Source organism: Gossypium arboreum, chromosome 13 (genome assembly GCF_025698485.1).
Source record: "Gossypium arboreum isolate Shixiya-1 chromosome 13, ASM2569848v2, whole genome shotgun sequence".
In the NCBI taxonomy this organism is placed as follows: Eukaryota; Viridiplantae; Streptophyta; class Magnoliopsida; order Malvales; family Malvaceae; genus Gossypium; species Gossypium arboreum.
The window spans coordinates 17,504,281-17,648,459 of NC_069082.1; the positions used below are offsets into that span (position 1 = coordinate 17,504,281).

The window sequence follows — 144,179 nt, forward strand, 5'->3', positions numbered from 1 at the left end:
TAGTTGTTCAAATGGTTATATTTTGAGTTTGGTAAATGAGCTATATAGTATTATTGAAGTTGATAATTTGAGAAGTTTATTGCTTGTGATTGGATGCTTGATGATATAAGTATTTGCATAAGTATCTGGTGCTGATTTGAGTATTAAATATGGTTAAATTAGATATGGTATGATTGTGTATTGGTTAATGACTTTTGGTTGTATATTTGTGTCTTAAAATGATATCATATGAGCTTGTTTAGGTATGTACAAAAAGGGTGGCAAATTGGCTTTGCAAATAGCCTATTTTTGTCCACACGGGCGAGACACAGGTGTGTGTCTCAGTCGTGTGCAACACACGGCTGTGTGTCCCTTGGGTTGAAATTGAATCGAAGTCAGTATGCTCTACACGGACATGTGGTATAAGTTAGTATACCCTAAATGGCACACGACTTAGCAGATGGGTGTTTGTGGCCATTTCATAGGGCACACGGGCTAGACACACGGGCATGTGGTTGGCTGTGAAACCCAAGTCAGCATACTATCCAATTTTTACACAGCCTGGCACACGGGCGTGTCCTCGACCGTGTGATGCAAGTCAGTATGTATGCCCTGTTTCCACACAGCCTGTAACACGAGCATGTCTGGTGGCCGTGTGAGGCACACAGCCTGTTCACACAGGCGTGTGAACCCTGTATGCAAGAAAATATTCTAAGTTTTTTCAAAGTTTTCAAATGTTATTGGTTTAGTCCCAAACCCCTTTTAAGCTTGCTTTAAGGTCTCGTAGAGCCTCATAAGGGACAACATGATTATGTTTGATTAATGTTTATATGATAATGTGTTCAAGAATGAGAAATGTATGTTATATGCTATAATTGATCGGTAATGCCTCGTAGCTCTATTCAAACGATGGATATAGGTTACCGGTGCTACGTTTATTGGTACCAAAGCTATGGTTTAGTCGATTCTAGGACTAACGAGCGTGTGTGAGAGTGTATCTATACATGCCATATATAAATTGTGATAGTATGATGAGTCTTGACATTTTAAAATGTGCTTTTATATAGCAAATGGATCCCAATCGAGCGATAGCTAACGAGGTTGAAAGTAATGCACCTGCTCCTGCGCAAGGGACAGCGCTGTCTAATTCTAGACCTATGACAGGTAGTCAGGGAGGAGAGGCTAAATAAGTCTTCTTCCAAATGATGAACGAGCGGTTCACTCAATACATTCATACAAACACGACTGCTCAACAACCTATACCTCTTCTTAGTCCCCAACCTGTACCTGTAGCTCCTAAAAGAGTCGAGCTATTAAGATTTAATAAGCATCCTATTGACAAGATTTGTAAACACAACGCTGAATAGTTCAGAGTTAACGTTGATGATGACCGTGAGAGAGCTGAGTTTTGTCTTGAAAATACAATCCGACGCTAGCTGAATGTTTAAGTGTGCTATATCCCTTTTGAGAGATACCGCGTATCAGTGGTGGAATACGTTAGTCTCGGTGGTGCCGCAGGAGAGAGTTACCTGGGAATTCTTTTAGATTGAATTCTGAAAGAAATATATCAGTCAATGGTTTCTAGATAAAAAGCATAAAGAGCTTTTAGAATTGAAATAAGGCCGCATGACAGTAACTGAGTACGATAAGGAATTTGTACTGAAGAAATTATGTGCAAGTGGTTTGTTGATGGGCTGAATGAAGATATTAAACTTCTGGTTGGAATTTTAGATTTAAAAGAATTTGTTGTGCTAGTTGAATTAGCTTGCAAGCCAAAGACTTTAGTCAAGAAAAGAAGAAAGTTGAATTAGAAGCTAGAGATACAAGAAAAAGTTTAATGAGTAAACCTTATCAATCCTCGTCGAAGAAATCCATAGATTATTTTAGCCGATTAGTAGCTTCAGTGGGATATGCTAATAGAGATTGTGGAAAGCAATTCACCAGCCCTAAAGCTCAAACTACATCAGTATCAAGTCTTGGGAATGTGAAAGATGTTAAACCCAAGTGTCAACATTGTGGAAGACGGCATTTTGGAGAGCGCTAGATGAAAGCTAATAATAGAGCTTGTTACAGTTGTGGTTCACGTGATCATTTTATCATATATTGTCCTGAACTAAATGAAAAAGATAAATCTCATAATGTAAGATCGAGCAACACAGCTACTCGAGGGAGGTCGCCAAGAAATACGGGAAATGCAAGGGGTAACCATGGTACAATGAGAGAATCTATAGCGAGATCTGAGGCCAGAGAACCTGCTAGAGCCTAAGTTATTCGCGCTCGCGAAAAAGCATTGTAACATCTTGAATTAGGGCCTAGTCAGAATAGTGGTTTCGAGACCACAAATCCAGAATGGAAATATTTATTTTATGATTATTATAAAGTCTATGATATGTTTCTATGCTTGTGTGAAAATTTCATGAGGAAATTTTATGCAAAAAGTGCCTAATTGCACTTTAGGGACTAAATCGAATAATTTTTAAAACTTGTGTTCTAGAAGCATTTTGCATGAAATTGAATTGGATTATTAATTAGAGGTCCTTACTGAGTAATTTCACTAAGTTCAAAAAATTTTGGACAAAAATGGGCTTGGAAGGGTAAAATTTCAAAGAATAGTAAAAAGGGCATTTTGGTTATTTAGGGGTAAAATGAACTGAAAGACAAAATTAAAAGCCAAATGTGTCCATCTTCTTCATAAGGGCTGAAATTCTCATGAAAAACACCATGGCTATGGTTTCCAAGCTTCCAAGCTCAATAACAAGTGCTTCTGAACCCCATTTTTAATGTTCTAAGCATTTTTAAAGTCCTAGTAGTATGATCTATCTATTTCTACCATTATTTTTAGCTAGGGTTCATGTTTAAAAATTTACCCATGCATGACATGTTAGTATTTTGATGTTTAATGGTAGAATATGAAAGATTGGAGTGTGTTTAACATCTTTTATTAAGTGATTTATCATGAAAAAGCCTAAAAAGGACTAAATTGCAAAAGGTGTAAAATGGGTAATTAAAAATCTATTTTAATGAGAAATGTGGGCTGCTATAAGCTTGAATATGATTCGACTAGGCTTGGGTAACCAAGAAATTTAACACATTTCATTTTACGAACCTAGGGACTAAATTGTAAATATGTGAAAGTTTTTTTAAATTTTCTAAAATATAATTTTTGGGTCAATTTTAATAATGTGAGTCCTAAATAGTCTATATTTGAAATGTTGGATCAAGGAAATCATGATTCGAGCTTAAATCAGAAAAGTACAAGGTTAAGGGCTAAATTGGTAATTTTGCTGTTTTCGTATTCGAGGTAAGTTTGTGTGTTAATAATAAGGCACTATTATGTATGAATTAAATTCCTTGTTATTATGGCATAAATTGTATGATGGATTATATTGAAAAGTTGATGGAATGAGTATATGATGTGGAAATATGATATGAAATAGAGACACATGGCTAGTAATGCATGAAATATATGATGATTATATGATTAATGTGTTTATATGATTACTTGATAATATAACATGCTGTACTAATGTGATGAAAGTTATTTCAATGATTTATGAATATATGATAATTGCTATGTGAGATGAGATCGACATTCCTAATATGCCCGACGGAGATTTGTAATCAGAAATGCCGTTTGAACATTAGGAATAGCTTAGGATACAAGTGACATGTCACTAGGATAGATATGTGATATATGCTTTAATCGGGTGCTGGGTATCTTGAGTGTGTCAGATACTCTTTAGCTCTTTGAGTAGCCCCGTGAGTAGCATTTATGAGCTCAGTTGATATATGATACATGCTAGGGTCCTGGTGCTGGGTATCCTGAGTTGTGTTCGAATACTCTTTAGCTCTTTGAGTAGCCCCCATTGGGAGCAGCATGTGATTCTATGATATGAGGAACTTTGGTGCATTCTCTGTCTGGTAGCCAAGGCTACATTCAGGCACTTTGGTGCATTACATCCGCGTATTCGATCTTCATTCCGAGTGTTCAACGGGAAAGAAAGAGAAAAGTAATATGAAATTCAATGGTAAATAAGTGTACCAAATGATTATGTGCGAACGGGCACATATACGCCTTTGAATTCATGTGAGTAATTTGGAAAATGATGGTTTTGTGGAAGGTATGTATATATGAGTTTATGTGTATAAGTATGTATGTGGTCATCTGTATATGTATATGAAGGTGTATGAACTTAGTTACCATCATTGTGACACTAAAACAACCTTGGGTAGTAGATGTAGTTTGAATTTGAAAATCCACCAAAAATTATGTAAATTGAATTAGAGGGTGGATAAAATATGAGATTAAAGCTTATCGAGCCTAGTTTCACATAGAAGAAATGGAGTAAGTAAAAGAATTCCATATTATGAGATATTTGAATTTATGTGAGACAGAATCAAAATGATTTTGGAATCCCATGTGCTGATTTGGGAAAATCATTTAAAATTGGAAAAAAATAATTATGAGTTATAATTTATGTTCTTGAAATTCTTAATGAGTCTATTTTCAATAGAAACAGACGGAACATTATTCGAGTCTTGTATTATAAGATAATTGATTTTTAGTAAAGAATGGTCAAAACTGTAAGATAGCAAAATAGGGCGAAATTTAACGAATGAACTATACTAATTGGCTCAATCAAAAATTCTAAAAATTTTATGGTATGAATATATGTGAGTCTAGTTTCTGGGGAAATTAGCAAATCTAAAACTAGAGCTTTGTAGCTCCAGATATAAATTATTTAGCAATTGTCACCCGAGAAAATAGCCTGACTAGAATATGAATAAATAATGAGAAATTGGCAAGAACTTGTTAATAATTTGCTTATTATATTACAAACTTACTAAGCGTAAAGCTTACTCCCCTTTTTGTTTTCCCTTAGTGTTGTCAGGTTAGCTCGGGGTTGGAGATCGTCGGAGGCAGCATCATACTATCAAGTCACCTCTTTTGGAGTATTGATGCATATGTTAATAATTTCAAGTGAGTGGCATGTATAGGGACTAGACAAATGATATTTGTGATTATGATTTAGTCAAATATGTTGGCTATATTGAGTTATTTGTATATGGCTATAAGATGTGGCTCATATTAATTACGGTTTGTATGTTTAGCTAATTATGCTATGTTTAATGCTTATGATGTGATGGCGAAATTATGTGGTTATCTTGTATGATTGATAGTATGTCATGTGTGTTGGATGTATGCTTTATGACCATTCGAGATGGTCATAATTTTGAAGTAATTGCATGATTTAGAAATAAGATGATGATGGTTAAACATGAGTGTTTGATGGATATGTAACACCCCGAACCCGAGACCATTGCCGGTGTCGGACACGAGGGGTTAACAAGCCAAGTTCACATGGTTTGCCCACCAATTTGACATTTCCAGTCAGGCTGGAAGACTGCATCACCGTCGCCTTAAAAATCATATCTCGAGTTTCAAAACTCGGAAACTGGTTTCGTAAATTTTCCCTGAATTTAGACTCATATATCCATCCATGGATTTATTTCTAGAATTTTTGGATGGGCCAATTGGTACAGTTTATTTGTTAAAGTCACCCATGTTACAGGGATCGACTGCTCTGACCTTCGCGCGGTATAACTTGAATATCTCTCTGTACAGGGCTTTAATGCTGGTGTCGTTTGTTTCTAATGAAACTAGACTCAAAATGGAATCTGTACATATAAGGTATGTCGCCTAATTCTTTCTGGATAATTTATAGTAAATTTTAAAGTTGCGACAGGGAACCCAGAAACCGTTCTGGCCCTGTCTCACAATAGCATTAATATCTCTTAACATGTAACTCCTATGACCATTTCGTTTCTTCCATATGAAAATAGACTCATCAAGGTTCATTTACATAGCTTATTCACTATTTAATTCCATTTCTACGAATTTTGGTGATTTTTCACATTCACGTCACTGCAGCTGGCAGCATCTGTTTTAAGGTAGGTCTTACCTATTTGGTAGTCTCCATGAACCAACTAGTCTTTGCCATACATAGGTTCATATATGATCATTTTAACCATGCCAATGGCTGATCATATGACCAACATTCCCATTTCCAAGCCATAGCCACATCATGACACCAAATATATACATACAAACCACAATTATTCTAAGTTCATGTTCCCTTTTCGAGCCATTTTCGCATGGCCGTACATACTTACATCACCACATATTTAACAAACAAGGGGTAGTCCTATACATGCCATTTCAAGTTCAACCAAGAATTTATACCAAAATGGGGGCTTGATAGTGTGGATGACTTCGACTTCAACGATCCCGAATCCGATTGCTATCGAGCGAAATCTAGAAAAGCGAGAGCCAAAGCAATGAGTAAGCATTTTATGCTTAGTAAGTCTCAAGGAATATAATCAACTCTAATTACAGCAATACATTCACATAGTTAAATGCATCATTTCATTAATGCGCATTCACATAATCATACTTACTTTACCATCCCAACTCTTATGTTCATACACAAATAACGGCTTCATTAAGGCCGATAACTCGCTCCATCATAGGAGCGGATATTCATACGCTCTTACTCCTAGCGCGCAAAGCACACACCGCACTTACCTTATCATTGGGAAATTTCACAAGTGCATTAGCTGAAATTTTCCAGCAAGCTCATAATTTTCAAATCACATACCTTCGGAGTTTATCCGGATGTCGGTACTCGTTCAATCGCCGGGACATAGCCCGGTTATGGTAACCCGCACCAAGGCCAACGGGACTTTACCCGGATATCACGATTTGCACAAATGCCTTGGTCTTAGCCCGGATTTAACAACTTGCACGAATGCCTTCGGTCTTAGCCGGATATAGCTACTAGCACAATTGCCTTGGTCTTAACCCGGATATAAATTTCAGCATAATTGTCTTGGGCTTAGCCCGGATATCATTCAATTTCTCATGCACACATACATCAATAATCATTGGACATACATATTTCATTTTCAGTTACTAAGGCTCAAACACAATTATAATCATTAGCATATTCGCCTTGGGACTTAGCCCGGTGGAATTCAAATACTCATACACACATGATCAATAATCATACACATCCATGTTTCATCTTACATAATTCAAGTAAGATCGCTTCTTGAGGACTTACCTCGGATGTTGTCGAACGGCTTTTTCGGCTATTCGATCACCTTTTCCTTCCCCTTGTCCAATTGTGGCCCTCTTAGCTCTTGAGCTAATTCAAACAAATTCAATTTATTAAAACCTCATTGTGCTTGCTTATGGCGAATATGACAAGGATTTTAAATGGTCATATGGCCACTCTTTAGCTTGAATACACAATGGTCATGCACATTTTATACTACATCAAGCAATTCAATACAATTTATTTGAACATCAAGGAAATGCTAAGGCCTTCAATAGGCTACCCAAGGCCGAATATTCATGTACATGTTGAGGCCAATTATGCACTTAATACCTCACAAAAACAGCATGCATTTTACTAGTTAATGCTTTGCATATTGTGGCTCAAAACTTATAATATAGCATCAAGCACTTATATGTGTGCTAGGCGAATTGTGCTTGAAATTTCACAATTATTCTTCAACATCTTCTTCTTTAAACCAACTTATTCATCACTTATTTCATAGCCAAAACATCATGTGCAAACATATATATACAATATGAGCATGGCGAATTTTCAAGGTGTCCATAGCCATCCAAAATACAAATTTTAACTAACATGCAAGAAGCATGAACCATGCTCATGAATGGCCGAATATGACAATCATGCTCCTTTTCAACTTCAATCATGATAAATCAAAAGAAGGCTCAAATCTTGCTCAAGAGTAGACAATCCATCATTGCATGCATCATCATCAAGCTTCACACTTAGCATGCAATGGCTTTATCACCATAACAACTTTGGCCAAATACCATTTCCATGGCTTAACAAAGATTTGAGCCATGGCTAACATGCACATCAAGTTAGCAACCAAAACATGCATGAAACTCCTAACACAACCTCATACATACCTTAATCTTGATGCAAACTTGGCCAAATCTCCTTCTAGATCTCTTCCAAACCAAGCATGAAGCAAAAATCCTCCTTCTTCCTTAGTTTTGGCTCAAAGAAAGGATGAACAAAATTTTTTCTTTCCTTCTCTACAACTCACGGCAATGGGGGATTACCACACTCACACACATTTTTTTTCATTTTTTATCACCCATACACCTTTGTTTATTATTTCACCCTAATGCACCAACAAAACATGTTTCATGACATGTTTAGCCCATCCTCCCTTGTCATGGCCGGCCACCACCTACAAAGGGGGAATTTGACATGCAAGTCCATTATTTTGCATGCATGCTTTAATTAGTCATCACACATTTCCTATCATACTTTCAAAGTTCATTACTAAGTCCTTTCTTGTGGAATTCACCCTTATAACACTAAATCAATCATCATAAAATGTCATACATGAGCACACACATATTATAGGCATCAAAATAAATTTTAATTATTTTATGCCTCGGTTTTGTGGTCCCGAGACCACCTTCCGACTAGGGTCAATTTTGGGCTGTCACAACTCTCCCCACTTAAGAAATTTTCGTCCCGAAAATCTTACCGATAAATAGGTTTGGATATCGCTCTTTCATAGAGTTCTCGGTCTCCCAAGTAGCTTATTCTATCCCGTGCTTGAGCCATAACACTTTTACTAGCGGAACCCGCTTGTTTCACAACTCTTTCACTTCTCGTGATAGGATACGAATCGGTTCTTCCTCATAACTCATATTAGCTTGAATTTCAATTTCTGATGGACTAATCACGTGCGATGGATCGGATCTATAGCGTCAAGCATCGAAACGTGAAAGACATCGTGAACCTTTTCGAGTTCGGGGCAAAGTCAAACGATATGCCACTTTGGATCGACTCGCCGGATATCTCATATGGCCCAACAAACCTCGGGCTCAACTTGCCCTTACGGCCGAATCTGAGTATCTTTTTCCAAGGCGATACCTTGAGGAACACTTTATCACCCACCTGATACTCGATATTCTTACGCTTCAGATCCGCGTACGACTTCTGACGATCGGAGGTTATCTTCAGACTTTCACGGATTACTTTCACTTCCTGTTCAGCATCCCTAATCAAATCCACCCCGAAAATCTTGCTTTCACCGAGCTCAGTCCAAAACAATGGTGTACGGCATTTACGACCGTACAAGGCCTCGTAGGGTGCCATTTTAATACTTGATTGAAAGCTGTTGTTGTAAGCGAATTCAATCAACGGCAAATACCGTTCCCATGAACCACTAAACTCGAGGACGCAACATCTTAACATATCCTCAAGTATCTGAATTATCCGCCGGATTAACCATCGGTTTGAGGGTGAAAGGCGGTCTTGAAATGCAACTTGGTACCCAAAGCTTCTTGCAACTTTTTCCAAAATCGCGAGGTAAATCTCGGATCTCTATCGACACGATGGAAATAGGCACCCCATGTAATCTCACAATCGAGAAACGTACAATTCCGCTAATTTGTCCATTGAAAATCCGACGTCGACGGGACAAAGTGGGCCGACTTAGTCAATCGATCTACCACGACCCAAACCGCATCCTTCTTACTTGGCGACAATGGCGGTCCGGATACAAAGTCCATTGTGACTCGATCCCATTTCCACTCGGGTATTGTGATTGGTGAAGTAATCTCAAGGCACCGATGTTCCGCTTTCACTTGTTGACATATTAAACATCTTGAAACAAAGTCGGAGATGTCTCGCTTCATACCATGCCACCAAAACCGACGTTTCAAATCATTGTACATCTTCGTACTCCCGGGTGGATTGCCATTCGGCTACAATGGGCTTCATTTGAATTATCGAAATGAGTTCAATTCTTTGGGACACACCGACGACTTTTGAACCTCAAACAATCGTCATCGTCGATTTGAAACTCCGAGTCCTTGTTCGAACACACGCAGCCCGTTTTGCAACCAACTCGTCGTCGACTTTTCGAGCTTCTCGAATTTGGTGTGTCAATAATGGTTTGGCTTTCAATTCAGCCACTAACACACCGTCGGATCGGACGGACAAGTGCACATTCATCGTCGTAAAGTGAATAACGATTTACGACTCAAGGCATCCGCAACCATATTCGCCTTTCCCGGTGATAGTCAATGATCACTCATAATCCTTTAATACTCGAGCCAACGTCTTTGTCGCAGATTTAAGTCTCTTTGGGTCATCAAATATTTGAGACTTTTGTGATCCGAGTATACATGGCACCTTTCACCAAATAAGTAATGTCGCCAAATCTTTAAGGCGAATACGATGGCGGCCACTCGAGATCATGAGTCGGATAATTTTTCTCATGTGGCTTTAATTGCCTCGACGATAGGCCACAACTCGACCTTCTTGCATTAATACGCAACCTAACCCAAGTAGAGAGGCGTCGCTATAGATGACAAACTCCTTGCGGACTCGGGTTGCACTAGAATTGGGGCTTCATCAAATAAGTTTTCATTGATCGAAACCTTTTGGCATTTCTCCGTCCATTCGAACTTAACGTCCTTTTGGAGTAGCCGTCATCGGCGTGGCTATCGTTGAGAAGCCTTTACAAATCGTCGGTAATAACTAAGAAGCCCCAAAAAGCTCGAACCTCGTAATATTTCTGAGGCTTCCAATTAAGTATGGCTGAAATTTTATTCGGTCGACTCGAATACCGATGCAGATACCACATGACCCAAGAAGCTAACCTCTCTTAACCGAACTCACACTTGCTGAACTTAGCATATAATTGCTTGTCCCGTAAAATTTGCAAAGACTAACCGTAGGTGTTCAAGATGTTCGGTCTCATTTCTTGAATAGACCAAGATGTCATCAACGAACACGACTACTTAATCGATCCAAATATGGTCTAAAGATCCGATTCATTAAATCCATAAATACCATAGGGCATTAGTGAGCCCAAACGGCATCACTAGGAACTCATAGTGACCATATCTCGCTCAAGGCGGTCTTGGGCACGTCCGAATCTCGGATTCGCAATTGATAGTAGCCCGATCTCAAATCTATTTTCGAGAACACCGAGGCTCCCTTCATTGATCGAACAAGTCGTCAATACGCGTGGCAACGGATATTTGTTCTTTATCGTCGCTTTATTAAGTCGACGATAGTCGATGCACAACCGCATGGTTCCATCCTTCTTTTCACGAACAACACCGGCGCACCCTAAGGCGAAAAACTCGGCGAGCAAAACCTCTATCCACCAATTCTTGCAATCGAGCTTCCAACTCCTTTAATTCCGTTGGTGCCATACGATACGGAGCTATCGAAATTGAGTGGTACGGTACCAATTCGATGCCAAATTCTATTTCCGAACAGTGGTAAACCCGCAATTCTTGTGGAAAACATCCGGTATTCACAAACCACGCACAGATTCGGGTTTCTTTTTCGATTCCTTGTCATCGAAAGCACGACGCTGTGTACGCCGCACTCTTTTCTTACATATTTTCGGGCCAACATTGCGATATTACGGTGGCAACCCCTTTAAGTCCGTAGACTTAACCCGAATTATCTCGTTATTCGCGCACCTCAAATCGATAGTCTTGCTTTTGCAATTTACGACCGCATCGTGCATGGTCAACCCATCCAAACCAAGAATAACGTCGAATTCATCGAACGGCAAAAGCATCAAGTCCGCGGAAACAAGAACCTCGGAACACTAGGAGACTTTTCTTGCACACTTTGTTGACAAGCACGTAATGACCCAAGGGTTTGACACCGAATTACAAACTCAGAGACTCAATAGGCAAAGTCTTCTTTGGATGCTAAGGTTTCACATATATAAGATTGAGTAGAACCAGGTCAATCAACGCAATCACTTTAGTATTGAAAAGGGTGAAAGCACCAGAATGACATCCGAGAGGCGGCATCCTCGCGTGCGCGTATGGCATAAGTCCTCGCAGAGCACGAGCCTTAGATCCGATGGTAGCATCTCTAGATCCTCTCGACCGCCACCGACATTGCCCATATTTCTAGGTGGCCTACCTCGGCAATGGTAGCACCCGAGTTTCCACTCGACTCACATTCATTCAAGCTTCCTCGGGCAATCCTTCCTAAAGTGGTCGGCCGATCCACACTTATAGCGGGAGTGATCACGAAACCAACAGCTCCCGAATGCCATTTGCCACAATGTTGACACTCGCCCTCTCGGCGATCATTTCCACCATGGCGATCGAAGTGACTCGTGTGGTCACAGGGTCGATCGCGTCCTCGTCTAAAAAGCCCAAAGCGCCTCTAGACCGGTTCACATCATCTCGAAATCTCTTGATTGCTGTTGAAGAGACTTTCCGAGGACCTCTTCGAATTCTCCGGTTCCCACATCACTTTTTGTTTCTCCTTTCTAAGCTCTTCGACTTTACAAGCTTGCTCAACAAGTACTACGATCTCTCGTATTTCGAGAATGCCAACGAACATCCTTATATCATCATTCAGCCCATCCTCGAAGCATTTACACATAATAGCTTCGGACGAAATGCATTCTCGCGTGTATCGCCTAAGCCTCACAAATTTTCGTTCATAGTCGGTAACCGACATAGAACCTTGCTTAAGATCAAGAAATTCCCAAGTCACTTGCTCTCTAGGTACCACGAAGTCGAGTACTCCACCAATAGTAGGTGGAATCACGTAGCAAGGAGATGGTACACTTTAAGCATTCATCGGTGTACAAGATAGCTCATCGAGCACCGGATAGTGTTGTCCAACCGAAATTCAGCTCGTTCGCATCATCATCATCCGTAGCTTTAAATTCAGTGGCCCCATGTTTTGAATCCTATCATTGGGGCTTACTTGACCTTATTTGGTCGATTCACGGAGGTATTGTAGGTGCGGGGTTGCATTTGTCGGGAATGGAGGTCGTGGGACGGCCGTGTTAGTTCGAATGTATTGATTAAACCATTCGTTCATCACACTATAAAAGGCTTGCCTAGCCTCATCATTCGGATTGCTGGCCATAGGTTGAGAGTCCATGGCGCTGTCCCTTGTCGGAGCAGCGCCACACTCTCCACATCATCAGCTATTGCTCGGTTGGGATCGGGACCCATTGCTATAAACAAACTCAAAGTCAAATTGTCGAAATCACCACACTATCGGTTCATCATTTAATGGCATGTATAGCTAGACCCCAAACACCTCACGGTAGTCCTAGAATCGACTAAACCGTGGCTCGATACCATAAAATTGTAACACCCGAACCCGAGACCATTGCCGGTGTCGGACACGAGGGTTAACAAGCCAAGTTCACATGGTTTGCCCACCAATTTGACATTTCCAGTCAGGCTGGAAGACTGCATCACCGTCGCCTTAAAATCATATCTCGAGTTTCAAAACTCGGAAACTGGTTTCGTAAATTTTCCTGAATTTAGACTCATATATCCATCCATGGATTTATTTCTAGAATTTTGGATGGGCCAATTGGTACAGTTTATTTGTTAAAGTCACCCATGTTACAGGGATCGACTGCTCTGACCTTCGCGCGGTATAACTTGAATATCTCTCTGTACAGGGCTTTAATGCTGGTGTCGTTTGTTTCTAATGAAACTAGACTCAAAATGGAATCTGTACATATAAGGTATGTTGCCTAATTCTTTCTGGATAATTTATAGTAAATTTTAAAGTTGCGACAGGAACCCAGAAACCGTTCTGGCCCTGTCTCACAATAGCATTAATATCTCTTAACATGTAACTCCTATGACCATTTCGTTTCTTCCATATGAAAATAGACTCATCAAGGTTCATTTACATAGCTTATTCACTATTTAATTCCATTTCTACGAATTTTGGTGATTTTTCACATTCACGTCACTGCAGCTGGCAGCATCTGTTTTTAAGGTAGGTCTTACCTATTTGGTAGTCTCCATGAACCAACTAGTCTTTGCCATACATAGGTTCATATATGATCATTTTAACCATGCCAATGGCTGATCATATGACCAACATTCCATTTCAAGCCATAGCCACATCATGACACCAAATATATACATACAAGCCACAATTATTCTAAGTTCATGTTCCCTTTTCGAGCCATTTTCGCATGGCCGTACATACTTACATCACCACATATTTAACAAACAAGGGGTAGTCCTATACATGCCATTTCAAGTTCAACCAAGAATTTATACCAAAATGGGGGCTTGATAGTGTGGATGACTTCGACTTCAACGATCCCGAATCCGATTGCTATCGAGCGAAATCTAGAAAACTGAGAGCCAAAGCGTGAGTAAGCATTTTATGCTTAGTAAGTCTCAAGGAATATAATCAACTCTAATTACAGCAATACATTCACATAGTTAAATGCATCATTTCATTAATGCGCATTCACATAATCATACTTACTTTACCATCCCAACTCTTATGTTCATACACAAATAACGGCTTCATTAAGGCCGATAACTCGCTCCATCATAGGAGCGGATATTCATACGCTCTTACTCCTAGCGCATAAAGCACACACCGCACTTACCTTATCATTGGGAAATTTCACAAGTGCATTAGCTGAAATTTTCCAGCAAGCTCATAATTTTCAAATCACATACCTTCGAGTTTATCCGGATGTCGGTACTCGTTCAATCGCCTTCGGGACATAGCCGGTTATGGTAACCCGCACCAAGGCCAACGGACTTTACCGGATATCACGATTTGCACAAATGCCTTGGTCTTAGCCCGGATTTAACAACTTGCACGAATGCCTTGGTCTTAGCCGGATATAGCTACTAGCACAATTGCCTTGGTCTTAACCGGATATAAATTTCAGCATAATTGTCTTGGGCTTAGCCGGATATCATTCAATTTCTCATGCACACATACATCAATAATCATTGGACATACATATTTCATTTTCGTTACTAAGGCTCAAACACAATTATAATCATTAGCATATTCGCCTTGGGACTTAGCCGGGTGGAATTCAAATACTCATACACACATGATCAATAATCATACACATCCATGTTTCATCTTACATAATTCAAGTAAGATCGCTTCTTGAGGACTTACCTCGGATGTTGTCGAACGGCTTTTTGGCTATTCGATCACCTTTTCCTTCCCTTGTCCAATTGTGGCCCTCTTAGCTCTTGAGCTAATTCAAACAAATTCAATTTATTAAAACCTCATTGTGCTTGCTTATGGCGAATATGACAAGGATTTTAAATGGTCATATGGCCACTCTTTAGCTTGAATACACAATGGTCATGCACATTTTATACTACATCAAGCAATTCAATACAATTTATTTGAACATCAAGGAAATGCTAAGGCCTTCAATAGGCTACCCAAGGCGAATATTCATGTACATGTTGAGGCCAATTATGCACTTAATACCTCACAAAAACAGCATGCATTTTACTAGTTAATGCTTTGCATATTGTGGCTCAAAACTTATAATATAGCATCAAGCACTTATATGTGTGCTAGGCGAATTGTGCTTGAAATTTCACAATTATTCTTCAACATCTTCTTCTTTAAACCAACTTATTCATCACTTATTTCATAGCCAAAACATCATGTGCAAACATATATATACAATATGAGCATGGCGAATTTTCAAGGTGTCCATAGCCATCCAAAAATACAAATTTTAACTAACATGCAAGAAGCATGAACCATGCTCATGAATGGCGAATATGACAATCATGCTCCTTTTCAACTTCAATCATGATAAATCAAAAGAAGGCTCAAATCTTGCTCAAGAGTAGACAATCCATCATTGCATGCATCATCATCAAGCTTCACACTTAGCATGCAATGGCTTTATCACCATAACAACTTTGGCCAAATACCATTTCCATGGCTTAACAAAGATTTGAGCCATGGCTAACATGCACATCAAGTTAGCAACCAAAACATGCATGAAACTCCTAACACAACCTCATACATACCTTAATCTTGATGCAAACTTGGCCAAATCTCCTTCTAGATCTCTTCCAAACCAAGCATGAAGCAAAAATCCTCCTTCTTCCTTAGTTTTGGCTCAAAGAAAGGATGAACAAAATTTTTTCTTTCCTTCTCTACAACTCACGGCAATGGGGGGGGATTACCACACTCACACACATTTTTTTTTCATTTTTTATCACCCATACACCTTTGTTTATTATTTCACCCTAATGCACCAACAAAACATGTTTCATGACATGTTTAGCCCATCCTCCTTGTCATGGCCGGCCACCACCTACAAAGGGGGAATTTGACATGCAAGTCCATTATTTTGCATGCATGCTTTAATTAGTCATCACACATTTCCTATCATACTTTCAAAGTTCATTACTAAGTCCTTTCTTGTGGAATTCACCCTTATAACACTAAATCAATCATCATAAAATGTCATACATGAGCACACACATATTATAGGCATCAAAATAAATTTTTAATTATTTTTATGCCTCGGTTTTGTGGTCCCGAGACCACCTTCCGACTAGGGTCAATTTTGGGCTGTCACAGGATAAGTTGGTAACCTTGGTTTAATAGTAAAAGTGGGTATCAAAATGACAAGTCTTATGAATGGGGATTAATGAGTCTGGACTTGGTATTTCATGAGTAAGTGCATTATAGGAAAAATGATATGTTAGTATGATAAATGTGTCTTAATAAAGAGTGTTTACTTATTAAAATGATGCCATGAATTGTGATTTGGATGTGTGCAAGGTTGTAAGGGATTATGAGTAACATAAAGGCTTGGAAAATAGCCTAAGTTTTGGCCATACGGGCTGAGACACGGCCGTCTGTCACAACCGTGTGAGGGACAAGGCCTAGAGACACGCGCATGTAGCCTGGTCGTGTGGTTCAATTTGTGTGCTGACATCATAAACAGAGAGTTACACGGCCTGAGGACACGGGTGTGTCAAAGGCACACGGGCGTGCCCCTGTGTCCACAAGGGTGTGTGACTCTGTTTTATGGTAAAATTTTCTAAGTTTTCTTAGAACTTTCCAAAGTTTCCTGTTTAGTCCCAAACCCTCTCTAAAGTATGTTTTGGGCTTCATAGACCCAAATAAGGGACGATGTGTAGGAGTATGAAAAGTTTTGAATTAAAAGAAATTTTATGGCCCGATTTTACATGTTTGTTTATACTTAAGTTAGGTAATACCTCGTATCCTATCCCGGTGTTAGACACAGGTAAGGGTGTTACATTTAATGGTATCAGAGCTATGGTTTATCCTATTCACTAACTAACCTATCATGTGTATGAGAGTCTAGCTATACATGCCACATATCTGTGATAGTGTGATGTCTCCCGACGCGAATGAGATCCATTTTGTTTAGACAAAGGTACTCTCCAACCGAGCTACACCCGATCACGTAGATAGTGATACTAAAGTATTTGAATACAGTGCAATTTCGATGAGTTAAAATTCAGAAAGGTATGAATAAAATTCATGATATCTATATACATATATGAGACACAAGAAACATGAAATAGAATGTGTATATGGCTTAATGAGCTTATCTATGATTGATTGAAAATTTCATGATGTATAAGACTAATTTGCTTGAGTGAATGCATGTGTTTAGATGACTTACCAAAAATATTGATGGGATGAATATTCATGTTTATCTGTTTGGATGATTATGGCGGGCAAGCTCGTATGGTTTAAATAAATGTGTTAAATTGCTTGGCTTGATTTGCATGATTTTAACAATGTGTATATGATGATACTTGAAATGAAAGTTTCAATTGTAATATAGTTATCCAAGTTTGTTTGGCCCTTATGTGATGTTGTGTGCATGACTAGTTCGATTAAATGAATGGGATAAGTAAAGTAATCCGGAATTCATAGAATGCATCCATAAGAATACTTGTTTAGATGAAATAACTAAAAAATTGGCGTAAAACAAATATGAATGTTAGTTTGTCTGACATGAATGATATGATTGTTATAATGTTGCTATGATGATGAAAGTTGTGTCAGGTGTATATGTATATGAGATTCGAGTCAGAGGCCCTACGACCCCTCCCCCTTACCAAAATGGTGTTTTATAATGGAATATATAAGTTTCCGGGTGAGAAACCTGAGAGCTTGATGATAGAATAATCATAAACATGATCAGAGATTGAGAATGAATGGATATGAAAAGACAAAACTAGAGAAATATCAGATTGATCGAAAGATTTATTGATTTTCGTAATATCACAGTCAGTAAAAGGTCAACTTTGGAAATTGGTCTGTTCTGAAATGATGTCAGGAAATGTACTAATTCAAATTCCTTCATGAGTAGATCTCCTTTAGTGAAAAGAATAATATGGAATTTTGATGCAGAAATAGTTAAAGGAATAATGTTCGAAACATGAGATGTCTGAGTATGGAAATTTTAGTGAACCGATGGTAGATATCTCTCTCAAGGCACTCTATGAGTCCATTTATTTTTTGAAATTGCTATAGTGGTTATATATATATTCTCTGATGAATTCTTGTAATATGGGAACATTGACTGATCTTAATGTTAGAGGAAGATATTGTCAATCTGGTTGGTTTATGATCTACATGATCTTATTTTCTTTCTTTCTGGTATTTCGTTACTTTCTGCCTGTTGGGAATTGATGAGAAATTGTGTATGGTACCATGATTCAGTCACTACTAATCATTGCTCTATCTGATTACATATATATGCGGTAAGTATATTGTTCTTGACATATTTGTTTCCAGTAGGTTCAAATGATGTCTTTCTGGATTTCTTTTCTCTGAAAAATCATTGAGACCATTTATATTTTCTCATGAGCTTTGTTCACAGTCTTTTGATACGGTATTGTAATTTGGATTTCCTTATCTTCGACTTCTCTATCTGGGATTTCTTTATGTTGGATTTTGTAATACCTTGAAAATCTTTACAGTAATATATTATCCTTGATATAATAAAATAAGGAAATAAAGTGATAAAAGGGGAAGTTTTGAGTTATGGCAACATTGGGAAGTAAATTATGATATCTTGATTCAGGAAAGGACTAAATTGTAAAAGTTAGAAAAGTTTTGTTGCCTAAGAGTAAATACTCAAGACTTAAAGGGTTAAAGTGTAAATATGAAAAAGTTGAAGGACCAATAGTGTAAATATTTTAAGGGTAGAATGATCTAGAAACTAAGGAAAATGGATGAATTAGGACCAAATTGAATAAGTGAAGAACTATGAGGGACTAAATTGCAATTTTACCAAATTAAATGATGACTCAAGGATGGAATTCTAAAAGATCATGAAGGGCAAAATGGTCAATTAGTAAGAGAGAGAATTCTAGAATGTAATGATTATGTTAATGATATTTTAAATTAATTAATTAGATAAATATTATTTTATTAATATTTTATGAGATATTTAATATTATTTTATTATTATTTATTTAGTATATAAGGAAAGAAAGATGAAGAATTTTCATCATCTTTCCTTTCCATGCAAACTAACGTGAGAGAAAGAGAGGAAGAAAGAAAGTTTTACTTTCTTTATAATTTGGTCCTTTTACCAAAAATTCACCATTTTCACCCAAAAATCAAATGAATTTCCATAGCTACCAAGAGAGAAAATGTTAAGGAGAACATGGGGAGTTAGAATATCAAGTTGGATTCAAGAAATAGAAGCTGGAGGAGAGAAAATCAAGTTAAAGATTGGTATCAAGAGAATAAGGTAAGTACATCAAGATTTCAATATGTTTTTAAGTTTGTTATTGTTGATAAATCATGGAAATAATGTTATAGTAGAGTTTTATTACATAAGGTCCTATGTTCTTGATATGTTAGTGAAGAGAAAATAAGAGAAAGTGATGAGAAATGGTGTAGAAAAAGAAAATAAGGGTGTTATAACATGGTAATTAATATCTTGCACTAAAACAGTTATGGACAGCAGCAGTAGTCTAACTTTGAAAAATCACCATAAATTTTATAAATTGAATTAGAAGATGAAAAAATATGGAATTAAATCTTAATGAGTCTTGTTTCTCATAGAAGAAACATTGTAAGCAATGAATTTGTAAATTTTGATATATAATGAATTTTGTGAGACAAGGTCAGAATGAATTCAGGTTCCCTATTCAGACTTTGAAAAATAATAAAAAATGAAGAAAAATAATTAGAGGCTTAAATTTATATTTATAGAATCCTGAATGAGTCTAGTTTTATTAGAAACAAACTAGAACATCATTTGAATTCTGTAAAAGGAGATAACTAATTTTAGTGAAGAAGGGTAAGAACTGTCAGACAGCAGAACAGGGTGACTTTAATGAATAAACTGTACTAATTGGCTAAACCAAAATTCTGAAAATTTTATGATAAGAATACATGTGAGTCTATTTTCAGGAAAAATTAACGGATCTTAATTTCGAGTTCTGTAGCTTAATATATAAATAATTTAGTGACTATGATGCAAATGGACAGTTTTGAATGTACATATAAGTAAATAGTGAAATTATTGATAATGTTACTTGTTGTATGTTATATGAATTAAGGATGTGGAATGGAGAGGAGGAGGAGGAAAATATGTATGAATATTCATCTAGCATGGCTAATTTGCATGTTTTAGGCTCGGGGACTAAATTGAATAAAAGTAAAATTTTATGGGCAATTTTGTAAAATGTCGAAATGACTAAATTGCATGAAATAGATTATTTTATTATTTAAATTACAAAATTTAACGAAATTATCAATTTAGCTCAAGATCGGGAAAACATGTTTTAGGGATTAAATTGCAAAGTGTTGAAATTATGGAAAATTTTGATATTTTATAGAATTCATGGACTGTTATCATTATATATGAGAATAATAGTTGGAAATAAGGATTAAATTGCAAGAATTTTACTTTCCTGTCCCTAAGGATGAAATCGTCATTAATTAAAGTTTAGGGGCAAAATGGTAATTTTGCCTAGAGCATTAATTAAATGTATTAGAATATGAAATGAATGAAAATGATGATCAAATTTATTTATAAAGATCCAGACGACACAAATACGAGACTTGATCATGGAAAGAAAATATATCGAATAATGAAATAATAAACACGAGCAATCAATGAGGAAAGTTCGTGTAACTTGAATTATATTCGAAATGCTTGAGATTGTATGTTATTGATGTGAATATGATTTGAATGTTCATTGTATGAAAATTTATAAAACATTGATATATTTGATAAAATGGGAAGAAATCCGGTTGAATGAAAGGAAAATTCGATGGATCTCGAAAAGGAATTGACGGTAAAAGGATCTAGCGGACGGGTGATCCTATCTGATATAGCCCTCCGAAGAATATGTGTAAAATGGATTTAGCCGGACGGGTAATCCGAATTAGGTTCAATTTAGCTTGGTGCAGTAATTGGATCCAAGCTCATTAGAGTAATTGTCGTTGCGAGGATTTAGCTCGACCGGTAATCCCGACAATACTCGTGAGTTTATATTGAGGATTTAGCTCGGACGGTAATCCCATTTGCAAGGATGAGGTTCAGGGAGTGTGCTCTCGATATGAAATGTGTAAGACCATGGTTGAAAGATACCATGGCAACTTTGAGTGTAAGACCATGGTTGAAAGATACCATGGCAACTCGATATAAAATGTGTAAGACCATGGTTGAAAGATACCATGGCAACTGATATGAAATGTGTAAGACCATGGTTGAAAGATACCATGGCAACGTGATATGAAATGAACAAGACCATGGTTGAAAGATACCATGGCAACATGACAGAAAATGAGTAAGACCATAGTTGAAAGACACTATGGCATCATATCTAAGATAAATAAGACCGTGGGTGGGAGACGCTCTAGCATCTGTTGAACAATTGATATTCAGGTAATATGTATCAGATGACGAATGGTTATATGAAATAATTATGAAGATAGATAAACGAAATAAGTACAAGTACATGAAATATAATTTATGTTAAGTTTGATATAAGCTATTACCGGAATAAATATACATAAAATATATGGAAATGATGGAGCATGAAATATTGATATAATGAAATGAATGATATATGCTTATGAAGAAAGCGGTAAGAGCATGATATGTTTCATGACATGTACATATATGATTATCTTTGATATGTTGATACAAGGAAATTATGTAATTGAGACTATTATTAAACTCAAGTGCGATATGTCGAGAAAATAGATATATCGATGTTGAATTTATATAAGATATGTGCAAGTATACTAACAATGTTCTTTGTTTGATGCTTATACAAGCTGTCAAACTGTTGATTGAATGGTAATATATTTATTTATATGATGCATTGAATCGGTATGTATTTAAATTTTTTTAGTGATCGTAAATGGTAGTAATGCTCAAACCCATTACGGCGATGAGATACGGGTTAGGGTGTTACATTTAGTGGTATCGAGCTATGGTTTAGTCGATTCTCGGACCAAACGTAGTACATGTGAAGTCTAAAACACATGTCATTATAATATGTGATAGTGTGATATCTTTCGACTCGATGAGATTTGTTTTATTTATAGAAAGAGATGTTTTCAACCAAGCTAATTCGATAATGTTAAAAGCGATACTCAAGTATATGAGTAGAAAGTTGATTATGATGAATCGGTATAAAAAAATGGTATGAATAAATGTTTTATAATACATGTCGATGATGAATATGATGCTATATGTATTATTAAAAGCAAATTATATTACTACATGAAATATTGTCTTGATGACTAAATTACAAAATATATAAAAGTAATATATGAAGTACATGATAAGGATTATTAGAGAATTATGAATAAATAGTGAATTTTGAAATATATTACATGTATGGAAGATACGGAAGATATAAGTATATGAATTATTGGTACAAGGATTAAATTGTAAAGCATGTAAAAGTATCATGCGAAAGGTGTAAAAGTGATATGCGTGCATGAAATAATTTGCCCAAGTAGACAAGATTAGAACTACTAGTATATTAAGGGACCTCAAGATGCTTTTCGATTATTAGCACATTCAAAGACATTTGTACTTTTCAGTATAGCACTTGGTGTTCTCTGTTTAATAGTGCATAATAATGCACCTCTATATAAGTCCCATATATCCAAGTGTTCTATCTAGTCTCTTGGGCCTCTACTAAGTAAAAAGTAAACAATTTTAGATTCTAAGTAAAGGATTATCTCGAGTAAAAATGTTAGTTATGATGAAGTAGAACTCGTAAAAGTACGAATAAATGTTTTATAGTACTTGAGAAAGATAAATGTTATATGAGTAAATATATGACAATTAAATTATGAGACTTTACGATCTATACCCTTTACTAGTACAATTATATGCAATGAAATTCATGAGATTTATATTGATTAAGTTCGAAGCGGAAAGTGAAAAACTCAATGGTTGAACAATTGATAATGCAATGAACCGAGAATGAGTTAATAAGTAAAGATGGTTTTGAATAAAGATATCGATTTTTCTTAAACTAGTTGAGATATACAAGATATCCTTTGTTAAAGAAAGAAGTTATTTATGGGAAAATCGATTTATTTAAATATGGTATTTGAGAATAGTTAACTGAAAATTTCTTCCGAATTAGTTTTTTTGAGTGGAGTAAATGATGTGAAATTATTGATGACTATACTAGTCAATAGATTGGTGAATAGATTGCAAAAATATTTGAATATAGCCGTTATAACTGGGTATATTATAGTAAATTTTGGGATTTTATATGGGTATCTTATATATATTGATATTTTAGAGGCATATAGAAGCTGTTCATGTTTGGATGCTATAATCAATATATGAAAAGGTTGGATAAATATGCTAATAGACGAAATTATCGCAAGTCCGATTGATTCACAAGTGGTACTACTCTATCTTTCTTTGGTTTTCAAGCCAATATATGTGATAGAACACTTGATAATAAGATTCATATGATATTATTTTCTATTTCTATTGGTAGAAGCTCGAAAGGTAAATGTGAAATATTGTATTGAAAATAAATTATGAAATGAAAAGATAGAGAATGGATATAAATGATAAACTGGGTAAATATGTACAGAAAGAAACTATAGAACTATAGAAATAATGAAATTCATGATCAAAGAAAACAAGAAAATTTCGAGGACGAAATTTATTTTAAGGGGAGAGAAATGTAATACCACGAAAATCTTTACGATAATATATTATCCTTGATATAATAAAATAAGGAAATAAAGTGATAAAAAGGAAGTTTTGAGTTATGGCAACATTGCGAAGTAAATTATGATATCTTGATTAGGAAAGGACTAAATTGTAAAAGTTAGAAAAGTTTTGTTGCCTAAGAGTAAATACTCAAGACTTAAAGGGTTAAAGTGTAAATATGAAAAGTTGAAGGACCAATAGTGTAAATATTTTAAGGGTAGAATGATCTAGAAACTAAGGAAAATGGATGAATTAGGACCAAATTGAATAAGTGAAGAACTATGAGGGACTAAATTGCAATTTTACCAAATTAAATGATGACTCAAGGATGGAATTCTAAAAGATCATGAAGGGCAAAATGGTCAATTAGTAAGAGAGAATTCTAGAATGTAATGATTATGTTAATGATATTTTAAATTAATTAATTAGATAAATATTATTTTATTAATATTTTATGAGATATTTAATATTATTTTATTATTATTTATTTAGTATATAAGGAAAGAAAGATGAAGAATTTTCATCATCTTTCCTTTCCATGCAAACTAACGTGAGAGAAAGAGAGGAAGAAAGAAAGTTTTACTTTCTTTACAATTTGGTCCTTTTACCAAAAATTCACCATTTTCACCCAAAAATCAAATGAATTTCCATAGCTACCAAGAGAGAAAATGTTAAGGAGAACATGGGGAGTTAGAATATCAAGTTGGATTCAAGAAATAGAAGCTGGAGGAGAGAGAAAATCAAGTTAAAGATTGGTATCAAGAGAATAAGGTAAGTACATCAAGATTTCAATATGTTTTAAGTTTGTTATTGTTGATAAATCATGGAAATAATGTTATAGTAGAGTTTTATTACATAAGGTCCTATGTTCTTGATATGTTAGTGAAGAGAAAATAAGAGAAAGTGATGAGAAATGGTGTAGAAAAAGAAAATAAGGGTGTTATAACATGGTAATTAATATCTTGCACTAAAACAGTTATGGACAGCAGCAGTAGTCTAACTTTGAAAAATCACCATAAATTTTATAAATTGAATTAGAAGATGAAAAAAATATGGAATTAAATCTTAATGAGTCTTGTTTCTCATAGAAGAAACATTGTAAGCAATGAATCTGTAAATTTGGATATATAATGAATTTTGTGAGACAAGGTCAGAATGAATTCGGGTTCCCCTGTTCAGATTTTGAAAAATAATAAAAAAATGAAGAAAAATAATTAGAGGCTTAAATTTATATTTATAGAATCCTGAATGAGTCTAGTTTTATTAGAAACAAACTAGAACATCATTTGAATTCTGTAAAAGGAGATAACTAATTTTTAGTGAAGAAGGGTAAGAACTGTCAGACAGCAGAATAGGGGTGACTTTAATGAATAAACTGTACTAATTGGCTAAACCAAAAATTCTGAAAATTTTATGATAAGAATACATGTGAGTCTATTTTCAGGAAAAATTAACGGATCTTAATTTCGAGTTCTGTAGCTTAATATATAAATAATTTAGTGACTATGATGCAAATGGACAGTTTTGAATGTACATATAAGTAAATAGTGAAATTATTGATAATGTTACTTGTTGTATGTTATATGAATTAAGGATGTGGAATGGAGAGGAGGAGGAGGAAAATATGTATGAATATTCATCTAGCATGGCTAATTTGCATGTTTTAGGCTCGGGGACTAAATTGAATAAAAGTAAAATTTTATGGGCAATTTTGTAAAAATGTCAAAATGACTAAATTGCATGAAATAGATTATTTTATTATTTAAATTACAAAATTTAACGAAATTATCAATTTAGCTCAAGATCGGGGAAAACATGTTTTAGGGATTAAATTGAAAAGTGTTGAAATTATGGAAAATTTTGATATTTTATAGAATTCATGGACTGTTATCATTATATATGAGAATAATAGTTGGAAATAAGGATTAAATTGCAAGAATTTTACTTTCTGTCCCTAAGGATGAAATCGTCATTAAAATTAAAGTTTAGGGCAAAATGGTAATTTTGCCTAGAGCATTAATTAAATGTATTAGAATATGAAATGAATGAAAATGATGATCAAATTTATTTATAAAGATCCGGACGACACAAATACGAGACTTGATCATGGAAAGAAAATATATCGAATAATGAAATAATAAACACGAGCAATCAATGAGGAAAGTTCGTAACTTGAATTATATTCGAAATGCTTGAGATTGTATGTTATTGATGTGAATATGATTTGAATGTTCATTGTATGAAAATTTATAAAACATTGATATATTTGATAAAATGGGAAGAAATCCGGTTGAATGAAAGGAAAATTCGATGGATCTCGAAAAGGAATTGTGAAGAAAAGGATCTAGCAGGACGGGTGATCCTATCTGATATAGCCCTCCAGAAGAATATGTGTAAAATGGATTTAGCCGGACGGGTAATCCGAATTAGGGTCTGAATTTAGCTTTGGATGGTAATTCGGATCCAAGCTCATTAGAGTAATTGTCGCTGAGGATTTAGCCACGACCGGTAATCCCGACAATACTCGTGAGTTTATATTGCGGGATTTAGCCTGATGGTAATCCCATTGCAAGGATGAGGTTCATGGAGTGTGCTCTCGATATGAAATGTGTAAGACCATGGTTGAAAGATACCATGGCAACTTGAGTGTAAGACCATGGTTGAAAGATACCATGGCAACTGATATAAAATGTGTAAGACCATGGTTGAAAGATACCATGGCAACTCGATATGAAATGTGTAAGACCATGGTTGAAAGATACCATGGCAACGTGATATGAAATGAACAAGACCATGGTTGAAAGATACCATGGCAACATGACAGAAAATGAGTAAGACCATAGTTGAAAGACACTATGGCATCATGTCAAAGATAAATAAGACCGTGGATGGGAGACGCCTAGCATCTGTTGAACAATTGATATTCGTGTAATATGTATCGATGACGAATGGTTATATGAAATAATTATGAAGATAGATAAACGAAATAAGTACAAGTACATGAAATATAATTTATGTTAAGTTTGATATAAGCTATTACCTAATAAATATACATAAAATATATGGAAATGATAGAGCATGAAATATTGATATAATGAAATGAATGATATATGCTTATGAAGAAAGCGGTAAGAGCATGATATGTTTCATGACATGTACATATATGATTATCTTTGATATGTTGATACAAGGAAATTATGTAATTGAGACTATTATTAAACTCAAGTGCGATATGTCGAGAAAATAGATATATCAGTGTTGAATTTATATGAGATATGTGCAAGTATACTAACAATGTTGCTGTTTGATGCTTATACAACTGTCAAACTGTTGATTGAATGGTAATATATTTATTTATATGATGCATTGAATCGGTAAGTATTTAAATTTTTTTTTAGTGATCTGTAAATGGTATAATGCTCCGAAACCCTGTTCTGGCAGCGGATACGGGTTAGGGGTGTTACAGATTTCTTTATTCTAGGTTTCCCTATCTTGGTTATCTGGTTATCCTTATGTAGTAAGTTGTCAAGCATGGCTTATATTTAAAGTAAAATCTTCTGCTTGTGATATATATATATCAAGTATGACTATGTTTTCAGCTTGATCGTAGTGATGTGATGATTCTGGTATTTGGATTTCTCAAACTTTTGTGTAAGAATTTGAACTTTGACTGAGGCCTAAGTGGAGAAAATTTGAGTTTCAAATTGAATGGTGGAGTAAGTTGATCAGCGTTAATATATTCAGTCGAGACATCTGAGTTGCTTGAGCTATCAAAATTGAAATGGTCTTTGATTAGCATGATGAGTGAGTTTTGAATGATTGCAATCTGAATCGTTCTATTGTCTGGAAGAGAGGATTTCTTGAAATATCATTCATGAATGATTAAGACTGGCTTGATTGTTCAATCCTTGTAAATTAGTTGTTTGAGGAATTAAATGATATATTCATCTCTGAGAATAAAATTTCATTTCTTTATGGGCAAAGGACAGAGAGTCTAAATGAAAAGTGTATGTTCCTTAGAAGACTTTGATACGACTTAAAGCTGCTATGGATGATAGAATTTTCGCCTTGTGAAAGTTGAAAAGTCTATTACATGCTAGTAAAGTTTTGAATAGATGAGAACGTTGTTAACCGAAGCATTTAAACTGGTTTAGTCTGAGTTGGGCAAAGACTTCTTGATTTTTAGTGTTATGTTGATGTATGATTTGTAATGTGTTTAAAGACAATGAGACAATGTGATAGTTGTAGGTATTTGATGCCATGTAAGATCTGAGTTATAATAGTTTAGCTGACTTGAATTTATTAAGTCACAATGAGATGATTATTGCATGATCCTTGAGGAAGTAAATTGTGGTTACGAGTACTTGGATAGTTATTAAATGTTACGAGGTTGGTAAATTGTATCGATACGTCCCGAATTTTTGCTCCTCAAATTCATGGAATTCTGTGTCCTTATGATTGTTGGATTTCTTGAAATTCTAATCTCCACTAATCGGATTGAAAACTGAGTTTTATATCATGGTTTCTTGTGAAAGCTAAATAAGGTTTCAAATTTTAAAGGCAACCGAGTGTGGAGTCCGCAAGCTTTTAGACGGTATGAATTTAGAGAGTATAAGGCTATGATGAACTGACTTGTTCACTATTTGAATTCAAAAAGATTTAAGTATGAGTGTATATGTAACATGATGGAGTGGATCTGATCCTCGTGTGTAGGGACTTATAGGTAAGAGTTGAAATTCAGTCGATGTGCAGCATTACAATAAAACACTCACGGTACTAGTATGGGAAAATAAAAAGATAAGTATTAAAAGCTCAGTCAGAGTGAAAGTTCTTTAATTGAGATTATGAGATTGGTGAATTTAAGTGAAAACCAAAACCACTTTCCTGGTAAGATTTTCGGGGACGAAAATCCCTAAAGGGGGAGAAATGTAACATCCTAAATTAGGGCCTAGTCGAAATAGTAGTTTTGACACCACAAATCAAGTGGAAATATTTATTTTATTATTATTATAAAGTCTATTATATGTTTCTATGCTTTTTTGATAATTTCATGAGGAAATTTTATGTGTAAAGTGCCTAATTGAACTTTAGGACTAAATCGAATAATTTGTAAAACTTGTGTTATAGAAGCATTTTGCATGAAATTGAATTAGATTATTAAATAGAACTCCCTAATGAGTAATTTGACGAAGTTCTAAAAATTTTGGACAAAGTGGGCTTAGAAGGGTAAAATTTGAAAGAATAGTAAAAAGGGCATTTTGGTCATTTAGGGGCAAAATGAACTAAAAGACAAAATTAAAAGCCAAATGTGTCCATCTTCTTCCTAAAGGCCGAAATTCTAATGAAAACACCATGGCTAGGGTTTCCAAGCTCAAGAACAAGTGCTTCTGAACCCCGTTTTTAATGTTCTAAGCATTTTTAAAGTCCTGGTAGTATGATCTATCTATTTCTACCATTATTTTTAGCTAGGGTTCATGTTTAATAATTTACCCATGCATGACATGTTAGTATTTTGATGTTTAATGGAAGAATATGAAAGATTGGAGCGTGTTTAACATCTTGCACTAAGTGATTTTTCGTGAAAAAGCCTAAAAAGGACTAAATTGAAAACGGTGTAAAATGGGTAACTAAAATTCTATTTTAATGAGAAATGTGGGCTTTCATAAGCTTGAATATGGTTCGGCTAGGCTTGTGTAACCAAGAAATTGAACACATTTCATTTTACGAGCCTAGGGACTAAATTGCAAATATGTGAAAGTTTAGAGGTAAAATTGTAAATTTTCCAAAATATGATTTTTGGGTCAATTTGAATAATGTGTGTCCTAAATAGGCTATATTTGAAATGTTAGGTCAAGGAAATCGAGATTCGGGCTTAAATCGAAAAAGTACAAGGTTAAAGGCTAAATTGGTAATTTTGTCGTTTTCGTATTCGAGGTAAGTTTGTGTGTTAATAATAGGCATATTATTTATGAATTAACTCCCTTGTTATTATGACATAAATTGTATAATGGACTATATGAAAAGTTGATGGAATGAGTATATGATGTGGAAATATGATATGAAATAGAGATACATGACTAGCAATGCATGAAATATATGATGATGATATGACTAATGTGTTTATTTGATTACTTGATGATATAACATGCTGTACTAATGTGGTGAAAGTTTTTTCAATGATTTATGAATATATGATAATTGCTATGTGAGATGAGACCGACATTCCGAGTATGTCCGACGGAGATTTGTAATCAGAAATCCTGTTTGAACATTAGGAATAGCTTAGGATACAAATGACATGTCACTAGGATAGATATGTGATATATGCTTTAATCCGGGTGCTGTGTATCCTAAGTGTATTGGATACTCTTTAGCTCTTTGAGTAGCCCCGTGAGTAGCATTTATGAGCTCATTTGATATGTGATACATGCTAGGGTCCGGGTGCTGGGTATCCTGAGTTGTGTTCGGATACTCTTTAGCTCTTTGAGTAGCCCCCATTGAGAGCAGCACGTGATCCTATGATATGAGGAACTTTGGTGCACTCTCTGTCTGGTAGCCAAGGCTACATTCAGGCACTTCGGTGCATTACATCCACATATCTGATCTTCATTTCGAGTGTTCATCAGGAAAGAAAGAGAAAAGTAATATGAAATTCAATGGTAAATAAGTGTACCAAATGATTATGTGCGAATGGGCACAGGTACGCATTTGAATTCAAGTGAGTACTTTGCCAAATGATGGTTTTATGGAAGGTATGTATATATGTGTTTATGTGTATAAGTATGTATGTGTTCAAGTGTATATGTATATGAAGGTGTATGAACTTAGTTAACATCATTGTGACACTAAAACAGCCTTGGACAGTAGATGTAGTTTGAATTTGAAAATCCACCAAAAATTATGGAAATTGAACTAGAGGGTGGATAAAATATGAAACTAAAGCTTATCGAGCCTAGTTTCACGTAGAAGAAATGGAGTAAGTAAAAGAATTTCATATTATGAGATATTTGAATTTATGTGAGATAGAGTCAGAATGATTTTGGAATCCCCTGTTCTGATTTAAGAAAAACATTTAAAATTGGAAAAAAATAATTATGAGTTATAATTTATATGATTGAAATTCTTAATGAGTCTATTTTCAATAGAAATAGATGGCAACATTATTCGACTCTTGTATTATAAGATAATTGATTTTTAGTAAAGAAAGGTCAGAACTGTGACATAGTAAAATAGAGGCGAATTTAATGAATAAACTATACTAATTGGATAAACCAAAAATTTTGAAAATCTTATGGTAGGAATACATGTGAGTCTAGTTTCTAGGGAAATTAGCAGATCTAAAATTGGAGTTCTGTAGCTCCAGATATAAATTATTTAACAAATGTGACCCGAGAAAATAGTCTTACTAGAATATAAATAAATAATGAGAATTTGGCAAGAACTTGTTAATAATTTGCTTATTACTTTCATACAAACTAACTAAGTGTAAAGCTTACTCCCCTTTTTATTTTCTCTTAGTGTTGTCAGGTCATCTCAGGGTTGGAGATCATCGGAGGTAGCATCACACTATCAAGTCACCTCTTTTGGAGTATTGATGCATATATGAATAATTTCAAGTGAGTGGCATGTATAGGGACTGGACAAATGATATGTGTTATTATGATTTTTTCAAATATGTTGGCTACATTAAGTTATTTATATATGGCCATGAGATGTGGCTCATATTGATTATGGTTTGTAAGTTTAGCTAATTATACTATGTTTAATGCTTATGATGTGATGACGAAATTATATGGTTGCCTTGCATGATTGATAGTATGTCATGTGTGTTGGATGTATGCTTTATGACCATTCGAGATGGTCATAATTTTGAAGTAATTGCATGATGTAGAACCAAGATGATGATGGCTAAACATAAGTGTTTGATGGATAAGTTGGTAACCTTGGTTTAATGGTAAAAGTGGGCATCAAAAAGACAAGTCCTATGAATAGGGATTAATGAATCTAGACTTGATATTTCATGAGTAAGTGCATTATATGAAAAATGATATGTTAGTATGATAAATGTGTCTTAATAAAGAGTGTTTAGTTATTAAAATGATGTCATGAATTGTGGTTTGGATGTGTGCAAGGTTGTAAGGGATTATGAGTAACATAAAGGTTTGGAAAATAGCCTAAGTGTTGGTCATACTAGCTGAGTCACGATCGTGTGTCACAACCGTATGAGGGACACGGCCTGGAGACACAGGCGTGTAGCCTGGCCGTGTGGTTCAATTTGTGTGCTGACATCATAAACAGAGAGTTACACGGCTTGAAGACACGGGTGTGTCAAAGGCACAAGGGCGTGTGACTCTATTTTATGGTAAAATTTTCTAAGTTTTCTCAGAACTTTCCAAAGTTCCCGAATTAGTTCTGAACCCTCTCTAAAGTATCTTTTGGGCTTCGTAGAGCCAAATAAGGGACAATGTGTATAGTGTGAAAATTTTTGAATTAAAAGAAATTGTATGGCCTGGTTTTCCATATTTGTTTATGCTTAAGTCCGGTAATGCCTCGTATCCTGTCCCAGTGTTGGACATAGGTAAGGGGTGTTACAAGTGTCATCTCAGGATGTTATCACTTTCACTCTTTATGATGCTATTGTGATTGCATTGATAGATCTAGGATCAACTCATTCTTATATATGTATGAATTTAGTATCCAGTAAGACTTTGCCTATAGAGTCTAGTGAATTTGTGATTAGAGTATCAAACCCCTTAGGGAAGTGCGTTTTGATTGATAAAGTGTACAAGAACTGTCCATTGATGATTCAGGTTTTTTTTTTTCTGGCTGATCTGATGTTGTTTCCATTTGATGAATTTGGTATAATTCTGGGTATGGATTGGCTAACGCTACATGATGCTATAGTAAACTGTAAATGAAAGAGGATTGATCTTAGATGTCAAAATAATGAGATTATCTGGATTGAGTCAGATGATTTGAATGGTTTACCAGTAGTGATTTCTTCGATGTTAGCTTAGAAATTTGTGAGAAAGGGTTGCGAAGCTTATTTTGCTTATGTGCTTGATACGAAAGTAACTGAAAAGAATATCAAATTAATGCTAGTTGTGTGTGAGTATCCGGATGTGCTTCCTGAATAGTTATCGAGTTTACCACTAATACAAGAGGTTGAGCTTCACATTGAGTTAGTGCCGGGAACAACACCAGTATCGATAACTCCGTACAAATGGCTCCGACAGAGTTAAAAGAATTGAAAGCCCAGTTGCAAGAATTGACGGATAAAGGTTTTACTAGACCGAGTTTCTCTCCCTGGGGTGCACCAGTGTTGCTTGTGAAAAAGAAAGATGGCACGATGAGAATGTGTATTGATTACAGACAGCTGAATAAAGTGACTATAAAGAAAAAATATCCTCTACTGCGGATTGATGATTTGTTTGATTAGTTAAAAGGGGCAACAGTGTTTTCGAAAATTGATTTGAGATTCGGTTATTACCAATTGTGAGTTAAAGACTTTGACGTACCAAAGACTGGTTTTAGAACGAGGTACGGACATTATGAATTTCTGGTTATGCTTTTCGGATTAACAAATACACTTGCTATCTTTATAGACTTAATGAACAGAATTTTTAGACTGTACCTAGATCGATTTGTCATTATATTCATTGATGATATTCTGATCTATCACGTGATGAATTTGAGCATGCCGAGCATTTGAGGGTTGTGTTGCAAACCTTGAGAGATAAATAACTGTATGCTAAATTCAGCAAATGCGAGTTCTGGCTCTGGGAAGTTGGATTTTTGGGGCACCTTGTTTCTGCAGAAGGTATAAGAGTTGACCCAAGCACGATTTCTGCTATTATTGATTGGAAATCTCTGAAAAATCTGTCTGAAGTCCGTAGTTTTCTGGGCTTAGTGGGTTATTACTGAATATTTCTGAAAGGATTCTCCATGATTGCAATATCGATGACTCGGCTACTTCAAAAAGATGTTAAATTTGAGTGGTCAAAAAAGTTTCGAAAAGTTAAAAACATTATTGATAGAGGCACCAGTGTTAGTTCAGCCTGAGGCGGGTAAAGAATTTGTAGTTTGCAATGATGCTTTGTTAAATGGCCTGGGTTGTGTTTTGATGCAGGAAGGCAAAGTTATAGCTTATGCCCCTAAACAGTTGAAGCCGTAAGAAAAGAATTATCTGACGCACGATCTAGAGTTAGTCGCGATAGTGTTTGCATTGAAAATTTGGCATCATTACTTGTTTGGTGAAAAATGTCATATTTATACTGACCAAAAAAGCTTGAAATATTTGATAACTCAGAAAGACTTGAATATGCGTAAACAGAGATGGTTAGAATTACTAAAAGACTATGAATTAGTGATTGATTATCATCCAGGAAAAGCGAACGTAGTTGCTAATGCTTTGAGCTGGAAGTCTTTATTTGCTTTGCTTGCTTTGAACACACAATTAACTTTGTCTGATGATGGTTCGATAGTAGCTAAGTTTAAAAGAGATTGTTGTTTATACAGCAAATTTGTGAGGCTAAAAAATTTGATAATGAATTGCAAGCAAAACGGGTTCAATGTGAGTCAATTTCTAATTCAGAGTTTCAAGTTGATTCAGATGATTGTTTGAGATTCAGTCGAATATGTGTTTCGAGAAATTTAGAGTTGATTTAAATGATTTTGAACGAAGCACATAGTGATTGTTTATCAGTACATCCAGGAAGCACGAAAATGTATAATGATTTGAAACAATTTTATTGGTGGCATGGCATGAAACGAGATATCTCAGAATTTGTTTCAAAATGTTTGATTTGTCAGCAAGTCAAAGTCGAGCATCAAGTGCCGTCAGGTTTGTTACAGCCTATCATGATTCCTGAGTGGAAATGGGACAGAATAACTATGGATTTTGTTTCGGGTTTGCCCTTAACTCCAAGAAAGAAAGATGCAATATGGGCTGTTGTTGATAGATTGACGAAATCAGCTCATTTAATTCTGTATGTATAGATTTCTCACTTGATAAATTGGCTGAGTTATATATCTCAGAAATTGTTCGATTGCACGGAGTGCCACTATCTATTATTTCGGATAGAGATCTGCGATTCACTTCACGATTTTGGAAGAAAATACAAGAGGCATTGGGTACAAAATTACATTTCAGTACCGCATTTCACCAGCAGACGGATGGTCAATCCGAGCGTGTTATTCAGATACTTGAGGATATGTCGCGTTGTTGCAATCTAAAGTTCGAAGGTACGTAGGAAAAATATTTTTCGTTGATTGAATTTCCTATAACAATAGCTTCCAATCGAGTATAAAGATGGCACCATTCAAAGCTCTATACGGTCGTAAATGTCGGACATCGTTGTACTAGACTAAGCTAAGTGAGAATAAGATTCACGGGGTTGATCTGATTAGAGAAACTGAAGAAAAAGTGAAAGTGATTCACGATAGTTTGAAAGTAGCATCAGATCGACAAAAATCTTATGCATATTTGAAACAAAAAGATATTGAGTTTTAGGTTCGGGATAAAGTGTTTTTGAAAGTATTATCGTGAAAAAAGATATTGTCGTTTGGTCAAAAAGGAAAATTAAGTACACAATTCATCGGGCCGTATGAGATTACTGAACGAGTTGGACCAATGGCATGTCGGTTGTCCTTACTGTCTAAATTAGAAAAGATACATAATGTTTTCAATGTATCGATGCTACGAAGATATCGATCTAACCCTTCACATGTTATTTCCCCGACCGAAGTTGAAATTCAATCAAATATGTCATATGCTGAAGAACCGATTCGAATTTTAGCTATCAAAGAGTTAAGAAATAAAAGAATAGCGTTAGTGAAAGTCTTGTGGCATCGACACGGAGTTGAGCAAGCTATGTGGAAGCCCAAGGATGCTTTGAGAAATAAATACCCTAACCTATTCACTGATAAGATTTTCGGGGATGAAAATCCCTAAGGAGGAGAGTTATAACAGACTGGTTTTAGCTAAATCAAAACAGTTGTTTTGGAACCACAAATCTGATGTTGGAAAATTATTTTAATATTATTTTTGGTGTCTACAGTATGAATATATGATTGTGTAAAAGTTTCGTTTAGAAATTTTATCGTTTAATTGGTCAATTTGATAAAAAGGACTAAATCGTGAAAAGTGTAAAAGTAGAGTTCTATTAGCTAAAGGTATTAAATAACTATAGAACCTTAAAGTTAAGGTCCTTATATGGTTATTAACCTATTTATAAGATACTGGAAGTTAGTGGCATGGCATTTGGAGTAGTTATTAAATTTTCTTAAGGTTAAATTTGTAAATTGGTAAATTATGTTAAAATAAATAAAAAAATGAGAAATGTATGTTATATGCTGTAATTGATCAGTAATGCCTCGTAGCCTTATTAAGCGATGGACACGAGAATGACCGATTTTAGCTAAACTAGGTTTTGGGACCACAAATTTGAGGTTGTAAAATTATTTTAATATTATTTTTTGTGTTTATAGCATGTGAATATATATGTGTGAAAATTTCGTAAACTAATTTTATCGTTTAATAGCTCAATTTGAGAAAATGACTTAATCGCGTAAAATGCAAAAGTTGCATTCTATTTGTTAAAGGTGTCTATTTGCTATGGCTTATTAAATCTGAAGTCCTTATGTTGTAAATAGACCATTGATTGTGGGAATGGACATAAATAGACATGTATTTGATGTTTATTAAATGTTTTATATTAAGGTTAAAATTGTAAATTAGTTATTTAAGTTATATTAATTAAAACAAAAGCCAAATTAAGCTCCATTTCTTTCTCCCTTGGCTGAATATTGACGAAAAGAAAAGCCATGGATGTGTTTTAAGGTTCGGTCAATTGGGAGCTTAATTGGCAAGTGTTTTGAGCTCGGTTTTTGATGATTTCTATGTTTTTGTGACCGTTGCTTTCAATACTAGCTAGCCCGTACCCTAATTTATGAAATTGTTGATAATTTTAGGAAGTGACGTTGCTGAATTTACGAGCTTTGTGATGCTTAATGATAGATTGTGAAGGTTTAATGCTAGATATACAAGTTTTGTTAAGTGATTTTTGACAAAAATGTCAATTAGGGATTAAATTGTGAAAAGTGTAAAATGTGTGGTTAAATGTGTGAAATATTGAAAAATATGGGCTGTTACAGAGTCTATAAAAAATTCAACTAGCTTGGGTGTAATTGAAATTGTTGAATTTTTTGTATTTGTGAAATAGGGACTAAATTGTAAGAAATGTGAAACTTTAGGGGTTAAAATGAGAAAATGCCCCAACATTTGTTTGTGGACTAAATTGAATGGTTTGGTGAATAAATGAGTTAATTTTGAATGTGTTTAGGTCAAGAACGAAAGAAATCAGATTTAGATCAAGGGAAATCAAAAGTTATCGAATAGTCGATTCGATTCCTTCATTCCAACTACGAGGTAAGTTCATATGCAAATAAATGTCTTTGAATTGAATTATATATATTTTATTATCATTGAATTTCTATGAATGTCGAATGAGAAAATACGAGCATGGATCGACGAAGTTACAATATCCGAAAGTCCCATACTAACCTTAGAAATAGTATAGGATACAAATGTCATGACATTAGGTTATCAAGATGTGATTACATGTAAGACCATGTCTGGGACATTGGCATTATATTGAGATTACGCGTAAGACCATGTCTGTGACATTGGCATCGTTAATCGATTTTGTGTAAGACCCTGTCTGGGAGAGTGTCATCGATATGTGATAACATGTAAGACCATATCTGGGATATGGCATTGTATGAGCTTATGTGATTTCCAAGTATCCTTAATGATTCCAAATGGTTCAATGGGCAAAGTCAAGTCGAGAAAGAATGTTTGAATGAGTTAAATGACTCAGGTACGTACGAGATTTATATGAGTACTGAAAGGTGAAGTAAATGATGAATTTGATTAAGATGTTGAATATGTGTTCAATGATAAAGGTTTGTGAACTTGTATGTGATTAGCTATTCTTAGCATATTTGAATTAATATGCAAATGTTCATATGATGATTTTATTTATATATGGCTTACTAAGCTTTTAAAGTTTACTTTGTGTGTTCTTTTCATGTTTTATAGCTTATCGAAGCTAGCTCAGACTCGGCGATCGTCGAGAAATGTTATCACACTATCGATCATTTTGTTGTTACTTTTGAAGCTTTGTATGTATGGTATGTGGCATGTATAGGCTAGTGTCATCTTAGTATGTTTTGAGTTGTGATTATAGCTATGAGATTTGGCTTGTAAATGTTGGAATATGGCCATTTAAGTTTGCTTGAATTATACGTTTGATAAATGATATATATGATGTATATAATGTCCTAAGTGTTGATTTGTTTGGAGTGGTTGTATGGATGCACTTTTGGATAGTTATATGTTGTGGTATTATTGCTTGGAATTGGGTATATTTTGATATATTTGAGAAGCATGATTTGGTTGATAAAAAGGTGAGAAAATTCATTTAGGAGTTATGTAAGTTTGATGATTGTGGCTTATTGATTTTGTATGTTTTGAAATGGAATTTAGTAGTTAAATTGATTGATGATAGATGGTATGATATGTGTGAAATCGTATGTTTTGGCTGCCTATATATGTGTTGAATTGATACCATTTTGATGGCTAGGTGTGTATAAGATAAGGGTGGCAAATTGGCTTTGCAAATAGCCTATTTTTGTCCACACAGGTAGAGACACGGGTGTGTGTCTCGACCGTGTGCGACACACGGTCATATTACAAGGTCGTGTGTCCCCTAGGGTACCCTTTCAAATTAAGGCAGTATAACCTACAGTTTTGACACGACCTGGACACACGGGCGTGTCTATTGGCCGTGTGAGACACATAGCCTTGGCACATGGGTGTATGTGGCAATTTTGAATGGTACATGGGTTTGACACACGAGCTTGTGGTCGACTGTGTGGCAAGTCAGTAACCCCCTTAGATTTCACACAGCTTGGCACATGGGCGTGTCCACCGTGTAGTGCAAGTCAGTATGTATGCTTTGTTTTCACATGGCTTGTGACACGGGCGTGTCTAGTAGCCGTGTGAGGTGCACCGCCTGTTCATACGGGCATGTGAGCTTTAAATGTTTGTTTTTAAGTTTTTCAAAATTTACATAGGTTGTCGGTTTAGTCCCAAACCACTTCTATGCATGTTTTAAGGTCTCGTAAACCTAATTAAAGAACATTGTGTATGTAAATAAATGTTATTTGATACTGAATATTTACTGAGTTATAAAATGTATGTTTTATGTTATGATGATCGAAAATGCCTCGTAACCCTATTCTGGTGAAGAATATGGGTTATGGTATTACATTTTATTGATATCAGAGTTACAGTTTAATCGATTCTAGGACTAACGTAGCATGTGAAAGTCTAGCTATACATGGTATGTATATAAACAGAGATAGTGTGATGATTCCTGATAGTTAAAACGTGTTTTTATATAGCAAATGGATCCCAATCGAGCCATAGCTAATGATATGGAAAGTGATGTGTCCGCTCCTGCTCAAGAGCCAGCACCGACCAATTCTAGGCCTATAGTAGCCAAGGGGGAGAAGCTAAGAAAACCTTCTTCCAAATGATAAGTGAGTGGTTCACGGAGTTCGTTCGAACTAATTCGGCTGCTCAACAAGCTCCACCCCCACCTGTTCCTCAACAAAATTCTAGTTGGGCAATAAGTGATAGATTTGATTTGATTGAATAAGCCGCAAGTGGATAAGATTCGTAAACATGGGGTTCTAGAATTTCGGGCTACAGTTGATGATGCAGAGAGGGCTGACTTCTGGCTCGAGAACACAATCAGAGTATTCGAGGAACTATTTTTACTCCTGATGAATGCATTAAATGCTTTGTATCATTGCTGAGAGATAATGCGTATTATTGGTGGAAAACCTTAATATTTGTGGTTCCTAGAGAACGGATTACTTGGAAGTTCTTTTAATCTAAATTTCGAAAGAAATATATAAGTCAGCGATTCCTTGACCAGAAGCACAAAGAGTTTCTAGAATTGAAACAGGGTCGAATGACTGTGACTGAGTACGAAAGAGAATTTGTTCAATTGAGAAAATATGCTCGGGAATATGTTTCTGTCGAAGAGATCATGTGTAAACAATTCGTTGATGGACTAAACAAAGATATAAAGCTATTAGTTTGGATTTTGGAAATCAAAGAATTTGTTGTTTTAGTTGAAAGGCCTTGTAAAGCTGAGGATCTCAGAAAAGAAAAGAGAAAAGCTAATTTTGAAGCAAGAGATTCAAGAAAGAGATCAACTAGTAAGTTTTATCAGTCTGCATCGAAGAAATTTCGAGACTCATTTAATCGTTCTATTGCGTCGGTGGGACATTTAAACAGAGACTGAGATAACAGTCAAGCTTCAAAGCTCCAACTACATCGATAGCTAGTGTTAGAAGTGCGAGACTTAATTGACTTGAATGTAAACATTGTGGAAAAAGGAATCTCGGTGATTGTAGATTGAATGATCGGCCCTATTTTAAATGTGGATCATTGGATCATTTTATTCGTAATTGTCCTGAGTTAGCTGACCAAGACATGGTACAAAATATGAGGCCGAGTAACACTTCAACGAGGGGTAAACTGCCCAGAAACACAGGAAATGTGAGTGGTAGCCAGAAAGCGACTAAAGACTCTACTGTGAGGTCAGATGAGAGAGCACTTGCACGAGCCTGCGCTATTTACACTTGCGAAGAAGCGTCATCTCCAAAAGTCATTACCGATACTTTTACTCTCTATGATACTAAAGTTATTGCATTGATAGATATTCAGGATCAACTCATTTGTATATATGTGTGAATTTAGTATCCAATAAGACTTTGTCTGTAGAGTCTACTGAATTTGTAATTAGAGTATCAAACCCCTTAAGCAAGTGCGTGTTGGTTGATAAAGTGTGCAAGAACTGTCCATTGATGATTCGGATATTTCGGTTGATCTAATGTTGTTACCACTTGATGAATTTGATATAATTCTGGGTATGGATTGGTTAACACTGCATGAAGCTGTTGTGACTTGCAAACGAAAGATGATTGATCTAAGATGTCAGAATAATGAGATTATTTGAATTGATTCAGATGATCTGAATGGTTTGCCAACAATGATTTCATTGATGTTGGCTCAGAAATATGTGAGAAAGGGTTGCAAAGCTGACTTAGCTTATGTGCTTGATACGAAAGTGACTAAAAAGAAGATCGAATCAGTACTAGTTATGTATGAGTATACAGATGTGTTTCCCTGTGACAACCCGAATTAGGGCCTAATCGGAATAGTGGTTTCGTGACCACAAATCCGAGATAGAAATAATTGTTTTATAATTATTTTGGGGTTTATGATATGATTGCATGATTGTGTGAAAATTTCGTGATGAAATTCTATGCCTAAAGTGCTTAAATTGAAAGTAGGGACTAAATCGAATAAGTTGCAAAATTTGCATCCCGAAGTTTTAGTATGAAATTGTTTTGGAATATTAATTAGGAGGTCTTAAATAGCAATTTGACCAATTTTAAGTTCATGGACAAAATTAGGACATGGAAGGAATTTTTGAAAGTTTAGTAAGGAGGGCATTTTGGTCATTTGGATATTAAATGAAATAAAATGGGAAAAATAACACAAAATTGGTCATCATCCTCCTTAGTTGCTGCGAATTCTCCCTCTCTCCATAGCTAGGGTTTCTTCAATTTTCAAGCTCCATAGTAAGTGATTCCAAGCCCCGTTTTAATGTTCTTTACGTTTTGGAATCCGGAAGCTCGATTAAGTTTATGCTAGTAATAATTTAACCTAGGGTTCATATTTGGAAAAATACCCATAGGTGAAATTTGTGTATTTTGATGTTTTATGATAGAATATGAGGTTTTAAATTATGTTAAATAACTTGTGCTACTCGGTTTTAAGTGAAAAGCGAGTAAAAGCAGCATAATCGGTAAAAATACCTATTGTTCATAACTATATGATAGAGTGAGAATTTGATGTGGTTGTAGAAGAGAAAATGTTCAGAATATCATAAAACATAAGAAAAAGGGCTGAAATTAATTCCCGAGCCTAGGGGCAAAAATGTAATTTTGTAAAGTTAGGGGCAAAATGTAATTTTTCCATGATGTGATTTTGGATTGAAATAAATAGTATGAGTATTAAATGAGCTAAATGTGTTATTATAGATCAAGAAAGGCGAATTGATCTCGAGCAGGGAAGGAAAAAGTTTTGGATTAAATTGCAAAATTTTCACATTTTGCACCAAGGTAAGTTTGTATGTAAATATTACAATAATTTCATGTACATTCTTATATTTCAGCCTATTATATGTATATACTAGCTGATGTTGAAGTATAAATCGACTATTGGAAGAATGGAAATAAATAATAGAGGAGAGATCCGGTTGAACATTGGAAAAATCGAATAAAATAGATGGAGCGTAGCTAGGTCACATGTATGATGCCGAGTGCACATCATGTGTACAAGAAAGCTACGAGACACCCTGTAGTAGCTAGGTCACATGTGTGATACGAGATGTATCCCATGTAGACAAGAGAGCTACGTGAAAGATAAATGTAGCTAGGTCGCATGCGTGATTCCAAGTGAAGGACACCATGTAGACAAGAGAGCTACGTGAAAGATAAATGTAGCTGGGTGCATGCGTGATTCCAAGTGACGGACACCATGTAGACAAGAGAGCTACGAGACAAATCGGCTAGGTCGCATGAGTGGTACTAAGTGTTCACCATGTGTACAAGAGAGCCGAACTAAGCGAAGTATGATGGTGGGGTCGTGTCTTTGAAACCATTAAATATCGAGGATTGATCCGAATTGTTCAACGGGATGATTTTGTGGTGACATTGTGGTTTGGACCTATACTTATGGTGAATGAAATATGGTGAAAATGATTTGTGGTATATACAAATATAAGATAAAATGAGGTTAGCATAAAGAATTTGTGAAAGAGTGAAATTAGCATTAAAACTGTTTTTAGATGGTAGCAGTGACGTGATTTTGAAAAATCACCAAAAATAGGAGGAATATAATTAGAGGTTGAATGAGATGTGAAATTAAAGTTTAATGAGTCTACTTTCATATAAAAGAAACAGAGCAAGCAAAGGAATTTTATATTTGGAGATATTTACAATTGTATGTGACTTGCTCAGGATGAATACGTGATCCCCTGTTCCAACTTTGAAAAATCATTATAAATTGTACAAAGCAAATTAAGAAATATAGTTTACATGCCTAAATTCCTTATTGAGACTATTTTAAATGAAACAGACTTAAGGGTTGTTTGAATTGTGTACTGAGAGAAATTCAATTTGTAGTGAACAGAGGTCAGATCAGTCGAGCTGTGTAACAGGGAAACTTTAACTAATAAACTGTACTAATCGGCTGAACCAAAATTATAGAAAAAATTAGTAAAAATATTTATGAGTCTAGATTCAGGAAATTTTACGGATTTGAATTTCGAGTTTGGTAACTCGAGTTATGATTTATTTAGTGAATATGACGCAGCAGAGACAGCTTAATCAAAGTGGAATGAATAGTGAAGTTAAAGTAGATGTTCTTGAATTGTTGTGTAAACATGTTAGATTTTTTTTAATTAGTATTTACATACTTACTTACTAAGCTATAAGCTTACTTTGTTTCTCTCTTTTGTCTTATAGTGTTCTCCGGCTTGCTCGGGAGTTAAGGATCGTGAAGATCTATCCGCACTATCCTACTTTAGGGTATTTGAACTAAACGTTTTGAATTATGGCATGTATAGTAGGCTTAGTTATTTTGTTACGTGTCATATTTGTCTAGGTTTAAAATATTAGTTCTGATACTCGACCAGCTAATTTGTACAAATCATTAAAGTTGGCTAATATTGTTCAAGACATATTTATATTTCGATTATGTTTAATGGTAGGTATTATGTTCTGGTAATACCTTGTATCCTGTTCCGACGACGGTAACGGGTAAGGGGTGTTACATTCCCAAAGAATTACCGAGTTTACCACCGATCTGAGAGGTTTATTTTGGGATTGAGTTAATGCCAGGTACAATGCCGATATCGATAGCTCTGTACAAAATGGCTCAGACAGAGTTAAAAGAATTGAAAGCTCAGTTGCAAGAGTTGACAGACAGAGGGTTTGCAAGACTGGATTTTTCACCTTAGGGTGCTCCCATATTATTTGTGAAAAAGAAAGATGGCACAATGAGAATGTGTATAGACTACCAATAGCTTAACAAAGTGACGATCAAGAATAAGTATCCTCTGCCCAGAATATATGATTTGTTTTATCAGTTAAAAGGGCTACAGTGTTTTCAAAGATAGATTTGAGATTTGGTTATTATCAGTTGCGAGTTAGAGACTCTGATGTGCCGAAGACTACATTCAGAACAAGTTATGGTCACTATGAATTATTGGTTATGCCTTTTGGACTAACGAATGCACCTACTGTCTTTATGGACTGTACCTAGATCAATTTGTTGTTGTGTTCATAGATGATATTTTGATTTATTCGAGAGATCAAATTGAGCATGCTGACCATTTGAGAATTGTATTGCAAACTCTGCGAGATAAGCAGTTTTATGCAAAGTTCAGTAAATGTGAATTTTTGTTGTGTGAGTTTGGTTTTCTGGGGCATATTGTGTTAGCATCGGGTATCCAAGTTGATCTGAGCAAGATTTTTGCAATAATGGACTGGAAGCCTCCGAGAAATGTATCCGAAGTCCACAGTTTTTTAGGACTCACCAGTTATTATAGACGATTTGTGAAAGGCTTTTCGATGATTGTAAATCTGTTGACGATATTGCTTTAGAAAGATATAAAGTTTGAATGGTCCAAGAAATGTCAGAAAAGTTTTGATCAGCTGAAAACTCTTTTGACTAAAGCTCCAGTGTTAGTACAGCCAGAATCGGGTAAAGAATTTGTAATCTATAATGATGCATCACTAAATGGTATGGGTTGCGTTTGATGCAGGAAGGCAAAATCATAGTTTATGCCTTGAGACAGTTAAAGCCGCATGAAAAGAATTATCTGACGCACGATTTAGAGTTAGCAGCCATTGTGTTTGCGTTAAAGATTTGGCACCATTATTTGTTCGGTGAGAAATGCCATGTTTATTCAGATCATAAGAGTTTAAAATATCTGATGACTCAGAAAGATTTGAATTTGGGATAGCGGAGATGGCTAGAATTGCTAAAAGATTACGAGCTAGTGATTGACTACCATCGGCTTAAAGCAAATGTTGTTGTTGATGCATTAAGTCGCAAATCTTTGTTTGCTCTACGTGTAATGAATACTCAGTTGGCTCTTTCTGATGATAGCTTGATTGTAGCTTAGTTGAAAGCGAGACCGTTGTTTGTACAACAGATTTGTGAAGCTCAAAAAGTTGATAATGAAATGTTAGCTAAAAGTGTTCAATATGATTCGAACCCTGATTAAAAGTTTCATGTTGATTCTGATGATTGTTTAAGATTCAAAGGCCGAATATGTGTTCCGAGAAATTCAGAGTTGATTCAGATGATTTTGAATGAAGCACATAGTAGTCGTTTATCTGTTCATCCGGGAAGCATGAAAATGTATAATGACTTGAAACAGCTTTATTGGTGGCATGGTATGAAACGTCACATTTCAGTATTTGTTTATAAATGTTTAATTTGTCAGTAAGTTAAAGCTGAACATCAGGTATCTTCTGGTTTATTATAGCCGATTATGATTCCTGAGTGGAAATGGGATAGAGTAACTATGGATTTTGTTTTGGGTTTACCCTTATATTCGAGTAAGAAAGATGTAATATGGGTTGTTGTTGACTGGTTGACAAAATCAGGTTATTTCATTCCTATGCACACTGATTATTTGCTTGACAAGCTTGTTGAGTTGTATATCTCTGAGATTGTGAGATTACACGGAGTACCTATTTCTATTGTTTTAGATAGAGATATGAGATTCACATCGAGGTTTTGGAAGAAATTACAAGATTCACTAGGTACGAAACTACATTTTAGTACCACATTTCATCTACAAACAGATGGTTAATCCGAGATGTTGCTTACTTGAGTTCGAAGGTACGTGGGAAAAATATTTGCCATTGATTGAATTTGCGTATAACAATAGTTTTCAATTAAGTATTAAAATGGCACCTTACGAAGCTTTATACGATTGAAAGTGTCGAACATTGTTGTACTGGACTGAACTTAGCGAAAATAAGATTCACAAGGTTGATCTGATTAGAGAAACATAAGAGAAACTGATAGTGATCCATGATAGTTTGAAAGCAACGTCAGATCGTCAGAAATCATACACAGATTTGAAACAGAAAGATATCGAGTTTCAAATCGGGGATAAAGTTCTTTTTGAAAGTATCTCCGTGGAAGAAAATACTTCAATTCAGTCGTAAAGGCAAATTGAGTCTGAGATTCATCAGGCCGTATGAGATTATCGAGCGAATTGGACCAGTGGCTTATCAGCTAGCATTGTCGTCTGAGCTAGAAAAGATTCATAATATGTTTCACGTAGCAATATTTTTACGATACCGATCTGATCCTTCCCATGTTATTTCCCCGACTGAAATTGAGATTCAGTCAGATTTATCGTATAGTGAAGAACCGATCCGAATTTTAGCTCGTGAGATCAACGAGCTGAGAAATAAATGAATAGCATTAGTAAAAGTATTATGGCATCGACACGAGGTTGAAGAAGCTACATGGGAACCCGAGGATGCTATGAGAAAGCAATATCGAAACCTATTCACTGGTAAGATTTTCGGGGACGAAAATCCCTAATCGGGAGAATTGTAACAGCTCGGTTTTAGCTAAATCAAAATAGTGGTTTTAGGACCACAAATATGCAGTTTTAAAATTATTTTAATATTATTTTTGGTGTTTACAGCTTGTGAATATATATGTGTGAAAACTTCGTGAGCTAATTTTATCGTTAATACCTCAATTTGAGAAAATAACTTAATCGCGTAAAATGCAAAAGTTGCATTCTATTTGTTAAAGGTGTCTATTTGCTATGACTTATTAAATTTGAAATCCTTATGTTGCAAATAGACCATTGATAGTGGAAATGCACATAAATAGACATGTATTTGATGTTTATTAACTGTTTTATATTAAGGTTAAAATTGTAAATTGCTTAATTAAGTTATATTAATTAAAAAAAAGCCAAATTAAGCTTCATTTCTTTCTTTCTTGGCCAAATATTGATGAAAAGAAAAGCCATGGATGTGTTTTAGGATTCGGTCAATTGGGAGCTTAATTGGTAAGTGTGTTTAGCTCGAATTTTGATGATTTCTATGTTTTTGTGTGCTTAATTTAATAAAAGGACCTAATCGCGTAAAATGTAAGAGGTGCCTGCTATTTTATTAAATGTAAAGTGCTTAATTGATTTGTCTTATTAAATGAGAGGTCCTTATTATGTAATTGGACCATGGATAGTGGGATTGGTCATAAATGACCTTAATATTAATGTTTTATAAGTTATTAAAACAAGAGTAAAATGGTAAATAATGAATTAATGTTTATTAATTAAAAAAACATAATTTTTGCTTCATTTATTCATCATTTTGCCAAAAATCACTAAGTAAATAACAAGAAAGTTGAATTTATGAGCTTTGTGATGTTTAATGATAGATTATGAAGGTTTAATTATAGATATGCAAGTTTTGTTAAGTGATTTTTGACAAAAATGTCAATTACATATTAAATTGTGAAAAGTGTAAAATGTGTGGTTAAATATGTGAAATATTGACAAATATAGGCTGTTATAGAGTCTATAAAAAGTTCGGCTAGCTTGGGTGTAATTGAAATTGTTGAATTTTGAGTATTTGTGAAATAGGGTCTAAATTGTAAGAAATATGAAAATTTAGGGCTAAAATGCAAAAATGCCCAATATATGTGTTTTTGGACTAAATTTAATGGTTTGGTGAATAAATTAGTTAATTTTGAATGTTTTTAGATCAAGAACGGAAGAAATCAGATTTAGATCGGGGGAAATCAGAAGTTATCAAATAGTTGATCCAATTCTTCTATTCCGACTACGAGGTAAGTTCATATACAAATAAATGTCTTTGAATTGAATTATATATGTTTTATTATCATTGAATTGCTATAATGTAGAACGAGCAAATACGAGCATGAATCGACAAAGTTACAATATCTGAAAGTCCCGTATGTATCTTAGGAATAGTATAGAATACGAATGTCATGACATTAGGTTATCAAGATGTGATTACATGTTAGACCATGTCTGGGACATTGGAATAGTATTGAGATTACGTGTAAGACCATGTCTGTGACATTGGAATAGTATTGAGATTACGTGTAAGACCATGTCTGTGACATTGGCAGCTTTAATCGATTTCGTGAAAGACCTTATCTGGGATAGTGACATCTATATGTTATAACATGTAACACCATATCTGGGATATGGCATTGTACGAGTTTATGTGACTTCCAAGTATCCTTAATGATTCCAAATGGTTCAACAGGCAAAGTCAAGTAGAGAAAGAATGTGTGAATGAGTTAAATGAATCAGGTATGTACGAGATTCATATGAGTACTGAAAGGTGAAATAAATGATGAATTTGATTAAGATGTTGAATATGTGTTCAATGATAAAGGTTTGTGAACTTGTATATGATTAGCTATGCTTAGCATATTTGAATTAATATGCAAATGTTCATATGATGATTTTATTTGTATATGACTTACTAAGCTTTTAAAGCTTATTTTGTGTGTTCTTTCCATGTTTTATAGATTATCGAAGCTAGCTCGAACTTGGGGATCATCGAGAAGCATACTTTGTGTGTTCTTTCCATGTTTTTTCCTAGGTGCACTCTTACTACTTGCTCCATTTCTTAGATTTCTCTGTGGTCTCCCTGTAGAAGTAGCATTGCCCGATCTTGTACTCTGAAATCTCTCCTTTTCAACCCTTTTGGGGCAATCTTTAATGAAATGATCCTGAGAACCACACTTAAAACAAGTTCCATCATTAGCTCGGCACTCGCCGAGTGATGTCTACGACAATGTGAAAACTTCAGTCTACTCAGACAGGCGTTACCAATACTAGCAATTGAAGTAGTCTGAGCTTTTAAAATCGAGTACTGCTTACCGTTATTTCTATTTGAGTACTCAACAAAAGTGCTCAGTCGAGTGTTAAACTCTATCAGTTTCTTAGATGAGTACTGCAGTGACTTACTCATCTATCTCTTCTTCAAATCTGAAGACTCCAACTCAGCCTTTCTTTTCTCTTTATCTAATTCCTCGGCCTTGCAAGCTCTCTCTACCAGTACAAAAAACTTTTTTAATTCTAGGATGCCAACCAGTAGTCAGAAGTCTTCATTTAATCCATCCTCAAACCTCTTACACATGATGGTCTTAGGCACTACACACTCTTGAGCGTACTTGCTAAGTCTCATGAAATCACGCTCATATTCGGTTACAGACATTCGGCCTATTTTAACTCAAGAAATTCCTTTTGCTTCTAATCAATAATCCTCTAACTTATGTACTTCTTACGAAACTCCTCTTGAAAAAGTTCCCAATTAACTCTCTCCCTTGGTGCAACCGACACAAGGGTGTTTCACCACTAATAAGCTGAGTCTCTCAGGAGTGATACTACACATTTCATGCATTCATCAGGTGTGAATAATAATTCATCAAATACCTTGATGGTATTCTCGAGCCAAAACTCTACCCTTTCGGGATCATCATCTATACTAGCTCAAAACTCTTGGGCTCCTTATTTCTGAATCTTATCAACTGGAGGTCTATTCAGTCTCACAAAGTCCATACCTTGGGGTGCTACGGGGATAGGTTGAGAAATAGGTGGGGGTAGAGGGGGTTGAGTGTTTGGGTTCGTTCGAACGAACTCCCTATACCAGGCATTCATCATATGGAGAAAGGCTTCCAACATCTCCTCCTCCCTAACTCACAATTATGGGTTTACTCTCAACTGGCGCTGCCCTTTGAGCGGGAGCCGACACATAACTTTCTACATCATCTGCTCCATCTTGATTGGGATCCATTACTATATGAAAACACAATTTAAAAAGATCAGGAGTCATCACACTATCATAATTCATTTATGGCATGTATAACTAGACTCGTACACATGTTACGTTAGTCTGAGAATCGACTAAATCGTAGCTCTGATACCACTAAATGTAACACCCCTTACCTGTGTCCGACGCCGGAACCGGATATGAGGCATTACCGAACTTAAACATGAATAAACATACAGAATTGAGCCATAAATTTTCATTCAAATCAAATTCATTCATACACATGCAAATTGTCCCTTATATGGGCTTACGAGGCCCAAAGCATACATCGGGGGTAGTTCAGAACTAAACCAAAAAATTTAGAAAAACTTTGGGAAAACTTAGAAAATTTTCATGGTTCACACTCCCGTGTAGGTAGGCCGTGTGGTAACACACTCCCGTGTGGCTTGAGACACGCCAGTGTCCTCAACCTATCTAACTCTCTGTTTATGACATCATCAATACAATTAAGGTCACACAACCAAGACACACACGTGTGCTTAGGCCATATGGAGATTTATATTCAAAAAATTAAGTGCAGACTTCACACGGCCTGGGCACATGCCCACGTCTTGCGGCCATGTCCTTCACACGGCTGAGACACACGGTCCTGTCTCTGCCCATCTGTTTACTAAGGAGCATTTTGTTTTGCATTTAACAGGGTGCAGAGGACACACAGCCAGAGCAATGCCTATAGGGCAGACCATGTGTCACACACGGCCTAGACACATGCCTATGTGCCTACCCATGTGGAAAATTTTGACGCTATATTCCAAGGCTTTTGTCACCCTTAATGACACAAGCACACTTACACATTCATAATCATGGCTCATGCAAGTCAACTTCTTATCAATTTACACTTGCTTAAGACTTCATATTTTATTTAAACCAAGCTTACCAAATTCACATGCAATATGAAACATCAATTTACTTCCATTTCATACATTCATGCCCCAGTTGTTATAATGTCATTTACTCATATTTCCATCATCAAACATCCATGATCATATCGACTGTAACAGCCCGGTTTTGGGCCTACTCAGAAATAGTAGTTTTGAAACCACTAATCAGAGGTCGGGGAAATTATTTTTAATATCATTTTACGTGTTATAGCATGATTATATGAGTGCATGAAAATTTTGGTGAACTAATTTTAGCGATCCCTTGCTTAATTGCGAAAAAGGACTAAATCGCATAAAGTGTGAAAGTTTTGTTCTACTAGCTAAAGGTATGAAATAGCTATGGAACATTAAAGTAGAGGTCCTTATTGAGTAAATAGACCAATAAAATATTAATGGCTGGACATGGAGCCTTAATTTAAGGGATGGTCAAATGTTAGGTGACTAAGTTGATAAAAAAATAATAAACCTAAAGACTAGCTATCATCTTTTTCATTTCTTCTCTTCACCATTGAAAATATCAGCCATTTTAGGAGTTTTGGAGCTTTAAAATTTGAGCCACTCTTTACTCTTGCAAGTAACTGATTTTGATGGTCTTTCTTGATGATTTTTGTATTTTTGGGACTCTTGTAGCATAAGCTAACTAATGGGGGGGACTATTTTGCAAAATGGCTGAGAGTCTAGGGTTTTTCCATGAGAGTACTCATGTTGGTTGCTAAAATTTTATAGAATAAAATGAGTTATGGTTGTTAAATAAACAACTTTTGTGAAGTAGTTTACATGAAAACCCTAACTAAGGACCATTTTGCATAAGTTATAAGTTATGTGCTAAATGTGTGAAATGATTGGAATTGTGGCCTGCTTCTAGTTTACAAAGAATTCGGCTAGGCTTGGTTAGTGAGAAAATTTGATGGAAATCAATTTACGAGCCTAGGGGTAAATCGTAATTTTGTGAAAGTCTAGGGGCAAATTGGTTATTTTGCCAAAAATGTGGTTTATAAAATGTCTTGATTAATGTGATGATTAAACTAGTAAATTTTATCATTATAGATCAAGAAATACAAAATCCAGACCTAGACCGGGGGAAACCCAAGCTAGTGGATTAAAAAAAGACTGGTCGCCCACTTTTTTCAAACTGAGGTAAGTTGAACGTAAGTAAGGCAACTTTATCGTTATTATGTGTTGAATGATTGATTTTGCATAATAATGCTGAATATGCTTATGAATAGTGCATGATGAAATTTAATGTGGTAAATTCCCAGTTGAACCTAGGAATAGATTGGATATCCATGCCATTGCGTTTGGGTGATATGTATGCTAGTGTAAGACCATGTAACAGCCCGATTTAGACCCTAATCAGAACGGTGGTTTCGGGACCATGAATCTTAGTAAAAAAATATTTAAAGATTATTTTGTGTTTATTTTGTGTTAATTTATATCTGTGAATTTTTCATGATTTAATTTTGTCGTTTAGGTATCTAATTAAATAAAAGGACTTAATCGCGTAAAATGAAAATTTAGGGGTTATTTCTAAAAAGGGTTGAATTTTTAATGGCTTTCTAAATTGAAGCCTTAAAGTGGTAATTATGCCATTATTAATGTATGTGGACGGTAATGGGTAAGGAATATAATGATTTTTATTTAATTAGAAAGGACATAATAGTAATTAATTAAAATGTTAATATATATCATAATAAAACATTAGTTAAAATACATACATGTTATAATCATTTTTTCACCACCGAAACAACAAATAAGAAATAAAAAATAGGTTCGGTCATCCTTTCAAGCTCAATCAAGGTTTGGTTTTTGTTCAGTTTTTGATAATTTCTACGTTTTTGAGATTGTTGCTTCGAGTACTATGAAACCCATGCTTGAATTTTTTATTTTGATGAATATTTTGAGTTATGCCATTGATGAGAGCTTATGATTTTTGTTGTTTGATGATGAAATATGAAAGATATGTTTTAGATTAACATGTTTTGTATTGGAGTTTTTGATGATTTTGAGTAATTAGGACTAAATTGCAAAAGTAATAATTTGAGGGACTAAAATGTGAAATAAATGAATTATATGGGTTTGTATAGTTATGGGTAATATTCGGCCTGGCTTGGGTATGGAGAAATTTTGTGTATTTTGTGTTTTGTGCAATAGGGACTAAATTGTAAAAATTGTAAATGTCCGGGGAAAAATGGTAATTTGTCCATTTATGTGTTTTTGAGTAAATTCAATCAAAATATGTTTGAATGAGCTTAATTTGAATATGTCTAGATCAAGAACCAAAGAAATCGGATTTGGATTGGGGAAAAACGAAAGTTGTCGACTAGCCGCTCCGTCCCATTTTATATTGTCTGAGGTAAGTTTATAAGCAAATCGACGTGTTTAATTGTAGTTAAATGCTAGATATATATGTTGTTATGAAATGTATGAATTTATATTTGTTATGTCCAAATATGAAAAGGCTTGACTACTACATTTTCGAATTCATTTCGACCGAGTTACGATGTCCGAAAGCCCTATATGAACATTAGGAATAGTTAGGATACATATGTCATGACATAGGATTCCGATTTATGTGTGCGAATAAGACCATAGCATCCACTTGTGATTCTGATATATGTGTGTGAGTAAGACCCTGCCTGGGACAGTGGCATCGATATGTGATTACATGTAAGACCACGTCTTGGACGTTGGCAACCCAATTCTGAATGGTTCATCAGGAAAAGGTAAATTTAAAACGAGTTATATGCCAGGTATGAATTAACTTGTTACCTATTTGAGGTAAGGTAAGTAAACACCTTGGCTATTTGTTACAAATCTTGTAAAATGCAAATAAAGCAAATATGTGTATGTGATATGTATATTTGGCTTTGAGAATGAGTAGTAAATATATTATGAATAGTCCTTATATTTGTGTATATATGATGAGATATATTCAATTATATGATTAGTATGTGTATATGAAACTATATTGTGACACATGAGCTTATGTGTTTATGGTATGTGAAGTAGGTTTGTGATTATAATGCTAATGGATGTTTGTATAAATGGTCATGTTTATTATGGTATTCCGTTATTATTTTCATCTGATATATGCTTTGGAGTTGGTTGATGATTACGGGCATATAAATATTTGTGGATGAAAAATCGGTTATGATATACATATATGCATATTCATAGATGTATTTAATTGACTCAACCAACTTTCATGATAACATATAATATATATGTCTGCTTATAATATGGATGATATTTTTACGGGTTTAGTTATATAAATTAGTTGGTTACTTATAAGATTTATGTTTTGAATATATGACAACTTGTGATTCGGTATTTGTTTATATAAATTTTATGCACATGATGAATGGATTTTATATATATATAACTTATCTTAAGGTATATATTTATATAGGTAATTTTCTTATCCAAATAAGCAAAAGAAAAATATGGTTAGTTAATTAAGTAGTATAATTTGGTTGGTGAGCACATTCAACGGAATGTGAATTTAGGTAATGAAAATGTTGATTGGCGATTTGGCTTTTGCACTTATGTAATTAAGTATATAATGTTTCGGTTTGATATATGTAAGTGTATAAATATAATGTTGAATATATGAATTTAATTTAGTGAATAAATATGATTGTTCGAGGAATTTTGGTTGAGGTTCATTAGTGACTTATATTTTAATATGATTTGTATATCATATTATGATTAATAAAATCATGCTTATTATTTTAATTGAACTTATGTCTTATATATATATATATGAATATGACTTGTATAAATGTGTGGTTAATTGAAAATTTGTTTATGTTCGTTAATGCCTCGTAATCCTAGTCCGATGACGGATACGGGTTAGGGGTGTCATAGACCATGTCTGGGACGTGGCATTGGCCACATAATGAGAACAAGTGTAAGACCATGTTTGGAACATGGCATTGGCAATGTTATGAGACCTAAAGTAAGACCATGTCTAGGACATGGCATCGGCATTGAGATGAGAGCTAGTGTAAGACCATGTCTGGGACATGGCATCAGCCTCGACATGTGAGCCAATGTAAGACCATGTTTGGAACATGGCATCGGTATTGTTATATGTGTCAATGTAAGACCATGTCTGGGACATGGCATCGACATTGATGTATGAGAGCCAGTGTAAAACTATGTCCGAGACATGACATCTACATTTTACCCTTTGTATGAGGCTTATCGAGTATCCTTTAGTATTCCAAATGGGTTCACGGGTTATTTTAAAGCTTATGATAACGATATGTAATGATATAATCATGTTGTGAGTGGTACAGATTCTTATTCGAAACTCATGAGATATGAGTCTAGTTATGTTGCCTTAATGGTAAAAAAAACATGAGTAAGTTCTATCTATGAAAATGATTTTGGGATGATTTTGTAATCTTTGGCTTACACTTGTGATATATAAGTATGTAGTGATATCTATCTTTGTTCACTCAAGAATGTTGTGTTGATTTATAATATGCTATGTGTTTAAATATGCATGGTTGATGTTGTTACCTATTTACATGCAACTTACTAAGCTTTATGCTTACTCCCTCTCTTTTCCATTTTCATGTAGTTCCGCCAAGTTAGCATCAAGAATGATGGGACGCCAGAGGCATCGATGATACTATCACCTGAAGCTTTTGGTATAGCTAGTTTAAATGTTTTAAGTGTGGCATGTATAGGGACTTTATCTTTTTGTTTAGTGTCATGTTAGTTTAGCTACAAGTGTTGGCTCATGTGGAGGTGATATTCATTTTGTATAGGCCATTAATGTTGGCTAATATTGATTATTATTAAATGCATTTGATGAAAATTCTCATGGTTGTGGTTGTTTTGGTTATGTATGTTTATGCTTGGATTGGTTATGTTTGATGTTGTGTAGGTTGGTGCAAGTAAGGGTGGCAAAAAGGCTTGGTAGATAGCCTTATTTTTGTCCACACGGGCAGACACACGGGCGTTTGTCTAGGCCGTGTGTGACACACAGTCTGCCCCATGGGCATGTAGTCAGGTTGTGTGTCCCCTGCATCTAAATTTGGCAAAACAGAATGCCCAGTAGCAACCACACGGACGTGTACCATGGCCGTGTGCCTCTAAAGGGTTGTTGACGTCAGAAACAGAATGTCAGGGTTTTTGCACACAGGCTGAGACACGAGCGTGTGCCAAGCCATTTGAAAACCCCTGTAGGTTCGAATAGAGAAATAAATTTACATAGCTAAGGACATGGGCATGTCTCGATATGCTCAAGCCGTGTAAGCCACAGGGGCCTTCAACATGACCATGTTAAGAAGACACTGGTGTGTCATCCTTCCACATAGTCATGTGCCCCTGTCTGCTTGAAATTTTACAATTTTTTGTAGAATGCATGGATTAGTCCCGAATTAATCCCAAAGTGTGTTTAGGGCCTCGTAGGCCCATAGTGGGGACATTAAGGTAGTGTGAAAAGTTTTAAATTGGAGTGAAATTTCATAACTAGGAAATGTATGTTTGCATGTGTTGAGATAGGTAGTGCCTCGTACTCTATTCTGGCGTCGAATATGAGTAAGGGGTGTTACATTTAGTGGTATCAGAGCTACGGTTTAGTCGATTCTCAGACTAACATAGTGAGTGTACAAGTCTAGCTATACATGCCATAAATAGATTGTGATAGTGTGATCGACTTTTAACCTTTAAATTGTGTTTTCATATAGTAAATGAATCCTGACGGAGGAATGGCAGATAATGTGGAGTGTAATGCACCGGCTCCCGCTGAGGGGACTCCACCAGTTGAGAGTGGGCTCTTGACACTAAGTCAGGGTATTCAGAGTTTGTTCGTACAAATCCGAACACTCCACCTCCCTCACCCTCTTCAATCCCTCAGCCTAACCCCATAGCGCCCCAAGCAGTGGAGATGTTAAGAAGGGAGAAGCCTCCGATTAATAGAATTAGGAAGCAGGGGGTTGAGGAATTTAGAGTGAATATAGATGATGACCCAGAAATTGTAGAGTTCTGGCTAGAAAATACCAATAGGGTATTCGATGAGTTGTCTTGTACAGCTGACGAGTGCATGAAGTGCATTGTGTCACTCCTACGAGACTCGGCCTACCAATGGTGGAACACCCTTGTATCGGTTGTACCAAGGGAAAAGATTACCTGGGAGTTTTTCCAAGAGGAATTCCGAAAGAAGTATATTAGTCAGAGGTTTATAGATTAGAAGAAGACAGAATTTCTAGAATTAAAGTAAGGCCAAATGACAGTAACAGAGTACGAGCGTGAGTTTGTAAAGCTCAGCAAATACGCTAGCGAGTGCATATCTATCAAAGCCATCATGTGTAATAGATTTGAGGACGGATTGAATGAAGACATCCAATTATTAGTTGGCATATTAGAGTTAGGGGAGTTTGTGGTGCTAGTTGCGAGAGCTTGCAAGGCAGAAGAATTGGTCAAGGAGAAGAGAAGAGCTAATAACAAGTCTCGTGACTCAAGGAAAAGACAAATGGGAAAATCATTTCAGACCTCATCCAAGAGATCGAGAGGGTTCACTACTTGATTAAATCTTTAGTGTGATTCTCAAGTAGAAATTAGAATAAGCAGTACACAGCGTCTAAGGGTCAAACCACTTCTATCGTAAGTGTTGGTAGTGCTCGATCGAACAAACCAGAATGTTCACAGTGCGGTATACACCATTTTGGTGAGTGCCGAGGAAATGAAAAAGGCTGTTTCAAATATGGGTCGTTAGGCCATTTCATCCAAAACTGTCTTGAAATTGAGAAGAAAGGTGAAAAGCATGATGTGAGAGCTAGTAATGCTCTTTTGAGAGGTAAACCACAGAAGTACCCGGGAAGAGGGGCTAATAGTAGAGGTGCACCTAGAGATTCCGCCGTGACGTCCAAGGGCAGAGCTCCTGCAAGGACTTATGCCATTCGCGCTCGCAAAGAGGCACCGTCACCAGATGTGATTACGGGTACTTTTTCTCTTCACGATATTTCTGTTGTTGCTTTAATTGATCTGGGGTCTACCCATTCGTATGCTTGTGTGAAATAGGTGTCTGAGATGAATATGTCTGTCGACTCTACAGAATTTGTGGTTAAAGTGTCAAACCCATTAGGCAAGCATGTGTTAGTTGACAAAGTGTGTAGAAACTGTCCTTTGATGATTAGAGGTCATTGTTTTCCTACTAACCTCATGCTACTACTGTTTGAAGAATTTGACCTAATTCTTAGCATGGATTGGTTGACTGTTCATAAAGTGTTAGTAAACTGTAGTAGTAAGTTTATTGAGCTGAAATGTGAAAATAGAGATATTATTCGGGTTGAATCAGGTGAACCGGATAGCTTAGCTGTACTGATTTCTTCTATGACTGTTGAGAAATACATGAGAAAAGGGTATGAGCCTTATCTTGCATTTGTGTTGAATACCCAAGTATCGGAAGTAAAGACTGAGTCAGTGCCAATGGTATGTGAGTTTCCAGATGTATTTCCGGAAGAGTTTCCCGGATTGCCTCCAACTAGGGAAGTCAAGTTTGGTATCGAGTTAGTCCCTGGTACAATGCCTATATCGATTGCCCCATATAGGATGGCACCGTTGGAGTTAAAAGAGTTGAAGGCTCAGTTATAAGAGTTAACGGATAAGGGTTTTGCGAGACTGAACTATTCTTCGTGGGGTGCTCTGGTACTTCTTGCGAGAAAGAAAGACGGGTCGATGAGGTTATGTATAGACTACAGACAGCTCAACAAGGTAACTGTGAAGAACAAGTATCCTTTGCCAAGGATCGATGATCTGTTTGACCAATTGAAAGGAGCCACAGTGTTTTCTAAGATAAACTTAAGATCCGGCTATTACCAGCTAAGAGTTAAGGAGCAAGATGTACTGAAAATCGCGTTTCAAACGAGGTACGGGTACTATGAGTTCCTTGTCATGCCCTTTGGCTTAACAAATGTTGTCGCAGTGTTTATGGATTTAATGAACCGTATTTTCTGATCGTACTTGGATAAGTTCATTGTTATTTTTATCGATGATATATTAATCTATTCCTGTGATGAGGGTGAACAAGCAGAGCATTTCAGAACTGCTTTGCAGACTCTAAGAGATAAGCAGTTGTATGCCAAGTTTAGTAAAAGTGAGTTTTGGCTCCGAGAGGTTAGATTCTTAGGACACATTGTGTCGAGTGATGGAATTAGAGTTGACTCGAGTAAGATCTCAGTTATTGTTGAGTGGAAACCGTTGAGGAATGTATCAGAGGTTAAAAGTTTTCTAGGTTTAGTGGGTTACTACCAAAAAATCGTTAAAGGATTCTCCATGATTGCTACTCCAATAACGAGGTTACTACAGAAAGATGTCAAGTTCGAATGGACAGAGAAGTGCCACCAGAGTTTTGAGAAACTAAAAGCACTATTGACTGAAGCACCAGTCCTAGTGCAACCAGAACCGAAAAAAGAATTCGTAGTGTATAGTGATGCATCCTTGAATGGATTGGGGTGCGTGCTCATGCAAGAAGACAAGATAATAGCATATGCCTCGATAAAACTGAAGCCGCATGAGAAATTTATCCGATACATGACTTAGAGCTAGCAGCCATAGTGTTTGCCCTGAAGATTTGGAGACACCACTTGTATGGCGAGAGATGCCGAGTATTCACCAGCCATAAAAGTCTAAGGTATTTGATGACTCAAAAGGATTTGAACCTTCGCCAACAGAGGTGGTTAGAGCTCATAAAAGATTACGAGCTGGTGATCGACTATCACCCCGGGAAGGCGAACGTGGTCACCGATGCTTTGAGTAGGAAGTCATTGTTTGCCTTGAGAGCTATGAACACTCAGTTTTCAGTAACCGATGATGGCTAAATTTTAGCCGAGTTGAGAGCGAAACCAATGTTTTTGCAAGAGATCTTCGAAGCTCAGAAAGGTGATAAAGAATTTTAAGCTACGATAATTTAGTGTGAGACAGGTATAGAATCAGATTTTCGGATTGGTTCAGATGGCTTTTTAATGTTTCGAGACAGAATTTGAGTACCCAAAGATGATGAGCTTATTCGAAAAATTTGGCATGAGCTTATTCGAAAAATTTGGTGGTCAGGAATGAAGAGAGACATTTCAGAGTTTGTCTCTAAGTGTTTAATTTGTCAGCAAGTGAAAGCCGAGCACCAAGTACCTTCCGGTTTACTTCAGCTTGTGATGGTGTAACGTCCCAAATTTTGGGCCTAGAAGAAATAGGCTTTGGGTATCAGAGGATTTGGAATTTAGTTCTGTAAGTGAATGACACAAATAAATGCCTGCTTCAGTGGTTAAGTGTCCTGGAAAGTGCCTGAGAAGTCTTGGGTTCAAGCCTTAGCTCTTGAAAAATTTTGGTTTTTAAGGGATGAACCATGGCTCTGGTATGTAGGCTTTATAAATAATTCTGGATGATTTATTGATGCGATTTGACTCGGGAAACTGGAGTCGAATTCACGTAGTGCCCGATCGTCTTCGAGAAGAGTTGTTCGCGAGAATGGTGTAATTGTTGGAATTGGCTTAGTAGACTTGATAATAGCAAAATAGGGTTCAAGAGGGCTAATAGGATAACAGTTTCTTCTAGGGAAAAACAAGGAAAGGTAATGTGCGGATGGTTCGGTTCGGGATAACAAGAAAATAAGAAGGAGTATGGAGATGGAAAAATGAACTTAAATGTCAGGAGCGATTCAACACTAAGGAGTGTCAACCCGATTCCTATATTCTTTAAGGTGGAGGATGAAATAGCTGGATATGAGAACGCCACACCAATACGGTGATAAGTTCTAAAACAAGCTCAGTAAACACCACTAGCACAACTAGATAAGTCTTCGAAACTTGTACGAGATATGTGAGGAAGCAACCTCACAGAAACAAAGTTTCATTAATAAAATTGTAAAAAGTCCTTTTACAAAGAAATAAACAAACTATTTATAGCCTAATACGTGATAGCCGAATGGAAAATTTTGACTAGCTTAAGAAATAAGTAATTCGGTCATGAATGTGCTAGAATAATCTAGAAAAGATTCATTAATAAGCTAGATATAAATTCGGCTGAATGTAACTCCAATGAGCAGCTTCATGTATTTAGAAATTGACTTGGATGTTGATGAATGTATGGCAGCTCAATGGCTTGTCTAAATTCAGCCATGGAATGAATGGGGCAGCCAAGAAGTGTCTCTTGGCCGAATAAAAACCTAGGGAATTCGATTGGGCAGCAAACAATTCATGTAGCAAGTTATGGATGCATTCTCCCATTCGTTGTAACTTGCTATCCGTTCATCTAAATCATTCTTGAATTAATCTTGTAAATTAATTATGCAGCTACTCCTTGGTCGAATAGGTGTTTAGGGAAACCAAAAATCAGCACAAAAATGCATGTAACAAGTCATGCATGAATCCTTCTAAGCCTTGAACCTGGTCGTACATGAATCCTCCCAAACATTGAACCAAGTCGTGCATGCATCTAGATTTAAATGCTCTTCCACATTCGGCTGCACCTACAAAATTCATGAACACATTAATTCAACTGTATATTCGACTGGACATATTCAAAACAGCAACTAGACAACTTAAATAACAAAAACTAACTAATTTGGACACAAGTAATTAAAGACTAGCTAACATATTAAATTCGGTAAGCTCAAATGAGTAAAAACAATTTAATGAGCTGACTTGAGCTAGGATATTCAGTCATGAGTTGTAATAAACTAAATTAAAATAAAACAAACATTAAATTTATTTTAATGATTAAGATATGAGCTGAAAAAAGCTAAATTAAGCTCAAACTAGCTGAAACAAGCTCAAGTGAGCTGATTGGAGCTGAGTGGAGCTCAGAGAGCTAAAGATGAGTTGAGTTCGACTTGCACTAAGGTGAAATGAGTCTTTAAGGAGTTGGCCTAATTTTCTTCATCGACAAGGAGTTTTGATTCATCCCAAAATCGAACCAATAAAGCTAAAAAAGCTTTTTGAAGTCGCTTAGCTCGTGCTCAGGTCATTAGGCCTTTTGGAAGCTCGATAGGATCTTAGTTCGAAGTTGTTGAACCCTCAGGCATGCTTGCATCATTTATGACACAGAAAGAGCCTGTGGTGGAGTAGCAAGGCGACGTGTTGTGAAACTGTGAGGTCTGAGGTTCAAGTCTTGGGATGCAGAATGGAGTATTTATTTTGTTGTTTGAGCTGTGTAGGAGGTGGAGTTGGACTAAGACTCTGAGGTTGAATTGGTCATGAGAGTTTGAATAGAGTTTGAATGGGAGGTTGGAGTGATTTATGGAGTGTATCATGGAGAGATATTAGGAGAAAATCAAAGAGTGATTTATGGAGAGATTTAAGTAGGAAAATATGGGATTTTATTTGGGTTATTGTCATCTTGTGTTCAAAGAATTTGGTTCCTATTTTTTTCCCAAAAAAATTATAGACGATAGTTTTCCTCTCTTTCTCAAGTCTGCCATTTTATTCTTTGCCGATTTTTGCTAGATAGTTCGTTGCGATTTCTTTCGGTTCCCTTTTTGTTCTTTTATTTCCTATGGCAACATTTGCACCCTCCTCGTCCTTTACCAATTTTTCATTGTTTTCTTTTATTTTAGCCAACTGCCTTTTGAACTTTCTTTTCCTTTCTTTTTACAGCTTTGGATTTTCTTTATAAGTCATTCCTTCCTCAATACTTGGTTTTCGTTGCCACAACTTGCCACCTTTGTTTTGTGTTCTTGCATTACTGGTAAGTGTCGTAACTGTGAAGTATTCTTTTCGTTTATGGATTTTTGGTGAATCGATCAACTGTTCCATTTGTAAAGCTTAAGGGTTAGAACGACTCTGTTAGCGTTGGAGTAGTGCGACTCTACTATTACGCGGTTGGTAGGTAAAGTGGTTATATTTTGGTGGTGTTAAAGGAAAGTTTTTCTTTTTCCCTTGGATATGAAATGTGAATTGATGTTGATATTGGGTCTTTACAGAATTGTCTGCAGTGAATTGTGGAGTAGTGAACTATCTTGTTCAGATCTGTAGGTCCCGGAGTGCTCGATAGTGTTATTGTAACACCCCAATCCCGTATCCGTCGCCAGAATAGGTAAGGGGCATTACCGGACTTGAAACTCCTATCAGAACAGTAAATTTTTTTTTTTTTTTGAAATAAGGAGCATTCCTTTGGGTAAATACTAAAGACAGACAGGAATACAATTTAAACTTCTATAAGTACACATTCAAAAGATGCCATATTCGCATGCCTTATATACATTAACCAAAATATCCTCCCACTACTAGTCTATTCTATACATGCCATAAGATAATCCAAAACATAGCAGTACTAGACAGTGGATAGTGATAGTGTGACTAGTTCTTGGCGATCCCGAGGCTGTAGCTTGAAATGAGATCTATAAAGCAGAGGAAACAAAGTAAGCGGAGTAAGCATTACAATGCTTAGTAAGTTTTAAGCAGTGTCAACAGATAACAATCAAATTATAACATAGTTGTTCGTATTTTTATTTCACTCTTCCTTCGGGCATACCATCCTTTTTATCGAATATGCACATCTCATCATATACAATAGGCAGATAAACTTTCACATAAAAGTGAGCTCATGTGACATAGATATATTGTATAATTTCACATAACCTCTCACACTGATCCTATGTCACATAAACATAGGAATAGTCTCATAGATTACTCACGTATGCATCACATGACTACCTTATGATTTAGTTCAAATCAAGCTCACATATAAACTTGGAGTACATACCTGTTTAACCTTTCGCATTGAATATATTTATAAGCAATTCTTATTACGAAGTCTTATAGCTTTAACCTTTACTCGGATTATCGGTGAAACCTTTAGCTCAGATGAAATCTCCACACGAAGTTATCGGGTCTTACCCGAACAAAATCTCCACACGTAGTCATCGGGTCTTACCCGGATATAGTCACCACATATGGTCATCTGGTCTTTAATCCCAGGTTTACATCATAGAGTTTCATGCATATTTATTCACATGTTACAACATTCACATCGACTATCATATTTGTAATTAATTTACCTTATCAAATATCTAATAAAACACACCCTCCACCGTTTGTCATTTGGCCACAATATATATATATATATACACATCTCATACATATCTCACATTAGCCATTTGGCTTTACCACATATCCATCTCATACACGTTTCGCATTAGCCATTCGGCTTTACCTCATATCTATCTCATACACATTTCACATTAGCCATTCGGCCTTACCTCATATATGCATGTTCACATTCATCACATTGGCCATTCGGCCTTATCTCATATATGCATGTTCACATTCATCACATTGGCCATTCGGCCTTATCACACATACGCATGTTCACATTCATCACATTGGCCATTTGGCCTTATCACACATACGCGTGTTCACATTCATCACATTGGCCATTTGGCCTTATCACGCATATATATATCTGAGTTCACATTCATCACATTTGCCATTCGGCCTTATCTCATATATACACATTCACATTCATCACATAAAATCCTAAATCAAAATATAAATTTCCATGTATTCACATCACAATTATCCAAATATACTTCACATACCACATATACCTTCATGTATACACTTTGTCTTGGCTGAATCTACATCTATCATTTCCAATGAGTAATTCAATTTCAAGCCATACTATCATTTCATATTCGAATACTTATAAACTTACAAATTTCACAAATTTTAATATCAAAGATCCATCTAACACTCATATATCATTTTATAACATCACAATTTAGAATTCACGTATGAGTTTAATCAATAGCTTATGAGCAACTAAAACAAGTTTTATCCATGTTTACAACATGACCACAATTTGTCTACAAGCTATTTTCCTGAGCAATAGTCGTTAAATTATTTGTAACTAGGGCTACGAAATACAAAATTATATGCCGTTAATTTTTCCTGAATATAGACTCATATATCTTCCATCCATAAAATTTTCAAAATTTTAGCTTTGGCCAATCAATACCAGATTTTTCTTAAATTTTCCCCTGTTTCACTATTTGACTAATCTGACCACTCTTCACTACGAATCAAATTTCTCATTGTACAGAATTCAAAATATGTTCTATTTGATTTCGTTTGAAACTAGACTCATTAAGGAGTCTAAGCATATAAATTTTATCTTATAACCATTTTTTACAAATTATAATGATTTTCTAAAAACAGAACAGGGATTTGAGTCATTCCGACAACTGTCTCACACAACTTTAAATATCTCTTTATAGGAAATTTCTTTGCTCACACGGTCTCTTTTACAAGAAACTAGACTAATTAAGCTTTGATTACATATTTTATTCAGCCTATAATTCCACACCAACAATTCATGGTGATTTTCTAAATCCACGTTACTGCTGCTGTCCTAAGCAAATTATTACAATTTGCTCTTAAATTTCCAAGTCCAAACACTTATGAACTTACCGTTTGAGTTTAAAACATATCATTACCACATCATATCTTATTAAATCAACTCATTATGTCCTATTATGATTGAATTTACTCAACATTTAATCACTTAAAACTTACAAAGGAATCAAACTCAAATACTTAAGAACTTACTTTGTGTTGGGTAAAACGGTTCCAACTCGGCTACTCGATGTTCTTTGCTTTGCCCTTGCTTGATTCCTCTCCTTTACCCTCTTGAGCTTTCTACCTTATGCTTTTGGGCCATTGGGCTAATAACCATGTAATATCATTACTATCAATAAACCAATTACACATACACATATACATATTTGTATATTAGGTAACCAGCCTTACTAACTACCCATTTTAGTCGATTTTATACAATCAAAGGTAATATCACAAATGGGCATACTTATATAGCCGAATGTGCTAAAATTAGATCTAACATCACCTATACACTTGATTAAATGGCCGAATACCTATACTATCAATTATAGTATCATTTTTATTCTTTCAAACACATAGTTTCCTCCCATGAACACTTGGCCGAATTTTTTTCTTCTAATCTAGCATAGCTTCACATCTATTTGTAACATCATATAAATCCACATATAACTACATTTCTACCTAAATCTTCTTTCACCTTCCTATTATTTCCCTTCACAACATCAAAAGCACCATACTCTTAGCATTTACCTCTCCCTAACCGTATGCCATTTAATTACTTATTTAGGTAGAAAATTAACATATGGGACATGATAAGACATTGGCTACTAGCTAGATTTTCACAAAAATTTAACAAAACTAACATGAATCCTACCTTAATCTTCCCTTATGATGGTCGAATGTCTTAGAACATTTCTCCCCTCCTTCCCTAGCTCACGGCACTTCAAGAAAAGAAAGAAGATGAAGACTTTCTCTTGCTTTCTTATTTTATTCCCCTTTCTTTTCTTTTTTTTGATCTATTTTAATCATTTACTAATAAAAGCATCATTAAAAATTCAACTTAATGGAAGAACCATCCTTGCTTGGCCGGCCACTACTTGAGGTTTGGGTGATTTGACATGCAAACCCAAGTTTCCTCACTTTGTTATCATTTGATCCTTACATATTCCCCTATCATATTTTCTTAGGTTCTCAACGAAGTCAATCACATGAAATTCACCTTCATAAGTCTAAATTAAAACATCAAATTTTCACACATGCACTAATATACATAGAGGATACGCAACCAAATTTTAAATAAATTTTGGGACTCGGTTTTGTGGCCCCGAAACCACATTCCGACTAGGGTCGAATTAGGACTGTCACATTTCTCCTTACAAATTATCAAAACATACACAATGTAACCCATTGAGCTCATGACCGAATGCTTCATGCATCACAAACACAAAATCACATACATGGGTCATTTTAGGAGCTTTAAAACCAATTTAAATTTCTCAAAATCCAAAGAAAAACATATGAAATCATACCTTAATTCCCACCAATTAAAAATGGAGACAAGAGAACACATTGTTACATGCATGTGTTGGCCGGCCATTTGCATTCAAAAATGGTCTAATTGACATGCAAGTCCACATTTTTGAATCTCTATTAGATCACTTTATATATTTACCTAACCTATTTTACCAATGTTTCACATAAGTCCCGTTTCAAAATTTCACATACAAATGGCGAAATAAATGCTTGAATTTTTTTTTTTACACATGCATTTACTCACCTCATGAACATAGAATATAACTTTCAATTATTTATAAAACTCGGTTTCGTGGTCCCGAAACCACATTTCGACTAGGGTCAGATTAGGGGTGTCACAATTCCCCCCCTTTAGGGATTTTAGTCTCCGAAAATTTCTACCGATGCATAGTTTAGGATAACGTCCTCTTATTGAATTATATCCATATAAATATTAGCTCATCGATAGCAATTGTAATTCATTACTGATTTCGCATCGATCTATAAAATCATTTTCTTATCTTAAAACAAATACATAAACATTTCTATAAGTATGCACATATATCTCATTTTCTTGATTTCATAAGCAATAATCACTTAATTTAATTTACAAATGCATTTCAAACACATATTAAGCATATATTAACATGTATAATTCACATCATCAACCCACATATTTGTAACCCACATTTTCATTCATGTATAAGTTGTAACCTAACCGAAAGTACACATATACTCAAACATCCCAATAAATATCCTTTATAACTCCATCATATCTCAGTATTCAACTTAACCTATTTCCAACAGAAAATCAACTTCCACATACCTGAACATTGAATTTATTTAGCACATTCAATCACCGTTAACGATACCCGTATACAATCGATTTGGCAATAAGCCTCATATAGTATACCGGCATGAGATTTATTTTAGCACATAACCCATATATCCAAAATTATCAGCATTCATTAAAAATTCTTACAGACTTTCAAATGTCGAACTGAATCGAAATAATTTCTTGAACATGATTAACAAAAAATAGGGGTCATTTTGCAATAGCACATATGACTTCATATACCAAGAATTCCATAAACTAAATCTGTAACACATTTATAACATGAATTTATTTCTTAACAACATATCCACCATCTTAAATCAATGCCTTCGTTCCATACGAGGTCTTACATGAATCTTGTTTTACTCACTTAATGTCTACTGACCGATCTCGCACACATAGTGCTCGGTTGAAGAACTCGCACTCTCAGTGCCTCTAATCATTTGCACACATAGTGCCCCTATTCATTTGTTGTTACACATTGAAATGACTTAACCAAGTCTATAAACATCATGTATGTATACTTTTAAACATATCCTTTCATTTAAATTTGAATTCGTATAGTAATGGACACTTAAACTTTGCTCAAGTTACCGGCACGAAGCCTACTAGGCACGAAGGCCGAATACACATCACCAACATGATTGCTCTTGGGACCTAGCCGGATATAACACCAGACGAATGCTCTTGGGACTTAGCCGGATATAACACCAAAGACGAATGCTCTTGGGACTTAGCGGCTATATATCACTAGCACGAATGCTCTTGGGACTTAGCAGGATATAACACCAAGACGAATGCTCTTGAGACTTAGCCCGGCTATATATCACTAGCACGAATGCTCTTCGGGACTTAGCCCAGATATAACACCAGCACGAATGCTCTTTGGGGCTTAGCCCGACTATATATCACTAGCACGAATGCTCTTCGGGACTTAGCCCGGATATATATAACTCTCAATTCTCATGTACATATACATATATAACAATACACATTTGTATATCATTTACATTACTTGAATACAAACACAACATGCTTATCGACCATTCAACTTTCAGTTCCATAGCCACATACAATGATCACATTTATAGTCGTAACATTCTTTCAAAATTGCCTCACTTATACCCTTATAATTCAATCCAAATCAAAATTCAAATATGAGTACATGAACGTACCTGATCAACTTAATAATTTAAGCATATCCAAGTGAAGTTATATCGCAAATTCTTATAGTCAGAAGCTTGCTACGGCTCGATTGGGATCAAGATTCATTACAATACCACAAACACATTTTAATAGTCAAAAATCATCACACTATCATTTAATCACTTTATGGCATGTATAAATAGACTCACGCGTGCTACGTTAGTCCTAGAATCGACTAAACCGTAGCTCTGATACCACTAAAATTGTAACACCCCAATCCCGTATCCGTCACCGGAATAGGTAAAGGGGCATTACCGGACTTGAAACTCCTATCAGAACAGTAAATTTTTTTTTTTTGAAATAAGGAGCATTCCTTTGGGTAAATACTAAAGACAGTCAGGGATACAATTTAAATTTCTATAAGTACACATTCAAAAGATGCCATATTCGTATGGCTTATATACATTAACCAAAATATCCTCCCACTACTAGTCTATTCTATACATGCCATAAGATAATCCAAAACATAGCAGTACCAGACAGTAGATAGTGATAGTGTGACTAGTTGCTGACGATCCCCGAGCCTGTAGCTTCGAAATGAGATCTATAAAACAGAGGAAACAAAGTAAATGGAGTAAGCATTACAATGCTTAGTAAGTTTTAAGCAGTGTCAATAGATAACAATCAAATTATAACATAGTTGTTCGTATTTTTATTTCACTCTTCCTTCGGGCATACCATCCCTTTTACCGAATATGCACATCTCATCATATACAATAGGCAGATAAACTTTCACATAAAAGTGAGCTCATGTGACATAGATATATTGTATAATTTCACATAACCTCTCACACTGATCCGATGTCACATAAACATAGGAATAGTCTCATAGATTGCTCACGTATGCATCACATGACTACCTTATGATTTAGTTCAAATCAAGCTCACATATAAACTTGGAGTACATACCTGTTTAACCTTTCGTATTGAATATATTTATAAGCAATTCTTATTACGAAGTCTTATAGCTTTAACCTTTACTCGGATTATCGGCGAAACCTTTAGCTCAGATGAAATCTCCACACGAAGTTATCGGGTCTTACCCGAACAAAATCTCCACACGTAGTCATCGGGTCTTACCCGGACAAAATCTCCACACGTAGTCATCGGGTCTTACCCGGACATAGTCACCACATATGGTCATCTGGTCTTTAATCCCAGGTTTACATCATAGAGTTTTCATGCATATTTATTCACATGTTACAACATTCACATTGACTATCACATTTGTAATTAATTTACCTTATCAAATATCTAATAAAACACACCCTCCACCGTTTGTCATTTGGCCACAATATATATATATATACACATCTCATACATATCTCACATTAGCCATTTGGCTTTACCACATATCCATCTCATACACGTTTCGCATTAGCCATTCGGCTTTACCTCATATCTATCTCATACACATTTTGCATTAGCCATTCGTCCTTACCTCATATATGCATGTTCACATTCATCACATTGGCCATTCGGCCTTATCTCATAGATGCATGTTCACATTCATCACATTGGCCATTTGGCCTTATCACACATACGCATGTTCACATTCATCACATTGGCCATTTGGCCTTATCACACATACGCGTGTTCACATTCATCACATTGGCCATTTGGCCTTATCACATATATATCTGAGTTCACATTCATCACATTTGCCATTCTACCTTATCTCATATATACACATTCACATTCATCACATAAAATCCTAAATCAAAATATAAATTTCCATGTATTCACATCACAATTATCCAAATATACTTCACATACCACATATACCTTCATGTATACACTTTGTCTTGGCTGAATCTACATCTATCATTTCCAATGAGTAATTCAATTTCAAGCCATACTATCATTTCATATTCGAATACTTATAAACTTACAAATTTCACAAATTTTAATATCAAAGATCCATCTAACACTCATATATCATTTTATAACATCACAATTTAGAATTCACGTATGAGCTTAATCAATAGCTTATGAGCAACTAAAACAAGTTTTATCCATGTTTACAACATGACCACAATTTGTCTACAAGCTGTTTTCCTGAGCAATAGTCGTTAAATTATTTGTAACTAGGTCTACGAAATTCAAAATTATATGCCGTTAATTTTCCCTGAATATAGACTCATATATCTTCCATCCATAAAATTTTCAGAATTTTAGCTTTGGCCAATCAATACCAGATTTTTCTTAAATTTTCCCCTGTTTCACTATTTGACTAATCTGACCACTCTTCACTATGAATCAAATTTCTCATTGTAAAGAATTCAAAATATGTTCTATTTGATTTCATTTGAAACTAGACTCATTAAGGAGTCTAAGAATATAAATTTTATCTTATAACCATTTTTGTACAAATTATAATGATTTTCTAAAAACAGAACAGGGGATTTCGGAGTCATTCCGACACTGTCTCACACAACTTTAAATATCTCTTTATAGGAAATTTCTTTGCTCACACGGTCTCTTTTACAAGAAACTAGACTAATTAAGCTTTGATTACATATTTTATTCAGCCTATAATCCCACACCAACAATTTATGGTGATTTTCTAAAACCACGTTACTGCTGCTGTCCTAAGCATATTATTACAATTTGCTCTTAAATTTCCAAGTCCAAACACTTATGAACTTACCATTTGAGTTTAAAACATATAATGACCACATCATATCTTATTAAATCAACTCATTATGTCCTATTATGATTGAATTTACTCAACATTTAATCACTTAAAACTTACAACGGAATCAAACTCAAATACTTAAGAACTTACTTTGTGTTGGGTAAAACGGTTCCAACTCGGCTACTCGATGTTCTTTGCTTTGCCCTTGCTTGATTCCCCTCCTTTACCCTCTTGAGCTTTCTACCTTATGCTTTTGGGCCATTGGGCTAATAACCATGTAATATCATTACTATCAATAATCCAATTACACATACACATATACATATTTGTATATTAGGTAACCACCCTTACTAACTACCCATTTTAGTCGATTTTATACAATCAAAGGTAATATCACAAATGGGCATACTTATATAGCCGAATGTGCTAAAATTAGATCTAACATCACCTATACACTTGATTAAATGGTCGAATACCTATACTATCAATTATAGTATCATTTTTATTCTTTCAAACACATAGTTTCCTCCCATGAACACTTGGCCGAATTTTTTTTCTTCTAATCTAGCATAGCTTCACATCTATTTGTAACATCATATAAATCCACATATAACTACATTTCTACCTAAATCTTCTTTCACCTTCCTATTATTTCCCTTCACAACATCAAAAGCACCATACTCTTAGCATTTACCTCTCCCTAACCGTATGCCATTTAATTACTTATTTAGGTAGAAAATTAACATATGGGACATGATAAGACATTGGCTACTAGCTAGATTTTCACAAAAATTTAACAAAACTAACATGAATCCTACCGTAATCTTCCCTTATGATGGCCGAATGTCTTACAACATTTCTCCCCTCCTTCCCTAGCTCACGGCACTTCAAGAAAAGAAAGAAGATGAAGACTTTCTCTTGCTTTCTTATTTTATTCCCCTTTCTTTTTTTTTTTTGATCTATTTTAATCATTTACTAATAAAAGCATCATTAAAAATTCAACTTAATGGAAGAACCATCCTTGCTTGGCCAGCCACTACTTGAGGTTTGGGTGATTTGACATGCAAACCCAAGTTTCCTCACTTTGTTATCATTTGATCCTTACATATTCCCTATCATATTTTTTAGGTTCTCAACTAAGTCAATCACATGAAATTCACCTTCATAAGTCTAAATTAAAACATCAAATTTTCACACATGCACTAATATACATAGAGGATACGCAACCAAATTTTAAATAAATTTTGGGACTCGGTTTTGTGGCCCGAAACCACATTCGACTAGGGTCGAATTAGGACTGTCACATTTCTCCTTACAAATTATCAAAACATACACAATGTAACCCATTGAGCTCATGACCGAATGCTTCATGCATCACAAACACAAAATCACATACATGGGTCATTTTAGGAGCTTTAAAACCAATTTAAATTTCTCAAAATCCAAAGAAAAACATATGAAATCATACCTTAATTCCCACCAATTAAAAATGGAGACAAGAGAACACATTGTTACATGCATGTGTTGGCCGGCCATTTGCATTCAAAAATGGTCTAATTGACATGCAAGTCCACATTTTTGAATACATGATCTATTAGATCACTTTATATTTACCTAACCTATTTTACCAATGTTTCACATAAGTCCCGTTTCAAAATTTCACATACAAATGGCAAAATAAATGCTTGAAATTTTTTTTTTACACATGCATTTACTCACCTCATAAACATAGAATATAACTTTCAATTATTTCTAAAACTCGGTTTCGTGGTCCCGAAACCACATTTCGACTAGGGTCAGATTAGGGGTGTCACAGTTATGCAGCAAATCACATCAGGTGTGTAGTAGTACCGTATTTGATAATCGGTCAAAAGCCGAAAGAGTGTTTGAATCCACACACATTGATTTGACCATAGGTCGGTAAATGCCGAAATGATGAATTATCAAAAAGCCTAAAATTCGAAAAGAGGGGCTTAGAGCGTGCGATCGCACACATGGTAAATAGAGCCCACGAAATGTGAGTGTACAGCAGAAAAGGCCGCCATGAACGAATTCATGGGCTTAGGCCATAATGGGCCGAATGGGCCTGCCTGTGAAAATTGAACTGTTAGGTGGAAAATAGTGGGGCTTGTCATGTCGCGCACATGGCATAGGCCATTCTGGGCCTCAATGGGCTGAAGTGGGTCGTGTGGGCCCATTGGGCTCGTAGGCCCCTCACGGATAAAATCTTTGATAAGTGACAAACTTTGGACTGGCTTATGTAGTATGCATAGCCATGGCTAATCCTGGGCTAATTGGGCCGTACGAGCGTGTGGGCCTATTTGGGCCGAATAATGGGCCTTGGGCCCATTTTTACCAATAGGACCGTTAGGGTTATAAAAGTCGCTTGGGCCGACTGTAAACCTTTGGATGGGCTGATAAGCATGTTTAGGCCAAACTATTTAAAATTACCGAAATACCCTTGTAGTGTAAAATTACCAAAATACCCATTAAGGTAAAATGACTGTTTTGCCCTTGTGGGTAAAAGACTGACTTAGACTATGAATTTGACTAATTTGATTGTGATTGTATGACTGTGTTTTAACTAACTTGACTATGGTTGTAAAACTGATATGCTTTTAATATATGTTTAAATGATTGTTACTGAGCGTGGCTATTATGCATACACCTATAATGATTGAGCATGACATACACGACATATTGTATGAGGTTGGGACATTGATATGGGGGAAGTTCTGATAGGATCGAACGAGTTGCATGAGATGACGATGGATCCAGTATTGATATGTTAAGGTCACACGAGTCGCACGAGACGACTGTGGACCAATGAACAGCTTAGTGCTGCTTAATCTGATTATGGCTCTGTGCTACGTTGATTATGGCTTTGTGCAAATCGTATTTACCAGTGGCTATGTGCCGAATTTATTACAGTTACCGATGGCTTTCTGCCAATTATAATACCGCTACTGAAGGCTTAAAGTCGTGTATGTACTAGCATCTTTGTTGGGATTTCGGTTAGTGCTGCAATCGGTTCTAACATTGTAAGTGTAGGGATGGCGTGATTTATTCCCCACAGGTTGTGCAGGGTTGGATGGAGGCAAGTGCAGGGCTGGATGGGATAGAATGCATCCATGCATTTACACATTTTATTTTGTTACTGAGATGGGCTAGGCCAATTGATTTTATTATGGGCTGTAAGAGGATTACACGCTGAGTTTTTGTAAACTCATCTCATTTTTAACTGTACAGGTAGTCCCCAGCATTAGACAGATCAGTGCTGTGAGGGACTCGGAGATGGCCACACAACTACCCCTACTGCTACATTAAATTGCTTATTCGTATTTTTATTTTTGATTTTTGGTTTGTAATAGGACCATTTGTGGGATTTACTTTTAATTGGGCTTTTGATTACTCACTTTAAACTGCTAGTCTAGGAAAAGACGAGTTTTCAGACCAATTACTGTTTCCAAAAACATATGTTTTAAACTTCTTTAATTTAAATTAGCTTCCGCAATTGTAAAAGATTTTCAACGAAATTAATAATGTTTTTTAAAAGTGATTAACTTTCTAATGAACCACGTTTTAAAATTAAACGAACCCAAACTGAGACTTTACACAAGTTTTAAATAGTAAGAAGGGTTTTTCAATGAAATCACGGTTTCAAAAAACACTTCAATGTGACACCGCCAAATTCAGCCATAATGTTTAGGCCAGGTTTGGGGTGTTACAGATGGTCCCCGAGTGGAAATGGGATCAAATTACCATGGATTTTGTGAAGGGATTGTCGTTGTCACCAAGAAAGAAAGATGTTGTATGGGTCATAGTTGATTGATTAACGAAATCAACTCACTTTATTCTAGTACATATCGACTACTCACTTGATAAGCTAGTCGAGTTGTATATTTCTGAGATTGTGAGACTTCATGGAGTACCATTGTCAATTATTTTGGATAGGGATTCGAGATTCACCTTGCGGTTTTGGAAAAAGTTACAAGAAGCTTTGGGGACAAAGTTGAATTTTAGCATGGGTTTCCATCCACAAACCGACGGCCAGTCAGGAAGAGTAATTCAGATTCTTGAAGACATGTTACGGTGTTATGTTCTTGAATTCCAAGGCAGTTGGGAAAAGTATTTACCGCTAGTAGAGTTTGCCTACAACAATAGCTACCAGTTGAGTTTGAAAATGGGGCCTTATGAGGCTTTATACGGGCGTAAGTTCTGAACGCCTTTGTTTTGGACTGAACTCAGAGAATATTAAATTCACGAGGTTGACTTAGTCAAAAAGACAAAAGAGGAAGTAAAGGTAATTCGTGATTGATTGAAGGCAGCTTCGGATTGACCGAAATCCTATACGAATTTGAAACGAAAAGAAATTGAGTTTCAAATGGGTGATAAGGTTTTTTTGAAAGTGTCCCCGTGGAGGAAAGTCCTCAGATTCGGTAAGAGAGGAAAATTAAGCCTACATTTTATTGGACCTTATGAGGTGATTGGGAGAATTGGACCGGTAGCTTATCGACTAGCCTTGCCATCCGAGTTAGAGAAGATCCACAATGTTTTCCATGTGTCGATGTTGCTCTATTACCATTCTAACCCTTCGCACGTTCTTTCACCAACAGAGGTTGAGATTAGATCAGACATGACTTATGGTGAAGAGCCAATTAAGATCTTGGCTCTAGAGGTCAAGCTATTGAGAAATAAAAGTATAGCACTCCTGAAAGTACTATGGCATAGACATAGAGTTAAAGAGACCACATGGGAGCCCGAGGAGACTATGAGAGACCAATACCCAAACCTTTTCACTGCTAATATTTTCTAGGACGAAAATTTCTAAGGGGGAGAATTGTAACAACCCTATTTTGGGCCTAGTCAAAACAGTGGTTTTGAAACCACTAATCTGATGTCAGGGAAATTATTTTTAATATCATTTTATGTGTTATATCATGATTATATGAGTGCATGAAAATTTTGGTGAACTAATTTTAGCAATTGCTTGCTTAATTAAGAAAAAGGACTAAATCGCATAAAGTGCGAAAGTTCTATTCTACTAGCTAAAGGTGTCAAATAGCTATGGAACATTAAAGTAGAGTTCCTTATTGAGTAAATAGACCAATAAAATATTAGTGGCTGGACATGGAGCCTAAATTTAAGGGATGGTCAAATGTTAGGTTACTAAATTAATAAAAAATAATAAACCTAAAGACTAGATATCATCTTTTTCATTTCTTCTCTTCACCACTAAAAATATCATCCATTTTAGGAGTTTTGGAGATTCAAATTTTCAGCCACTCTTTACTCTTGCAAGTAAGTGATTTTGATGGTCTTTCTTGATGATTTTTGTATTTTTGGGACCCTTGTAGCATAAGCTAACTAATAGGAGGACTATTTTGCAAAATGGCTAAGAGTCTATGGTTTCGCCATGAGAGTACTCATGTTGGTTACTGAAACTTTATAGAAGAAAATGAGTTATGGTTGTTAAATAAATAACTTTTGTGAAGTAGTTTTCATGAAAACCTTAACTAATGACTATTTTGCATAAGTTATAAGTTATGTGGTAAATGTGTGAAATGATTGTAATTGTGGGCTACTTCTAGTTTACAAAGAATTCAGCTAGGCTTGGTTAGTGAGAAAATTTGATGGAAATCAATTTACGAGCCTATGGGGTAAAATCGTAATTTTGTGAAAGTATTGGGGCAAATTGGTTATTTTGCCAAAAATGTGGTTTATAGAATGTCTTGATTAATGCGATGATTAAACTAGTAAATTTTATCATTATAGATCAAGAAATACAAAATTCGGACCTAGACCAGGGGAAACCTAAGCTAGTGGATTAAAAAAAGACTGGTCGCCCACCTTTTGTAAATCGAGGTAAGTTGTACGTAAGTAAGGCAACTTTATCGTTATTATATGTTGAATGATTGATTTTGCATAATAATGTTGAATATGCTTATGAATAATGCATGACGAAATTTAATGTGGTAAAGTCTCGGTTGAACCTAGGAATAGATTGGATATCCATGCCATTGCATTTGAGTGATATGTGTGCTAGTGTAAGACTATGTCTGGGACATGGTATCGGCCACATAATGAGAACCAGTGTAAGACCACGTTTGGATCATGGCATCGGTAATGTTATAAGACACAGAGTAAGACCATGTCTGGGACATGGCATCGGCCTCGACATGTGAGCCAGTGTAAGACCATGTTTGGAACATGGCATCGGCATTGTTATATGTGTCAGTGTAAGACCATGTCTGGGACATGGCATCAACACTAATGTATGAGAGCTAGTGTAAGACCATGTCCGGGACATGGCATCAGCATTTTACCCTTTGTATGAGGCTTATTGAGTATCCTTTAGGATTCCAAATGGGTTCACGGGTTCTTTTACAGCTTATGATAAAGATATGGAATGATATAATCATGTTGTGAGTAGTACAGATTCTTATTCGAAACTCATGAGATATGAGTCTAGTTATGTTTCCTTAATGGTAAGAAAAACATGAGTAAGTTCTATCTATGAAAATGATTTTGGGACAATTTTCTAATCTTTCGCTAAGACTTGTGATATATAAGTATGTATTGATATCTACCTTTGTTCACTCAAGAATGTTGTGTTGATTTATAATATGCTATGTGTTTAAATATGCATGGTTGATGTTGTAACCTATTTACATGCAACTTACTAAGCTTTATGCTTACTCCCTCTCTTTTCCATTTTCATATAGTTCCGCCAAGTTAGCATCGAGAATCATGGGACGTTGGAGGCATCGATCACACTATTACCTGAAGCTTTTGGTATAGCTAGTTTAAATGTTTTGAGTGTGGCATGTATAAGGACTTTATCTTTTTTTTAGTGTCATGTTAGTTTAGCCACAAGTGTTTGCTCATATGGAGGTGATATTCATTTTGTATAGGCCATTAATGTTGGCTAATATTGATTATAATTAAATGCATTTGATGAAAATTCTCATGGTTGTGGCTGTCTGTTTTGTATGTTTATGCTTGGGTTGGTTATGTTTGATGTTGTGTAGGTTGGTGCAAGTAAGGGTGGCAAAAAGGCTTGGTAGATAGCCTTGGTTTTGTCCACACGGTCAGACACACGGGCATGTGTCTAGGCCGTGTGTGACACACCGTCTGCCCCATAGGCGTGTAGTCAGACCATGTGTCCCCTGCACCTAAATTTGGCAAAACAGAATGCCCAGTAGCAACCACACAGGCATAGACACGACCGTGTGTCTCAATAGTGTAGAGGATACAGTGTAGTACACGGGCGTGTACATGGTCGTGTACCTCTATAGGGTTGCTAACCTCAAAAATAGAATCTCACGGTTTTTGCACATGGGTTGAGACACAGGTGTGTCATGGCCGTGTGGAGGACATGGGTCATGGACACAGGCTTGTGCCAAGCCGTGTGAAAACCCCTGTAGATTCGAATCGAGAAATAAATTCGTAGGAGCTAGGGACATCGGCGTATCCCGATATGTCGTGTAAGCCCCACGGGCCTTTAGCATGGCCATGTTAAGAAGACACACGGGCATGTCGCCCTTCCACACGGGCATGTGCCCTTGTCTGCTTGAAATTTTACAAAGTTTTCTAGAGTGCACAGGTTAGTCCCGAATTAATCCCAAGTGTGTTTGGGGAATCGTAGGCCCATAGTAGGGGCATTAAGGTATTGTCAAAAGTTTTAAATTCAAGCGGAATTTCATAGCTAGGAAATTTATGTTTGCATGTGTTGATATAGGTAGCGCCTCGTACTCTATTCCGGCGTCGGATATGAGTAAGGGGTGTTACATCCACGATTCATCCATGCCAAATGAATTTAACCACAACATGAATGGCCATAGCACATGTATGCATGTATGAAAAGGATTACATCCCTATAATTAATGTGGGCCATATCTCATGGCCATATACAAAATGAATCATAAAATTATTATAAGCCAACACATTTGGCTACACAAATATGACATATAACAAAAAGACCGAGTCCCTATACATGCCATACTCAAAATACTAAAATTCACTATACCCAAAAGATTAGTTTGATAGTGTGAATCGAGCTCAAACGTCCTTCGATCCCCGAGCTAACTTGGCAACACTATAAGAAAATGGAAAAGGAAAGGGAGTAAGCATAAAGCTTAGTAAGTTTGCATGTAGATAATTAGCAACATTAACCAAGCAATATTACACACATAACAGAATAATATTTATCACAATGTCATCAAGTATCATAGGTACATTTTTTTTTAGTCATGCCATTTACTCAATGTACAATAAAACTCATGATCATAATTCATTCGTTCACTACATCTGAGGTCTCATCAATTCGTAATCTCAATGTTTATGAGCTTTGTGTACGTATTTTTTTTCTTTTAACATGATCATACCTTGTCATCTCTTTGACATAATCGTTGGATTACTTGTTGAACCACTTGGAATAATAAAGGATACTCGAGAACTCTCATAGACATGGTAGGATGCCAATGCCATATCCCAGATATAGTCTTACGTGGGATCACATATCAATGCCAATGCCATGTCCCAGACATGGTCTTACATGGGATCACATATCGATGCCGATAGCCTAGCTATGGTCTTACACAAAATTACATATCGATGCCAAAGCCATGTCCCTGACATGGTCTTACATGGGATCATACCTAACCCTAATGTTGTGACATTTGTATCCTAACTATTCCTAAGGTTCAAGCGGTATCGAACTCATCGAATCATCATCAAGCCATCATTAATTAAATCCATAAAAATAATTATACAAACAATCCATGCAATATTAAAGCATTAAATACATAATAATGTAACGTTGCATTATTTACACACAAACTTACCTCGGTACCCAAAATATGGCTACTATTCAATTTAGTCCACATCCTTGTTCTTTCCTCAGATTAGGTACGGACTCCGTTTTTCTTGATCTATAATAGCAAATTTCACTTATTTAATTATCACATTGTTCAAAATAGTCAATAAATCATACTTTGGCAAGATTACAATTTTTCCCTAAACTTTTACATAATTACAACTTAGCCCCTAGGCTCATAAAATGAAATGTGTTCATTTTCTTTGATACCCAAGCCTAGCTGAACTTATATCATACTCATATCAGTCCACATTTTCTTTCAAATTAGATTTTTAACCACCTATTTTATAACTTTTACAAGAAGTTCCTTTTTAGGTGTTTTCATGAAAAACCACTTAGTAAAAGATGTTTATCTTGCATCAAAATTTCATATTCCTTCATTAAACACCAAAATACATGCATGTTACACATGGTTAAGTTTTTGAACTTGAACCCTAGCTCAAAAAAATGGTAGAAATAGCTAGCCATGCTTCACGGATCTTAAAAACATAAAGAACATTAAAAACAGGGCTAGGGAGTACTTACAATCGAGCTTGAAAGTTGAAGAAAAACCCTAGCTATGGCTCTTCAAATTTTTGGCACACGCATGAAGAAGATGAACACAATTTTGACTTATTTTTCCCTTTTTATTCTTTTATTAACCAAATGACAAAAATGCCCTTAAAGCCTTTCTTTCAAAATTTTCCTATTCATGCCCATTTTTGTCCATAAAAATAGAAATTGGGAAAATTACTATTTAAAGACCTCTAATTAATAATCCATGGAAATTTCTTGCTTAAAGCTTCTAGAACTGACATTTTGCAACTTTTTCAATTTAGTCCTAAATGTCATATTGGACACTTTATCAACAGAATTTCTTCATGAAACTTTCGCACAAGCATGCAATCATATCATATACCTCAAAAGAATCATAAAATAACTATTTCTACTTTGAATTTATGGTCTAAAAACCACTGTTCTGACTAGGCCCTAATTCGGGATGTTACAAAACAAATACAAATTGAATCGACTCCTGATTCAAAACTTTCAGATCGGGACCGATGGTTGTTTGTTATTTAGAGGCAGAGTATGTGTACCGAAAAGTTCAAAACTAGTACAGAATATTTTGAATGAAGCTCATAATGGTAACATGTCTATTCATCCCGGTAGTAATAAGATGTATAGCGATCTGAAAAAGAAGTACTGGTGGTTGGGAACGAAATAGGATATTTCTAAATTTGTATCCAAATGTTTGATATGTCAGGAGGTGAAGGCTGAACACCAAGTACCTTTGAGATTATTGCAGCCAATTATAATATCGGAATGGAAATGGGAAAGAGTTAATATGGACTTTGTAACGGGATTACCTTTATCATCGAAAAAGAAAGATGTCGTCTAGGTAATTGTCAATCGTTTAACGAAGTCTACACACTTTATCCCATTAGTATGGATTTTTTATTGGATAGATTGGCTGTATTATATGTCTCTAAGATTGTAAGGCTACACGGAGTGCCAATCTTCATTATTTCAGATAGAGATCCCTGGTTTACATCTCGATTTTAGGGTAAGTTACAAGAAGCTCTAGGCACTCGTTTACACTTTAATACTGTACTCCATCTTCAAATAGATGGACAATCTGAATATGTAATACAGATTCTAGAAGACATGCTTCGGTGTTGTGTTCTTGAATTTGGAGGTAACTAGGAAAAATACTTGCCTTTGATTGAATTTGCTTACAATAATAGTTATCAATCCAGTATTAAAATGGCACCATATGAAGCTCTATATGGTCACAAATGTAAAACTCCATTGTATTGGACAGAGTTTAGTAGGAAAAAGATACATGGGGTTGACTTAATCTGGGAGACCGAAAAAAAGGTGAAGATAATTAGAGACAGTTTGAAAGCGGCCTCAAACCGTCAAAAGTCTTATGCTGATTTAAAGCGAAAAGATATAGAATTTCAGGTTAGTGATAAAGTATTCTTGAAAGTTTCACCTTGGAAGAAGGTTCTCCGATTCAGTCGTAAAGGAAAACTGGGTCCACAGTTCATCGGGCCATATGAGATCATTGAAAGAATCGGGCCTGTTGCATATCGGTTAGCATTACCAGTGAAGCTTGATAAAATTCATAATGTGTTTCATGTGTCCATGCTACGACGATATCGATAGGATCCTTCACACGTTGTTACTCCAAAAGAAGTTGAGATTCAACCTGATATGACTTACAATGAGGAACCGATTAAAATACTGGCATATGAAACGAAAGAAATAAAAAGGTGGCATTGGTAAAATATCTTTGGAAATGAAATGGATTAGAGGAAGCTACCTAGGAGCCTGAGGATACCATGAAGAAGCAATACCCTAACCTCTTTTCCGGTAAGAATTTTCGAGGATGAAAATTTTTACGGGGGAGAGTTGTAACAGCCCATTTCTAATGAGATCGAAACAATGGTTTCGGGACCATAAATTCAAGCCAAAAAAATAAAAAATTTTATTTTATTTTTATTTTATGGTTGGCATCATGATAGGAAGGTCACATGAAAATTTTGATACGAAAATTTTATCGATTGAGTGCTAAATTAGGGAAAGGACTAAATTGAATAAAATGTAAAAGTTGGGTTCTAGTAGTTATAGATATCAAATAGCTATGGAATTCAAAACTAGAGATCCTTATATAGTAATTAGACCATTAAAGAAAAGTATGTAGATATTTTAATGACTCATCCATGAAAAAATTAGAAAAGGGTATGGGCTAAATTGGAAATAAATAGAATTAATAGATGATAATTAATTAAAAAGGAAAAAATCATCTATTTTCATATCATCTTCCCCAATTTTTCTATGGAAACCCTAAGAGAGAGGAAGAAAACTTTTCAAGCTTAAAAAGGTATGAAATCAAGTCCCGTTTTTAGTAATTTCTATATTTTGGAATCGGGATAGTCTAATCTTTCTATTTAAGGGATTTATTTGAAAGGTTATCAAGGTATGAAATTTGGTTCATGTATGAATATGTTGAAAATTAGAAATTTATGGTAGAAAATGAAAAGTTATTCATAAATAAACAACTTTTACAAAGCAATTTTTGATGAATACTTGATTTAGGAACTAAAATGAAAAAGTGGTAAAACCCATGGAAAATTCTGAAATTTTTGAAATGTATGTGTTGTAAATATAGTATATAAAATTTGGATAGGCTTGGAAAGAGGGTTAAATTTCATGAATTTCATTTCCCGAGCCTAGAGACGAAATCAGAATTTTTGAAAAAGATAGGGGCAAAATGATAATTTTGCTTAGGATGTACTAGGATGCAAATGTATATGAAATGTGATAGATTAATAGTTAAATTTACCCATATAGATTCGGAAAGACCAACTACAGAACTAGATTGAGGAAAGCAAAAGGTTTCAAATTAGTTGAAATTCAAATACGAACCAATTTCAAGGTAAGTTCGTGTAACTTAAATATGTATGTTAATATGCTTGAATTGAATTGTATGATTGTTTTGATATGTATGAGATGAGATACATAATGAAGTAGTCATAAGTTGTGAAATATAGACAAATTGTCATGTTCCTATTGAATGTTGAATTTCGATGGATTAAGGTGATTTCTTGAATAAGAATAATACTGCACATGTTGCAGATAGAATTTAGCCTGGACGGGTAATTATAATGTAAGCCCTCTTGAGCTTAGGTTATAAATTGGATTTAGCTCAGACGGGTAATCAAAATTAAGCTCTCTAGAGCATATGCTACGGATAGGATTTAGCCTGGACTAGTAATCCTACTGTAAAATGTGCGACTTAAGAGTGTGCCTTTTTATTATGTACCCTAATGGGTACTTTTGCATATGAGTATATTACCGAACATCCACCAAAATTTCAATATTTTGACAGAAATGACTCTTGAAGTGTGGAAAGATGAAATTAATGGATGTTGATAATGTGATGAGCTCATCTATGTTTACTTGATATTTATATGAGGATACGTGATTAACTTGTTTGATTAAGTGTTGTGTTTAGGTAAGCTCATCCAAATTTTATGGAAAGTATGGCTATGTATGCTTGTATTATTAAATATGATTGGTAAGTTTATTTTCTATTATACGAACTTACTAAGCATAAAATGCTTACTCCATTTACTTCTTACTGTTTTATAGTGCTCAAAAGCTTGCGAAGGTTGGAAGTCAGGCGGAGCAATCACCACACTATCCACTGTCTTATTTTGGTATAATTAGAAATCTCATTTGGTATAATTTCATGTATAAGCTTATTTGGCCAATGATGGCTTGTAATTTTTGTTTCTTATTCTTTCCATTGGAGTGGCTAACAATAGTCTAAGTTTGGCTATTTTTAAAGTGATGTTTTGGTAATCACATAAGTGCTTATTACGTGTTAGTTGTTGGAATTATGTTAGCATATAAGTTTACAATAAGAGTAAGTTTATATCCATTGATGCATGAGTTAATACCACATGATTGATGGCAAATTTTATGGGAATATGATGTTGGATTGGTGAATATATGCTTGAGAGTTTTGGTGCAGGAAAATGATGATTTATGGGTGACAAATGAGGCTAGGAAATGGCTTTAATTTGTAAACACAAGTAGACACACGGGCATGTGTCTTGGCCATGTGTGACACACGGCTTGTCCCATGGGCTTGTGGTTCGGCTACATGTCCCCTACATCTTAAAAATGAGAAACATAATGCTCAAAATTGGGCACACGGGCAGAGACACAGGCATGTGTCTCAGCCATGTGGTTGGCACAGCCTTGGACATGGGTGTGTTACACGGCCGTGTGAAAACTGCACCTAAATTTCAAAAATAAAATTCGCCACATGGCCTAGTAGACGGGTGTGTGACTTGGTCGTGTGACTTCATTTTCTTCATGCCTTATAAGTCAGAGAGTTACACGAGTTAGGAACACGGGTGTGTGTAGTCACACGGTCTGACCACACGGGCGTGTGCGTACTATTCATAAGCAAAACTTTTAAAATTTTGAGGAAAATTTTATGAGATCCTAATTGAGTCCCGATTCGTTTCTAATGTTCGTTTTGGGCCTCAAGGGTCCATTTAAGGGATGTTATGATTGATATCAGGAAATGTTTAGTAATTGGTATAAATTATCTGTAAATGTTCTGTAAACTTTGGTAATACTCCGTAACCCTATTTCGATGACGAATATGGGTTAGGGGTGTTACATTATCTATTTATGGTTTCGCTTAGACCTAGGTGTCGTCTTGGTCTATCTCTATAGATTTTGACTCCTAATATGTATGTAGTCTGGCCTAAGTCCTTCATAGAAAAATAACTTCCTAACCAAGTATTAACAGATTGTAGGGTAGGTATATCATTTCCTGTGATAAGTATTTCATCTACATACAGTACTAAGAATACTATAGTGTTCCCACTAATGTTCTTGTAAACACAATAATCATCTTCATTTTTTATAAAACCAAACTCTTTGATTGCATCATTAAAAGGAAGATTCCAACTTTGAGAAGCTTGCTTTAATCTATAAATGGATCTTTATAGCTTGCATATCTTACCAGCATCTTTCGGATTGTCAAAACCTTCGGGTTGTGTCATGTACACATCTCCTTCCAGTGTCCCATTAAGGAAAGTTATTTTGACGTCTATTTTCCAAATTTTATAATCATGAAATGCAACTATTGCAAGTAAGATGCAAATAGATTTTAACATAGCAACAGGAGAAAAGGTTTCGTCATAGTCTACAACATGAACTTGTCAAAAACCTTAAGAGACTAATCGTCTTTTGTATGTTTGTACACTACAATCCATGTCAATTTTCTTTTTTGAAAACCCACTTGCACCCTATGGGTTTAACCCTTTCAAATGGGTCAACCAAGAGCCATACTTGGTTTTATGACATGGAATCCATCTCAGACCTCATGACCTTAAGCCATTTATTAGAATCTGGGCTCGCTACCACTTCTTGATAAGTCCTAGGCTCATCTTGATCCAGAAGTAGAATATCACCATGTGCTGTAATGAGAAATCCATATCTCTCAGGTACATGACATTCTCTTAAAGATCTTCACTGTTGTTGTGTTTCCAAAATAGTCAATTGTTCCACAACAACTTGTGGAACCTGTTATTGTTCAATCTCTGGTTTAGTGATCTATTTTCATTCTACCACTTGCCTTTTTAGAGACAAACTCTCTTTCAAGGAAGACTCTTGTACGAGCAACAAACACTTTGTTCTCGTTAATATAGAAGAAATAATATCTTTTAGTTTCCTTAAGATATGCCACAAGAAAGCACTTTTGAGATTTAAGTTTAGCTTAATAGACGTCTAACATTTAACATAAGCTTCACAACCCTAAATTTAATGAAAGACATACTAGGACACTTTATAGTACACATCTCATATGGTGTCTTTTAAACCAATTTAAAGGGAACACAATTTAGTGTGAAAGCAATGTTTCTAGTGCATGTCCCCAAAAGAAAGTAGAAAGATCAACATGACTCATCATTGATTGAACCATGTGCAATAGTGTTTAATTTCTCCTTTTAGAAACTCCATTCCATTGTGGAGTACTAGGAGGTGTAAGTTGTGAGACATTCCTACATTCCTTCAAAAACTCCTTATCGATTTAATAGAAATGCCTTAATACTTTTACCTAGTTGGTTTTGTCCTTCATTTTTAAATTCCTTGAACTTTTCAAAGGCTTCATATTTATGGCGTATAAGATAAATATACCCATATCTATTGAAGTCATCAGTGAAAGTAATGAAGTATTGAAAACCTCTTCTAGCTTGTGCGTTCATTGGTCCACATATATCACTATGTATTAAGCCCAATAAATTATTAGCTCGTTCACTTTTACTATTAAAAGGAGTTTTAGTTATTTTACCTAACAAGCAAGACTTATATATATCCAATTTTTCGAAAACAAAAGAATCCAAAATCCCATCTTTATGGAGCTCTGATATGCGCTTCTCACTTATATGACCCAAATGGCAATGCCAAAGATAAGTTTGGTTAGAGTCATTTATTTTTGATCTTTTAGTATTTATGATATAAATGGGTCTATCTTGAACTAAAATGTAAAGTTCATTTACTAATTGTGTCAAACCATAGAAAACATTATTGAAATAAAAAAGAACAACAATTTTTCTTAGTAATTATTTCAAAACCAATTTTGTCTAAATAAGAAATTGAAAAAATCTTTCTAGTCAAACTGGGCACAAAATAAAAATCCTCAAAAATTAAATCAAGTCAACTAGGCAATAATAAAATATGTGTTCCTACAACTAATGTAGCAACTCTTGCTCCATTCCTAACTTGCATGTCTACATCTCCTTTAGCCAGATTCCTACTCCTTTACAGTCCCTGTACAGAGGTACAAATATGAGAACTACATCCAACATCTAATACCCAATAAGTATATGTTGATAAATTAATATCAATAACATAAATACCTGAAGTGGACGCTCCGTTTTTCTTTGGCTTCGTGACCTCTGCAAGATAAGCAGAGCAATTCTTCTTCCATTGTCCTATTTTACAACAATAGAAACATTTTCCTTTATTAGCAATTACTCCTTTAGGTTTCAATGTAACTTTTCTTTTGTTGGGCTTAGCCTTGCCATTGTCTTTAGCCTTAGCCTTAGACTTTCCTTTGCCCTTGTCCTTGCAGACCATCAGAATGGGCTTAGGCCCAGCCTTTTTCATGTTACTCTCAGCAATTCGTAACATGCTAAGTTATTGTGGCAAAGTCTTATTAATCTCATTCCTATTGAAATTAAGGACAAATTGGCTAAAATTATCTGACAATGATTGCAGGATGACATTAGTGGCCAACTCCACACCTAGAGGGAATCTAGTTTTTCAAGGCTTTCTATATAGCCTATCATCTTGATAATATGAGTTCCTAGAAGAGTTTCCTCCACCATTTTGTATCAAAACAAAGCTTTAGAGGTCTTGTATCTCTCTTGATATGCTTGCCCCTCATATAATTCCTTAAGGTATTGGATCATATAATAGGCAACCATATCCTCATGTTGCCTTTGAAGCTCAAAAGCCAGGGTGGCAAGCATTAGACATCCTATGTCTAGCATGTTATCAATATGCTTCTTATAAGCATCCATGTTAGCTCTAGAGGCATTAGCTATTGGTTCATAAGGAACGGGTTCTTCAATGACATATAATTTTCACTCTTGTTTGAAAACAATCCTCAAGTTACATAACCAATCAAGGAAGTTCAAGTCATTCAACTTGTCAATCTCAAAGACCAGTCACAATGATAAATATTTTTTCTTTTTTACCATAATTAATCTAAACTAATAAAATATGATCATGAGTACTTTTACCAAGTTTATTATAATCATTAAAAAGACTTTATTAAATGATGCTCCTACTATTTTATTCAAAATTGATAACCTTCATATTTTATTTTTGGAAAAACTTTCTCTAAAGTTTTCTAGTGGGTAAGAATCCATATTTCACCACCTTCTTAAGTTAGCTTTGGCTTTACACTCAAGATTATGGTTATTTAGCTAATTACATCACATGTAACTCCTCTATTTTGTTCTAATCATCTCATTATTTATCCAAATATCTTGCCTTTAGATATCTAATCCTATTAGAGTAACCTAGTTAAGTTATTAACCAATATCATAATCGTCGAATATCACTTGCTTATTCTTCACATTTGACCAAGATAGATACATATACTTTGCTTTAGTAGAACCCACATTGTATTGATCGAGGTTTTAACGAGGGTAAATATTGGAAGGCAATCTTAACTTAATATATTATTGATGGGTTTTTTAAACTAAATTAATCTCACCATTAACGGTCAACATTTGTCCATTTAATCCTTAAATTGATCTTACCAATATCCTATAACATGCATGCTAACATATCATCAACTGTATCATATACAAGAAATATATAATGCAATAAATAAATGCAATGGTTATAACCCATAAAACTAAGGTGGTTCCTCCCAAGCCAATGGGAAAACCGTAGGGAATCCTAAGGGTTTATGTCACTTCTCAAGCTTCTTTTCCACTATAGGTAGCCCAGCCTTCTTTTCCTCTAGTTCCTATCAACTCGTACAATTTACAATTATAAAAATTCATTTTACATACGAGAGAGTAAGATGAGAAGAGAAGTACAAGAGAAATATAGAAAGGCACGACATGTAAGCCATATTTATAAAATTACAACCTTTGCAAACAATAAATTAAATGGGTTATCGGGATATAACTATGCATTTCCAAACATCATGCATATCTAACATAGTATACAACATGTATCTCATACAATCAAATCAACTAATAAATTTAATCCTGAACCCGTATGGTATAAGTGGTGTAGTAGAAAAATTATTCCAACCATCATCAACCACATATCCATGTACAAGGAATGAATCGGGTTGAAATAGGGTTGAAAATATACCATATTTCCACCGAATTTAGAAGAAGTCGTGATTCGACATAACCTATTTGTGATAATATTTTCATGTATTATATCATTTTATCCTTAATATCTAAATTGAACACAAGTCATGGAATAGTCACACTTGTATAGCCCAATCTCATATTTCTTGTAATAGCCCAAAATTGGGTCTAGTTGGAACAGAGGTTTTGGGACCACAAAATCCGAGATAGAAATAATTATTTTTGGATCTATGATATGATTGCATGATTGTGTGAAAATTTCGTGAAGAAATTCTATGCATAAAGTGCTCATTTTGAAGTTAGAGACTAAATTGAATAAGTTGCAAAAATTGCATTCTAGAAGTTTCTAGTATGAAATTGCTTTGAAATATTAATTAGGAGGTCTTAAATAGAAATTTTACCAATTCCTAAGTTATGGACAAAAATTGGACATGGATGGAATTTTTGAAAGTTTAGTAAGGAAGGGCATTTTGGTCATTTGGTAATTAAAAGAAATAAAAGGGAAAATAAAGCCAAAATTGACTCATCTTTTTCATGGATGCCGAAATTAGCATGGGGGAAGCCATGGCTAGGGTTTTCAAGCTTTCCAAGCTCAATAGTAAGTCCGTTCTAATCCCGTTTTTCAAGTTCTTTATGTTTTTGGAATCCCGGTAATTTGATTAAGCTTATTCTAACAATAATTTAAGCTAGGGTTCATATTTGGAAAAATACCCATAGGTGAAATTTGTTTATTTTGATGTTTTATGATAGAATATGAGGTTCTAAGTTATGTTAGACAACTTGTGCTACTCGGTTTTGAGTGAAAACAAGCAAAAGGGCTTAATCGGTAAAAATACCTAATAGTCATAAGTATATGCTAGAGTCAGAATTTGATGTTGCCATAGAAGGGAAAAGTGATAAGCATGTCATAAAACATAAGAATAAGGGATGAAGTTTAATTCCCGAGCCTAGGGGCAAAAGTGTAAATATGCAAAAGTTTAGGGGCAAAATTGTAATTTTTCCAAAGTTTGAGTTAAGGACTTTTTTGAATAGTACATTAATTAAATAAGTTAAATATGATGTTTTAGATCCCGAAAAATAAGATTTGAACCTAGAATGAGAGAAAAATCGAAAATTGGAAAAGTTGATAAAATGGTCGTTTTAGTATCGAGGTAAGTTCATATGTATAATAAGCATTAATTTATGCATGTTTCAATGTAAAATTGATATATTTACTATGATTGCCGAGGTGTTGAAAGTATGTAAGTTGGTGTGATAATAATACTGACAATAATCTTGTAATTTATATTTGAAAGTTAAATTTAGTGAATTAATTGAATTATGTTAAATTAAATGTTTATGGTGCCCGGTTTATGAATTGATTTAAAATATGTCTATGGTACATGAAGTGCATTGAACTATCATACATAAATGTGATTTCTATGATTATGGATATTATGGGAAATTGTAAGTTCATATGATTTTTAATAAGGCAATGTGTAATTTAATGTTATTGCATTGATATTAAATGAGATGTAAGTTTATATGTAAGTAATACATCAATTTTACTTGTATTATGATATTTTATAATAATATTGGAAATATGTTTGTTGATAATTACTTGATTGGTGAAATTGTTGGAAAAGAGAGAAATCCGGTTGAACCTTGAAAGATTGGATGATCTGAGATGGTATGTAGCTAGGTCACATGTATGGTCTTGAGTGCACATCATGTGTACAAGAGAGCTACAAGACATTATGATGTAGCTAGGTCACATGAGTGATACTATGTGTACACCATGTAGACAAGAGAGCTACGGGATATATGTAGCTAGGTCGCATGCGTGGTTCCAGGTGAAGGACACCATGTAGACAAGAGAGCTACGAGATAAACTGGCTAGGTCACATGGGTGGTACTAAGTGTTCACCATGTGTACAAGAGAGCCGAACTATATGATGGGTTGAGCTATGTGCTGAAACCACCAAGTATTGAGGATTGATCCGAAGTGTTCAACGGGAGACTCTCTATGTATTGCTTTGTGAGTTTTGTGATGAATAAGTGCAGGAACTTGGTTATGTGAATGATGTGTACATTAAGTGAACGGGATGTGGTAAGGTTATAAACAAGTAAGTTATACGTGAGGATGATTTTATGGTGACCTTGTGATCATGGGCCTATACTTGTGATGTATGAAATGTGGTGAAAATTATTTGTGATATGCATGTTAAAATGAGGTTAATACAAAGAAAGTGTGAAAGATGAATTAGCAATAAAACTGTTTTGGACAGTAGCAGTGACGTGATTTTGAAAAATCACCAAAAATAGTATAAATTGAATCAGAGACTGAATGAGAGATCAAATTAAATCTTAATTAGTCTATTTTCATATAAAAGAAACATAAAAAGAAAAGGAGTTCTATATTTTTTGATATTTATGTTTTTGTGAGACTGGTTCAGAATGATTATGTGATCCCCTATTCTGACTTTGGAAAATCACAAAAATTTGGAGAAAACTAATTAGAGGCTCAAACTTATATTTTTAAAATCCCTAATGAGTCTATTTTCAATATAAATCAACAATAACATTATCTGAGTTCTGTACTGTGAGATAATTAATTTTTAGTGAAGAGAGGTCATAACTGTCAGAAAGTGAAATAGGGGAAAATTTAATGAATAAACTGTACTAATTGGCTAAACCAAAAATTATGAAAATTTTATGGTGGAAAGATATGTGAGTCTAGTTTCAGGGGAAATTTACATATCTTAATTTGGAGCTCTGTAGCTCGAATTATAAATAAGTAAGTGACTATGACTCGTGTGGGCAGTTTGATGTGAGCATTTATTAGTAAATTGTGAAATCGTACTTACAAGAATACTATATACATTAAGGATGTGGAATGGAGAGGAGGAGGTGGAAAATAAATATATGTTGAATACATGGAAACTATGGTATATGAAATATTGATATAATGAAATAAATGATATGTGTTTATAAGAAAACAGAAAGAGAATGATATGTATCATGATATATATATATATATATATATATGACTAGTCTCAATGTAATGCTTGTTGGGTATGGAGTTGAATTGAAATGTTTCAGGCAAACATGTTATTCTGTGCATCTGAATTATGGTATTTTATAAAGATATGATCTAGGTTTAAATATGAATGCTTGATGATTAAGTTGAAGATATTTGGTAAGATGATAATCTTGGTATAAATGTATAAGTGTGTAAGAGATTAAGGTTGACCAAAGCTTGGAAAATAGCCTAGGTATATTCCACACAGACAGAGACACGACCATGTGTCTCAGCCGTGTATGGAACACAACTTTGGGACACGGGCATGTGGAGCCTTAAAGCATGAAATTTCTAAGATTTTCGTAAGTTCTCGGTTTAGTCCAGAACCCTTTTTAAAGTATGTTTTGGGCTCCGTAGACTCAAATAAGGGACTATGTGTAAGTGAATGAACGTTTTGAAATATGAATGAAATTTTATGGCCCGTATTTTAGTTTAATGTTTGTATGTTTGTCCAGTAACACCTCGTACCTTATCCCAGCCTCGGGTACGGGTAAGGGGTATTACATTTCTTGATTTTCTGAGCAGATTACAATAAACAAATAAGTGTGATATTTCATTTCAACTTATTTGAGCATGGACATTCATTTCTAGTCTCACTCCATCAAGGGGCATAAGATATTGCTCCCATTATGTAGGAGGGATAAATCCTATCTTGATCAACCATATCCCACTACATGAATTGTGGTATATCCAACATCAGTCTTTATAATACAACCTATTATGGTAGACGTTTTGACTATATCAAACTATACAACTCACGACGTTTGGACAATGATGATCTCAAGTCTAAGGATCATATACATAGTTACCACTATAAGTAATATTGTGACTACTACATAATAATCCAAGAAATAGAATTATAGCGAATCAGTCCAATATGTTGCTCTCTAACACATACTTATGTATTGATTTTGGCATCCTTATGTCAATGACAACTTTTTGTCATCAATCAACTACACATTAGTCTCAATGCATTATTATTGTCCAAGCCCACAATAATACTTGACCAAGGACCTTTTAAGAAAAATCATATTATTCTTAGGACTTTACTATTTATAAGTTTATTTATATACATAGAAAAGAAACTAAAATAACAATGACAATACCTTATATTAATAATGAGGTAAAATGAGTATATAATTACGACCATCTCATGTTTAGTCTTTAGGCATACTCTAATAGTAGCAACTGTTGTGAATCAAACTTAGGCTAGATAGTCTACTATTGTTTATGCCGTTAGAGGTTGTGAGGAAAGAGATGCATCTGATATCATCGCAGGTATTTTTACCATTCATTCTATCCCATATTTTTTCGTAGTAGGCATATGATCCACCCATTCATATGTTTCTTGTAATATGCCTGATAAACTAGGTGTTGGGGTAGAGAAAACCACTACGTATGTTACCGTAGTAAGCCATATAGGGAAATAAGTTATTGTAAATAAGATCTGTAAGAGATGGCCAATGGAGGTTCAAGGGGGTAATGTTTTTGTGGATCTTATGGAATTACCTTTTGAGGAGTTTGATTTAATTCTAGGAATAGATTGGTCGGTAGAACACCAAGTTAGCCTAGATTGTGCCTATAAGAGAGTAACCTTGAAAATGGCTAAGGGTTGGTTATGGTTGGGGAGCAATAAAACTATTTATTGAATGTAATCTCCGCTATGATCACCAAAAAGTTAGTTCGAAAAGGTTGTGAGGCTTACCTAGCCTATGTAATGGATGTGAATGTTAAAAACTCTATCATAAACAATATTTGTATTGTTAGGGAATTCCCAGATGTGTTTCATAGGGAGCTACTAGGGTTACCTTCAGATCATAAGGTAAAATTCAGAACTGATTTGTTGCTAAAGACTGCTTCTAGTACTATCAATTAAAGGTAAATGAGGTAGATGTATCGAAAATTGCATTTATGTCTCGATATGGCCACTGCGAATTATTGGTAATGCCTTTTAGATTAACCAATGCTCCAACTGCCTTCATGGACCTAATGAACTGAGTGTTCCAACCTTTCCTTGATCAGTTCGTCCCTATGTTCATTGATGATATCTTAGTTTATTTAAAAACTGAAACTGAACAAGATGAACACCTTAGGAAAGTTTGGCAAATCCTTCGCAAAAACAAACTTTATGTGAAACTAAGTACAAATTCTAACTTAAAGAAGTCAAGTTTCTAGGACATGTGGTATTCGCAAAGGGTATTTGTGTAGATTCGAAAAAGATAAAAGCTAACCTAGAATGGAAACAACCCAAAAATGTTTTTGAAATCTGTAGTTTCATTGGTTTAGTCGGGTACTAACGTAAATTTGTTAAAGGGTTCTTTCTGATTGTTGCTCCTCTAACTAAGTTGTTGAAGAAGAATGTCTCGTTTTAATGGTTAGAATGTCTCGTTTTAATGGTTAGACGAGCAACAAGCTAGCTTTGAAAGCTAAAGCTTGTCTTAACTCAAGCTTCTGTATTAATTCAGCCCGAGTCAGGAAAAAAGTATATGGTGTATAGTGATGCATCCTACACTAGCCTTAGATGTGTGTTGATGTAAGGTGATAAATTTGTTGTCTATGTGTCAAGACAATTGAAATATCATGAGTGCAACTATCGGACTCATGACTTGGAGTTGGTAGTAATGCTATTCGCACTAAAACTTTAGAGGGACTACTTGTATGGTGAGAAGTGCTACATCTATACCGATGATAAGAGTCTCAAGTATCTTCTCAACCAAAACAAATTGAACTTTAGGCAACAGAAGAGGATATAACTATTAAAAAACTATGACTATGTAATTGAATACCACCCCGGAAAAACCAATGTAGTGGTGGATGCTCTAAGTAGAAAATAGATGACCGATTTAAGAGCAATGTTTTCTAGGTTAAGTCTAGTGGATGATAGAGGCTTACTAGTTAAACTAAAAGTGAAACCCACTTTGGTTAATGAGATTTAGGCTAAACAATTATTAGATGTATTACTGCTACCATTGATTAATTAAGTGGAAGATGGCAAAATTGAGGATTATGGGTTTAATTACAAGGGTATTTTGTGCTTCAGTGGTATGTACTGTGTGCCAAACAATAAGGATTTAAAATATTACATACTTTGGGAAGCACATGTTATCCCTTATGCTAGGCATCCTAGAGGAAACAAGATGATTAGGATTTATAGGAACCATACTAGTGGCCTATACTGAAACTTGAAGTGGCAGAATTTGTATCTAAGTGTCTAACATGTCAGCAAGTGAAAGTTGAACACCAATTTCTTTCGGTTTATTACAACTGATCAAAATACCACAGTAGAAATGGGAGTGAATAACTATGGACTTTCATAGAGGATCACCCTCAACACCCACTAAGAAAGATTCAATTTGGGTGACAGTAGATAGATTAACTAAGGTAGCTCATTTCTTACTTGCTCGTACAGATGACACATTACAAAAGTTGGCTAAGTTATATATTTTGGCGATTGTAAGGTTGCATGTGGTACTTGTATCAATTATTTTAGATCCAAGTCCCTGTTTTACATCTCAATTTTGGAAAATGCTATATGAGGCACTGGGTACTTGTTTGGATTTTGGTACTTATTTCTATTTGCAAACTGATAGACAATCCCAATGAGTTATTCAGATATTATAAGATATGTTAAGGGCTTGTATTTTCAAATTTTGAGGTAGTTGGGAGGAGCATTTTCCTCTACCTAAATTCGCCCATAATAATAGCTTCCAATCGAGTATGCAAATGGAACCCTATGAAGCCTTGTATAGTCAAAAGTGTCAAACACCACTTTGTTGGACTAACTAGGTGACAGGAAAACTTTTGGGTCAGTAAGTGGTGAAGGAGTTTGAAAGGAAAATTAGATTAATTCAAGATAGACTAAAAGTGGCTTTGGATAGGCAATTTTCTTTTGTAACTAAAAGTGGCTTCGGATAGGAAAATTTATTTTGTAAACCTTAAAAAGAAGGACATTGAATATAGTGTTGGAGATCAAGTCTTCCTGAAAGTGTCTCCATGGTGAAAAGTGTAGAGGTTCGGAAAAAAATGGCAACTTAAGTCTTAGGTTCACCGAACCTTATAAAATCCTTAAGAGAGTTGGTCTAGTGGCGTACCAATTAGAATTAGCTCCAGAACTGGACCAAATTTATGATTTATTCCACATCTTTATGTTGAGACAATACCAAGCTGACCCTTCACATATTGTACCAATCAAATAGATTGTGGTTATATCGAATTTTTCCTTTGAGAAAGAACCCGAACAAATTCTATATCATGAAGAAAATGTTCTGATAAGGAAATGGATTCCATTTCTTAAGGTCTTGTCACGGAATCATGATACTGAGGCAGCCACATGGGAATCAGAAGAGAAGTTTCGTCAATAGTATACTCATATGGTTTAACCAAATAAATTTTAAGGATGAAATTTCTTTTAAGGAGAAAAAAGTTGTCACTCCCCAAAATATAATAGGTTAATTTAAATGGTTAACAAAGAAATGAATTAGACTTGATGGTTAAATAATTAGTGCCCTCCCTAAAATATATATTTTTTTCAAGAACCTAGGATAAAAGCCACACTAAAATATATACTGTCTGGAATAAAAAAACTAAGAAGTAGGCATTAAGCCTAATGCTTAAAACACTAGTATCCTCCCTTGTGAACCCGAGTTTGAGCTACGCATCTCCCTTTTATTTTCTTTTAATTCTGCCCAAATTTTGGGAAAATTGCTTTGCTACCCCTAAGTTTACAAACCCTGGGCCAATTAGTCATTCCTTTTCCCATTTTAAATACGATTACTTTTTTACAAAATTTTAGTAAAACCCTCTGCATCCTATATTTATTTTCTTTATCTTTTATTTTCCACTCCTTTTCTTTCATATTTGCATCATATTTTAATTCTAATTCTTGATAAATATTTTGCTACTCGAATGAAATCAACCTACATTCAATCATTCATTTCAACCAATTTCATAATTGCCATCAATAGCATCCCGATGTTTGCCAAGAAAGGGTAAGTACATCTTGTTCTTAAGTTTAGATTTCAATTTTTTGTAGAATTCTTTCTTTCCAATGCTAATCTTATGATAGATTAAACTATCTTTTACGGTTCTTAAAAAATTCTTCGATAGTCTTGACAAATTATGTAACCAACCATTAACTCGTGTATAAATGTCATTTGAAGGATCATATTTAGGTGAATCAGATTAGATTTAATCGCGAGGAATGTCGATCAGACCCCCAGTGAAAGGTGTGCGTTCTTTACCAAGTGAATGGAGGCAAACCATGTGTAGGTTTATGGCCATACAGTCTCCCACACAGGTGTGGACCATACGGCCATGTCCTACTGTTACATTAGGGTACTTCGTTTTAAACACGGCCAATAACCTTCTACATGGCCATGTCTATAACAGCTCATTTTTCAGTGGTTTCGAGGCCACCAAATTCGAGGAGTATGTTCGTAAATATTATTATTTAATATTTATGAGTCAAACATGGTTTTTAAAAAGGTTTTTGATATAGTGATTTTTATTATATAAGCGATTTATTAAGTTCAAGTGGTTTGACCCCAAGGTCAAGTGATTTTAGAAAATGAGGTAACAGAATCTCATTTCTATAAACTGAGCTGTGCATATTTTTATAAATATTTACAAAGTGGCATTAAGGTGGTATTCATTTCAATGGTTAATTAATTAAAAAGGACTAAATTGTAAAGATGTAAAATTTAATCACTATTTGATTTGAGTGATTAAATGGTTAATTGAATAAAGAAAAAGGACTTAAATGGTAATTAGACCATTCAAGGTGTTAGTGGACAATAATGGACATGAATTTGATGTTTTATTTAATTATTAACTAAGGTTAATATGGTAATTTGATAATTATATTAAAATAAATAAAACAAAAAATTTATTCATCTTTTTCAAAGCTTCATCATCGATTTGAAAATGGGGAAAAAAGCCATTTCTTTTTCTTGGAGGTTTCAACAACTTTACAAGAAAAATTGGTATGTGATTTTAACCCCGTTTTTTGTAATTTTTATGTTTTTGAGATCGTTGCAACTAGGTCCAGCTAGCCCGTACCTTTGATTTTGAAAATCTTAAAGATTTTGAATGTTTCCATTGATGAACCTTGTGATTTTATGTTTTAAATGATGAATTTGAAATTTTAGTTGTTATTTAAAAGTATTTTATTAAGGGATTTTTGATGAATTTTTCGATTAGGGATTAAATTGTTAAAATAGTAAAAATGCAAGGATTAAATGTGAATTTGTTGCATGAAAGGGCTATTTTTGATACCATGAGTACTTGGCTAGGCTCAATTTTGTGTAAAATTTGTTGATTTGCATGTTTTGGGCTCAATGACTAAATTGAATCAAAGTAAAAATGTAAGGGTAATTTTGTAAAAATGTCAAAATTGACTAAATTGCATGAAACACGTTGTTTTACTGTCTAAATTGATAAATTGAATGAAATTATTAATTTAGATTAAGATCAGGAGGAAAATCGAGAAAAATGGAAAATTACCAAAATGCCCCTAAACTTTGGTATTTCTGCAATTTAGCCAGGAAAGTTCATATGAATTTTATTCTGTACAATTTTGATTAAATTGAATGTTAATATGTGATTATGTTGTAATTAAATCAATATATATTAGTATGCAATTTACTGTGTTATGAAATGACGTAAATCTAACGACATATGACGATTACCGAGCCCCGTTTGAACCTTAGGAATTTGTAGGATACAACTGACATGTCATTAAGGTTTACATTATTCGGGTGCTGGTCTTGAACGTCCTACTGATGGATGAGGTCCAGCATGTGTTGCGGGTACTCCACAGCTCGTGTGAGCATACATGTACAAGAATTGACGGATTACAGTTATATGAGTTAGCAAACTATTTGTGAGCTATCCCCGATATCCAACAGTATTCTAAATGGTTCAACGGGCACTATATGGATTTGAAATGGTAAGAGAAGGATATGAAATATAACATGTACATATGTGAACATCCTTAATATGATGATACATGGAAATTATATAGGTTAAGATGAGATATAAACTCATGAGATACATGTTGTGGCTAACATGTTTGGTGTAAATGCTTAAGCTTTGGCCAAGTTGTGATTGGATTATGTCATGTTAAACTTATAAGTTATGCATTGAAATGGTAAGTGCCTAAATAGAAATATCCTTGTATTCATGAAAGAGTGGTAAGGTTTAAATTATGTAATTTCTTATGAAGGGGTTTATCATGTGATTAATTCCAAAAAATCTATGTTTAAATGCACTAGCTTGTAGTTATGGTTGATGATATACTTATGTCTTTTGTGTTATGCATATGAAACGGGTGTAGAAAAGTAATGAAATAGTAAGTTCATACTTGAAGTGTAAAATGATGAAAAAAGGAATGATGAGTTGAACTGATGTTGTTATTTAAGCTAAAAAAAGTAAATGCAATCGAAAGTAATAAAATGCAAATGAAAATAAGAAAATTTGAAAGGGTTTAAAGTTATTTAAAATCCTACTATGCTAGGGATGATAAGTATATGTGATGTTGTGGATTTATTCACTTTGTGAGTTGTTAAATATGGTTTCATGAATCTTTCAGTATTGATATAGGATTATTCATGATATGTATAAATTTCATATTTGATATGGATTAATATGACTAAAGTTTATACGAGCTTACTAAGCATTCATTACTTACATAGTTTTTTTCCGTTACTTTTCAAATTATCGAAAGCTTGATCAGGTTGGAAGTTTATCGAAGATCTATCACACTATCCAACAGTTATATCAGTAGATTTCCATATCTTGGTTAAGGTTATAATAGCATGTATAGGTGAACTTATGGTTGATGATTAGTTTAATGTTAATTGATGTGTTTGGCATGTATATGTCATTTTGGGTGATGTAACCTTGGTACATTTGGTGCGTTGTTGATATGTGTTAATTTGATAATATATTAAAGCATGTTTGAATAGCCAAAATGATATATGATGAATTGACCTCAACATGGTCAAGATATGGTATGCTTTGGAAAAGTTTTGAACTAAATATGGCATAAATCTAATATGGTATGGTAATTATGTAATGTTTTAGCATGGAAACAAGTTAATTGATAATTGGATAAATATGCACATGTAGAGGTGTTTTTGGTTGATGTTTTAGCCATTATGTATTGGCTTGTAAATTTGGTATTTTGAGTGGTTGAAATGGTTGATATATGGATATATGTATGTAACCTTTTAATGGATGAATTTATAGTTTTTATGATATTTAGCTGATGGAAGTTGAACATGGTCATTTTGGTATTAAAAATGTAGTTGGTATTTGTAGCTTATGATGCTAAATGTTAAATGGTAAATTTGGTACATATGAGTGTTGATTTGATATGTGTACAAAATGGTAAGTTTTAGGTAAACTAAGCATTTAGTTATACATGTTTAATTGTTATGATTGAGGTGCCTTTTGGGCATATTGGTTGAATGATTATGTGCCTATTTGGATAGCTTGTTGTTGCATGGTTTGGTGCACTTTAGGATGCTTTATTTCATATGGTAAATTGGTTATCGGTGTGTGCATGAATAGGTGAGAAAAATGGCTAGGAAATGGACTACTTTTCATCCACATGGTCAGAGACACAAGTTTGTGTCTCAGCCGTGTGTGACACATGGCCAGGCAACACAGCCGTGTGTCCCCTATAGGTTTTTAAATGTTGCATTTCAAGAGTTACACAGCCTGGCACACGGGCGTGTGGCTTGGCCTTGTGACCCAAGTCAAAGAGTTACACGGGCATGGACACGGGCATGGACACGGCCGTGTGTCCCTACTTCGAATGCCCACACGGTCTAAGACACGGGTGTGTGTCTCAGTCGTGTGAGTCACATAGCCTAACCATATAGCTGTGTGACCCTTAGTTTGAAAAATATTCTTCTTTTTCCTAAAAGTTTTATGTCTTTGATTTAGTCCCGACTTGTTTTTAATGTGTTTTTAGGTTCTCGTAGGATAGTGTAAGGGACAATATGTATGTCATTGATTGGTTTTACCATGATTGATGTTGTGAATTACATGTTTAAAATTCTTTGATAGTTTTGAAACGTAAACTTCGGTAATGCTTTAGAACCCTATTTCGGTGATGAATACGGGATAGGAGTGTTATAATGTCTCCCCTGTAGGGTAATTTTTACGTTTGCAACACGGCCTCAAATTGTTACACGGTTTACCCAAACGGTTGTGTAACTCTTCTCACACGGCCTAGCCAAAAGGCCATGTAAACCTTGTTTTACAATTTTGGCCAGAACTTTGTGAACTATTCATTTTAGTTTTTCCAAACTATTTTTAATATTTTATTTCATTGAATTGAGTCTCTGATAATATGAATAATGGAATCCATGATTTGAATGACTAAATTATTATTGTATATGCATGATATGTGAATGTTACATGTCTACCATCACCGTGTTTCTAATAAACTGTTATTGTTACTATTACTATTACCATTGTATTAGCAATGGCATGATCAACATGCCTACTATTACTATTAAATTGAACACATGTTAAGCACGTCTACTGCTACTATTGAACTAAATACATGTCAAGCATGTTTACTGTTTTACATAATACAGTTAAAAGCATGTCATACAACATTACATGGGGGGAAATATGAAAGGACGAAGTATAGGCCGTTTCATAATCTGCAACATTAGTGATTCATCCACAAATTACAGACAAATTGTATCAGTAAATATGTTTTGCATTTACAACAAGTGGCAATTTATTTGTATATACTGGTGGTTCATCCACAAATTACTGACAACTTTTACCTACAAATATGTTGTGCATCCATAACAAGTAGCATTTTATTTGTGAATGTTTTTAACTAAAAATACTGGTGGTTAATTTAAAATTTTTACTACTAACAGTTTTTCAGCATATTACTAGTGGTTTATCCACAATGCGGTGTGTGTGTAAGGATGGATGAGATATAGGGAACTCTTACTGTAGTGTGTACTGAAGTTGCGTAGGATCTTTTCTGTAACACCCCGTACCCGAGTCCATTACCAGAGTCGAACACAAGGTGCATACAGACTTAACTTAATTATTTTCACAGTCCATTTAAAAATTTCCAGACAAGCTGGTTACTGCATCACTGTTGCCTTAAAATTCATATCTTGAGTTTCAAAACTCAAAAATCAGTTTCGTAATTTTTCCTTGAAACTAGACTCATATGTCCATCTACATATTTTTTTATAAAATTTTTGGTTGAGCCAATTAGTACAGTTTATTAGTTAAAGTCTCCCCTGTTTCAGGGTTTGACTACACTGACCTTCATGCATTACGACTTGGATATCTCCTTGTACAGAGCTTCAATACTCATTCCGTTTGTTTCTAATGAAACTAGACTCAAAGGGGAATCTATAAATATAAGGCATAACTTCTAATTGTCTCTGGATAATTTATGGTAAATTTTCAAAGTCGAAACAGGGGATCCAGAAACTGTTCTGGCCCTGTTTCACGAGAACTTTAATATCTCTTAATATACTGTTCATATGATCATTTCGTTACTTTCATATGAAAATAGATTCATCAAGGTTCGATTACATAATTTATTAACTATTTAATTCCATTCCTACAAATTTTAGTGATTTTTCAAATCTGCACCACTGCTGCTGTCAGCATCTGTTTTCAAGGTAAACTTTACCTATTTCGTGGTTTCCATGGACCAACTAGAGTTTTGTCATACATAGGTCCACATATAATCATATTTAGCCATTCCAATGGCTGATCATTTGCCCAACACTTCCATTCCAGTCCATAGTCACATCATGAAACCATACATATATACATAAACACAAATGGTCTAATGCCATACTCCACTTCTACGAGCCATTTTCGCATGGCTGTACACACATACATCACAAAAAGTACTTGAAAAACAACAAAGGGTAGTCCTATACATGCCATATCCAGAGTTCAACTAAAAGAGTACCAAAAGGGCTTTGATAGTGTGGATGACTTCGACTTTGATGATCCCGAATCCGATGGCTAACGAACAAAATCTAGAAAACAAAGAGCCAAAGCAACGGGGTAAGCATTTTAATGCTTAGTAAGTTTCAAGTAATGAAATCGGCTTTGACTAAAGTATTACGTTCACGTAGCTAAATGAATCACTTTATTAATACACATTCTCATAATCATACTTACTTCACACTTCATCAACATATACACACACAAGGTATCAACCTATCTAAGAGCCGAAAGTCCGTTAGTCAATTGAACGAATACTATTTCAAACGAATCGACTTTTCCGATGCACATGCAAACATACCTTATCGTTTGAGTTTTTCGAGCGTATTAATTGAATTTATTACAGCACAAAACGCTCACCTTCAAACTAAGTTTCTTCGGAATTTAGCCGGATATAACCACAAGCACAATTGCCTTCGGGTCTTAACCCGGGTATAGCAACTCGCACAAATGCCTTCGGGTCTTAGCCCGGATATAACAACTCGCACAAATGCCTTCGGGTCTTAGCCCGGATATAACAACTTGCACAAATGCCTTCGGGTCTTAGCCCGGATATAATCACTAGCATAAATGCCTTCGGGACTTAGCCCGGGTATCATTCAAATGCTCATGCACACATATATCAATAATCATGAGATATCCATATTTCATTTTCGTTACTAAGGCTCAAACACAAAACATTTATCAAACCTTTCCAATTTCGGCTCAATAGCCACACACAAAGAGCATGATTTCAATTGGCTTTGTAACGTAGTCCCTACGCACATTCGGCTATCCGCCATAATATGACAAATCATTTCGATATAATTCAAGTAGGGTCATTACTCGAAGACTTACCTCGGATGTTGTCGAACGATTTCGACGGCTATTCGCTCACTTTTTCCTTCCCCTTATCCAACTTTGGTCCTCTAAGCTCTTGAGCTTAATTCAAACAAATAGAGCTTATTTAATAATTTATCAATTTAACAATCCGATTAAATACATTTATATTATACAATTAGGCGCGAATAGCTTTATTGACTAGTTATTCAAGCATTATACATGTGCTCTACTCATGCACCACCGAATAATAGGACTAGCTTAATACCTTTCATTTTCGAATTCATAGACATCATTTCGTTCCTCACATCACACATTTTGTCCCTAACCATCATAAGAGCCCAAGGCATCACTTACAATGCCGAATTCCAATTAAGTCTACCATCATAGCATTATCATATTTATGCACTTGGTAAGTTGCGTTTGAACACATTCGGCACTAGGTGTCCAAACCAATGTTCCTCGAACATTAAACTCAATTTATAACCCATTCAAAATTCCTTAGCAACAAGCATTTAACAACAATGTACTTAACCAATTCCTTAAGCACACATTCGGCAACATATATATATCGTCAATGACTAAAACACTTAGGCCGATTCTTTCCATTTTGTATCTATGCACCTATTTGATCATTAGTTTAGTTCAAACACCCTTACACCAAGATTCATCCAATTTAACATGAAACACAAACCTAAATCCTCAATAGCTACCATGGCGAAAGTTCTAGTCATCCCAAAATCAAAATTCTTAGCATGGGCTACCTAGAGGATTTGATGACTAGTTCAAATCTCAAACCATTTAACATGCTTATCAAAATATATAACATTACCACCATTTTCTTTAACCTCTACCATGGCGAATGTTCATATCACCATCCATTTCAAAGATTTCGGCATGGTTAAGTAAGGGACTTAGAATCTAGCTTAAAACCATGCTAAGATTTTAAAGGACTAGCTTGAGTTTCTTACCTTAATGAAGGCCTACCATGGCCGAATGGCTCCTCCTCTTCCTCTCTTAGAATCGGCCAAGAAAAAAACATGAGAAAGACTCCTTTGTTTCTTTTCTCTTTTCCTTATTTTATTTGCTTATGTTATAAAATATAAGCTACTAACTAATAATTAATACATATTATGTGCATATAAGCCCATCATGGCCGGTCACTACTTATGATATATGGGAAATTTGACATGCAAACCCCTCATTTTTGCATGCATGATCAACTAGTCATCACACATTTCCCCATCATACTTTCAAAGTTTACTACTAGGTCCTTTCTAGTGAAATTCACATTTATAACTCTAAATCAAAACATCAAAAATGTCACACATGAGTTAACACATATTATAGGCATCAAAATAAATTTTAAATTATTTTTATGCCTCGGTTTTGTGGTCCCGAAACCACATTCCGACTAGGGTCGTTTTAAGGCTGTCACATTTTCTATTAAACTAACACTGCATTGCATTCATAAGCTGTAACACCCCTAACCTGAATCCATAACCGGAACAAGGTTACAAAGAATTACCGGAGTTTACAAATTAATTATCAGACATTTCATTTCATCTCTTATTCATATTAGAAACCAATCAAAATCATACATATTGTCCCTTAAATGAGCCTTCGAGGGCCAAATTACATATTAGAAACAAATAGGGACTAAATCAAAGACTCAGAAAATTTTTCAAAAAATATTTAAAATTTTCAACATTGCAGGAGTCACACGGCCATGACTCAGCCCATGTATGTCCCCGTGTGAGTATACTGACTTGGGTCACACGGCCAAGTCATACCCCCGTGCACTAGGCCGTGTGAACTTTCTAATTTGAGCAAATCTAAGATATAGAGGACACACAACTGTGTCATCTGGCCGTGTGTCACACACAGTTGAGACACATGCCCGTGAGGATGAAAATTGGCCATTTTACAAGCAATATTTCTCACCCAATTCTATGTTAATCTATATATGCCATTATAACTAAAATCAAAACATTTGAAAGTATCAATAGAACCGATGGATAGTGTGATACAACTCCGACAAGCTTTCAACCCAATCGAGCTTCTAATAATCGGAAAATTAAAGGAAAACACATGTATAAGCAATGAATGATTAGTAAGCTTGTATAACTTTAATCAGAAAACTTCCTTTCAAATATGAAATTTAAACATATAAAGAATAATCCAATATTGATACCACAATACTCATGAAGTTATATTTAATAGCTCACTAAGTGAATAAATGTAACGACCTAATTTTCAGTGGTGCCGGAAACAGTGATTTGAGATCACTAAATCTGACAAGTAAGATGGAAAAAGTTAATAATTTAATATTTTTGAGTTAAGTAAGAATTTAGAAGAATTTTTGAATTAGTGAATTGTTTGAATTAAAAGAATTTATTAGGATAAATGGGTCAAAAACAAGGTATCGAGACCTCGAATACGAAAAATGAGCCATAAATATTTTAGAAATAATTATGGAGTGTTATTGAGTTAGTATTAAAGTTTCGTTAGGAAATTTTAACGTTTTGATGGTCAATTAATTAAAAAGGACTAAATTGTAACAAATGCAAAATTTGCTTGAGTGCTTAAATAGCTTAAGGGAAAAAAGAGGGAGAATTTAAAAGGAAATTAAGCCTAAAAGTGAGTAATCTAGATGGAAAGGGCAAGAAAATTGGAAAGAAAATAAGGAGGAATAAGGGCAAAATTGGAAATTTTGCAAATTAGGTAAATAAAATAAGAACCAAATTGAAAAATCTAGAAAAATCATCATTTTTCTTTAGAAAAAACTCCATAGGAGAGCTCTCAAGCTAGTTTTTCATGTTTTTGCACCATGTGAGTTTAATTCTTACTTTGTCTTTGTCATTTTTATGTTTTTATGACTTTTACAATTAGGTCTAACTATTGAATTCATTAGTTTTTGATTTTATAGATGAAATTGAAAGTCACCATGATTGAGTGTTGGTATTTTATGATAAATTATCATGGATTTGAAGCTTTAAATTCATTATATGATGATTTACTTAAGTAATTTTGATTAGAAAGTGATTTTGGGACCTAGTTGTAAAAGAGTTGCAAATTGGAGTCTGGTTTTGAAATTTTGTATATCCAAGGTTGCATAATAGTTTACAATAACTAGGTAAACTATTAATTGAGGAAAATTAGTTCAATTGATGGGTTTATTGAACAGGGGCTAAATTGTAAAAACTATACATTTGGGGTAAAAGTGCAATTTCAAAAATTGAAGAGCATAAATTGTGAAGTGAAATAGAAGTAAAATAAATGCTAATGAGTGGAAATATTCTATATTATAGATCAAGATCCAAAGATGAACCAGGAAAAGAAAAAGTTGCTGAATAGTCCCTGAATTTCAATATCTTCTGTAAATTAGCGAAGTAAGTTCATATGGTTGAACTTTCCTGTTTGTTTGTGAATGAATGAATGATATAATGTGTTATTATATATGAATTTGTTATTAGATTGTGAAATTATGATAAAACGAAACGTAAAAGTGGAAATTCAAATTAAGGAAACGCATGAATGAGTATGTGTATTCAGTGATCAGTAGTGAATTGACAGATATTTCCATGGTTAATCCATGGTAAAGTGTGAAAAGTAGGTATGGTATTTCGATGGAAAATCCATATTGAGTTATGGCATAGTAAAGTGAAAGTAAGACCATGATTAATCCATGGCAAAAATGTGGAATGTAGGTATGGTTTTTCAGCGAAAAAAACCATATTGATTATGACAATGAAAATGAACGTAAGTCCATGATTAAATCATGGTTGTTATGTATGTGTGTGAAAGTGTAAGTCCATAGCTAAGCTATGGAAAAGTGATCAGTATGCAACCGTGGCTAGGCCATGAATGAAAGTGACAAAGTGTGCAGAATTAATGTGAGATGTGATATCAGATGAATAACGTACTCAATTGCGTAAGACATTTCCTAATTTGATAAGAAGTGGTAAGTGACGTGTGAATTAAAATGAAAGAAACTTAATAGTTGACATTATTGAGCTCAATTATGATATGTGTATTGATTGCAATGGTCAATGGCAGGAATTATTAGTGAAATGTTTTATTATGGTTTTCGAAATATTATATTTGGTAAGTTTACTTTCGGATGTATGATCTTACTCAGCTTCAATAAGCTTACTTGGGTGTATTAATGTTGTTTTGTAGATTGAAGTGAAATTGGATGGTCGGATCATCATAACAAGGCACACTATCCAGATCAGTTCCTGTAGATTTTGTTGTATATTTAAAGGTTTATATGGCATGTATAGGAATTGAGGAGTTTAACTTTTTTAAAAAAGGTTGTGTATAGTACATAAGAATACATGCTTTACACATGAGTACAAGAAGTTTATAATAGCTAGTAAATGAAATTAAAATGATAAAATTTTCATAAATTGTATTTTGTGAGTGCCTATGATGATTATAAGGCTTGATATTGGATTGATTTGGTTGCTTGGTTAAGAATATATTAGTATTGGAAAGTGTTTGTGCAGGTTAAATGAATAAGGGTGAGAAAATTGACCTTAAAATGACCTATTTTCGTCTACGTGAGTGGATACACGGGCGTGTGTCTAGGCCGTGTGTGACACACGGCTTGCCCCATGGGCATGTGTTGTGGCCATGTGTCCCTACACCTTAAAATTCAGAAGCAAAATGCTAGAATTAAGCATAAGGGCAGGGATACGAGTGTGTGTCTCAGCCGTGTGGATAACATCGTCTTAGATATGGCCACGTGAAACTTGCACATAATTTGTAAAATTTAAATTAATTACACAGCCTAGCACATGGGCGTGTGAGTTGGCCGTGTGATCTCAATTTGTTCATGATATATAAGTGAGAGAGTTACACAGGATCAGGACACAGGCGTGTGTAACCACACGGCTTGCCTACACGGGCGTGTAAGCCATGCATGTATGAAAAATTTTGTAATTTTGTGAAATTTCTCTGAGACTCCGAATAAGTCCTGAGTCAATTCTAATGTTCATATAGGGCCTCAAGGGTCCATTTAAGGGATGGTTTGTATGTTTTTAATTATGAATGGTAAGTTTGACTCGAATTGATTATACATATTTAGTCATCCTTGGTAATACTCTGTAACTCTGCTCCAGAGACGGATACAGGTTAGGGGTGTTACATTTATTGGTATCAGAGCTTCGGTTTAGCCAATTCTCGAAACATTAGTGATGTGTAAAGTGTTTAGAAATACATGCCATATAAATCTTTGATAGAGTAATGTGAATGATCTGATCTAATTTTAATTTTTGTTATAGGTTGTAAAGATGTCTGATAGTCCCGAAAGTGCTAGTCAAGAAGAGGAATTAATAGTAGAATACAGACTTCTAAGCAGGGAACAAGTAGTAATGTTCCGATCTCTTTGATGCGGGAAGAAGAACTTAAAAATATGATTTATGGATTCATGAATTAGTGGTATAGTGAGACAATACAAGAAAGAAGTCAGGCACAGCAACCTCCTCCTCCTACTGTACCACCAGTTATACCCCTGATTTCTCATTCTCCTTCAATAGATGAATCTAGCAAACGATCATCGATTAAGAAACTCAGAAAGTTTGAAGCTGAAGAATTTCTAGGAAGATTGGATGATGATTCGGTTAAAGTAGATTATTGGTTAAAAAACTTGGAAAGAGTTTTTAAACAGATGATGTGTTCTCTAGATGACTATCTGAGATGTGCAGTTTCTCTATTAAAAGAAGAAGCGTATAATTGGTAGGAAACCATTAAAGCAGTAGTACATACGGATAAACTTACTTGGGAATTCTTCCAAAACAAGTTTAAAAAGAAGTATGTTGGAAAGAGATATTTAGATAAAAAAAGAAAGAATTTCTTGATCTTCGACAAGGGAGTAAGACAATGGTTGAATATGAAAGAGAATTTGTGTATCTCAGTAAATATGCTCGGGATGTTGTACTGACGGAAGAAGAAATGTGTACTAGATTCGAAGAAGGGCTTAACGATGAAATTAGAGTGATGATTGGAGGCACGAAAATTTGAGAATTTGTGGTTTTGTCTGATCGAGCTCAAAAGATGGAAGAAGTGTATAATAAAAAAAAGCAATGAGAAAGAAGAGGTAAAGAAGTTTACAAGAGGAGTTCTTCTAAATCAATTTTGACTTTTCCATCTAAAAAGTTTAGAGATGATTCTAATTGACCTACTTCAATTCTAGAATGATCAAGCAAGAGTAGGACAACACAATGAGATGTTAGAGTAACCATTAAACCGGCAGCTAGTACTAGTAGTGTGCAAAATGCTCCAAGACCCAGATGCAAATATTGTGGTAGATTTCATCTTGGTGAATGTTGGGGTAGAACAGGAGCTTGTTATAGATGTGGTGGTACTGATCATTTTATTCAGAACTGTCCTCAATTGTTAAAAGAAGAAAGAGAACAAAAAGAGAAGCAAGCAAGTACTTATCAGAAAAGTAAACATTCAGCTCAAAGTAGTGCTACGGGGACTGCTCGTTTGGGAATGAGAGATTCTGCAGCCTGATTAGAAACTAGGGCACCTACTCGCACATATGCCATTCGAGCAAGAGAAGAAGCTTCTGCTCCCGATGTGATAGCTGGTACTTTCTATCTTTTTGATCATTCTATATATGTTTTAATTGACCCTGGGTCTACACATTCATATATTTGCACTACATTAGTGTCAGAAAAGAAATTGACTGTTGAGTCTACTGATATTGATGTGCAAGTTACTAATCCGTTAGGATAAAGTGTGCAAGTTAATTTAATATGTAGAAATTGTCCATTGAAAACACAAGGCTGTAAATTCTCTACTGATCTGGTGTTGTTACCATTCTGAGAATTTGATGTTATTCATGGAATCGATTGGTTGACTAAACACGATTCCATAGTTAATTGTAGAGAAAAATGGATTGATCTAAAATGTTAGATCGGAGAAATAGTCTCAGCTAAATTTGGAGATAAAAAGGATGTTTTCAAAATTATTTCAGCCTTTACCACTCGAAAATTGATTCTAAAGGGAAATGAAGCATTTTTAGCTTATATTCTGGATACTAGGGGTTCTGAATTTAAAATGGAACAGTTGACAGTTGTTAATGAGTTTACTGATGTGTTTTCTGAGGAATTACCCAGTTTACCCCAGATCGTGAAGTTGAGTCTGTAATTGATGTGATTCCGGGTACGGCTCTAATATCAATAACACCATATAGAATGGCACCAGCTGAGTTAAAAGAATTAAAGTCACAGTTGAAGGAATTGTTGGATAAAGGGTTCATCAGACCGAGTACATCACCTTAGGGCGCACATGTTTTATTTGTGAAAAAGAAAGATGGCTCGTTGAGATTGTGTATTGATTACAGACAGTTGAATAAGGTAACAATTAAGAATATATATCCTTTACCTCGTATTAATGATTTGTTCGATTAATTGAAAGGTGCTGCAGTATTTTCAAAGATAGATCTTCGATGTGGATATTATCAACTGAAGGTTAAAGAATGTGATGTGCCAAAAACTGCTTTCAGAACTCAGTATGGTCATTACAAACTTTTAGTTATGTCATTTGGTTTGAAAAATGCTCATGTTGTTTTTATGAATCTGATGAAGCAGATTTTTCAACCTTACTTGGATAGATTTGTAGTAGTATTTATTGATGATATACTAATTTATTCTAAGATAGAATTCGATCATGTACAGCATTTGAAAATTGTGTTACAGACCTTAAGAGAGAAGCAGTTGTATGCAAAGTTCAGCAAATTTGGATTTTGGTTACATGAATTTGGATTTTTGGGTCATATTATATCGGCTAAAGGGATTTGTGTGGATCCAAGCAAAATATCGGCAGTGGTAAATTGGAAAGTTCCGAAGAATGTAACTAAAGTGAGAAGTTTCTTAGGTTTAGCAGGGTATTATCATCGATTTGTTAAGAATTTTTTTGATGGTTGCCTTGCCGATGACTAGACTACTACAGAAGAATGTAGAATTTAATTGGTCTGATGATTTTCAGAGAAGTTTTTGACTAGTTGAAGAAAATGTTAACAGAAGCTCTAGTGTTGACTCAGTCAGAATCGGGTGTACCGTATGTTGTTTTAGTAATGCATCTCTAAATGGTTTGGGTTGTATGCTAATGCAGTCGGGAAAAGTTGTGGCTTATGCTTCTCAGCAGTTAAAAAAACATGAAAAGAATTATCTTACACATGATCTCGAGTTGGCCGCAATTGTATTTGCTTTGAAAATTTAGAGGCATTACCTATACGGCGAGAAATGTTATATGTATACAAATCATAAAAGTTTGAAATATTTAATGACTCAAAAGGAACTGAATTTGAGACAGAGACGGTGGTTAGAATTACTTAAAGATTATGATCTTGTTATTGATTATCACCCAAGAATAGCTAATGTGGTTGCTGATCCGCTAAGTCGGAAGTCATCCTTTTTTGCATTAAGGGCAATGAATGCTCATTTATCTGTTAATAAATATGGTTCTGTAGTAGCAGAATTAAAAGTGAAACCAATGTTCTTTCAACGAATTCGAGAATTACAAGATGATGACTCGAAATTGGTGTTGAAGAAACAGTTGGTTCGAGACAAGTTGAGTTCTAAGTATATCATTGATGATGAAGGTATGTTACGTTATCATAACAGGATTTGTGTTCCAGACAATTGTGATTTGAAGAATGATATTCTTTCTGAAGCACATAATAGTATGTATTCTATTCATCCAGGCAGTACAAAAATGTATGGTGATTTGAAAAAGATATATTGGTGGCCTAGTATGAAAGGAGAAATCTGTGAGTTTGTTGCAAAATGTTTGATTTGTCAGCAAGTTCAAAAAGAGCATCAAGTGCCAACAGGTTTGTTACAATCTATTATGATTCCTAAGTGGAAGTGGGAGCCTGTTACAATAGATTTTGTATCTGGATTACCTGTAACACCGAGGAAGAAAGATTCAATATAGGTTATTGTTGATAAATTGACAAAGTCAGAACACTTTATTCCAGTCAGAAAAAATATTTCACTTGAAAAGTTAGTAGAGTTATATGTGTCAGAGATTGTACGATTACATAGGGTACCAACCTCTATTATTTTGGATCGAGATCCAAGGTTCACATCGAGGTTTTAGGGTAAATTGCAGGAAGCTTTGGGCACTAAATTGAATTTCAGCACAGCATTTCATCCTTAGGTGGATGGGCAATCAGAGCGAGTGATTCAGATTTTAGAAAACATGTTGAGGTGTTGTATACTCGAGTTTGGTGACAATTGGGAAAGGTATTTACCTTTAACTAAAATTGCTTATAACAATAGCTATCAGTCTAGTATAAAAGTGGCACCATTTGAGGCTCTTTACGATAGAAAATGCAAGACTCCATTGTATTGGTCTGAATTGAGTGAATCCAAGTTAGTTGGAGCAAATTTGATTTGAGAAACTGAAGAAAAAGTTCGAATTATCCGAGATAGTTTGAAAGCTACTTCAAATCGTCAGAAGTCTTTTCCAGATTTAAAAAGAAGAGACATAGAGTTTGTAGCTAGAGATCAAGTGTTCTTAAAGGTTTCACCGTGGAAGAAAGTGTTATGATTTGGTAAAAAGGGGAAACTGAGTCCAAGATTTTTTGGACCATATGAAATAATTGAAAGAATAGGCCCAGTGGCTTATCAATTAGCTTTGCCTCCAGAACTTGAGAAGATTCATAATGTGTTTCATGTGTCTATATTCAGAAGATACAGATTAGATCCTTCACATGTGATTCCTCATAATGAAATTGAGCTTCAACCAGGAAGAGTCGGTAAAGATTTTAGCTGGAGAAGTTAAAGAACTGTGAAATAAAAAAGTGCCATTAGTGAAAGTTTTGCAGCATCGACATGGTGTGGAGGAGGCAACCTAAACAGGTGAATCAATGAGATCACAGTATCAAAAATCTATTTTCAGGTAACTAATTTCAAGGACGAAATTTTCTAAATGGGGGAGAATTGTAACGACCTAATTTTCTGTGGTATCAGAAACAGTGATTTGAGATCACTAAATCTAACAAGTAAGGTTGAAAAAGTTAATAATTTAATATTTGTGAGTTAAGTAAGAATTTAGAAGAATTTTTTAATTAGTGAATTGTTAAAAGAATTCATTAGGATAAATGGGTCAAAAATGAGGTATCGAGACCTAAAATACGTAAACCGAGCCATAAATATTTTTAGAAATAATTATGGAGTGTTATTGAGTTAGTATTAAAGTTTCGTTAGGAAATTTTAACGCTTTGATGGTCAATTAATTAAAAAGAACTAAATTGTAATAAATGCAAAATTTGCTTGAGTGCTTAAATAGCTTAAGGGAAAAAAGAGGGAGGATTTAAAAGGAAATTTAGCCTAAAAGTGAGTAATCTAGACAGAAAGGGCAAGAAAATTGGAAAGAAAATAAGGAGGAATAAGGGCAAAATTGGAAATTTTGCAAATTAGGTAAATAAAATAAGAACCAAATTGAAAATTCTAGAAAAATCATCATTTTTCTTTAGAAAAAACTCCATAGGAGAGCTCTCAAGCTGGTTTTTCATATTTTTGCACCATGTGAGTTTAATTCTTACTTTGTCTTTGTCAATTTTATGTTTTTATGACTTTTACAATTAGGTCTAACTATTGAATTCATTAGTTTTTGATTTTATGGATGAAATTGAAAGTCACCATGATTGAGTGTTGGTAGTTTATGATAAATTATCATGGATTGGAAGCTTTAAATTCATTATATGATGATTTACTTAAGTAATTTTGATTAGAAATTGATTTTGGGACCTAGTTGTAAAAGAGTTGTAAATTAGGGTCTGGTTTTGAAATTTTGTATATCCAAGGCTGCATAATAGTTTACAATAACTAGGTAAACTGTTAATTGAGAAAAATTAGTTCAATTGATGGGTTAATTGAACATGGACTAAATTGTAAAAATTTTAAATTTTAGGGTAAAAGTGTAATTTTGAAAATTGAAGAGAATAAATTGTGAAGTGAAATAGAAGTAAAATAAATGCTAATGAGTGGAAATACTCTATATTATAGATCAAGAATCCAAAAACGAATGAGGAAAAGAAAAAGTTGCTGAATAGTCCCTGAATTTCAATATCTTCTGCAAATTTGCAAAGTAAGTTCATATGGTTGAACTTTCCTGTTTGTTTGTGAATGAATGAATGATATAATGTGCTATAATATATGAATTTGTTAGATTGTGAAATTGTGATAAAACAAAAAGTAAAAGTGGAAATTCAAATTAAAGAAACGCAGGAATGATTATGTGTATTCAGTGATCAGTACTGAATTGACGGATAATTCCATGGTTAATCCATGGTAAAGTGTGAAAAGTAGGTATGGTATTTCGATGGAAAATCCATACTGAGTTATGGCACAGTAAAGTGAAAGTAAGACCATGGCTAATCCATGGAAAAAAATGTGGAATGTAGGTATGGCTTTTCAATGAAAGGACCATACTGAATTATGACAGTGAAAATGAACGTAAGTCCATGATTAAATCATGGTTGTTATATATGTGTGTGAAAGTGTAAGGCCATGAATGAAAGTGAAAAAGTGTGCAGAATTAAAGTGAGATGTGATATTAGATGAATAACGTACTCAATTTCGTAAGACGCTTCCTAATTTGATAAGAAGTGGTAAGTGACGTGTGAATTAAAATGAAAGAAACTGAGTAGTTGGCAATATTGAGCTAATTATGAGATGTGTATTGACTGTGATGGTGAATGGCGGGAATTATTAGCGAAATTTTTTATTATGGTTTTTGAAATATTACATTTGGTAAGTTTACTTTTGAATCTATGAACTTACTAAGCTTCAATAAGCTTACTTGAGTGTGTGAATGTTGTTTTGTAGACTGAAGTGAAATTGGAAGGTCGGATCATCACAACAAGGCACACTATCTAGATCAATTTCGGTAGATTTTGTTGTATATTTAAAGGTTTATATGGCATGTATAGGAATTGAGGAGTTTAATTTTTAAAAAAAGGTTGTGTGTAGTACATAAGAATATATGCTTTACATATGAGTACAAGTAGTTTATAATAGTTACTAAATGAAATTAAAATGATAAAATTTACTCAAATTGTATTTTGTGAGTGCCTATGATGATAATTAGGCTTAATATTGGATTGATTTGGTTGCTTGGTTGAGAATATATTAGTATTGGAAAGTGTTTGTGCAGGTTAAATGAATAAGAGTGAGAAAAAAAGGCCTTAAAATGGCCTATTTTCGTCTACACGGGTGGATACACAGGCATATGTTTAGGTCGTGTGTGACACACGGCTTGCCCCATGGGCATGTGTATTGGCTGTGTGTCCCCTGCACCTTAAAATTTAGAAGCAGAATACCAGAATTAAGCACACGGGCAAGGACACGAGCGTGTGTTTCAACCATGTGGATAACATGGTCTTTGACATGGCAAAGTGATTTGGCAATGTGAAACCTGCACGTAATTTGTAAAATTTAAATTAATCATACAGCCTAGCACATGGGCATATGACTTGGTAGTGTGATCTCAATTTGTTCATGATATATAAGTCAGAGAGTTACACAAGATCAGGACATGGGCATGTGTAACCACTCGGCCCGCCTAAACAGGCGTGTCCTTAAACTACATGGGCGTGTGAGCCACGCATGTGTGAAAAATTTTGTAATTTCGTGAAAATTTCTCTGAGACTCCGAATAAGTCTCGATTCAATTCTAATATTCATATTGGGCCTCGAAGGTCCATTTAAGGGATGGTTTGTATGTTTTTAATTATGAATGGTATGTTTGACTCGAATTGATTATACATATTTAGTCATCCTCGGTAATACTGTGTAACTCTGTTCGGGCGACGGATATGGGTTAGGGGTATTACAATATATCTACAATATCACTATATATATATATATATATATATATATATTATTCCTAACATAGTAGGAATTTTAAACTACTTAAACTCTTCCAAAGTTTCTTTATTTTCATTTGTGTTTCTTTACCTTCCACACTCATTCTATATGCATAGCACACCAGTTAGAAGCATATCATTCAACCATAGATACAAACTAGTGCATTTAAACATAGACCATTTTTCATTTTCTTTTTTTTTTTCGAATTAATTACATGATAACTCATTCTATAAGAAATTGCATAACTTAAATCTTACCACTCTTTCATGAGCACAAACATAATTCCATTTGAGCACTCACCATTTCAATACACCTTATAATTAAACATATTATCATTCAACCAATAATTTGGCATTTGCCTAAACATCAAACAACAACACTTGTTTGCGCACTTGAACATATTTCATATAATTTCAACATTAATAACCTTATTATCTCAACATGTCACACTTGAATTTATACTCGTCTCGACTTACATAATTTTCATGTATCACATATTAGTATATTAATATATATAGAATTCATGATACATATCATCTTTTACTGTTTCTTCATATATCATCCAAGACAACTCCTGATAACTTACCATTCGAGGAACAACTTACGGATATGAGTACATCATTTTTAGAAGCCCGAAGGCTAAATCGAAGTTCATGAGAACTAAACAGGAAGTAAACACGAAAGTTCGCACCAAACGCTGAACCTCAATTTACTTGGGTAATTTACTGTCAATTCATACTTTAAATTTTCCGTCAATTCATCCTTTACATTTTTCTTCAATTCATACTTTACATTCGTAGTGCCATAACCCAGTTATGGTCTTATCATCAGAATGCCATAGCCCACTTATGGTCTTACATATAAACACTACCATGGTCCAACCATGGTCTTAAGTTTATTATGCCATAGCCTAAATATGGTCTTATCATTAGAATGTCATAGCCCAACTATGGTCTTTCATATAAACTGTCATGGTCCAACCATGGACTTACGTTCATAGTGCCATAACCCAGTTATGGTCTTATTCGTCAATTCATCATTTGCACTGAATGATTGTACTTAATCCCACGTTCCGCTCGTTTTGAACATTTAATTCAATTTCATAATTTAACAATAATTTTATTTTCAGTAATAGATATGCATAATTACATAATATCATTCATCAATCAAATAAATAAACATTATAGTTTAACCATACGAACTTACCTGAATTGAATTGTAATAATTGCAGGACTTCAGAAACTATTCCGCTATTTTTCCTTTTTCACGAGTATCCGCGGAATCTTAATCTAATATAAAATTACTCATTTATTATCATATATTTCAGTTCCAATTCATTTAACAATTTATACCCTTCAATTTTTTGAATTTACACAATTACCCCAACTTTTACAACTTTTACAATTTAGTCCATTAACTAGTTAATCTATCAAATCAAATAATTTTTCTCAATTAATAATTTATCAAAATATTTTAGAGTATCATTTTCACAATTTGATCCTAACATCAATATTTAACAAAATCACTTTATAATATCATCATACAACAAAATTAAAGCTTTAAACCCACTTGATATTAATAATTTCTTTCAATATATTAATTTAGATAATAAAACAACTTATTTCATCCAATTTGGTCATTTGACATTTTTACAAAATTCCCTTTAAAATTTTACTTTATTCAATTTAGTCCCTGAGCCTAATACATGCAAATTAGCCATTTTTTAATGTAAACCCATGCTAGCTAAATATTCATATATATTTTTCTTCTCCTCTCCGTTCCACATCCTTAATGTATATAACACGCTTATATGTAACATTCAACTACTTACTTATATGTTCATTCAAAGCTATTTACTTGAGTCATAGTCACAAAATTATTTATATCTTGAGCATAAAAATTCCAAATTAAGATCCATTTGATGTTTTTGAAACTAAAATCAAATATCTTTCTACCATAAAAATTTCAGAATTTATAGTTTAGCCAATAAGTACAATAAAATCTTCAAATTTATCACTGTTCTGCTGTTTGACAGCTTCGACCTTTCCTTACTAAAAATTAATTATCTCTTAGTACGGAGTTTAGATAATGTTTCCGTTTGTTTCTCCTAAAAATAGACTCATTAAAAATTTAAAAATATAAATTTAAACCCATAATTATTTTTTTAAAATTGTTGATGATTTTCCAAAGTCAGAACAGGAGAACCCAAAATCAATCTGACCCTGTCTCACAAAAATTCATATATCTCATAATATGAAACTATTTTGCTTACACCGTTTCTTCTATACAAAACTAGACTAAATAGAATTTAATTTAACACTTTAACTAACCTCTAATTCAATTTTTACAATTTTTGGTGAATTTTCAAATTCAAACTACTGCTGCTGTCCAAAATTGTTTTACTTTAGCATGTTGATAACAAAATTTATAACACCCTCTTTTCCTTTCTCTACAATATTTCCCATCACTAACATATCAAGAAAATAGAACCTTATTTAATAAAACTCTACTTTAACATCATTACTTTTTCAATAATATCAAGCTCAAAAATATATTGAAATTTGATGTTCTTACTTTGTCCTATTGACTTCAATCTTTAACTTGATTTTCTCTCTCCTCCAGCTTCTATTTCTTGAATCTAACTTGATATTCTAGCTCTCTATAGTCTCATTATTTTTCTCTCTTGGGAGCTATGGAAATTCTTTTGATATCTAATGAATTGGTGAATTTTCGGTAAAAGTATCAAATTGTAAAGAAAATTTCTTTCTTCTCTTTTCTCTTCTAACGTTGGTTGCATGGGAAAGATGAAGAAAATTCTTCATCTTTCTTTCCTTATATACTAAATAAAATAATAATAAAATATCTCATTAAAATATTAATAAAATAATATTTATCTAACTACAAAATATCATCAAAATATCTCTAATATCATCATTGCCTTATAGACTTCTCTCTCTTTCTAATTAACCATTTTTCCCTTTATGTTCTTTTAAAATTCCATCCTTGAGTCATCATTTAATTTGATAAAATTACAATTTAGTCACTCATAATTCCTCACTTATTCAATTTGGTCCTAATTCTACCATTTTCATTAGTTTCTAGATCATTCCACCCTTAAAATATTTGCACTATTGGTAAAAAGAAAAAATAGCGGAATAGTCTCTGAACTCCTACAATTAGTACAATTCAATTCAGGTAAGTTCGTATGGTTAAACTATAATGTTTATTTATTTTATTGATGAATGGTATTGTGTATTTATTCATATCTATTACTGAAAATAAAATTATTGTTAAATTATGAAATTGAATTAAATGTTCGAAATGAGTGGAACCCGAGATTGAGTACAATCGTTCTGTGCAAAGGATGAATTGACAGATAAGACCATAATTGGGTTATGGCACTATGAACATAAACCATGGTTGGACCATGGCAATGTTTATGTAAGACCATAGCTGGCATTTTGATGATATACTTTAATATCAATAGTGCAATTATTATAAGGGTGGAATGATCTAGAAACTAAGGAAAATGGATGAATTAGAACCAAATTGAATAGGTGAAGAATTATGAGGGACTAAATTACAATTTTACCAAATTAAGTGATGACTCAAGGATAGAAATTTAAAAGATCATAAAGGGAAAAATAACCTATTAGAAAGAGAGAGAACTCTAGAAGGCAATGATGATATTAGAGATATTTTATGTGACATCCCAAAATTGACCCTAGTCGGGATGTGGTTTCGGGACCACAAAACTGAGGCATAAAAATAATTTATAATTTATTTTGATGCCTATAATATGTGTTAATTCATGTGTGACATTTTTGATGTTTCGATTTAGAGTTATAAATGTGAATTTCACTAGAAAGGGCCTAGTAGTAAACATTGAAAGTATGATGGGGAAATGTGGGATGACTAGTTGATAATGCATGCAAAAATAAGGATTTGCATGTCAAATTTCCCCTAACATGAAGTGGCCGCCATGACAAGGAATCATGGGCTAAACATGTCATGAAACATGTTTTGTTGGTGCACTAGGAGAAACAATAAACAAATGAGTATGGGTAATAAAGAAAGAAAAAAATGTGTGTGTGTGAGTGAAACCCCCCTTTGCGTGCATTGTGGAAGAGAAAAGAAAAATTTTGTTCATCCATTTTCTCTTCTTTGGCCGAAAATACTAAGGAAAAGGGAGGATTTTTGCTTCATGCTTGGTTTAGAAGAGAACTAGAAGGAGATTTGGCTATATTTGCATCAAGATTAAGGTATGTTTGAGGTTGTGTCATGAGATTCATGCTTGTTTTGGTTGCTAACTTGATGTGCATGTTAGCCATGGTTCAAATCCTTGTTATGCCATGGAAATGGTATTTGGCCAAGGTGGATTTTGTGTTAATGCCATTGCATGTTAAATATGAAGCTTGTTAATGGTGTATGTGATGGGGATTGATGGCTCTTGGACTTTCTTTTTAGTATTTTTGAGTGAGACATTAAGTTCTTTGCTTAATCATGACCAAAATGATGGTGTTGTGATGTATTCGGTCATGGTATATCCACAAGTATGATTCATGCATGTTGCATGGTAGGTAAGATTTGAGCTTTGAATATGTGTTTGCACATGATGAATTGGTATGACATATATACTATTTCAAGGTATATATTTGCTTGGGATGATGTTTTCGGTTATGTAGTACATGAGAGATGTGTATTGAGCTACAATATGTAATCGTTAGTTAGTAAAATGCATGCTGTTTTGTGTGGTATTAAGTGCATAATCGGCCTCAACATGGACATGCATATTCGGCCACATGAGGGAAATTGGTGTGCATGCATTCGGTTAGAGGCAAGCATATTGATGCCTATTCTTGGCTTAGAAAATTCGCTAAGAGGAATACTAACTAAGGTGTTGAGTTCGATTCATGATTTTGTACATATGCGACTTTGATGCCTAATGAGTAGATATTTATATATTGGCTAGGCATCTTGAATTCCTCTTCCGATGCTCAAATGATAAAACCAATTTATTTGTTAAATTTAGCTCAAGAAGCTAGAGGTGGAGAATCAAGCAAAGGCAAAGGAAAGATAATCGAGTAGTCGATTGGAAATCGTTTCATCCAATATAAGGTAAGTCATTAAGCATATATTTGGTGTTGATGTAAATGACCATAATATATACACAATTGTGTTTAAATGAATTGATGTGTAAATGGAAATGTATGTGTATGGAATGATGCCATTGTTGAATGTATAAAGGCAGCAAAATGCATAAGGTATTGGTCTCGGCACTAAGTGTGCGGGTATAAATGGACACGGTGACAAGATTGGCACTAAGTGTGCGGGTTTAAATTGTACAGCACTAAGTGTGCGTTTGATTATATAGCACTAAGTGTGCGAGCTGAAAATTATATAGCACTAAGTGTGCGAGCTGAAAATTATATAGCACTAAGTGTGCGAGCTGAAAATATATAGCACTAAGTGTGCGGATTCACTATATGCTCTTGTATTACAATTGGCACTGAGTGTGCGACATTATCGAGTTAATCCCGGACAGCGGATCGGGTAAGTACCTCGAGCTCATGATGAATAGAAAATACGTCCATGCTTGGGGTTGAATTGGTAAGCCTTAAATCTATGTGATGATTGAAATTGTATGGTTGTGCTGGAAAATGAGTTAATGTGTAAAAATGCTTCGATTATCTTGTTGTGTAGAATATGGAATGTGGATGTATGACTTGGTACGAGATTGGACCGAAAGGTCCGAGGTATTATGGTATAGATTCGATATGGATGAGTACCTAGCCTCGTTTGCTGTACATGTTGTAGTGACTTTATTAGTGGATTGATGAATGCTTATGACTTACTGAGTTGTAAACTCACTCGGTGTTTTCTTGTCACCCATTTTAGGTCTCTTGGACTCGTATTGTTGCGTGCTCGGAACCGTCGTTGAAGTCATCACACCGGCTGAAATCTTGTGGTATTGTTTTTGTTGTTGAAGAACATTTGGCATGTATAGGCTATTATATTTGGTCGAATTGTGGGTTGTAAACTTTAAGCCATGTGAAAATGGCCTATGTGGTCGTCGAGTGGGATGCTAGAACCTATAGCCACGAGTCTTAGAAACTCAAATTTTGATAAGGTGGCCATAATTTGTGTCATGTATGATGGATGATTAAGGCCAAGGAAAAATTCACGAAATTGGCATAGTCTACTGCAGTAACTGTTGCGGACAGCAGCAGTGAGATGAGATTGAAAAATCACTAAAATAGTAGAAGTAGAATTAAATAGTGAGTAAATTATGGAACTGAACCTTGATGAATCTATTTTTATATGGACAAAACGAAACGACCATATGAGCAGTATACTGGGAAATATTAAAGTTCTCGTGAGACAGGGCCAGAACGGTTTCTGGGTCCCCTGTCGCGACTTTGAAAATTTACCATAAATTATCCAGAAAGAATTAGGAGTCATGCCTTATATGTAAAGATTCCATTTTGAGTCTAGTTTCATTAGAAACAAACGGCACCAGTATTAAAGCCCTGTACAGAGAGATATTCAAGTTGTAACACGCGAAGGTCAGAGCAGTCGGTCCCTGTAACATGGGTGACTTTAACTAATAAACTGTACCAATTGGCCCAACCAAAAATTCTAAAAATAAATCCATGGATGGGCATATGAGTCTAAATTCAGGTAAAATTTACGAAACCAGTTTCCGAGTTTTGAAACTCGAGATATGATTTTTAAGGCGACGGTGACGCAGTTTTCCAGCCTGACTGGTAATGTCAAATTGGTTGGTATCTTGAGAAGGTTTGGTGTTAACCCTCGTGTCCGCTAACCGCGCCGGTCACGAAGTTAGGTGTTACAATTTTATTGGTATCAGAGCTATGGTTTAGTCGGTTCTAGGACTACCATAGCGCGTGTGAGTCTAGCTATACATGCCAAATTGTTAGTGCTGAATAATGTGATGACTTGACGGTTGAAATTTTTATTTTAAATAGCAATGGAACCCGGATAGAGACCCTTGGCGGATGACGTTGAAGGTGTAGCGGCTGCTCCGCACAAGGGACACCGCCTGTTGAGCCTCGGTCATCCGCGAATAATCAAAATGAAGGCGAAACAAGCCTTCTTCACCATGATGAATGAGTGGGTCGCGCAATATGCCCGAACCAACCCGGCTGTCCAACCATTCCCGAATTTAAATACTCCACCCCAAGAGCCCGCAATGCCTCCAGTTATTGATCCTGTGAGGCTGAGTAAACCACCTGTGGACTTGATTAGGAAGCGCGGGGCCGAGGAGTTCAAGGCCATAGTTACCGATGATGCCGAAAAGGTGAGTTCGCTCGATAACACCATTAGAGTGTTAGATGAACTGTCATGCACACCGATGAATGTCTTAAGTGTGCTATATCCTTGTTATGAGACTCAGCTTACTATTGGTGGAGGACTTTAATTTCCATAATCCCAAATGAACGAGTTACTTGGGATTTCTTTCAATCCGAATTTCGAAAGAAATACATTAGTCAACGGTTCATCGATCAGAAGCGTAAGGAATTTTTGGAACTCAAGCAAGGCCGGATGACAAGATTCGAATACGAATATGAGTTCGTAAGACTTAGTCGGTATGCTCTGGAGTGTGTGGCTGATGAGGTTGCGATGTGCAAAAGATTTGAAGAAGGATTGAATGAAGAGTTAAAGTTACTAGTGGGAATTTTGGAGATAAAGGAGTTCGTGACACTAGTCTAACGAGCACGCAAGGCGGAAGAACTTGGGAAGGAGAAGAAGAAGGCTGAATTTGAAGCAAGAGATTACCGTAAAAGATCGACGAGTAAAGCTCCGCTTCGGCTGTAGAGAGGTTCGTGGAGGACACCAGAAGTCGAGGATGATCTGGAATTTCCATTAGAGCCCGACCATTGACGGACTCGAGCTACTTCAGTAGCTAGTGTGGGCAATAATCGTCAAGAGAGACCTGAATGCCCCAATGTGGAAGACGACACCTAGGTGAATGTTGGGGTAAGTCATTAATAGGGCTGTTATGGATGCGGTTCAAGGACCACTTCATTAGAGATTGCACGAGCTAGATGAGAGGAATAAGACGCAAGGTACAAGACCTAGTGGAACGACGGTGGAGGTAGGCCCCGAGAATCTCTGGAGGTAGGGGTGGTAATCGAGAGGAGCCTCTAATACGGCTGTCCGATCCGAGACCCGTACTCTGCTAGAGCATATGCCATTCGCAAGACGAGAGGAGGCATCCTCCCCGACGTTATCAACGGTACTTTTACTCTCTTTGATACTAGTGTGATTACATTGATTGACCCCGCTCTACTCATTCATATGTATGTGAAACCTTAGCATCGGTAAGACTCTACCGTTGAGTCTCATCGAGTTCATAATTCGAGTGTCAAACCCTTTGGGTCGACACGTACTGTTGATAAAGTGTGCAAGAGATGCCCCTAATAATTCGAGAATCTGCTTTTCCTACCGATCCGATGCTTCTACCATTTAATGAATTCGATGTTATTCTTGGTATGGATTGGTGACCGTACATGATGCGAAGAGTGGATCGCAAAAGGAAAACCATTGATTTGAGGAGTGCAAATAATGAGGTAGTCCGAGTCGAGTCTCATCGATTTAAAAGGAGCGCCAACGATAATATCTTCTATGACCGCCGAGGTATGTGAAAAGGGTGTGAAACATACCTTGCGTATGTGTTTGAAAGTAAAGAGACGGAAAGGAAACTCGAATCGGTACTAGTGGTTTGTGAGTATTCAGATGTTTTTCCGAGGAGTTACCGGATTGCCACCGGTTCGAGAAGTGGAATTCGCATCGGTTGTACCGGTACTACGCCGATTTCAATAGCCCCATATCGTATGGCATTAACGAAATTAAAGGAATTGAAGGTTCAATTGCAAGAATTGACGGATAGAGGTTTCGCTCGACCGAGTTTTTCTCCATGGGCGCTTTGTATTGTTTGTGAAGAAGAAGGACGGAACCATGAGGTTGTGCATCGACTATCGTCAACTCAATAAAGTGACGATAAAGAATAAATATCCATTGCCACGAATTGACGATTTGTTTGATCAATTAAAGGGAGCCTCGATGTTTTCAAAGATAGATTTGAGGTCGGGTACTATCGGTTGAGGGTCCGAGAATCGGACATACCCAAAACCGCTTTTAGAACGAGGTACGGTCACTACTAATTCTTGGTGATGCCGTTTGGGCTCACTAATGCCCTGCGGTGTTTATGGATTTAATGAATAGAATTTTCAGGCCATACTTGGATCGGTTCGTAGTTGTATTTATTGATGACATTTTGGTCTATTCGAGAGATGAAACCGAGCATCTTGAACACCGAGGCTAGTGTTGCAAATCTTACGAGATAAGCAGTTATCATAAAGTTCAAGAAATGTGAATTTTGGGTTGAAAGAGGTTAGCTTCTTGGGGCACGTGGTGTCCGTGACGGTGTCGTGGTGGACCCGAACAAAATTCGCCATAGTCGATTGGAAACCACCAAGGAATGTTACCGAAGTTAGGAGCTTTTGGGGCTTGCCGGTTATTACCGACGATTTGTAAAAGGTTTCTCGACGATAGCCACGCCAATGACGGCTACTCCAAAAGGATGTTAAGTTCGAATGGACGGAGAAATGTCGAAAAGTTTCGATCAATCGAAAGCTTATTTGATCGAAGCCCCAATTCTAGTGCAACCCGAATTGGGCAAAGAGTTTGTCATTTATAGTGACGCATCTCTACTTGGGTTAGGTTGCGTATTAATGCAAGAAGGTCGAGTTGTGGCCTGCGCGTCGAGGCAATTAAAGCCACATGAGAAAAATTATCCGACTCATGATCTCGAATTGGCGCCATCGTATTCGCCTTTAAAGATTTGGCGACATTACTTATTTGGTGAAAGGTGCCATGTATACTCGGATCACAAAAGTCTCAAATATTTGATGACCCAAAGAGACTTAAATCTGCGACAAAGACGTTGGCTCGAGCTGTTAAAGGATTATGAGTGATCATTGACTATCACCCGGAAAGGCGAATGTGGTTGCGGATGCCTTGAGTCGTAAATCGTTATTCACTTTACGAGCGATGAATGTGCACTTGTCTGTCCGATCCGACAGTGTGTTAGTGGCTGAATTGAAAGCCAAACCATTATTGACACAACAAATTCGAGAAGCTCAGAAAGTCGACGACGAGTTGGTTGCAAAACGGGCTGCATGTGTTCCGAACAAGGACTCGGAGTTTCAAATCGACGATGATGATTGTTTGAGGTTCAAAAGTCGTCTGTGTGTCCCAAAGAATTCGGAACTCATTTCGATAATTCTGAATGAAGCCCATTGTAGCCGAATGGCAATCCACCCGGGGAGTACGAAGATGTACAATGAATTGAAACGTCGGTTTTGGTGGCATGGTATGAAGCGAGACATCTCCGACTTTGTTTCGAGATGTCTAATATGTCAACAAGTGAAAGCGGAACATCGGTGCCTTCGAGATTACTTCACCAATCACGATACCCGAGTGGAAATGGGATCGAGTCACAATGGACTTTGTATCCGGACTGCCATTGTCAGCAAGTAAGAAGGATGCGGTTTGGGTCGTGGTAGATCGATTGACTAAGTCGGCCCACTTTGTCCCCGTACGTACGGATTTTTCAATGGACAAATTAGCCGAATTGTACGTTTCTCAGATTGTGAGATTACACGGGGTACCGATTTCTATTGTGTCGGATAGAGATCCGAGATTTACCTCGCGATTTTGGAAGAAATTTCAAGTAGCTTTGGGTACCAAGTTGCATTTCAGCACCGCCTTTCACCCCCAAACCGATGGTCAATCCGAACGGATAATTCAAATACTCGAGGATATGTTGAGATGTTGTATCCTTGAGTTTAGTGGTTCATGGGAGCAGTATTCGCCTTTGATTGAATTCGCACAACAATAGCTTTCAATCAAGTATTAAGATGGCGCCTTACGAGGCTTTATACGATCGTAAATGCCGTACCCATTATTCTCGGATGAACTTAGTGAAGGTAAATTCTTGAGGTTGATTTGGTGAAGGATGCCGAGCAAAAGTTCGAATGATTCGTGAAAGTTTGAAGGTCGCTACGGATCGCCAAAAGTCGATGCGGATTTGAAAAAGGAAAGACATTGAATATCGGGTTGGAGACAAGGTATTTCTCAAAGTTTCACCTGGAAGAAGGTGCTTAGATTTGGCCATAAGGGCAAATTGAGTCCGAGGTTCATCGGTCCGTATGAAGTATCTCGAACGAATTGGGCCGAGAGCGCATCGATTAATTTTACCCCCGAGCTCGAAAAGATTCACAACGTTTTCCATGTTTCGATGCTTCAAGATATAGGTCGACCCGACGCACGTAATTACTCCATCCGAGGTCGAGGTTCACCTAATTTGAGTTATGAAGAAGAGCGGTTCGCATTCGATGCGTGAAGTAAAAGACCTACGAAACAAGAAAATCCCATTAGTGAAGGTGTTGTGGCATAAACACGAATTGAAGAAGCCACTTGGGAACTTGAGGACTCTATGAGAGAGCGATACCGAGCCTATTTACGGTAAGATTTTCGGGACGAAAATTTCTTAAGTGGGGAGAGTTGTGACATCCCAAAATTGACCCTAGTCGGGATGTGGTTTCGGGACCTAAAACCGAGGCATAAAAATAATTTATAATTTATTTTGATGCCTATAATATGTGTTAATTCATGTGTGACATTTTGATGTTTCGATTTAGAGTTATAAATGTGAATTTCACTAGAAAGGGCCTAGTAGTAAACATTGAAAGTATGATGGGGAAATGTGGGATGACTAGTTGATAATGCATGCAAAAATAAGGGATTTGCATGTCAAATTTCCCCCTAACATGAAGTGGCCGCCATGACAAGGAATCATGGGCTAAACATGTCATGAAACATGTTTTGTTGGTGCACTAGGAGAAACAATAAACAAATGAGTATGGGTAATAAAGAAAGAAAAAAAATGTGTGTGTGTGAGTGAAACCCCCTTTGCGTGCATTGTGGAAGAGAAAAGAAAATTTTGTTCATCCATTTTCTCTTCTTTGGCCGAAAATACTAAGGAAAAGGGAGGATTTTTGCTTCATGCTTGGTTTAGAAGAGAACTAGAAGGAGATTTGGCTATATTTGCATCAAGATTAAGGTATGTTTGAGGTTGTGTCATGAGATTCATGCTTGTTTTGGTTGCTAACTTGATGTGCATGTTAGCCATGGTTCAAATCCTTGTTATGCCATGGAAATGGTATTTGGCCAAGGTGGATTTTGTGTTAATGCCATTGCATGTTAAATATGAAGCTTGTTAATGGTGTATGTGATGGGGATTGATGGCTCTTGGACTTTCTTTTTAGTGTTTTTGAGTGAGACATTAAGTTCTTTGCTTAATCATGACCAAAATGATGGTGTTGTGATGTATTCGGTCATGGTATATCCACAAGTATGATTCATGCATGTTGCATGGTAGGTAAGATTTGAGCTTTGAATATGTGTTTGCACATGATGAATTGGTATGACATATATACTATTTCAAGGTATATATTTGCTTGGGATGATGTTTTCGGTTATGTAGTACATGAGAGATGTGTATTGAGCTACAATATGTAATCGTTAGTTAGTAAAATGCATGCTGTTTTGTGTGGTATTAAGTGCATAATCGGCCTCAACATGGACATGCATATTCGCCACATGAGGGGAAATTGGTGTGCATGCATTCGGTTAGAGGCAAGCATATTGATGCCTATTCTTGGCTTAGAAAATTCGCTAAGAGGAATACTAACTAAGGTGTTGAGTTCGATTCATGATTTTGTACATATGCGACTTTGATGCCTAATGAGTAGATATTTATATATTGGCTAGGCATCTTGAATTCCTCTTCCGATGCTCAAATGATAAAACCAATTTATTTGTTAAATTTAGCTCAAGAAGCTAGAGGTGGAGAATCAAGCAAAGGCAAAGGAAAGATAATCGAGTAGTCGATTGGAAATCGTTTCATCCAATATAAGGTAAGTCATTAAGCATATATTTGGTGTTGATGTAAATGACCATAATATATACACAATTGTGTTTAAATGAATTGATGTGTAAATGGAAATGTATGTGTATGGAATGATGCCATTGTTGAATGTATAAAGGCAGCAAAATGCATAAGGTATTGGTCTCGGCACTAAGTGTGCGGGTATAAATGGACACGGTGACAAGATTGGCACTAAGTGTGCGGGTTTAAAATTGTACAGCACTAAGTGTGCGCGTTTGATTATATAGCACTAAGTGTGCGAGCTGAAAATTATATAGCACTAAGTGTGCGAGCTGAAAATTATATAGCACTAAGTGTGCGAGCTGAAAATTATATAGCACTAAGTGTGCGAGCTGAAAATATATAGCACTAAGTGTGCGGATTCACTATATGCTCTTGTATTACAATTGGCACTGAGTGTGCGACATTATCGAGTTAATCCGGACAGCGGATCGGGTAAGTACCTCGAGCTCATGATGAATAGAAAATACGTCCATGCTTGGGGTTGAATTGGTAAGCCTTAAATCTATGTGATGATTGAAATTGTATGGTTGTGCTGGAAAATGAGTTAATGTGTAAAAATGCTTGATTATCTTGTTGTGTAGAATATGGAATGTGGATGTATGACTTGGTACGAGATTGGACCGAAAGGTCCGAGGTATTATGGTATAGATTCGATATGGATGAGTACCTAGCCTCGCTTTGCTGTACATGTTGTAGTGACTTTATTAGTGGATTGATGAATGCTTATGACTTACTGAGTTGTAAACTCACTCGGTGTTTTCTTGTCACCCATTTTAGGTCTCTTGGACTCGTATTGTTATGCGTGCTCGGAACCGTCGTTGAAGTCATCACACCGGCTGAAATCTTGTGGTATTGTTTTTGTTGTTGAAGAACATTTGGCATGTATAGGCTATTATATTTGGTCGAATTGTGGGTTGTAAACTTTAAGCCATGTGAAAATGGCCTATGTGGTCGCCGAGTGGGATGCTAGAACCTATAGCCACGAGTCTTAGAAACTCAAATTTTGATAAGGTGGCCATAATCTGTGTCATGTATGATGGATGATTAAGGCCAAGGAAAAATTCACGAAATTGGCATAGTCTACTGCAGTAACTGTTGCGGACAGCAGCAGTGAGATGAGATTGAAAATCACTAAAAATAGTAGAAGTAGAATTAAATAGTGAGTAAATTATGGAACTGAACCTTGATGAATCTATTTTTATATGGATGAAACGAAACGACCATATGAGCAGTATACTGGGAAATATTAAAGTTCTCGTGAGACAGGGCCAGAACGGTTTCTGGGTCCCCTGTCGCGACTTTGAAAATTTACCATAAATTATCCAGAAAGAATTAGGAGTCATGCCTTATATGTAAAGATTCCATTTTGAGTCTAGTTTCATTAGAAACAAACGGCACCAGTATTAAAGCCCTGTACAGAGAGATATTCAAGTTGTAACGCGCGAAGGCCAGAGCAGTCGGTCCCTGTAACATGGGTGACTTTAACTAATAAACTGTACCAATTGGCCCAACCAAAATTCTAAAATAAATCCATGGATGGGCATATGAGTCTAAATTCAGGTAAAATTTACGAAACCAGTTTCCGAGTTTTGAAACTCGAGATATGATTTTTAAGGCGACGGTGACGCAGTTTTCCAGCCTGACTGGTAATGTCAAATTGGTTGGTATCTTGAGAAGGTTTGGCCGTTAACCCCTCGTGTCCGACACCGGCGTCGGTCACGAGTTAGGGGTGTTACATTTTATTATCATACATATTGTCCCTTAAAGGAGCCATCGAGACCCAAATTACGTATTAGAAACAAATAGGGACTAAATTGAAGACAAAAAAAATTCAAAAAATATTTAAAATTTTCAACACTGCAGGGGTCACACGGCCAAGTCACATGCCCGTGTGCTAGGCCGTGTGAGCATTCTGTTTTGTGTAAATTTAAGATACAGGGAACACACAACCGTGTTATCTGGTCATGTGCCACACACGGTTGAGACACATGCCCATGTCTCTGCCTGTGTGGATGAAAATTAGTCATTTTACAAGCCATATTTCTCACCCAATTCTATGTTAATCTATACATGCCATTATAACTAAAATCAAAACATTTGAAAATACCGATAGAACTGATGGATAGTGTGATACAATTCCGACAAGTTTCCAACCCAATCGAGCTTCTGTTAATTTGAAAAGTAAAGGAAAACACATACATAAGCAATGAATGATTAGTAAGCTTGTATAACTTTAATCATAAAACTTCTTTTCAAATATGAAATTTAAACATATCAAGAATAATCCAATATTGATACCACAATACTCATGAAGTTATAGTTAATAGCTCACTAAGTGAATAAATCTACAGTATCACTATATATATATATATATATATATATATATATTATTCCTAACATAGTAGGAATTTTAAACAACTTAAACTCTTCCAAAATTTCTTTATTTTCATTTGTGTTTCTTTACGTTCCACACTCATTCCATATGCATGGCATACCAGTTAGAAGCATATCATTCAACCATAGCTACAAGCTAGTGCATTTAAACATAAACCCTTTTCCTTTTTATTTTCTTTTTTCTTTTTTTGAATTAATCACATGATAATTCATTTTATAAGAAATTGCATAACTTAAATCTTACCACTCTTTCATGAGCACAAACATATTTCCATTTGAGCGCTTACCATTTCAATGCACCTTATAATTAGACATATTACCATTAAACAGTAATTTGGCATTTGCCTAAGCATCAAACAACAACACTTGTTCACGTACTTGAACATATTTCATATAATTTCAACATCAATAACCTTAATATCTCAACATGTCACACTTGAATTTATACTCGTCTCAACTTACATAATTTTCATGATACATATCATATTCTACTGTTTCTTCATATATCAACCAAGATAACTCTCGAAAACTTACCATTCAAGGAACGACTTACAGATATGAGTACATCGTTTTCAGAAGCTCGAAGGCTGAATAGAAGCTCATGAGAGTTAAACGGAAAGTAAACACGAAAGTTCGCAACAAATGTTAAACCTCGGTTTACTTGGTAATTTACCATCAATTTATCCTTCACATTTTTCATCAATTCATCCTTTACATTCATAATGCCATAACCCAATTATGGTCTTATCATTAGAATGCCATAGCCCAGTTACAGTCTTACATATAAACACTGTCATGGTCCAACCATAGTCTTAAGTTCATAGTGGCATAACCTAGTTATGGTCTTATCATTAGAATGCCATAGCCCAACTATGGTATTATATATAAACACTGCCACGGTCCAACTATGCTCTTATGTTCATAGTGCCATAACCCAGTTATGGTCTTATCCGTCAATTCATCCTTCGCACAAAACGATTGTACACAATCCCACGTTCCATTCGTTTTGAACATTTAATTCAATTTCATAATTTAAAAATAATTTTATTTTCAGTAATAGATATGAATAAATGCATAATACCATTCATCAATCAAATAAATAAATATTATCGTTTAACCATACGAACTTACCTGAATTGAATTGTAATAATTGCAAGAGTTCAGAGACTATTCCGCTATTTTTCCTTTTTCAAGAGTATCCACAGAATCTTAATCTAATAGAAAATTACTCATTTACTAGCATATATTTTAGTTCCAATTCATTTCACAATTTTTACCCTTCAATTTTTTTTAATTTACACAATTACCCCTGCTTTTACAACTTTTACAATTTAGTTCGCAAGTAGTTAATCTATCAAATCAACTAATTTTTCTCAATTGATAATTTATCCAAATATTTTAGGCTATCATTCAACCCTTAATAAAATATAAATTTAATACCAAACCCTAATATTTTAACCATTTTCACAATTTGATCCTAACATCAATATTTAACAAAATCACTTTATAATATCATCATACGACAAAATTAAAGCTCTAAACCCACTTGATATTAATAATTCTTTAAATATATTAATTTAGACAATAAAAAATTAATTTCATCCAATTTGACATTTTTACAAAATTGCCTTTTAAAATTTTAATTTTATTCAATTTAGCCACTGAGCCTAATACATGCAAATAAGCCATTTTTAATGTAAACCCATGCTAGTTGAATATTCATATATATATTTTCCTCCTCTTCCCCTTCATTCCACATCCTTAATGTATATAACATGCTTATATGTAACATCGTCTATAATTCCACTATTTACTTATATGTTCATTCAAAGCTGTCTACTTGAGTCATAGTCACTTAATTATTTATATCTTGAGCTAAATAATTCCAAATTAAGATCTGCTTGATGTTTTTGAAACTAGACTCAAATATCTTTCTACCATAAAAATTTCAGAATTTATAGTTTAGCTAATAAGTACAGTAAAATATTCAAATTTATCACTGTTTTGCTGTTTGACAGCTTCGACTTTTCCTTACTAAAAATTAATTATCTCTTAGTACGAAGTTTAGATAATGTTTCCGTTTATTTCTCTTGAACATAGACTCATTAAAAATTTTAAAAAAATAAATTTAAACCCATAATTATTTTTTAAAAATTGTTGATGATTTTCCAAATTCAGAATACGAGAACCCAAAATCAATTTGACCCTGTCTCACCAAAATTCATATATCTCATAATGAAATTATTTTGCTTACATCGTTTCTTCTATGCAAAACTAGACTTAATAGGAATTAATTTAATACTTGAATTAACCTCTAATTCAATTTCTACAATTTTTGGTGAATTTTCGAAGTCAGACTACTACTGCTGTCCAAAACTGTTTTAGTGTAGAATGTTGATTACCAAATTTATAACACCCTCCTTTCCTTTCTCTACAATATTTCCCATCACTTCATCTTATTTCATTTCACTAACATATCAAGAACATAGAACCTTATATAATAAAACTCTACTTTAACATCATTTTCATACCTTTTCAATAATATCAAACTCAAAAATATATTTAATAGTAAAATTTAATAAAATAATATTTATCTAATTAAATAATTACAAAACATCATTAAAATATCTCTAATATCATTATTACCTTCTAGACTTCTCTTTCTTTCTAATTGACCTTTTTCCCTTTATGATCTTTTAAAATTCCAATTTAGTAAAATTGTAATTTAATCCCTCATAATTCTTCACCTATTCAATTTGGTCCTAATTCATCCATTTTCCTTAGTTGCTAGATCATTCCACCCTTAAAATATTTGCACTATTGGCCTTTCAACTTTTTCATATTTACACTTTAACTCCTTAAATTTTGAGTATTTACTCTTGAGCAACAAAACTTTTCTCGCTTTTGCGATTTAATCCTTTCTTAAATTAATATGTCATAATATACTTCCCAATATTAACATAACTCAAAATTTCCCTTTTTGTCACTTTATTTCCTTATTTTACTATATTAAGGATAATATCTTACTTTCTTACTATAGTAATTTTAGGGTATTACATAAGCATATGCATATAAAACTGTGGATCTTGAGATACTATATTGATGAGTTGATCTGAAATATCGATATTCTAAATTGCTATTCAAACTGTGATTATTCTACGAGTTGTTATTCTATAGGATTTGTCTACTGTTTACACTGATTTTCTTGTGATTGAACTCACATTGAGCTTATTAAGCTCACTCCCCTTATTTTCTATCTTTACAGATAACCCTCCAGGTTAGGATGTGAACTTGGCATACGTAAGGCTCGGCAAGATTGTTTTTTGCATCAAAGTATCTTAGCTTTACTATTTGAAATTTCTACTATTTTGGAATTGTATCGCTTTATGTAAAATGTGGAATGGAACTTTGATTTTTGGTTTATTTAGCATGCATGGTATTTAAATTGAATTTAGGGTATTGAAACATGAACTTAGAATTAATTATGCATAAAATAATTCTGATTTTACTTGATTAAAACTAAGTTGAATATCACTTTTCCACTGCTAGATTATAAATAATTTTTTAGATAATAGATAAATTGAAAATTAGCTAAGTTTTCAAAAATAATCATCGTTACAAGGAAATGTTAAACTTAATCGGTTTTTATTAGCTCGTGATGTTTTTTTTTTTTTTTTTGAAAATGAGCTAAGTTTTCTTATAAGATATACAAATGTTTTAAAATAATTGTTTCATAAACATTGTTAGCGTTTGGATCATTTTGGTAGTCAATGTAATGTTTTAAATTCGGGTCTAACGTCTAGGCCGAGTTAGGGAGATTACAAACATAATATAATATATATAGCAATGTTTTGGAGCATTAATTGTAATTCAAAACCTAAATCAATATGCATTTGAATGAACACTATTCATAGAAAAAAATTACCTTTGTCCAAACAAAGAATAAAATTCCAGTAACAAATAATATACACTGAAATTTTGTATTCATCCAATTGTTATTTAAATAATAAGTATTTTATAAAACACATAAACAGGCAGCGTACACTGTTTGGGTAAAAAAAAAATAATCTACAGCAATATTTTCAGGTTAAAATGAAAATAACCTTAAGTGAAATAGTTTATTATTCGACAAGTGGACGTGCTCTTTATTGACACTATGACTCCCATTTTTGAAATTATATTTTCCTACTAATTGTTATAATAGTAATTTATTTAAAACTAATGGACACATTATTTATCCCTATAAATTATCACATGTTATAGTTCGGTTTTCTGAATTTCCTAAAATTCTACATTATATTTGTAGATGATAGTAATTAAAACACCTATTTAGTTTTTCAATATTTCGCTATTTAATCTTTAAATATTAGCCCCTTTTGTTTTAAATAGTTTTAAATAAGTTTTTGTTGTCACTAATTAAATGAATATAATTACAAACTTAATTATATATTTTAAATTTTAATTTTAATTTTAAAATTAAATCACAACAGAATTGTAAAATTTAACAATAAATATAAATTTTAAATTTTACAATTAAATAAAAACATATATTTAAATATTAAAAACTCTAGAAACACAATTTTATATTTTTAAAACAAACATTATAATCTAACTATTTTAATATTAGTAATTCTATAGACACAATTTTAAATTTTAGAATTAACTTTTGATTAAATATATAAAATATTACGATAAATTTATTTTACATTTTTGCCACCACATTTATTTTACATTTTGAAACTTTCATCAACCAATCGTGGAACATGTTAATATTGTGCTAACTTATTAAAATAATGTTTATAAATAGGATAATATATTTTAACATACTATATAATTCTAATCAAGTAAGCACACCTTATCAAATTATTGCACGAGTTAATTAATTATTAATTACTTTTAAATCAAACTTTTAAAAATATTTTGAAAAACTATTCAAAGCAGAGATTGAAAATATGAAACATTTACATCATGTATTATTTTTTAAAATTTAAAAGTTTAGATAATTTTGATGAATATAAATAATTAATTCAAGTTTATTTTAAATATTAAATTTTTATTCTTAATTTATATTGATTATAATACCAAATTTCATAATTTTAAATTAAACATTTATATAATAATCATGATTAGGTGTTCAAATTGAGTAAAACCCTATATGGTTTCAAATAGACACCTTGTGTATGGTATGAAAGGCTAACTCAGTTCCTTATTGCTCAAGGTTTTGAAAGGGGTTCTGTTAATTTGAGATCAATATGGCAGGTGAATTGAGCTATTTCCTTAGATTCCAAATTAAGCAAATGAAAGATAGAACTTTTCTTTCACAAGAAAAGTGTGGAGAAAAAGTTTAAGCTGGAAAATGCTAAAGTGGCTAGGACACTTATGGTTACCCGTGAGAAACTATCTAAAGATGAGAAGGGAATGCCTAGAAAGACCACTTATAGAAGTACAATGGGTAGTCTCTTATATCTTACTACTAGTAGACCTAATTTATCAATTTAGTGTAAGAGTATGTGCTAGATACCAGGCAAGTCCAAGAGAGTCCTATGTTAAAACTATGAAGAGGATTACTCGATATGTCCATGAAACTACTAATTTGGGAATTTCATTCTCAAAGGATAATGCTATGAGTCTAGTTGGTTATAGTGATGTTGACAGGCCAAGTAACATTGATGATAGTAAGAGTACATCAAGTGGTTGTTTCTATATTGGTTCGAACTTGGTGTCATAGTACAATAGGAAGCAAGCTTCAATTTCATTGTCTACCGCAGAAGCTTGAGTAGATTACTGCAAGGAATTGTTGTGCTCAACTACCATGGATGAAGCAAATGATGAAGGATTTTGAGGTTGAGTTGGATATGAATTGTGATACCAAATCAATTAATAACTTAAATAATAGTAAGTGTAGCTAGTATATATAAGGAAATATGCATTAAAAATCACCGTAAGGGTTCAATTATGCCTCCAATCTCTATACTATTTAGACTACTAAAATCCAATCCTTATTTTTTTAAAATTTACATGATTAAGTCCTTTACTTATCCACTTTAATTTTTTCCAGAAAAAATCTATTTGGTAACACAACTAATAAACTTTCATTAAAATTGAATACCTAGTATTTTTATATTGAAAGGTCAAATTAAAAATTAAAGTCCAATTGATATCACATATTCAAATTTAATAGAAATCAACCAAAAATGTTACCAATTGAACTTTTACTTTTTAAATCAACCAAGTGGAAGGACTAAAATCTTGAAATTGAAAGCAAACAGATTGAATTTCAAAATGTTAAAGAGTAGAGGGATTGGAGAAGAATTAGAGCAAAATTTATTTGTAATTTTCAAAATTAGGCATTCAAAATGTCGTAAAAAATGCAAGAAAATTCTCAACTATTTTTATCAAAAAAATCCCAATGTTTTGTAGGCACGAGAAACACTGATAGCCAAGTGTGTTTTGTAAATTTTATAATTTTAATGAATCCCGGTGTAGTATAAATAGCAACATGATGGTGGTATTCCATGTAGATCAAGCTCGAGTTCCACAATTTGGAATCGTAGCTTATCTCTCCTATCCTATCAAGGTCCTGTTTGTATCCAACTAGTTGTTTCCAGGACCTAGGCTTCGATAGTTAAAATAAAAACCACCATGGGTATTGCTGGCTATAGTTATAGTTGGTTTTTGTTGTCATTTTTCGCCCTAATTCCAACACTAAGAGCTCACATCGCTGAATATGACGAGTATTGGAAAGCACGAGAATTGGAAGCCATTGAAAACCTGAACAAGGCTTATCACCCCAATCCAGAGGAGGTGGTCCGGCATTACAATGACCACTTTTCCAGGACCATGCTTGAGTATAATAGCACCAGAAGGGCGTTGAAAGGGAAGAAAAAGGGTCCTGTGAGATTACCAACCCCGTTGATAGTTGTTGGCGATGTGATCCTAACTGGGTAAAGAACAGGAAGAGGTTGGCCGACTGTGCCCCTGGATTTGCTCGTGGTACTACCGGTGGAAAGGACGGTGAGTTTTACGTGGTCACTGACCCTAGTGATGATAGTGCTAACCCCAAGCCTGGAACCCTACGTCATGCAGTCACCCAACTCAGGCCACTTTGGATCACTTTCAAAAATCCATGATCATCAAGCTGGAACAAGAGCTCATTGTTACAAGCGACAAGACCATCGATGCGAGGGGAGCTAATGTACATATTTGCTATGGTGCTGGTATTACTGTCCAGTTTGCTAGGAACATCATTATTCATGGCCTCCATATCCATCACATTAAACCCACTACTGGTGGCATCATTAGGGATGCTGAAAACCACCTTGGGTTAAGGACTGCCAGCGATGGAGATGGGATCTCTCTTTTTGGAGCAACCAACATTTGGCTTGACCATCTTTCGCTTTATGATTCCTCTGATGGTCTTATCGATGTTATTCAGGGTTCCACTGCCATTACCATTTCAAACTGCCATTTCACTGACCACAACGAGGCAATCTTGCTTTCTTTTCTATTTTAAACTAAGCTCGAATAGGTTTTTTTTTTTTTTGTGACAAAACAATATAATTGAAATGAAAAAATTGTAGGTGCTGCTATTTGGAGCAAGTGACACCTATGCTGCCGACGAGAAGATGCAGATCACTGTTGCTTTGAACCACTTCGGTAAAGGATTGGTAGAGAGGATGCCTAGGTGCCGATTTGGTTTTATTCATGTCGTCAACAATGACTACAATCACTGGTTCCTGTATGCCATTGGCGGCACTAGCCACCCTACAATTATCAGCCAGGGCAATAGGTATATTGCGTCAAGCATCTATGTAACTAAGCAAGCGACCAGTAGGGGCTACTTATCACCGGAACAGTGGAAGAATTGGAACTGGGTATCACAGGGTGACCACTTCATGAACGGTGCCTATTTTACTACATCCGGTGATCCTAATGCCAGCAAGCTATTCGATGCTGACAAAATAATGTCTTTCCAACCCGGTCGATTGGTCCCCAGACTCACAAGGTATGCCGGAACACTCCACTGCAGAATTGGTCGCCCTTGTTAAAAACATTATTTTGATATGCATACATCCTCTCTTTTTGGTATGTACAACATTTGATACCCGTGCATTGTACATTTGGGATTTATTGGGAATGATTATTAAGAAATGTTATTATTTGATTCCAGCCTATCTTCTTCTTTTCTACTTTTAATTGATAATTAGAAATCTTATCACGCATGTACATGTGAAAACCATAATTTTAACCCAAGATGTAAACAAAGATAAGGATAATCTTTCTATTCTAAAAAGAACTCTTGAATGAAAAAAAACTAATCTTAAAGAGAACTATAAACAAATAAAAATAGAAGATCTGTTTTGACATGAAATGGATATATTCATATATCTCTGACTCATCTTTATGAAATGATAAAATATGGCAAAACTTATACCATAAGTTGGTTCACATAAGAATGGACGCAGTAGTGCATGGAAAAGTCCACGTATAATACGAAAAGGAGTTATTTATGTTCAAGTAAGTTTTAACAATAGTTTGACACTAATAAATAATAACACTAATTATTATGATGTTGTAATCAATTGTAAGTTGGTATTGGCAGCAACCCAATAAAATATATTAATCTAATATATCTAATATATATTCTATTGCAAGGTTTTCTTGCATTTTTGAAAACCTTAAGTTTTGATTTTAGAATTTGCCATGTATCACCCATCATTTTAAAGTTGTCTAATTAACTAAATTTTTTAACATTCATCAACAATCATGGACTAAGACCAATAAGTTTCTATAAATTTGGTATGTCCCAACTTATATATTCGGGTATTCGATTATTTTGTAAAACACATCATTTTGAGAAAAGAAAGAAAGAAAAATTATGAGTGTTCTTGATATAGTAATATTCTCTTATTGCTGCAATTGTAATGGTGATTCCTCCCGATGTACTTGCATCACCATAAACTAAACTTCGCTTTTTACTACATCATTTAAAATGGACAGATCAAGTACATATATATATATATATATATAAAAGGTGGTGTATGAGTTTGATTGCTTTAAGGCTGAACGAGAGTTGAGAATCCATCCAAGGCCCTTAATATTGTTGAAAGATTTGTTTCAAGAATTTCACTTGGCAGGTTTGAGCTTCCACAAATGACGTGTTACTTTTACTAATATAGAGTCAAATATTGAAGCAAACAAACTTGCAAAGCCAACAGTACATAGGATTAATAATTTGGTGTCTTTGTTTTGGGTAAGTAAATTACTTAGTTCCACTTTTTAATTTGCAGGTGCCAATGATTGAGTTCAAATGAGTTATATTTTAATGGGTTCTACGACACCATTGCACTGTTGTTATTGAGCCGCACTATAACCTTATTTGTAATATTTACATTAAAAATTACTTTACTTTTTGACAATAATTTTATGTTCTAAAAATTGTAAATTTAGTTTATTTTATATTTTAATTTTGAAGATTTGTTTATATTATATTTTTCCTTTCACTATTATTTTTACCTCAAAAATAATATGATGTTAAATTCTATTTTGTATAAATGTATATTTAATTAACTGAAAACATGATCATTTTATTTTATTGTAACTTTTAAATTTGATAACAATAATTGCATAATCTCAAAATTTGTGATGAAAATGTTTGAAAATTCATAATATCAAATTTTAGGTATACTATGTTACTAATTATGATATAAAACTTAACTGACAAAAGTTGGAACCAAAATTTATTCGGTAAATGGAATAAGATATTATCATCATCATCATCGAAAATGGTAGTTTGTTCATAATAGTTATTAAATTGTTATAGATATTATTGACAACACTTTTGAATTTTAATAAAATTTATATTATGAAAATAATTAAATGATTAGTAAAATTAGTAATATGAATAAAAATTATCAATTATATCAAATTAATTGATTTAAAAACTCAAAAATATTTTAATTTTAAAACTGAAATTATACATTTCTTTGAAGCTTCATATCTAATTCTCAACTTGTATAATCATATTTATGACTCTCTCCATAAATAAACATATTTATAACACTAGAGTAGTGTTTGGAAAGACACCTAGTAATTGAATTTGGGTATAATTATCAGTAATTACAATAAAATGACATGTTTGGGTAATCATTTTAATTGGCGGGTTCCTTCGAATTGGGTGTGATTGTTAAATTAAGTTTTATTTGATAATATGTTTTGATATGACAAATTTAAGTGCTTTTGAATAAAAGTTAAAGTTGAACAAAATTGACAAAATGATTTCTCAAATGAAGTCTAAGAGATAATAAAATTTTCAATCCTTACTTTAAAACTCTTAGAACATTTTTAAATCAACCTTAAGTCAAGTTAAAATGATTTTAATCAAGTAAGAACCATTTTAACTAGTCAAACTATTTTTAAAATATGTCAGAAAAGCTCCAGGCAAAAACTGTTAATACTTTTTGGCCAAGTATCAATAGTTTTCAAAATATCGATACCCCTTTGAAAATCGATACCAAATTGAGATTCTGTTTTTTTTACAAATTCAGCTAAGTATTGATTTGGTATCGATACCTTTCATATGGTATTGATAAAATTTTTCTCGTATCGATATTTAAGCTCCAGAAGTCACTGAATTTTGCATTTAATGCAAAAATTATCAATACCATTTTATCTAGTACCGATACGCACTATTGCAAGTGAATTAAATGCACTGATTTTCACATCCTCAATGGCTTTATTCATTTCTCCAACAACAACCATGGTTGGAAATTAAGTAGCGGTATAAATACCAGCTTCCAAATATCTTACAAAAGCAAGAGAGAATATTCAAGCTTAAAGATCAATCAAACAACTTTTGTCCCAAATTTTTCTTTCATTCACTTGTGAGTTTCATTATTATTTCATTAGTTAAAATGTTCTTCTTTATAATTGAGCTTAATTTGCAAATACATTGATCTTGTAAGGATAATTTTTTTTTTGCTTCTTTGTACCTCTTTGATGGGGTTTGTGTCTTATGGTTTGTGGTAGAAATTAAGAGAGTTTGTAAGGTTAAACCTTTCTTCAAAGGTTATCAAATTGGTGAATTTAGGAAAACCCTTAGTTGTGGAAAG

At 34.7% G+C, this 144,179-nt stretch overlaps 1 pseudogene; it reads left to right on the top strand.

Moving 5' to 3' along the window:
- The first annotated feature begins 139,547 nt into the window (after positions 1-139,547).
- Positions 139,548-141,237, top strand: LOC108455066 (pectate lyase-like; annotated as a pseudogene).
- The last annotated feature ends 2,942 nt before the right edge of the window (positions 141,238-144,179 follow it).